Source organism: Chenopodium quinoa, unplaced genomic scaffold (genome assembly GCF_001683475.1).
Source record: "Chenopodium quinoa cultivar QQ74 unplaced genomic scaffold, ASM168347v1, whole genome shotgun sequence".
Taxonomy (NCBI): domain Eukaryota; kingdom Viridiplantae; phylum Streptophyta; class Magnoliopsida; order Caryophyllales; family Amaranthaceae; genus Chenopodium; species Chenopodium quinoa.
In genome coordinates, this window is record NW_018745617.1 from 756092 (window position 1) to 900270 (window position 144179).

General features: G+C 35.3%; 6 protein-coding genes and 1 long non-coding RNA gene across 9 annotated transcripts in view; 2 read left to right on the plus strand and 5 right to left on the minus strand.

The window, feature by feature from the left end:
• Positions 1-2712, minus strand: part of LOC110716647 — a 3377-nt gene extending 665 nt beyond the window's left edge. The window contains exons 1-5 of the mRNA XM_021895294.1: positions 2270-2712; positions 2029-2139; positions 893-961; positions 489-620; positions 70-147 (exon numbers count right to left, since the gene is read on the minus strand). Coding sequence (XP_021750986.1) covers positions 70-147; positions 489-620; positions 893-961; positions 2029-2139; positions 2270-2479 — 600 coding nt within the window. The 5' untranslated portion in view covers positions 2480-2712. The remainder of the gene's footprint in view (positions 1-69; positions 148-488; positions 621-892; positions 962-2028; positions 2140-2269) is intronic.
• Positions 2713-33755: 31043 nt separating this feature from the next.
• LOC110716613 lies at positions 33756-35481 on the minus strand. The gene is made up of 2 exons (XR_002510529.1): positions 35180-35481; positions 33756-34324 (listed from the first exon to the last, which is right to left on the minus strand). It is a non-coding gene; the product is annotated as an uncharacterized LOC110716613 (long non-coding RNA).
• Positions 35482-36576: 1095 nt separating this feature from the next.
• On the plus strand, positions 36577-42342 carry LOC110716612 (thiamine phosphate phosphatase-like protein). Its single transcript, XM_021895260.1, has 4 exons — positions 36577-37577; positions 37828-37949; positions 38091-38292; positions 41611-42342. The coding sequence occupies exons 1-4, from the start codon at positions 37440-37442 to the stop codon at positions 41959-41961; spliced, it is 813 nt and encodes a 270-aa protein (XP_021750952.1). The 5' UTR covers positions 36577-37439; the 3' UTR covers positions 41962-42342.
• Positions 42343-43480: 1138 nt separating this feature from the next.
• LOC110716620 (pollen-specific protein SF21-like) lies at positions 43481-47857 on the minus strand. 2 transcript variants are annotated; one of them, XM_021895266.1, is made up of 11 exons: positions 47475-47857; positions 45986-46085; positions 45708-45805; positions 45476-45564; positions 45303-45363; positions 45131-45217; positions 44961-45038; positions 44830-44886; positions 44682-44737; positions 44444-44579; positions 43481-44000 (listed from the first exon to the last, which is right to left on the minus strand). In XM_021895266.1, exons 1-11 carry the CDS (start codon positions 47538-47540, stop codon positions 43779-43781), a joined length of 1050 nt encoding a protein of 349 aa, XP_021750958.1. In that variant the 5' UTR covers positions 47541-47857; the 3' UTR covers positions 43481-43778. The 2 variants fall into 2 exon arrangements, with proteins under 2 accessions (XP_021750958.1, XP_021750959.1); XM_021895267.1 differs by lacking the exon at positions 47475-47857 and adding an exon at positions 46394-47446.
• A 17169-nt stretch (positions 47858-65026) lies between these two features.
• On the minus strand, positions 65027-91653 carry LOC110716725 (glutaredoxin-C4-like). 2 transcript variants are annotated; one of them, XM_021895359.1, is made up of 5 exons: positions 91312-91653; positions 89240-89313; positions 87440-87538; positions 87235-87351; positions 65027-65631 (listed from the first exon to the last, which is right to left on the minus strand). In XM_021895359.1, the coding sequence occupies exons 1-4, from the start codon at positions 91470-91472 to the stop codon at positions 87275-87277; spliced, it is 411 nt and encodes a 136-aa protein (XP_021751051.1). In that variant the 5' UTR covers positions 91473-91653; the 3' UTR covers positions 65027-65631; positions 87235-87274. The 2 variants fall into 2 exon arrangements, with proteins under 2 accessions (XP_021751051.1, XP_021751050.1); XM_021895358.1 differs by having other exon boundaries at positions 65027-65609; positions 91312-91651.
• On the plus strand, positions 70715-75187 carry LOC110716655. Its single transcript, XM_021895302.1, has 3 exons — positions 70715-71005; positions 71552-72646; positions 74783-75187. Exons 1-3 carry the CDS (start codon positions 70715-70717, stop codon positions 75185-75187), a joined length of 1791 nt encoding a protein of 596 aa, XP_021750994.1.
• Positions 91654-93445: 1792 nt separating the features above from the next.
• On the minus strand, positions 93446-122326 carry LOC110716773 (ABC transporter B family member 25, mitochondrial-like). The gene is made up of 20 exons (XM_021895405.1): positions 121984-122326; positions 119314-119532; positions 118715-118901; positions 118517-118578; positions 110932-110975; positions 110621-110723; positions 110420-110527; positions 108332-108415; positions 108195-108255; positions 104485-104630; positions 104271-104387; positions 103541-103626; positions 101099-101187; positions 100547-100602; positions 97852-97932; positions 97706-97771; positions 97540-97632; positions 95705-95769; positions 95221-95356; positions 93446-93982 (listed from the first exon to the last, which is right to left on the minus strand). The coding sequence occupies exons 1-20, from the start codon at positions 122197-122199 to the stop codon at positions 93839-93841; spliced, it is 2163 nt and encodes a 720-aa protein (XP_021751097.1). The 5' UTR covers positions 122200-122326; the 3' UTR covers positions 93446-93838.
• Between the last annotated feature and the right edge of the window lie 21853 nt (positions 122327-144179).

Here is a 144179-nt window from a genome sequence, read left to right on the forward strand (position 1 = left end):
GCAGAAAATTATTGGTCTTGCGAGAGTTAGAATAAAAATGGAAGGAGTAAATAGAAAAGAATGGCTTACCTGCATCGATCTCATCATTCTTTCCATTTCAGCTTCTTTTTCTGGTTTTGGAATAAATGGTTCCCCTGGAACCCTATCCTGTACAAAAGTTAATAAAGATTCAACGTCACACACAGAGAAGCTTTGACTTGGAAGATCTTTGCTATGGTGATTAAATTAACTATATAAACGTCAAGTATATATGCAGTCTTGACTTTAGTTGCTCTCTCTGGTACTTGACGCTATCTTATGATAGAGAATTTATCATTGGTGATGAAGGCATTAAATTACGGACTGATAGTGAGCTACAAAGTATAAAAATTCTCACATTTTGGAAATGAATATACACCTTCAAATCAAGATCTTTATTAACAAAATTGAAAGAATCAATCAAAATCAAACTAAAGAACATAGACATAGTTAACCTGTGTATATATTACCTTTGGCACAGGAGGTGGCCTTTTACTGCATGCTTTAGTGAGGTCCTTGCACAGATAATTTACTAAAGAATCAAGCTGAGGTTTCCGAGCATATATATATTCGGCGATATCAGTGTCAGAAAACCCGACAATCTGCATTAAACAAGAAATTATAGAACATTTCAGTAGCCTGTAAAATTAAATATTTACTGACATTGCAAAATCATGAACTTTAACCTGAATTGATACCAACACCAGAGTATGACATAAGCAATTTTCCTCATTATCTTTTAACTGCTAATTATAACTTTATAATTGCCTATAGTATAATAATCTTTCAATGGAAATAGAAGCAGAACATCGAGAGCTTACAAGGGCAAACTCAAAAACCTAGGAAGTAAATATGATTTGAGACACAGACTAACCTCTTGACATGCCCGTTCAATTGTCTTACATTTTGAGTTGCAATGTCCTTCAACATCTTGATCAACCAGCTGAAACCAACAAGAACAGTGTAAAAATATATTAACAATAAAGAAGATGTTGACAAATGACAATGAAGTTTTAAGAAACAATAGTCTGATTAGGTAACTCCATCAGTACAATATCAGAGGATAAATGGAAAAAAAAAAAAAAAAAAAAAAACTGCATGCAGAAGTATATTGTCAGATAAAATATATGGAACTGGTTAAACAGCAACCCAAAGTCATTTTCACACAGACCTAAACAATACTTCATTAAACTTTTTTCTAATAGGAACAATTTAATTTTTTTATTAGAGCTATCCTTGCAACATTAACAATGCAATTGAAAAATAAGGTTTTATCAATGCAAATTGAAGTATTTCCTTATTTCTGTAGCTTATTACTCAGACTTAGGTATTGTCGTGACAGTGTTAGATTTTGTTACGTATCCAAATGTTAGACTCGCCTATTCAAACAAATTTTACATCTTTGGTCCATCATGGAGTTTTCCATATCCATATCCATGTCGAATGTTGATAATTCAACATAGGCTTTTGAGGTAAAATGAAGAGTAAAGTATATATACTCTAGGAACATTGTGAGTCATGAGCTCGCTATCAGAAACATAGAAGCATCTCTAAAATGAGAAATTCAGAATTCAGAAGATACGCCAATGCAAAGATTTACGACTTCATGATTTCAAAAACTACATCTCCAAGTAAAAGCAGGACAAACTTCATTCATAAGTCACTTAACTCTTCACATTGCTTGAATAAACAATCACATATCAACAATTGCCAAGATTGCTAACCGAATCCAAGAACTCCCCAAGACAAATGTCATTCAGTAAATATCATAAGATTATATTTTTAAGTCAATAATAATCCAAGAATTCCCCAAGACAGAAAATACTCAATCTGTCAAACATCAAGTAAAATAACACAATCTTTCCTCAAATATCACAAGATTAAATTTTTAATTCGATTAGTACGCAATTTCAAGAATAACAGTAAGAATTAATGAAATTAAACTTAATAATAATCATAAGAAACAAATTCAAGCAAAAAATAAATAATTGAAATTTTTTAGAAATTAACCTCCAATTGATCACCCTTTTCAACAATGTCGATTTTCAAAATCCAATCAGATTCTTCCTTCTTCAAATTACATACATTCTCAACAATCTCAATAACCTCAAACTCAGTAATCTGCAATCCAATAAAACCCCAATAACACAAACATTAATAATACTAATTTATTTTCAAAAATCCAATAAAAATTTCACAAAATTAGTAAAAATAAATAATATCCAGAAATTAAAAACCACAAAGTTACAACCTTTTTAGGTGAGATCTGAGCATCTTTCTTCTTCTGAACTTGAGAATAAAGTTCTGAAGCAAGTTTTTGACAAACTTGACATTTGATAAATGGAATGTCTTCTTTTCTAGCAGATGATTCTGGTTTTTTCAAACAGTCTGAAATTCGTGCAAATGATATTAAAATTATTAGCACTGCTAAATTTAGTGCTATTAAGCTTGGTTTTGCCATGATTTTTTTTTTTGGCTCGATTTGTTTCTTCTGTTTTGTGTGTGAGTGTGAGTGTTTGCGTGGGAGGAGACTGAAGAAGTCTAAAAGTGCGAAGTTAAGTTTGGTAAATTTAATGTATTTTTATTTACGTGTTAGGGAGTATCTGATTGGTTGGTATAGGCCACGTAAGAACAAGAGTTATTTGGATTTATTTTATTATTCTCACTCATATCCACAACTAAATTCATTTTCATTTTAAGGGCATATTATTATTATTATTATTATTATTATTATAGCAAAATTATTTTATTAATTAAAAGTCATACGGCATTTACAATTATAATGGAAAAGAAAACTAAATCAATCATCACATGAAATTATGTAAAAAAAAAAATAATTGAAGAAACAAACGATAGAAAATAATGGCGAAAACTTTTTGAAATAATTCAATTTTATGGTTACTTAATTACATGAGATGGAAAATAAAATAGAATGGAATTAATCAAAAATATATTTAAACAAAAAGGCATCAAATATATTTAAGATTTTACTTTCACAACAAATCTAAATTTTGCCAATGTTATTCATGTTGTTAAGTGCACCTAAGTGCATAGTTTGTGATATTGAGAGCACCCTCGAAAGGTTGTGTTATTACACGCACCTTTGTCATAATTGGTGTTCTTGCGACCAATTTTTTCTAAAATATTTATATAAGTGGGATTAGTGGGAGAGAGAAGTAATAAAATAAAAGTGTGTAATTACAAATTAGAAAGTGTTGAATTATTATATAATGGATGTAAAACGAATGTGTTGTGTACTCCAAAATAGAGGGAGTAAATATCAATATTGTAGGAGTGCCATATGCACTTTTATCAGAAGTTGAGGAGAACGAAGCCTTCATTATATGGGGGTTGATACCTCAACCTAGTAAAGGGATTTTGGGTAGAACTTCTTGTCCTGCACCAAAGCAAATCCTAGGTTGATACCTCAACCTACTAGAGGGCTTTTGGGTAGAACTTCTTGTACTGCACCAAAGCAAATCCTAGTGGGCTAGGGCCCATAGAGAACAATATTATAGCAACCCTACGACCGCGTGCCGTTCATGGATAAAATCCTATATCAATCACCTAGTAGGGGAAAATTATTAAGACTATACGGAAATATCAAGATGTAAGACTAAAGCTACTAGAGGCCATTAGGCTTAATACTAGGGTTCCTAGGGGTCCAAGCGCAATGAGGGAATTCTGTTCTCAAGTGGAGGTGTATGTAATACCACCCTAGCTTCATGATTGCATTAAAGGAACTTAATATACTATTCATACCAACAAGATCCATCTTTCTTGTAGAGAGCTCATATGCTAAGATACATCTCTGTTAAGTGTGTTTGGCTGAGAGTAGTCTTATGATAGGTGACCTCCTAGGAAGTTTTCCCAATGTGCGCATGAGTGAGGACAAAATACGTCGAAAGACTTGTGTTGGTTTGTGAGAACAATTGTTTGTCCTAAATGCACATTTCGTGCCAACAGGCCCACCTAATATGGGGTCAAGGTGGTATGGACTGTATTAGAGCCCGGGCCCATTTTAGTGTCTTGATGTGCCTTCGAGACGCAGACTCCTTAAAGGAGGGGATCGGAGAAGTAAGGTGCCTATGGCTCTCCTACATAGGAAGTTTAGGAGAACGAAGTCTTTATTATATGGGGATTGATACCTCATGTCCTCAACCTAGTAGGTCTTTTGGTAGGACTTCTTGTCCTACACCAAAGCAAATCCTTACTAGCTAGCTAGGGCCAAGAGAGAACAATATCTACTAGCGTGCTCATGTTCACGTGGGGTGTTGCATTTTTAATAATCTAACTACCCTACTCACCTCTTATTTTAATTAAGTCAATTAAATTGCCTAAAACTATGTGCCGGTCAAAGTGTAACACTTATTAAAACATGGAGGAAGTTGTAAATATTAATGAAAAAAAGTTATATTATGAAGCTTTATATCAATACTTTGAAATTTTTTCTGTGGAGGCTTGGTGCATCTGGTTTTCTTTTAAAAAAAGGCAGAATGAACATTTAGTTGTTCAGTAAAGAACATATAGTTGTTTTTATAAAGAACATATAGCTATTTTATAAAGAACATCTAGTTTTATATGTTTTTTTTGTAAATCTAAAGAACATTTGTAATATTAGTAAAGAACATGATAATATTAAAGAACATTATTCATATAGTAAATGTACATTTGGTATAAATGACCGTGTATGCATATAAAAAAGTACATTTTATTGTATTATAATGTACATTGTATTATATTCTAATGAACATATATGTTATAATGTTTGTTACATGTTTAATGTACATTGTATTATTTGCATCATGTAAGTATATGAAAAAAGAACATTTTATTGTACTTTAATGTACATTGCATTATTTGAATCTACAACTTTTTCTAAAATTGTCTATTTGCTTGCTTTTTTCTTCAAAAATGGATTAATCGAAAGATCTTCTTCAAGAACTTCATTTTATTTCTCATTGCAACAACAAAATAACATCAAAATCGCAATTAATTCCCAAAAAAATCAAATATTACAATTTTCAATCAAATTTATAAAAAACAAACACTCAAACTCAAAATAAACAAGTATGAATGTCAAATAAACAAGTATGAATGTCGAATTTGGTCTTACATTTCGTTTTTATTTGTCATCTTGAACAATTTTGGAGTCAAAATTTCGAATTTCTTGAAATTTTGCTTGAGATTTGAGGAATTTAACTGGGTTTGAAGTTTTGCTTGGAGAGAGAAAGTGAACTTTTGGTAAAAAAAAAAAAAATTGAAATGATTTGTAATTAATGTATGGTAAAAAAAATAATTATAGTACTATTTATCTATTTCATTATACAAAAAAAAATAATTATATTATTATACAAAAATAATATACAAAATTGTTGCACAAAAATCTGATGTACATTATAAATGAACACTATGTTCTTTTATGTATATGTCCATGTACATTATAAATGAACACTATGTTCTTTTATATGCATGTACATTCGTATATACCTGCATGTTCATTCCGCCTTTTTGTACTTTGGAGCGGATGCACCATGCGGATCGTGCATCCGCCTCAACGAACCAAGCTTTATCAATACTTATCTAACAACATATTGTATGGCAGAATAAGTTGTTATAATGTTAATAAAAAAAACTATAGTCAAACTTAAGATATGAATTGTGAAAAAAGTAACGTGAAAGTTATTCTAGGATAAATGGGGGAGTATAAATAAATTATTTATTGAGAGTTTTGAGATGATTCCAACAAGTACCCACAAAATTATATTTATTTTTATGTAAACAATAGTCAAAGTGAATTATATATAAATATAATAAGACAAAAAAGTCAAAATATTTTATTTATTTAAAGATAAAGGGAGTATAAGTATCTCCATAGTATAGTATGATGAAGGTCTTAACTAAAACCTTGAACTGCCAAAAAGTCAAATGATCGGAAAAAAGAGATGTTGCCAACTCATCAGGGCTAGTAGATTCTTTTTATTCTTGTACTTGTATAGTAACTTTATTGAGTAAATGTAAAATTATTTGGGTCCTAGTTGACCTTTATAGAAGATCCGCCTTTGATAGTTGTTTAAGGTTGGGTTTTCTCTAATATGTAAAGGAAGGAGGTTTGGCCTAGGTGTTTGTTGAATTAGCTTGCGTGACCTTGCCCAATGAAAAATCAGTCCTAATCCGATCATGGCATAGAGAGTGTAGCGTTGGGATGAGTTAGGGAGGAGGAGAGACCCTAGAGATGTCAAAGTCAGTGCCCCAAATAGAATCATCAGTTCTTGATAAGGCGTAGTTGTTGGTGGTGATGATGATGGTAAGGGTATTGTTGATGGTGATGGCCTATACATCAATGGTATTGGTGGTTGCGACGATAATGGAGGGGATGGAGGGGGCACATTACCGCCTGCTGAAAACTCGGTCTTGGCTACTTTGGTTGTTGAATGAAATAGTGGATTAGTTGATGTTGGATTTTTGACTTTGTAATCTGTACAGTATATAAAGCATTTGGGTTTGACAGACACTGGGAGACATACATACACATATACTACGGGTATCGTTAGATTTGGTCTGATTTTAATAATCTGATTTGAATTATGTAGATCAAAGATTACGGGTGTACAAAAGCATGTATAGACGTGTTGTGGTATATATTTGCTCCACTTTTTTTTTTCGATCGTTTTTAAATAATTGCTTCATTTCCTTATTTGGAAAACTTTTATAATATTTAATTAAATTCTATTATCAAGTGGATCCAACAATATTAATTTCATATTCTCTCTCCTTCAATTCTCTCTACTACTTTTGGTTTTTTTACAATTTTTTATTCTTCCACCAGCGCTACTACTTCCATATTTTATTACTTTCTCCAACTTCTCCTAAAACTCCGCGCACGGAGAAATGAAGCAAGTATTTAAAAACGGAGGGAGTAGTATATATGTGTGCAGATGATGAAAAGTTTTACAAAATTCTACAGTATTGGTCTGATTTTAATGATCTAATCTGTATTTTTATCGTCTGACCCGATTTAATAATTTGACGAAACTTTGACTATATTTTAAAACTAATATATAAATAAAAAATTATCAAAATAAATCTTGTTAAATTCGTCTCATTATGAACTTTTAAAATATGTAATATTCATAATTTTTTGTAATATGCAATTAACGATATTTAGCAATAAGTAAATAATAATTATAAATTCTAATCTGGTTTAATCTAAATGTTTTTACTCTGATCTGATTTGATCTGAATTTTTTTATTTTTATTATTTTAAATTTATTAAAGAATAAATGCTTGAAATAAGTTGAAAGGAACATTTCCTAAGTTCTGCAAAATGACAAAATTTATAATCCTATGGGTATATTTCTAGTTAAGTTCTGCAAAATGACAAAAGTTAAACCAATTAGAGGACTATATGCTATTGGGCAAACTTGGACTTATATTTACAAAGAACCTAATTAATTGAAAATTGTTGGGCATTAATTTAGAAGTAGGCCTATTGCCTTGGCACAGTATATGAAATAAGAGCAATGTGATGATTCCTTATACTCTCTTTTCTTATTTGTTTGTCCTAATTTTTAAATATAGGTATCTTTAAAAATTACCCCATATCTTAAATGTCTATAGTATTCATCAAGCTTACTCTCACAAAATATACTGTATCTCATCACTTTTATCTTTCAACAGTTCATTCAACCAAAACTTAAGAACGTAGAATATAAACATGGGACAAACAATTAGGGACAAAGGGAGTACTACCAAGCAACAAGATGTAACTAAAGTTTGGAAGATAGCATAAAGGAAAAGTTATTAAAAATAAAAGAAAGATTTGTAAATAGTAGCCATTTAAAACTTGTATTTTTTGTAAATTGCAGTTATAGACACCCAAATGTGTCTCCCCAAAACCAAACCCAGTGATGAATACTTTTTACGTCATTTGATTATCAGACGAAGTGAAAGTGTGAAAAGTCTAGTAATGTGGTTGTTTTTATTGAAATATCTCTCTTTCTGTTTTTGAAAATATTTCTTCTTATACTCTATTTATGAAAACGTCCAATCCAGTTTAGTTTGGTCCATGATAAGGGTCCAATAATGGTGTAGTTGGACTTGAAAAGACCTTTCCAACGATATATATTATAAGCCCAATTTCGATGAATAATGAGGAAGTTATGGTCAAAATACTAAATTGGGCCTAAACCGGATTTTACATACAACTCAATGATCATGTAGAGGGTCCAAAGGTTTAATCTCATTCCTAAACTAATTAGGATTTATTAGAAGCTTTTATAAGATTCTAGAAGATCTTAATTATCCATTTTGAAAAGATAAGATCAAAGAATTTGAAATTGAATAAAACTTTCCCTTTTAAAACTTTTCTTTTTTTAAAGGAAAATTTGTTTAAAAGGACCACTGGAGTGGCCTCTTTTGTTCAAAAGAACCTATTAAGGAAAAATTTGTTTAAAAGGACCACAAAAGACAGTTTTAGTTGTTGAGGAGGACCAAAGCCGATTTTCAAGCAAGTCAACGCCGGAATCAGGTGTTGACCATCACGAGCCAAGCACGTGCTTCATTATTTTGAGGCCAAATTTTTATTTTCCCTTTTTTTCCCTCTTTCCACCAATTCCCCCAAATTTCCCCTTTACCCCCAAATTTTCCCTTTCTTCTTCTTTCTCACTCCTCAAAGCATAACCCATGAATCTAAACCATAAACCAAATTTGTTTTTTCCTTTTTCCACAATTTCCCCCCATTTTCCCCTTAACCCCCAATTATCCCTATTTCCCTTCATTCTCTCTCCTCATTTCTGTAACCTTTGATTATATTCTACCCGTAATTCACATTTATTTCCAAACGAATTCATCCACACTACAATTGAGGATAATTGGTAAGCATTGTGGGTTTAGGTGGCTGTGGGTTCGTTAGGTATTTGTTTGGGCTGTTTGGAGGAGGTGCGGAGGTGTGTTGGAGTTGTGGCTTGGTTGTTGCCGGTGGTGAAGTATGAGGAGGGTTAGCATGTTGTGGGTTGATGTTGTGCTTATTTGCTGCTTGTGGTGAAGTTAATTTCATTAACCATTTAACTTGATGCTTTGACCTCACTAACAATGGCAAACAAGATGAGTATAGAGAAATAAAGGAGGAGAGAGAATGAAATTGAAAAGGGTTAAATTGGGGTTAATTGGAAAATTAGAGAAAATATGGAAAAAGGAAAAAAAATTAAATTTTGGTGAAATGAATGAGTCAAGTGCTTGGCACGTAATGGTCAACGCCGGAGTCCGGCGTTGACTTGCCTGAAAATCGGCTTTGGTCCTCCTCAACAACCCAAATTGTCTTTTGTGGTCCTTTTAAATAACTTTTTCCTTAATAGGTCCTTTTGAACAAAAGAGGGCACTTCAGTGGTCCTTTTGAACAAATTTTCCTTTTTTAAAATCCTAATTCTATTCAAAATTAAAGATGTTCAAAGATGGTCAGATATTATTTTTGTGCCTTATAATATTTATCAAAATCTTATATGGTTGAATAGATCTTGAAATTATCTTTCCAATGATATATTATAATATTAATTCCGAGCTATAACAAAAAAGATATGAAAGGAATACGAAACTTTATCCAAAACTGACACCCTTCCACTATTTCGACCATATCTTTATTCTACAAAAGATTTTAATCTGATTCTAATTTGCTTGGAAAATAGACTTCAAGAGCATTCCAATGACATATTATATGACTTATTTGGACTTGTGGATCAAAAGATATGATAAAAACAAAATCCGCAAAAAATTGTCTCAGCGCCAAACGACAGAGTCTGTCGCCCGGCGCTAATACTTGTCGTCTGGCGCTAACTCCTGTCGTTCGAGACAGGAGATCTTTTGTTCCAAATGGAACTCGAACTCTTTCCTATCGTTTTCGGACTATTTTTGTATAAATAGGGATCATATCTCCCCGTTTTTAATCATTCACAATCATTATCTCTCCTTTCTCTCTCTAAAAGCTAGAAGCTTATTCTCTCTCTATTCTTTTTTTAAATCTTTCCTCACAAAATTCCACATTCACAAATTCTAGACACACCAAGCCAAGTTCGAAGTTGTCTTCGCCCTAGACGTGAAAGGTTGATAATTTCTGAGGATTCGGTCCCAAATCCCTATTTATTTAAACTAATTGTTTGATTTATTATTTTCCTTGAAGTTACTAACGCGTGTATTTTGTTATTAGAAAGATATACGAGCCATTCAAGTAAGTAATTTAATTGTTATTTTGATATAGAAATCATGCTTTGATTATTTTGATTCCTAGTATCATGTTAGGATGTTTTATTGCTTCCTAGTATCATGTTTAGGGTTATAATTAAGATTTCTAATATGTGTTTATGGTGCTTCCTATTTCTTTCGAATATCATGTTAGTGTCATGTTAGGGTTAAAGCTTTGATTTTTAATGTTTAGTGACATGCTAGGATTTGTTATTAATCTTGTTAGTATCATGCCTAGGATCTTGCTAATGGTATTATGCTTTATTGTTAATATGTTTTCTATGATGATGATTGTTATCATGTTGCTTGACATATTATTTTTATTGCTTGATCACGCCTTTTATGCATGTTTAAAGGGAATTTGTACTTGTAATCACGCTTAATAAGATAATTAGCAATCTTGTTTAGGCTAACATGATTATAATTCAAGTGATCGCCAATAATAGATTTATTTGTGCATTAAACTCAACCAACATAGATTAAACAGGTTTAGGGTTAATCTAATGATTGTATGTTAGTTAGAAAGCGCACATGAATATGAGAAGAATAAAGTAGAGGCCTATTATTAGGGCAGGTTCAATTTCTTTTATGTTGGATTTGTACCTTCATCTCGAATATCTAGTTATGGTTCCAGACCACTATGAAGTTAGCGATCTCATGGATCATGAAGGGGTGTAACCTTCACCTTGTGAATGGTTTACAAGTTCCTAAAACTTGTTGGCGACTCTTTTACTCTAGCTTCCTTCCCTTTGGACGCCACCATACTTAAGTGTATGATCACAGTGGGGCTCAAGTACGGGGTGCTTGAAATATTCCCTACAACAGCCATTTTAAAAAAATTGCAAATTACAGCCTAAAAGTTGTTATAAATTGTAAATAGCAACTCAATTCAATTTTTTCATCGGTTTTCGTGTTGAAAAATATTCGATCAAGGTTTTAGCGGCCATTTTAGTTCTTATGAAACCAAAATTGAGCTCGAGATTGGTAAAAAAAAAAAAAACATAAGTGCCTCGTTTTTACAGGAAAAATGGTTGCCTACAAATCGATATATTTTTGTTACGCAAAACAAGGCACTTGTGTAGACACCTAAAAATGTCTCCCCAAAACCAAACCCGATGATGAACAACCTTTCACCGCCACTATTGGTCGGGTTCAGTATTTAATCCCGAGAGTGCTTAAAAAATCGTATTTTATTAAATTCATATTTTTGAATAGTCCATGGATTAGCCTTGATGTTTGGTAAAAGCATAGTTTTAATTTCAGCCCAAACTTATTATTTAATTTTAGCCCAAACCTTTTTTATTTTATTGTTTTATTATTTATTTTTGGCCCAAACCTTTTTATTTATTTTTATTTAATTATTTTCTTATTTTAGCCCAAATAATAATAAGTCAGAAAAGGCACGAAATTATCAATCGGCACTTAAAATGCCGAATGAAATTAGGGTTAAAAATGTATTTAGACGAAAAATAGACTGGAAATTCCCGCGCCACGGCAGACTGCCACCGTGTCACGGGAATCCTTCCCGTCTGACGGTGGGATTTCCCATTACACGGGAGGTCTTCCGTGACATGGGACATTCCGTGTCTTTTCCGCGTAAACCCTTAACGCGTTTTCTTTCCCGTTTTCTGAAAATTTCCCGCGTCACACCAAAAATGTACCGTGTCACGGGAAAGTGTGCCGTCTGACGGTGGGACTTCCCGTGTCACGGTACAGTTTGCCATGTCACGGGATACTTTTTTAGGGTTTTTATTATTTTAGGGTTCCGTGTGCTCCCTCGGCACATTTTCCCTATAAATACCCCCTCATTTCTGATGTACGGGGGCACCGATAATTCTCTAATTTTATTTTTCTCTCTTCTATGCTTTAGCCCAAACACTAGCCTACCCTTTTCACTTCAAAATTCCTTCTTCAAGTACTCAAAGGAGTCCATACTTTACTCGTGGTTCTATCCTTAAGCCAAGGCGTGAAAGGTAGAACTGTTTGAGGGTTTGGCCCCAAATCAACTCTACTTAATTTAATTTAATTTAATTATTGTTTTATTATTTCCTTGAAGTTAATAACTCGTTTATTATTTTGTAGTTGCAAACAAACAGAATCAAAGTAAGGATCATGTTCCTTTTATTTCTATTATTTTTCTAACGATTTTATATTGTTGGAGTTGTGATTAAATTGCTTTCAATATTAATGTTAATTCTTTTATTATTTTTATGATCACTATATTGCATGTTTAAAGGGAATATGTAATTGAAAATCACGCCTGATAAGATAATTTGGAAAACCGGTTTAGGATCCTTTTTAATCTTGTTAATTAATTCAAGTGATCACAAATATTTTAGAATTATGTGTGCATTAATATTCAACCAATTTAGTTAAATAATAGTTTAGAGCGAATTGAATTATTGTTTGTATGCCTTTGAGATCACAGGAATGCTTTTCAATATAAGAATCGAGTAGAGGCCAATACGGGCGAATGTGACTCCATGACTCACTTCGTACCATCATCCCCGATACTCCTTTCGTGGTTCCGAACCATATGGAGTTAGTAATCTCATGGATTATGAATGGGGTGTAACCTTCACGGGTCAATCGTTGTTGCCTTTGTTGTCCCTTATCGTGGTTGTCTTTTTATGATCCGTGAACGGTTTACAAGTTCCTTAAAAACTTGTTGGCGGCTCCCGACTTTATTTGTCCCTAATCGTTGTCCCTAATCGTAATGTCAATTCCCACTTCCTATGAGTGCCAAGCATATTCACAACATGCTTTTATGTAGGCGCACTTCGAGCGATGCCTACAACTTGCGTTATTTTTTTTGCCAATTCCGAGCTCAATTTGGACTCTTAAGGACTAAAATGGCCCCTAAAACCTTAAACGAACATTTTTCGACACACAAAACCGATGAAAAAATTGAATTAGGTTGCAATTTGCAATTTATAACAACTATTGGGCTGCAATTTGCAATTTTTTACATGGCTGTAATTTGCAAAATACTAATTTTAAATGCCTTTAATTTGACAATTTTCCAAAATAAAAAAATGGTGACAAATTATTTATTTAAAATGATATATATTTTTTTAATCGGGATCGATATGCATAACACATAAAGACACTAGGTGAAAAAAGGTCTTTGGCAGCGGTTCAAACCCGGTCTTAGGCACCGGTTTGAACCGCATTCTATGTGGGGGGTGCCAAATACCCCCCTTTTAACACCGGTTCAAAACCGGTGCCCTATACCCAAATTGGCACCGGTTAACCGGTGCCTTTAACTGTTTTGGGCACCGGTTAACCGGTGACTAAAATAGTCTCCCGCCATTTTTTTTGGGTGGTAGCTAGTTTTGGCACCGGTTAATCGGTGCCTTTTTACTCAATTTTTTTTTCCAATTTTCGTGCAATAATATTTAAAAAAAAAACTTTTTCCAGCAATAATAATAACCTGTAGTTCCAGCAATTATATTAAATAAAATAATTAATAATATTATTATTATAATTACTAATAATAATAATATTATTAAATATTACAATAAGATACAAAAATAACATTAAAAACAAGAATTCATATATATATATATATATATAGATATAAATATTCCCAAATGCAATACATTAAAAAAAAAGTGTTATATATATATACAAATGATAGTAATTAAATATATAATGAATAATAATGTATATAGTTCAAAAGTTAACATAAATAATTTACAATGAAAATGCCATTTACATGTTGAAGGTGATAAAAGACGCTAACATGTCACGAACTTCATTAAGCTCCTTGATTGTCAACGGACCATCCTTTTGGACCTTGAAAAACTTGAAATACAAAAACATTATGATAGAATTAATTAATTAGGAAAAACAATATGTATTTTATCAAATATTACCTATATGACTTCTATGTAGCCTATTTCCTACATTACTTATCAAATGAACTATTTCTTTCTCATGACATGTCAATGTTGGGTAGTTTTATGTGTCTAAGCCCTAAAATTGAATCAAAAGAGCATTTTATTAAGGTTTAAGACGCTTTTTACTCAAAATGGCCCGAATATGGCCTATATGACTTCACTTTGCCCATTTCCTACATTTCTTATTAAATGAACCTTATTTATCTGATAACATGTCAATATTATCTAGTTATAGGTGTATAAGGAAAGAAATCACATGAAAAGAGCATATTAACACAAAATGGCCCAAATATGGCCCATATGACTTCTATTCAGTCCATTTTCTACCTTTCTTGTCAAATGACCTTTTTAATTCTCATAACATGTCAATTTTGGGTAATATTAGGTGTCTAAGGCTAGAAATCACATCAATATATCATTTCAATAAGTTTAACAACGCATTTTACTCAAAATGGCCCAAAAATGGCCTATATGACTTTTATGTAGCCCATTTCCTACGTTACTTATCAAATGAACTATTTATTTCTCATAACATGTCAATGACACCTAGTTTTATGTTTCTAAGCCCTAAAATTGAATCAAAAGAGCATTTTATTAAGGTTTAAGACGCTTTTTACTCAAAATGGCCCGAATATGTCCTATATGACTTTACTTTGCCCATTTCCTACATTTCTTATTAAATGAACTTTATTTATCTCATAAATTGTCAATATTATCTAGTTATAGGTGTATAAGGAAAGAAATCACATGAAAAGAGCATATTAACACAAAATGGCCCAAATATGGCCCATATGACTTCTATTCAGCCCATTTTCTACCTTTCTTGTCAAATGACCTTTTTAATTCTCATAAAATGTCAATGTTGGGTAATATTAAGTGTCTAAGGCTAAAAATCACATCAATATATCATTTCAATAAGTTTAACAACGCATTTTACTCAAAATGGCCCAAAAATGGCCTATATGACTTTTATGTAGCCCATTTCCTACGTTACTTATCAAATGAACTATTTCTTTCTCATAACATGTCAATGACACCTATTTTTATGTGTCTAAGCCCTAAAATTGAATCAAAAGAGCATTTTATTAAGGTTTAAGACGCTTTTTACTCAAAATGGCCCGAATATGGCCTATATGACTTTACTTTGCCCATTTCCTACATTTCTTATTAAGTGAACTTTATTTATCTCATAACATGTCAATATTATCTAGTTATAGGTGTATCAGGAAAGAAATCACATGAAAAGAGCATATTAAAACAAAATGGCCCAAATATGGCCCATATGACTTCTATTCAGCCCATTTTCTACCTTTCTTGTCAAATGACCTTTTTATTTCTCATAACATGTCATTGTTGGGTAATATTATGTGTCTAAGGCTAGAAATCACATCAATATAGCATTTAATTAAGTTTTAGGACTTACCTCATCAAGCTGTTTAGTGTCCGTACAATGAGTCACAATGTCAAGTATGAATCTCATCACATACAAAGCACAATCAAGTCCATTATCTTGTTGTGCGCACTAGCATATGATAAACAAATCACATCAGTGAAACATGAAAAGGAAATTAGCAAATATTTACTAACATAGATTTTGAAGATAATCACAATATCATGTAAATTACCAATGCTGACTTCCATGTTGGACACTTTGGAGCACGACAATGTAGCTTCTTCATAACACTGTAGTAAATAAAGTACATTCAAATTTGATTAGTCGTATGACTAATAAATTAGTTATTATTAGCAATAATCATCACTAGGTAGCTATATATATTTACTTTTGCAATATAGACTTCACGAGCCACTTCTCCGATGATCGAGCTGAATCAAGGTGATAAATTGTGTTATTGGAATTACAAATCACCATGAGGCTCCAATTCTCCCTACATAAGTACAAAATATACAAGCAAATTAATATTTAGTAGTCAACTTATAATGAGGCCAAATCGATTGAATTTGACATGGTTAGACTTACTCTTTATAACATGGGGCGAATATGAACTTGTCTCTCGCACGCGCTGATTCCTTGATACTTTGCTCAACATAGTACAACACGCCATGGGGGTTGCCTATGATTCTAGTAGTGGATAAATGCTCGGGGCATAACCACCCAACTTTACAAGGAGAATCAGTTTCAGTTAAGTGCTCCTGTAGTGCTCTGCGTGCATGAACATTGAATAATTAATCACATGTACGATAATCACTATAAATTTGAATAACTTGAAAAAAAGTGTAGATTATGTGGGCATTGAAGTACCTCATGAATGTTTGAATGAGGGAAATGTTAAGCTTTGCACCACGTAGAAATTCCTTCACATCTTCTTTGCTGATCCATGCAACTACATCCTCATCATAGTGGAACATTGCCTTAGGAAGTGCAACTTCCATGGGATCGACCAAATGACAAGCACGGTTGCGAAGAAAGGTCATGTCATCAGAGAGCGATTGAAGAACAATGTCTTCAACTAATGGTGTAGGTTGCATGGGTGAACCTTTTGTAGAGTGCAATTTCGACGCTTGTTCACTGTTGACCTTTGTTCACTTAGCTTCTTCTTAGGTTGATCAATGCTTTTAGGCTTGTCCACCCTCTTTCTCTTTAAAGTTTAGCTTCCATGCGAAATCTGAAATAGTTTGAGAAAGAATAAGTTTATAAGTTGAGAAATGAAGAAAATACGCATATTATAAGTTATTTCGGCTCAAAATGACTTTATTTTGATGAAATGGGCCCAAAAACTTTAGAACTTTGCTTATTTTATGTAATTTCAACTCACAATCACTTATAAATATGTAATTATGATATGGTTTGAGAATGAATAAGTTTATAAGTTGAGAAATGAAGAAAATAGGCAAGTGAGTAGCCATTTCGGCTCAAAATGGCTTTATTTTGATGAAATGGGTCCAAAAACTTAGAAATTTGCTTCTTTTATGAAATTTCAACTCACAATCACTTATAAATATGTAATTATGATATGGTTTGAGAATGAATAAGTTTATTATTTGAGAAATGAAGAAAAAAAGGCAAGTGAGTAGCCATTTCGGCTCTAAATGGCTTTATTTTGATGAAATGGGCGAAAAAACTTAGAACTTTGCTTATTTTATGCAATTTCAACTCACAATCACTTATACATATGTAATTATGATATGGTTTGAGAATGAATAAGTTTATAAGTTGAGAAATGAAGAAAATAGGCAAGTGAGAAGCCTTTTTGGCTCAAAATGGCTTTATTTTGATGAATTGGACCCCAAACCTTAGAACTTAGCTTCTTTTATGTAATTTCAACTGAAAACCACTTATAAATATGTAATTATGAGATTTTTTGAGAATGAATAAGTTTATAAGTTGAGAAATGAAGAAAATAGGCATGCGAAAAGCCATTCCGCCGAGTTTTTTTTTTTTTTTTTTTTAAAAAAAAGAAAATTGCTCAATTTTTTTTTTTAAATACGCAACTTCCGCCAAACCGGAACACCCGAGGGAGCCGCCCCCGTTGCCAGAACAGCGAAGGCAGCCCGCGCAGAGGCCACAACAGCCTCGGAAGGCGGCTGCTGCCGAGGCTGCAGTTGCCATGGCAGCCGCCTGCCGAGGCTGCAGCAGCCCAGGCAGGGGCTGCCGAGGCTGCAACAGCCCATGCAGCAGGCTACCGAGGCTGCAGCATCTATAATGAATATAGGTTGTTAGAATGAATAAATGTTTGTTCATACACAAAACAAAAAAATTGGATTAAGTAGAAGCTATTTAAGCCATTTTCACCTACTTATGGTCCTATAACCTTGTATATGCATGATAATGAGTACACTTAGGCAATTTCAAACTACAAACATGTTAAATATAATGAATATAGGTTGTTAGAATGAATAAATGTTAGTTCATACACAAAAAAAAAAAGAATTGGGTTAAGTAGAAGCTATTTAAGCCATTTTCACCTACTTATGGTCCTATAACCTTGTATATGCATGATAATGAGTACACTTATGGTCATTTTCGCCTAATTATGCTCCTATATACATGATAACTAAACTGTATTTGCAATAAAACCATTACTAACTTTTAATCAAACTACCTCAATATGAAATTCCTTCGTTGTGGTCTGATCGCATATAACCTGCTTCGTTGTCTATGTCATTTAGTACAACAGGTCTAGGAACAGTGAAAGGTGCTGAATCATTAAACGCATCATATTCTTCCTCATCCTCAACATCTCCAATGCCTAGGATTCTTCTTTTTCTAGCTAGCGCTATAGACCATTTTGAATCCATTGGGTCAGTTACATAGAACACTTGCTTAGCTTGAGATGCAAGGATAAATGGTTCCGCACTATCATTCAAGTGGCCAAGATCTACAAGAGTAAAGTCCTCATATTTGACGTTACGCCTGATATCATCAACCCACTTACACTTGAAAAGAGCAACCGTGAAGTCACAATAATCAAGCTCCCATATTTCTTGAATGCGACCATAGTATGACAACTCTGCATCGAAAGGTGATTTATCCTTAGAACTTGCAAACTCCCTTGACGATGCCACAAGCGTTACACCACTGTTTTGGGTGGAGAAAGATTTCAAATCACGAACCTCGGTCCAAAAAGCTTACCCATTGATGTCATATCCCTCAAATGAACGGACATCATCCCTAGGACCGTACGCAAGCCACCGTACTTTATCGGTCACATTAGTATCATCCAATCCACTCATTTCTCGATCACGAAACCAATTAACAAACCTCTTATTATGCAACTGAATAAGTGCCCTTTCACCTTTCGATGGAAATTCGTCACGCAAACTAGCCATGTGCTCGTCTAAATATGGGTGCACATCTGAAACATGGTGCAACACATAAAGGTGTGCTTGTAAGAACTAATCTCGGTATGGTGACATTCGTTTCGACCCAATTGTTCCATGACCATCAAGTTTACCTTCATGTCGAGAAGTAGGAAGACCAATAGGTTAAGCAAGGGCTATGTAGTCCGCCACAAAGTTACCTATCTCCTCACCCACGGTCCCTTGCATCATACTTCCTTCAGGGTGAGCCCGGTTCTGTACTTTATCTTGTAATGTACCCATGTGTCTTTCAAAAGGGTAGCACCACCTCATGAACACTGGACCGCACAACTTAATCTCACGCACCAAATGAAGAACCAGATGAACCATTATGTCAAAAAAAGAGGGCGGGAAATACATCTCAAATTTGCACAAAGTCACAACCACATCTGCTTGCAAAGCATCTAGTGTACAAGGATCAAGAACTTTGCTACAAATTGTATTGAAAAATGAACAAAGGCTTGTAATTGCTTCCCTCACGTGTTTTGGTAGAATACCACGGATTGCAATCGGTAGGAATACTTGCATCATAATGTGACAATCATGGGATTTCATACTTGTCAGCTTCAATTCTCCATTTAAGGTTACAAATCTTTTCATGATAGATGAGTACCCTGATGGAACCTTAATTCCGTACAGACATGCACAAAACATACGTTTCTCTACCCTTGACAATGTATAGCAAGCCAGGGGTAAATAATTCTTTTCATCCTTCTTTTTACCCTCAACTTTCTTCTTTGACGCACCTTTGGCCTTACCCTTTCCCTTGCTCTTCTCCTTCCCTTTTTTCGAAACATTTTCATCTTCTTTTCTCGGTTCCTTCCCCTTTCTAACCTTTTCTTGAGGCCACAATTCTGGACGAATCCCCATCTCTTTCAAATCTAACCGTGCACCCTTTCCGTCCTTTGTTTTGCCTTGGATATTCATAAGCATTACCAAAAGAGAATCACACACATTATTCTCTATTTGCATCACATCAAGACAATGCCTAATGTCATGTTCTCTCCAGTACGGAAGCTTCCAAAAGATTGATTCTTTCTTAAACAGAGCAGCTGAGACCACAATTTTTTCTGATTTTCCAAACACTGTTCGTATCCCTTTCACCCGAGCACAAATCTCAGCACCAGTCAATGGTCTAGGCGCGGTATCCTTTTCCACGGTTCCATCGAAAGCCTTTTTCTGCCTACGGTACGGGTGATCACGCCTAAGGAACCTTCGAGTCCGTAGGTAGACATCTTTGTGAGAATGAGTAAGGTATACGCTTGATGTGTCATCAATACATATGGGGCATGCTTTTTTCCCTTTGATCTTGTACCCACACAAGTTAACATATGCAGGGAATTTATTCATGGTCCACAAGGGTTGCACGCAATGTGAACATCTCGTTTTTATGAGCATCAAAACAAGAAACCCCTTCGTCCCACATCTTTCTCAAGTCGTCAATAAGCGACGCAAGGTAAACATCTATGTCGTTTCCAGGTTTCTTAGGACCAGTTATTAGCAATGAAAGCATTACATACTTACGTTTCATGCACAGCCAAGGAGGCAAATTATAAATCACTAAAAGTACCGGCCATGTGCTGTGTTGGGTACTAAGAGTGCCAAATGGATTCATCCCGTCCGTGCACAACCCAAGCCTTAAATTTCTGACTTCATCACCAAATTCCTCAAACTTCAAATCAATGTTCTTCCACTATGGAGAGTCAGCTGGATGCTTCAGCATTCTGTTTTTCTTTCTTCCCTCTGCATGCCACCTCAAGTTTTTAGCGTCTTTTGGTATTGAGAACAGACGCTTAAACCTTGGAATAATGGGAAGATACCACAACACCTTAGCAGGAGGTCCCTCCGTGCCAGGATTGCAACTCATGCGCTTGTAGCGCGACCGCTTGCATCATGGACACTCCTGCAGTTGTTCATACTCATTTCGATACAGAATACAGTCATTAGGACATGCATGTATCGTATTATACTCCAAACCAAAGGGACACATGAGCTTCTTTGCATAATAGTAAGACTTAGGAATTTTATTCCCATCAGGCAACATATCACTTAATGCGGTCAACAAAGAAGTAAAACTAATGTCCGTCCACCCATGCTTCGACATAATGTTGAAAAGTGTTAGCACGGCCGATAGTTTGGAGTATTTTTTGCACCCGGGATACAAATGCTTTTTTGAAGCCTCCGATAATAACTCAAACACTCCACCTTCAACACCATGCAACATCTCATCCACTTGTTCATCCTCGACCTCATCCGCCTGATCATCATCGGCTCCATCCTCACCATTATCAACAATATAGTCATCTTTCTCATATTCCTCGTCCACATGAATCTCATTGCTTCTAACACGCATATCATTCCGATCAAGATCCCCACTGTACTCTCCACTTTCTCCGTGCCAAATCCACACATGGTATAATTGCCTAAACCCATGACATAATACATGATCTCTAATGATTTCAATACTATCGACCACATTCACATTATTACAATCAACACAAGGACAATAAAGGCCTTTGCCACCCAGTTTGCATTGATAAGCTAAAGCCCTCTTGCAAAACCTCTTGAACCCCATTCCAAAATTCCAATGTATCACGTCTACCATAAATCCAACCACGATCCTTCTCCATTTAGTAAATTGTCTCTAAACATATATAGCAACATATAATGAATAATGTGTAATTGCTACATATTTTATGTAAATCAAATTCAAGTACAAAACGTGAATATATCATTCATATAGTGAAAAAATGCATGTTTCCAAAGGGTCCTTATCACTCCAACCTAACCCATCCTTGAATGTCTACTCTCACTAGTGAATGTATGTCAACTTTTCAATTTTAAGGAAAATCCGGCAGCATTTCCCCCTAGTTCTCCAAGTACACGATGTAGATAATTAATTACCCACATATGTACCCAGAGAACATAGTGAGGAAATGGTAAGCCAAGATGTTCCTTAAAATCGAAAAGAAAACATACATTCACCACCTAAGTGAGAGTACACATTCAAGAACAGTCCCAACCGGGGACTGTTCAAGACTTTCTCCTAATGAGAAAGCCTTGAACGGGTATCTAGGCATATGATGATGCAGGTATTCTATATATTGTTAGGTTGTATTTATTTGCAATTAAACAATCCAAAAGTTCCAATTTCATGAATAAACTTTTATTAAATGGATTAATAGAAAGAAATATAGCTAAGTAAAGTTTATAAGTCATACCAATATAGCAACTACCCACTTGAGCTCAATATGAAGTCCTCATGCTAAACTCGTGCTTCAATTCACAAATCTATTAAAAAAAAACAATAAAAAAATTAGGTTAAATATTAGGTATGTACTATATCTTTCTCATAACATGTCAATTCACTAATTTATTTATAAGCTAAAACACATCATTCATAACAATTGCTAAACAATGTATTCACTACTTTAATTCATCTAATTTATTCAAAATTGCTAAACTAACAAGGTTACTAATCTCTAAATTTTTTTCAAAATTACCCATCAAAACAACTTAAAAGTAACCATTCACCCATTCCAAAATTCATCTACTTTAGTAACAAGCAAGGTTACTAATCTCAAATTTATTCAAATATACCCATCAAAACAACTTAATATTAACCATTTAAACATTCCAAAATTCAAATAATTTAATAACAAAGTTCACTAATCTCTAACTTATTCAAAATAATCCATCAAAACAACTTCAAATTAACCATTAAAAGTAACATACCAAAATTTACCTATTTAAGTACCAAGGTTAATATATATTCTATTATTATTTCACAATTATCCACCAAAACACATTAAATTAACCATTAAAACGTAATAAAATCCAACTAATTGAGTTTCAAACTTGACTAATTTGTAATAATTTCACAATTTCCCAATAAAAAACCAAAAATTGCTATAAATTGAAGTAAAATTATATTTAAACCTAAATTTTAATTTGCCTAACAATTCTTCAACAATAAAAATAAATTAATAAAAGTACATAATTGATAAAATAATTGTGAATAAAGAAAAAATAATTAAACCTAGAACACTCATATTGTGGTTTAATGCAGCTTGAAGGGAAGGAGAGATGGAGGAGCAGCCGTGGAAGGTGGTGCGGTGGCGCGGCGGCGACGTTCAGGGTGGCGGCGCGGCGTCTTCAAACAGCAGAGGACACGAGCAAAGAAGAGAAGAGGAGAAGAGAAGAGGAGAAGAGAAGAGGCGCGGCTTCTTCGAACAACAGAGAAGAGGAGCCGAGGTGTGGTCTTCGAACAGGGGAGAAGAGAGGTTGCGCGGCGTCAATGGTGTTCAAGGTGGCAGCAGTGGTGGAGGGAAAAGGAGGGGAGGCAAGGTTCGGGTTTTCTGGGTTTGGTCGAATGAAACAGTGGTGGAGGGAAAAGGAAATGAAATGTTAAGGAAAGAGGAGGAAGAAAGGAGAAAAGGGTGGCCTTTTTTTAAAAAAAATTTCCATTGGTTCACATAAGCACCGGTTCAAACCGGTGCCTTTAACTGTTTTTGGCACCGGTTTGAGTTGAACCGGTGCCTTCTATCATGGTATAAAAACCCGCCCAATTTAGGGCCGGTTTTTGGCACCGGTTTGGCTTGAACCGGTGCCATTAGGGGGTTGCCTTTTTGTATTTTTCTACTAGTGAGATTCACATAATATATACCTCTAAAGTGTGATTTCCACGTGAGATCGACTATAAATTAAGGGAGAATAGAAGGTCGGGCCAATGCGGATTGCGGGCCAATAACATGTCATGGGCTTATATTGAACAAAGTCATAAATATGTACATATGAATACGAAAATATGTAGTTAGTATTTTTTTTTTTTTTTTTTTGTACATTATCTATTTTGTTTGTGTATTAGATGGAACAAACATATTAGCCTTATATTGACCCAACTCAATAAAGGCCCTATATATTTGTCCAATTATAATCCTGTCCATTAAGAACCCTATAAGTGTGGTCTTGATCCTATTATTATTGGACTACTCTTTTTTGGATTGGGACCATTAAATGAAAGTTATTAAACATAATTTTTAAACAACATTTTAACAATATGTTCTTTTCATTATAGTCTATAGCTATATGTTCATTACTCCTTTCATGTTTTAATAAGTGTTACACTTCGACCCACACATAATATAAGACAAGTTAATTGACTTAAATAAAATAAGAGGTACTCGTAAGTGGGATACTTAGAATATTAAAAATTGTGAAAGACAGTAGTGGGAAAAAAATGTAGTAGTGGATTTGGACGGAAACCATTAAAAGAGAAACATATGATATCGGATGCAGTATTGTACTCCCACCGTCCCATAATGCAGTTTCTGTTTTTGTATTTTGGAGAACCAAAATGTTGTTCTTGTTTCTATTTTTGGATAGTATGTAAAGTCTATTATACCATCATTATTTAAAACCTTTTTTTTTATTGTACATCCTAATTTACCTTTGAATTTTGCACATGCATTGTACTTTTTTCCACTTTCCCTCTCTTACTTTTGTATGTGATTGTACTTTTCACTTTTAGTAATATACTTTATCCATTTTTTTCTCCTATTTCTTAAGTACCGTGAAAAAACTCAAACAACAACTATACTATGGGACAGAGAGAGTAGCTTTCTTTTTAAAAGTAACACTTACAGTATTTAAAATACGACCATATTTGGTAAGTGTAATTTAACACTTATTAAAATACAGAAGGGGTACATTTTTATACTACATCCGTTTTTTTTTATCAAGTGAAGTATATGTAGGTACTAAACTTTGGCAAATGTTGCAAATTGGGTACTTAACTTTCAACCTGTTTAACTTGCTGTAACAGGTTATTAACAGCTATTAAGAGCAAATTTGATTTTTTTTTTAATTGCCTTGAAGTCTATTAACAGCAATAATTGTCAAAATACATGTAAACAGCAAAATGGGCATTGCAACTGTATTTTAAACAATATATATGTTACAAATAAAGGACATAAGCTATGAACAATATATAAGAGTATTCTAATATTTTGTTACTCTATAGCTTGGTGTCTAAATATTTCCCCAAAAAATTAGTGCTTCTGCTGAGTGAGTAAATCTGCAAGAAAGAGTAATAAGATCAATTACACAGTCACCATGTCAAGATTAAGCTCAAGTGTTAGCTCAAGCCCAAGGAGTTGTCACTGTGGTTTGCTTGTGTCAAGGACAAGGGCTTGGACTAAGGACAACCCTGGGAGGAGATTCCTTGCATGTCTAGATTATGATGCAGACACTAAGAGAAGAGGATATAAGTTTTTCAAGTGGACAGATTTTAAAGCACCAGATTGGCAGACTTAAGTTATATTGGGTTTGATGGAGGAAAAGGAGAGGTTGAAACATGAGATGGTGGCCATGAGAAAGCAGCTTTGTGAAGCTAATCAATATGCAAGGAAGCGGAAGATAGAAAACACATTGATGAAGTTCAATAGGGGTGTAAGAGTGAATTTCAACTTGCAATTGTGGGGCATTATTATTGTTGCAACAGCTGTTGTTCTATACTTTTATTTTAGGCAAATAACAATGTAAGCAGTAGGTAGTTAGTGTGGTACCTTAGTTGTTGTAGTTTTTATCTTCTTTGCTAGGTTCTATAAGTTGAAAATGTAGTGAGATGATGCAATTTGGCAAAGAAAATTAATAAAATATGTTCTATTACCCTACATGCAGTACTTGTGATGTCATAGTTGTTGCTTCTTACTGGGTTTTTTGTGATGAAAGGGGGTATTCTTGACTGAAAGAATACACAGTCTGCTCCCCATCATAATCAGAGTAAAATGCCCTTTGAACATGTTGTGGTGTTGGGGCGGGGGGAAGAATATGATTTTGGGGGTTAAACCTACCCTACATTAGCAAAGATTGGTTAATAAATGACATTTAAAATATTATGAATTAATAAAAACATCTATAAATATATTTGTTCTTACTGTGGCAACTCTTTGAAACCCATTTTGGTAAGTGTAGATCCCCACCCCCTCATATGCATGGATAGTTAAGCTTAACAAGTTGTTGTAGTTGCTGAAGTGGACTTGCCATTGTTTGTTCGTTTGCTTCTGCCTTTTGCAGCGACATTTTTTGCAGCCTCTTACATTATGACCTTGGACACAACACAGTCTGCATGCAGGTGATGCCAACTCCTTTACTCCTGAGTTTCCCTGCTGCAGTAACTTCTGCTGCCTGCATTCTTCTTTTTGCTTTTGGCCTATGATTAATCTTCTTTAGCTTAGGTGCCAACACAAGTTCATTACTGAATGGCCAATCCTGAGGGACATTTAGATGATAAAATAAGTGCTTATAAGCCTTTATGTAAGTGGATTTTGTGAAATACTCATTCACATATAGCTCGAGATGGTCTGACTTATTCCACACTACAACTACAACATGTTTGCAAGAGATGCCACTTATTTTCCAAGATCTACAACTACATAATATGTTAGCAAGGTTAACAACAAATTTGTCTTGAGTAGCACCTTCTTTGACCCCATAAAAAAACCCCCCATCCTAGTATGCATTCCAACCCCTAGCCCAAACCTTACATCTTTTCAACTTTTGTTGGATCCTAGCTAGAGCACAGAACCATGTCTTTGTTGGCAATCCGATCCCTTTTCTTATGTAACCTCTCCATTACACCTTCCCTTATGTCTTCTAACATGGTGATAATGGGTTTATGCCTTGAATTAAGAATATATGCGTTAAACACCACACCAATGTTGTTATCAACACTATCACAACATGAAAGTGGGGTGTAAAAATTCCTGCACCATTTTTTGTAGTTTCACTACATGAGATCCTCAGCTACATCTGTTAAATAGTTCTCATAAGATCAATGTTTGCAAGGAATTCATTCTCAGTTGTGCTTTTGGCAATCTTCCAAATCTTCTTTCTAAATTTCATACCCCCTCTAAATACTGATATGAAATTACAATACACATGTCTTGCATTAACCCTTGTCTCAGCTTCAAGGAATGTGCTAGCAACAACAGCAAGCAACCCCTTTTGCTGGTCTGACATGAAGATGTATCCTGCCCTACAAGAAGTACCTAAATCAGATCTTAAAAGCTCTAAGAACCAAGTCTAGGTATCTGTGCTCTCTACCTCCACTACTAACCATGCTATTGTGAACATCTGGTTGTTCTCATCCCTCCTTAAATCCACTAAAAGCTGACCACCAAAAGGCCCCTTCAGAAAGCATCCATCCAAGGAAATGAACCTTCTACAACCATCAAGGAATCCTTTCTTCAAATCTTCAAAACATAAGTAAATCTTTTCAAACTCATTGGCATTCATCTTTAGTTTCACTATGTTTTCCCGGTTACTTCTTAGAATTTCAGCTGCATATCTAGGTAGCAGACCAAATTGTTCTTCATACTCACCAACAATAAGTTTCTGTCCAATTTTTCTTGCTCTATATGCTAAGTACCTGCTGACTTTCAACCCATACAGTCTCAATGATGTCATGGACGACCTTCATGTATGGATTTGGTTTGAAAAATCCTAGCAACCTATGAAGCTGTTATTTTCTTGTTTCTTAGTTCCCTACCACAAGTATGCTCACCAACATGAGTTTTAACAATGAAATTCCTTTCTCCCTTCTCCCAAGAAGCCTATATCTTCCAAGGACAACCTTTGTCTTTACTCGTGCAATGCCCACCAACCCTATTTTGTCATTCCTACTAAATTGTATGTCTCTTCTAGTCTCAATACAATAGTCTCACAACCTTCTTGAATGTAATTTAATTCTCAAATGACTTACCAACAAAAAACTTGTTATCGCTCCCTTCACATCCTCCTTTCCTAAAATTCAATTTCTTAACTTCAAGTTGTACCAGATACCCACAGTCATCCTCATCAGATGACTCACAAGGGTTGTCTGCCCCACTAAGTCCATCAAAATCACTTGCATATCCTAATAAGTCTTTGCCCTTTTCTTCTGCTAGCCTTCTTAACATCACCAATTCATCCTTATAGGACTTCTCCTTCTGTTTCTCCTCAGTCACCCTTAAACTGGCATTCACAATCTCAACATCATCATCATCTATCTGATCCCTCAGTGTTATAATCTATAAATGGATCAGTACACCTAGGCACATCACTATTTAGAAGTTCAACAAAGGAGCCATGTCCACCTAGTCCAGTCCCTATGTCTGTAGGTACATGTGCAAGTTCATGTTCTGTATAGATGTCAATAACCTTAAACTCCAATAACAGTGTAAGAAAGGGATCACAAGAACTATTATCAAACCCCAAGTATATTATACCAAATTGAAAATCCTTTCTAGGGTCCAAGAAATGCAGTTTTACTATGTCTGTATACCCTAAGCTGTCAACTACTTGTTTCACATAGCTAGAGTTAACATCTTCTAGTATATCATCAAATGTATTGACCCTCCCCCCATTGTATGTCATTTGACCTCCATCTTCAACCCATTCCCCACCATGATGAACTATTGTGCAAGGTTTCAAATGCATCATATCTATTATTCAAACATTAGAATATTATTCATAGTTGATTATCCAAAGTTGTCATTTCAGTATATATGTATGTGCATAATATATATATATATATATATATATATATATATATATATATGTATATATATATATATAATTCATTTTACATCAGAAAAAAAAAAATCAACTTAAGCTTAAACCAGCAACATCCCCCCAAAAAAAGCCTAAACCTGCTGCAACAATCAAGATTAAAAGCTTAGTTTAATCTAAGTCAAACACTTTAGCAACAAAATAAAGGAAAAAAAAAAACTATATTTTATTTTACTCATGCGAAAAAGACAAACCAACACTTTTATGTAGAACACAACAATCACCCAACACATAATTCATGAATATAAAGACAAAGAATGAGAATATACCTTCTCTTGAAATACGTCTGGCTAGTATCTTGTCTTTTTCTTCGGCTAGATCAGTGGCTGCCAGTTCATGAATATTCAATTGCAACTTTCTTCTTTTGGAGTTTTTTTAATGGAGATAATCTATGAAGGTTTCCCCTCCTTTCTACTTGCTTTTATAGGGAAAAAGGAGAGTAAAGGTAGTCTGAAATGAGGAGGGAGTAATAAGGGGTATTCTTGGAATCCTTGCAACAGAAGCTTTGTGAAGAAGCATTTCCCGCCACAAGTTGTTGAGCATAGAGAGAAGAGAAAGCATCTAATCCCATTAACCAAAGCAGCCTCATGATTAATCTGTTTTTCTAAATTAAAAAAAAAAATTGCCTTAAACCGGTTAATACAGGTTACTACAAGTCACTTGACCGGAATATTCCCTCCGGTGGGTACTCTCCCAAAGTTCGGTACCCAAATTGCCACTTTTGAAAGTTGAGTACCCTATTTGCAACAAACATTAAAGTTAAGTACCCATTCATATACTTCACTCCACGTTTTGACTTTAGTACTATTCACACACCTCGCTTTGACCGTGTTTTGTGATTTATATGTGAAGAAAAACATGGTCAAGTGAGATCTTCTTAGATTCGTCACAATGTGTATTGTTAAAATATCAACTTTTTATTATTTTTTGCTTATCGATAATTAAAAATATTAATGACTTGGCAAGTGTGAATAAAGAAACAAGTCAACAAAAAAAACAAAGGAAGTAATTTTTTTTTTTCTTTGTGAAACCAATGTACCCAGAATATGAAATTTTGTGTGCATATACCCTAAAGATAGACTATTTTGTGAATAACTACCCATTTTCAAAAATATTGTTTAGAATTACTCGTAAGATCGCAAAAGTTTGTCTAACACTACCCATTAATGCTTTCTATCCAATTGAGCCGTTTGTGGGGCCCACTTCTACGAATTCCCACCCAAACAACTCCCCTCCTCAACTATCTCTGTCTTCCTTATATTTTCCCTCCATTTTCACTCCTCTTCTTTACCTTCCATTATTCACCGTCTTAGACTAACCTAAGTAAATCTCCAAATTCATACCCTTTTTGGAAAATTAACAAGGCCTAAAACCCTTTTCTTTGTTGTCTCTCTTTTTCATCTACATCTTATTGCTGCTTCGGGTAATAACATGTCAGAGGATGAAACTATCAATGGTTAAAGAAAAGGGCAAAGTAAGTGCTAAAAATTACTAAACGAAAACACAAGGATGAATGAGATAAAATAATGTAGTAATTACTATGAAACTCGTGGCCTTTAAATTATAAATTGTTGAACATGTGGAAAACCTAATTTTTTATTGATCAAATTAGAGCCTTAAATTTTTAATTGACGAAAAAAACAAAACCCCTAGTTCAATTCAAACCATAAACCCTAGAAATCAAAATCCCAATTTGAATTGAAGCCCTAAACCCTAAATTGAATTCCTAATTGTGTTAATTTAAGAAAATTAAGAACTCTAACCAAGTAAATATACCAAGAATTGAAATAATAGCTTAAACCATTTCCTAATTTAATGATAAATTGTGTTAATTTGATTTAGATTTTTGGATGGGTTTAGAGGGAAAGTAATGAAGGAGGGGAGAATTGAGTGGAAACCGTAGAAGTGTATCCCACAAACCGCTCAATTGGATGAAAACCGTGTATGGATAGTACTAGACAAACATTTGCAATATTATGAGTAGTTTTAATTTTTAAAGATGTAATACAAGTTCGCGCTTGCTCCCCTGACGGTAAGATAAGTAGAATTCGTGGTTGCCTTCATTTTTGTGATATTCGTGGTTGTTGTTCGGGTTTTGTAATAGCAAAGATACATGAATTAAGTACTAACAAGGAGTAGTGATAAAGTTTTTATAGGGAAATATCTATGGAAAAACAATTATTACAAGTGAAGTTGTCTAGAATTTGATATACTTTAAAGATTTTTAAAAATTTATACTACTGTTTTAAATATTATTTTAGAACGCAATCGTTTTCTTATTGAGTACCTAAATAATTTTCAAATAGCTTCGTTGTAAAATGATTTTGATAATAAGGAGTAATAATAAGAAAATGCAATATTAAGGTTAAAGTTATGTAAAATGGATTAAATGTAAAATATATGATAGAATTGTATATAAGTTTGTTAGACTTTGGTTCTTCTATTGAAAATTATACGAATTACTTCTTCTGTTCTTTTTTACTTGACCTGTTTCTTTTATCACGCTTGCCAATGCAAAACTTTAACGATCAATAACGTAAATTCTCCATAAATAAAAATCATAAAAGTTATATATTATGATAGTACTTACTGAGACGAATCCAAAAGATCATACATAAATATATTTTTCCTTACATATTATTCACAAAAGACAGTCAAAGGAGGGGTTGTGGATAGTGTAAAAGTCAAAGCGGGTCAAGTAATAAAGAACGGAGAAAGTAGTAGTTAGAGTTTGTAATCAATATGGAATGTATAAAATGAATGAGAAATATCATTTGTGTATGTATTTAAGTTTATTTGCTGGTCATTTATTTATAAATTATTTTATGTACGATTTTTTGATAATATAGTTGGAGGGAATAGCTTTACACTTTTTACATTAAAGATTATAGTCGTTGGAACACATACTACGCGAGTGCCTCCCCGATGGTATGATATGTAAGATTTGTGGTTGTGATTGTGTTTCACAGTTTGGGGTGTTATTAACATGATGATTACGGGGTCTTATTTGTATGGTAGTCACTAACTTGATTATAAATTCTTCCCATCTCTTCTTCCTTCATATATACCCTCTCTTATATTTATGTCTTGTCTTATCTCATTTCCCTTTTCTATTCATCCTTACTTTGTTTCACCTTCTTGTTCTTTTTTCTCCAACCTTATCCATTCTTCTTGTATCGTTTGAACGGTTTAGTAATCCCCCCCTCTCTCTCTCTCCCCCGACCCTTCTCACTTTTCCGACTCATCTCTCTTTATCACTCTATCTCATTTCTCTTTTCTATTCATCCTTACTTTCTTTCACTTTCTTGTTCCTTTTTTCTCCAACCTATCCACTTTTCTTGTATAGTTTGAACGGTTTAGTAAGCCTCCCCCCCCCCCCCTCTCTCTCTCTCTCTCTCTCTCTCTTATTCTCTCCCGACCCTTCTCTCTTTCCCGACTCATCCTTCTCTTTATCACTCTATCTCTCAGCTCCCTGCCCCTCTTTCTCTTAATTGCTCTATTTCTTTCTCTTCCGACCCTTATCTCTCTCTTATTCTCCCAGCATCGCTCTCTCTCTCTCTCCTCCTGTCTCATCTCTCTTTCTTTCACCTTTAAAAGCTTAATGTACAACTATTGAAAAAAAAAAAGAGCATAATGTACAACTAGTTAACAATAATTTAACACGCAACAACTTCCACTCCAAATTATCCAGAACAAAACAAATTAATCATATTCATAGATTATACATGTATCCAAAAGAACATATTAACTCAGCCAGTTTGACAAGAATCAAACCAAGCTATACAAAGCACACAATCAGAAGATAATTTACAAAGGATATAGAATTCTGGGTCTAGAAAATTCTCGACATAAAAAATGAATCTCAAAATGTGTAAAATTACTTCGTACTATATATCAGCTATGAAGCTCAATATTATTACGCTGTACTGTATATCTTTAAACTCTTTTGAATCAAACATTTTGTTTTTCCTGAACGACAAGATAAAGAAAAGCAACCTGTTGCATTTAAAGTCATAATTGTCATCGCTATATGCTTGATGCAATGAGCTGCAGTTGCTACCTTAGAGTATTAAACTGAAAGAGTCAGACCAAAACTCCAATTAATCAAAACCAAATATTTTAGTTGAAAAGGAATTCTTGATATCACACTTGTAGTGTCATCATATAACTTCTACCACAAAGTTAATACGGAATAGTATGTCACAAGCTTAGATCAATACTGAGATAGTTTTATTGTTTTTGCATGCATACCTCATTGCTTTATATGTTAACAGACATTTATTGATCCCTAATCAAAAGCATAAAGTGTAATATTAGTATAATATAGGATTTCAAGTTCACAATTTCATAAACTACAGAAGAAATTATATGGATCGTAAAGTAATACATGGCTGTCCATTTGGATCAATATTGTGTTATAAAGGTTTAATCATTAAAGATAATTTAAAACAATTAGCTCAATTTCGAAATCATACAATCTTTTAATAAAAAAGTATTACAGTCATCTTTTTTTAAATGAAAATTTACCAAAGAGCAACAGTTCCAAGATGGTAACCCGAGGGTTCTTGACTCCTTTGCTTGTCAGAGCTAATTATCTAGTAACCTTCATTAAGAAAATAATCACTTAGACATTTAACGATCTTAAACAAACAAATAAATAAATAAATAAATAAATAAGGCCCTAATTTTAGAATGATGAGAAATCAGATCTCTATATTTTTTTTACCAAATTGCATCAAAACCACCCCAAAATTATAAACTAATAATTGAATTAAACCGGAAAAATTCAATTTTAAAACGAATTAAATTGAATCAAGAAAACCCTTCAATTTTAAATGAACTCAATTAAATTAGAAACCCCTAATATTTTTATCAAATTGAATTGAGAAGTATTTTTATCAAATTGAATTGAGAAGTTCTCAATTCTAAAGTGAACTGAATAAAGGAAACCATGGGAATGAATATATACCATAGTAGCAAGTTGGTAAGTAAACTAGAGCCATTGCATTAGTTATCCATACATCAACAACACACACACACACACAAGTACTCAATTTAGGAAGGAAGAACAACAGCCCCAAACAAAACAAACAACCCTTGCAGCAGCAACAAGCACGGAAAAACGATACTCAAGAAGAACACAATAACGATCGCACCACAACAACTAACTCACAAGCACCGCACAACGATCCCACACACTAACATAACACGAATGGAAAAAAAGACCTTGAAAAAACTCCTCATGTTTGTTCTGTTGGAAAAATAATTCAAAGGCAAACTTTATAAAATTAAAGTTGATATGTAAGAGAAAACCATTAAAAGTGGTTTAAGGACAAGTGTGTTGTTTGTTCTTCTTCCCACGGCACTTCATACCTCTTAACTGAAGCAAGCAACATTGCCCAATTGCAAGCTCATTTTTCGCAACCACCCCCAACCCAACATGTGATCTAGAGACCAAATTATTAGCGTCCACATTCAACATGATAATGCCTTAAGGGGGGATCCAACCTGAAGGGTAGTCATGAGCTGCAGTTCTAACGAATACTTTGTGTGAATCTCATAGTTTTCTACACTATGTTCAACGTTATGTTTTTAAAGACGATTTTTTCCTGCAGAACCAAGTAGCACACATCATAACAAGTATAGTTGCGAGTCAAGAAGGATTATCACAGCAAGGATAGGAGGAATTTTCCCTGAAGAAGCAGCATGGTTTGGAGCCACATCATTCCTTTTATCCCCTGCCATTAGACAATTTCAGAAGATTCAAGCCTTTAAGGCGTAGAGCATATAAGTCTTATGATCTAGTACTTTGAAAGAGTAAGAAGCAACACCAATCAGCATGATTCTTGCACAGAAGCTAAACAGAGCTGAAATTCTCCAAGCTCATAAAATTAAGGTTCAATGCTAAGACTAACTCAATTGCATTAACTTAAAATAGAAATCATATATAGTAAATTTTGTCAGATATAACACCTTTTAAGTGTGTTTTGTTGTGAGAAATCACCTTATAATTTTATTTTTTTTTTTTTTTTTTTGTGAAAACACAACTAATACCAGAAATTATTTGTCAAATAACAACTTAAGGTGGTTTCCGATGTGTTGACTTGGTTTTACGGTGTTGACTACCACTTGGGAGTCATGTGCACCGACTTACCCCCCCCCCCCTCCCTTCTAATTTTTTACCCTTTCTTTCCCTCCAACTTTATTTTCTCTCTCCTCTCAATTTCTTCCCCAATTAAACCCCCTGCTCTTCCACCACCCAAACTCCATTGCTCCCCTTTGAAGAAGGTGAACTCCAAATTTGAGCTCCAATTTCTGCAAATATACTCAATTGGCATAATTACGAGGCAGGTAAGTAGCATTAATTAAAAACGTATTCCATTAATTTTGTTGATTTTGCGAATTATCATGAGTTAGGGTTTAAAATTGGAATTAGGGTTTTTATTTGGGGATGCTGGAGGTAGCAGTAATGTCGAGGCTTCCCTTTCTTACCCATGGCAGACACAAAGAAAAGGAAGGACAGAGAAATTTAGGCAAGTAATCAAACAAAAATTGAGTAACAAATGAGAGGAGAGAGAATTTTTTACACTTACCCAATTCCTTGGCCAAATTTAAACCACGAATTGAAGCATTCAGTTTGTCACTGCCATGGCCGAGCAACTTCTAGAAGCTTTTAATGGTGATGTGAGCAGCAACACAGAGCGAAGTAATTGAGAGGAGAGAGAAAGAAATTGAGTGGAGAGAGAAAATAGAGTTGGAGGGAAAGAAATGGTAAAAAAATTAGAAGGGAAGGGGGTAAATCGGCGCACGTGGACACATGGTGGTCAACGCCATGAAACCAAGTCAACAGGCCTGAAACCATCCTTAGGTGTTATTTTACAAATAATTTCTGGTATTAGGTGTGTTTTCACAAATATATATATATATATATATATATATATATATATATATATATATATATATATATATATAAAAGGTGTTTTCTCACAACAAATCACACTTAAAAGGTGTTATCTAACAAAATTTCCTCATATATAAGCCTCGAAAAATTAAACATGTATATGTTTTAAAAATTATTATAATAGCATGCAATTAGAACAACTATACTTGAAATAAAAATAATTCCTAAGCATAGCTAGAAACCAACACTGAGAAATACAAAAAAAAAAAAAAAAAAAAAAAATGTAATACCCACAAAATAATTCCTAAGCAAATAATTTATGTTGGGTAAGCGTTAATCAATGGCTTCCATACTCAAATTAAATTCAAATCTGCTAAATGCCATTAACAAAATTTCAGCATAATTAACTCATAATTCCTTAATCAATAACCCATAAATAACCAAAGAATTCTTCAAACAAATAAACAGATAAATCAAGTACCAATTACTGATATGACACAAATGAAACAAATGGTAAAATTGCAAGAATCAAGAAAATTGAAAAAGAGAAAAGAAAGCATACAAGGAGAAGCGAAGAGAACACAATCAGCTTCGAGAATTTTCCGGCTAAAAGCTTCAACGATTGGAGGGTAAGTACTGTCAACCTCAAGATTAGTGTTGATTATCGGCAATGGTGAAATATCGATGTAATTGATTTTCATTGTTTGTATTGACTCTGAACTTATCGTCATTGCTGAATTCATTCAAAATTTAAAAATCTACCATCACCTGAACCTGAGGATATACTTCCTCCCTTTTATTGTAGTGGAAAAAAGTAACAGAGAAAGTTAAAAATACAAAATTGTCCATGTGACATATTGATAAATTAAAAAGTACTCCCTCCGTTCTCTAATGTTTTTTTACGTTTGGAATTATGCGCGGTTATTAAGAAATTGGGTAAAGTTAGGTATGTTGGAATATTTCAATAATTGAAAGTACAATATTATTGAAAAATACAATGTTGAGCATGTCGGGTGAAGAAATTAGAGGAGAGAGGAGAGAGAAAGTAATAGCTAATAAGTGTTGAAAAACTACTCCCTCCGTCCTTAAATTACATTCCTCTTTGGAAATTTACACGGGAATTAAGGAGGAAAGAATAAGACAAATAACAATAATTAGATAATGCAATGGGAAGTACAAAACATTAAATAATGGTTTTGAGTAAAACAAAGATAGATTAGTGATTACTCATGACATGTCATCAATGCTTTGCAAAAAAAAAAAGGGATCAATCACATGCTCCTAATTGAAAATTTTTAACCAATCATATTCATTGTAATTTGGCACAAGGATTCTGAAAACATTAGCCAACCAAACATTAATAGTGGAATGTAAATACATTAGTTATACATTAAAAGTACAATTGAAAAAGAGAGTGTGTTTGGGATATTTAGAAAAAAAACTTACTAAAAATAAAAAGGTGGAATGTAATTTTGGAATACCCAAAATAGAAAGGAGGAATGTAATTTAGGGACGGAGGGAGTATAAAAATTGTACAAAAAGTACATTAGCACATGGAAAGACAAGGACTTTTGAGTATAAAAATTGTAAAATAAGGGTAATTTTGTCCAAAATTTATGACCAAAATAGGAAAGATACTAAATGTACAGAATAAAAAAGAAAACTCTAAATGAAAACGTAAAAAACATTTTGGAACTAAGGGAGTATGTGTGAAAAAACAAGGGTATGATGGGTATTTGTAGTGTGATCCCAAATAATTTTTTTCATTAAAAGAAAATGATGCAATATTTGTGAAATTTCCTAAATTACATGCAATGCAAACTGCAATAATAAAAAAAACATAAAGTAATAAAAACACATCATCGGATTCAAACTGCACCCACCAAGCAGACAAACATCCTGTCAGAAGTTCAATTCCAATCATCGGCGATTCATCTAATCTCACTACAAAAATGTCAAAAATAGTGGTGATTTTCGACTTCGATCGAACAATAATCGATGAAGATAGCGATCGTTGGGTGATTACCAACATGGGTGTCACTCCTCTATTCAATCAGCTCTATTCCACTTTGCCATGGAACTCTCTCATGGTCAGTCCCCTTTTCACAATTTCTTCTCTTCATTCATATAAATTCATATCATATATAGGTACCATCGATTGTATATTGATATTGTCTCGATCGATTTATGATCAAATCCCGTCTACATCATTGACCCTTTGCGGCTTATCTAATTTTATAAAAAAAAACAATTAGAATATATGTGATTTCCTTACATTGGAGAAACATGATTTCATTAGTTTACAATTGATTAAGGTTTGTAGCATCGAAATTTATACAGAATAGGATGATGGAGGAGCTTCATATTCAAGGGAAAACAATTGAAGATATTGGAGATTGTTTAAAGCAAATGCCATTACATCCGAAGATAATATCAGCAATTAAATCTGCTCATTCTATGGGGTAGAATTATCAATTATGCTCATATAAATAAAACAGGGTTTTCCCTGTAATTGGGGTTTTCAGTTTTTTGAATTTGACCAACAATTATTGAATTATTAAAGTATTATGTGAAGCTTATGGTTGTAATATTTGTGGCTTTAGGTGTGAATTGTGGATTGTAAGTGATGCGAATCAATTTTATATCAAGACGATATTGGAACAATATCACTTGTTAGAGTTCTTCAAAGAAGTAACAACGAATCCAACGTTTGTTGATGATGAAGGGAGGTTTCGGATTATGCCGTATCATGATTCCAAGTTGCTTCCTCATGGATGTAATCTTTGCCCTCCCCACATGTGCAAGGTATGTATTGCTTATGTGACTTTAGTTGATAGATTGTAGATTTTGTAGGAATGTTAAATATGAGTATGATCACATTACAAAGCATATGGTTTTAATCATCATTGGATGTTCTGGACTATTTTTTTCCCCACAAACTGAATGTAGTTGCTAAGGGAAATTATTGAATTTTTATTGCAAAACAAATATGTTTCCTATTTCCGAACATTTTAACAATGCTCCACTGTTTGATACTTCCACCGTCCCTTAATTAGATTCCTACTTCTCTCTGTTATGTGAGGATTAAATGTTAGAAATAGGAATCTAATATAGGGATGGAGAGAGTAACTTAATACTTATGTTTCACTGTGTTACTGTACTAGGAACATTGGTAGACAATTGAGTAGTTACTGGACTTACGAATTCCACTTCCAATATTTTAGATATGAAGAGGGTATAATTATGCTTAAAGTTTGGTTGTGTCTCTTTGCTCTTGATTGGTTTTATATTTCTCAAGTTGTAGTTTGTGCTTCATGATACTATTGAAATGCCAAACCAACAGATACCGTCTCTACTCCGATAGTATTGTCCCATCACTAATCAATGCCATTAGCCCATTACTTTCAACCTAAAAGGTTTGATAAAGATATGATTTTGGATTATTTGTTCAAATGACAAACCATCATATTGAACTCTAAATCTTCAATTATTTACCTTGAATGATTCAGTATCTTCATTTTCAATCTCCAACGCTTCGTATGGAATTTGCATACGCAAGAGAAACCAAACTGTCACCAAAACAAGGGAAAGTTCTCAGCTTTACAAAAATTTTGACAAAATTGAGTTTTACCAACAATAAGTAGAAAGAGGGTAAAAAATAAAAACTAAGCTATGCTCAATTCAATACCTTAAGCAGGTTTAAAACCCACTTATCAGAGAGGGTGACAAGAGCAGAAGAATGGAAGGAGTGTGATGATGGTGAGAAGTATTTATATGAGAGGTTTCATAAGAATGAGTTAAGCCATATGCCCATGTAACCATAAGAAAGATTTCTGAATCTGTAGAAAGAGTTAGATATGCTTCTGTTTATAAGCTTTGGTGAAAAAATTGTGATATGGGAAAAGGAAGGGGTAAGAGCTAGAGTGTGATGATGCTATGAGAAGTGACTAATCAGAATAATGGTGCAGAATGGAAGAGCAAGGAAGAGGTAGAATAAGGTTTTGAGTGTGATGATTTGGGAATGGCAAGTCACGATGTATTGCTTACAAAAATATAATATGAAATTCTGGATGAACCTTTTATGTGGGTAAGAAGTAATAAAAGGAAAAGAAAATTGAAAAGAAGAAAGAATGAAAGAAAACAAAAAAAGGGAGGTGAATGAAAGCTTCTATTTGAATTTGTGGTGAGCATATACTATCTAACAGGATCTGAAATTACTCACTACAAAATGGCCCTTGCTAGCCCCTCCATCCCTGTTTAGAGGTGCTTGTAAAGGAGTCACTAGAAGCACCACATAGCAGTTAGTTTGTGGTAGGATGGAGGAGAGTGTTTTTTCTTGTTCCTCCTTTAAAAGGATGTTTTTGTCAGCCTCCAAAGGATTCTGGGATTTTGTCACATTGAGGTTTCGGCTATGGACATAATAGTACCTTTGTTTCCAAATTAGCTATAACCAAGTGAAGTTTTGCCAATTATCATAGCTTCAGCTCCAGAGTTGTAAACATGCTAAAGTAGTTACTCTAGAAGAAAACAAAAACACCCTAAAAAGGCATGATGCTTCAAGCCCTTCATCCTATGATGGTTGTAGTTTAAGTAAGATAATAGGAATGTTGAGGATTTCAATGCCAAAGAACTACTACTCTCATTAAACTTTAAAGATAAGACATCAAATTTACGCCATCATGGCCTCATGGGTCCATAAACAAATGCTTGCCAAAACTCGAATAATTAATTTCAACACACAAACACACACACACCCTTTTTTTTTTTTTTTTTTCATGTTTAGCCTCCAATGCATAACATATTGGCCTTATTTAATAATCCACTGTTATTTACTTAGCTAGTATGACTAAGTGTCCCCCCCCCCCCCTTTTTTTTTCATGTTTAGCCTCCAATGCATAACATATTGGCCTTATTTAATAATCCACTGTTATTTCACTTAGCTAGTATGACTAAGTGTTGTTATTGGTTGTTTCTAACTATGTTTGGTACAATCGATTGATTGGTTGTTGACTGTACAAAATGACCTTTAAAGACATTGAAATATTTTATTATCTTTTTAAAAGTAGGGATAGAAAGGTAACTAGTAGGAAAAATTTACAAAATATAAGAGCATCTTTTCATTTTTAGCGAAAATGCTGGCTTTTTATCCAAGTGAAAAATCATTGTCCAAACGAGTTTTGACTAAACATTGAAGGAGCATTGAACATGATGTCTCTAATTAGGGAAACCAAAAAAAATTAGGAAATAGGGGTTTGCATACCCTTTCCCTTTCTTTAATCCCTCTCCCAAAACAATCAACCTTAATTTTCTTCCTTCAACACTGTTGAGCAACATCAAGTTTTCTTCCTGAAGTTATTGTAAGGCATCCTTCAGCTTTAACTTACTGTATAAATTTTCAGTTCAAATATCTTCTAAATCTTGAGGTTAGGAATATAAATACCGTTTGTCTATTCTATGGACCTCACCATCTAAGATTAAGTATTAAGGGCTCCTTTTATTAACATATAGGATCCACTGCTGCCAGAGAGTAGTAATATCTCCTGTAATTTTTCCCAGGTGGTCTATTCCTTTCCAATCTTCCTACGTTAACTGGAGTCTGGAGCATTCCGGATTTTCTGATTTTAGCCAAACTAGTATCTTATTCATCACAAGAGCCAAATTTCAGCTATATTATTGGGGTGATCTTCCAAATTCTCGTTGTCCAAGGCTATCAATCTTTATCACTACTAAGCAGCCTACTAAAAACATTAAAGCATGTTTTGATTTGTAGGAAAATGCTTTATATGATTGTCTTTAGATCTGCAATAGATTAATATCCAACTTGCAGTTACCGTATAGAAATCCCAAGAGTTTATATTAAATAGAGATCTCAAATACATGTATGCTATTGGTGCTTGCAAACATTGTATTTCATTGGTATAAGTGAAGACAGATTTTTGATATCTGGTAGCTTCTTTAGACCTGCAATAGCTGATGATGACCTATTTGAGGAGATTAAAGCATATCTGTTGTTTTATCAATGGCGAGTTTAATTGGAATTCCCTTAAAAAAATTAAACTTACTGTTAATTCTCGGCCACCATATATGCTTACTCATGTAATCAATTTTTGCAACTTCTAACAGGGACTGATTCTTGAGCGTATACAAACTTCTGCTGAAGAAAATGGGAAAAGTACTACCATCTATATTGGTGATGGTGGAGGTGATTACTGCCCAAGTTTGAAACTCAGAGGAAATGATCATGTCATGCCGCGGAAGAATTTTCCTTTGTGGAAGCGTATCAACAGCGACCCTTCCCTCGTCAAGGCCAGTGTCAATGACTGGAGCAATGGAGAAGAGCTTGAATCTACCTTAATCCATCTTATAAGTACAGTTGGTGGAAACCCTTCCTTATGCGCTTCTACTGAGTTCGATTTAACGAGCAAGGTCCAGAGTAAACCTGCAGCAACCATTGAATTATGTCATAGTCTATGACCCTCCTTGGATTTTTGACAAGCATTTTTTATGTAAATCATCAAATGTCAAGTATTTGCTGAATCATCATTGAACTGATAAACTTTGCATCACATAGAAACTGGAAAGAAAAACACTTGTTATACATCTTATTATTCCCATAAAGGATATTTTCATTTGCATGTATGTCAACTTTAAGATTATAGCAATAGATTTCAATTGTAGACTCTAAATTTGTATGCTTACTTATCAAAACTTATATCTCGAGATTGAGGTGGTGAAGTAGTGATATCACTCCTCCTCAACTTGAATCCATTTGGTATAAGCCAGAATCAAATGTTATAGGGGCTCATTTGATGGATAATGTATTTCTCGATGAATACTGAACTTACAAATAACATCAAAAACCTAGCTTAGAAAAGGTATAATAGTTAAATAATTAAACTCATGTAATCATGCATAATTACATAATAGGCACCGAACTCCCGCCAGCTTTGAGTATTCAAGGGTCACACTCCAGTCCTTTTCCTCTTTATAATCCAAATGATTATGTAAATATATCAAGTAGAAATTGAAGTACATCAAACTATTCTAATCTATAATAATGCTAGGAAAATATAAATATTTATTTTTTTGGGTGTTTAGAGAGCCACAAGGGCGGGGTGAGAATCGATCCCATAATATCCTGAAATCGGGAGAGAAGTTGTAACCACTTATACTAATATATATACACATTTGGTAACAACTCATAAATTCATGCTAGGATAAACGTAGAATAAACTTTGACAGAGTTGCAAAGTATATCCTACTCAATTCAAACAGCCTAACAATTTATTTGGACATTATTATAATTTTTTTTTTTTTCAAATTCTTAGATAAAAAAAAATGTAGGGGAATGAAGTTAAAGATAAGGAAGAAAAGAACAGCAAATACAAACATGATGCCAGCTCAGCCAAAAAATGGACCCACCAAAAGACAACAATGATTGGTGCCCACCAAATATAATTCGGCCACAAAAGAAATGTTGCTTAAGCACCAATCACGGCTTTCCCAAAAACAGACAACAATGACACCGCACATATACACTGCTTATTGCCTTCCATGTGAACTGTTGCCCAAAATATTCATGCATACCTTAGTTTTACTTTCATTATACTTTATCTCCAGATAAGCTTAAGGATTTTGTTCGCGGAATTATCTGCTTGTTATCGTTTGATTGAACATAAGAGGTAAGTTGAAAACTTATCCTAAAGGTGATTGGCCGAGCAACTTTCTACTGTGCTGATTTTGTTAAGCAAATTACTCCATGATTTATGCAATACTCCGCTCGAGGAATTCTTCCTGTGTTTTTTTATGTGAACCCAAAAGTAGCAAACTATTTATGCAGATTAAAATTGAAAGAAATTAAAGGAGCTTCTTTGATTTGATATATGAAGTAATTTGTTTGATTGAAGACTCAAAGTGATGGATTTGAATGTGTTGGAAAGAAATACAAGTATTTTGTGAATGAAGAAAGTACTGACACTCCCACCAGAGCCTGTAAAAACTCATAAATATGCTCTTTCATTATTAATTTCTCGCCATCATAAATGGAGTTCTATAGATTTACAAGCAAATAACCATTGTCCGTTCGTTTATGAATGACTACAAATGAATGAATAATCCCTCCCTATATATATATATATATATATATATATATGTTCCTTTCTATCAAAAACAATCCTACATATCTACAATCTTCCAACTACGACCCTCATTCGTGATCCAAAATATAATGAAAAAATTACAACAGAAAGAGTGGGAAATGCAGGGACATACACCCTGAATATCACCCATTGCTATGACTGCAAAGAAATGCGAGTCTTTATTGGTTTCAGCTTCAATCCCATGCTTTCTGGAGAAAGCAACTCTGGAGAGATGCATGATGGGCTGAGAGGACTTCTCGGGCTTCCACTTAGCTGAGATGGCCGGTAGAATCCGTATCCCATGAGGAAGTACTCCAATGGTATCAGCATTGCATGAGGCTGCTCCTCTGTTACCATTGATCCACAAGCTTGTACCTACAAAGATCAACCCTGTGTAAGCAACTCTACCATTGTGTACTTCATTTTATTAACAGGATAAAATAATTCCTATATGATTTGTTCACATGATAAGATGGTCAAAAAAGTCATCTCTTTACGTAAGTTCTTGATCAAAAAGCACCTATGTCCCTCTAAAAGCGACACAAATTTCAGTGTATCACCATACACCCAACTTAGATTCCTAAAGCTGCATGTCTTGCACCCTCTCCCCCCTTGGCCCTAGTGAACTTGAAATTTATAGGTTCATAAAATCTATTGTCCCAAATGTCAGACTAACTTGGCTTAACTGGTTTCTAAATTGAAAGTTGGACGTTCTCTATGCAATCTACCAAAATGAGATAATCTTGGAAAAAAATTTCTCGACCTCAGTTAACCACAAGACAGATGAGTTTCAAGTGAGCTAGATTCCATGTACATACCTCAACCAATGCACTGCATCTTTTGTCTAGTTTTGAAATCATGTGAAGAGCCTCCGCGTGAAAAGATGATTCATCCCCAACAAAAATCAGTGTCCGACATTTTAGTTTTTTCAATCCTTCGCTGATGTCAGGTCTCCTGCTTATTTAAACAAAAACGGAAAAACAAAGGATTAGAAATGTTGAGAGTAATTCATAATATGGTGGAAGCTTGACAAGCAACGTTTGCTATAGAACTTACCCATTCATTGTTTCAAGAAAACGTAAAACATTAATGCTCTGCCTCTCATCTAGCAACTGAAAAGACAAGGAGCCAGTAAACATGTCATGGTCTAAGAAAATACAAAGTTGAAAGGAAAAAGAAAAAAAGCACCAGAGAGAATACTAACCCTTCGGCATGCTTGAACTATGTCTGATTCCGGGAGTTCTGCATTTCCACGAACTTCCTGCATATGGAAAAGTATAAAATTAGCTACTGCAAGGTAAATAATAGTGTGGACTAGAAACAATTAATTACTACCTTACTGAAGTAGCGCTTCAGCAGACATTCCTTCACCAAGCCACATATCCCATAGAAGTAAAGCAAGTTTGACAAAACCTGTAAATTATTAGATTGAATCAGATTAATACAGTATAGAACATGAATTATATTGTGAAAGATATAACTTATGACAAGAGGAGGAAAATAACCTTATTATACAACCATTCAGTCCATGAAGGTCCTTTGCACAAAGGTGAAACAAGTATCAAACCAAGAACACGATCTTTGTACTTCAGCTGCAACACCAATAACCCTTGTTAACCAGACAGATTAGCTTAAGAAATTATTCAAAAACCTTAAAAGTATATGCAAACAACATACAGCAAATAGGGTAAGTATGTAAGCTCCTGCTGTCACGCCCATACACATCACTGCACCAAGCCTAGACAAGAACAACTGTTGTCAGAATTAACTTAATTGGAGCAAAGAAAACAACTACAAGCAACAGCACCAGAGAACAAAAATCAGCTGACACACACATAGTCCTAGCTTACCCAAAAAAGTTGAGAACCTCAAGAATTTGATCAGCTAAATCTTCAGCTGATGGCACAGGTTTATCTGGACATAAAGCAGCAGCTCCCAACTGCAAGAACTCTTGACAAGAGTTTCATAAGGTAAATGTGAATAATAGAATAACCAAAGTCATCTAAAGAAGAACGTCTCACGATTAAAGGAAGAAAAAAGACGGATAAAAGCAGAAGACAGTATATATGAAGATTTACAGACCTCGTGTCCAGGAGGGCTGATATGGTAAATGCAAAAGTTGTGGAGCAGCAAAGAAGCGACCTCAGGAAAAAAGAATAATCCTTGGAAACAAGACATGTCTGTTCAATAGTCACAAGACATTACACATATAAGAACAAAGGCAGTAAGGTTACAGACCAATATTAAAAAATTAAGATGAGGAGGAGATGAAGAAAGGGATCGCAAATCACGTCATGACAATGATCCTTCCATTACAAAGATTTGCAAGTAAGAAATAAACAACACATTACAATACTTACGATTCAAAGCCAAATCAGGATATGTAACCAACGCTGGCTTATCTCTGTCTCCATACACAATGACAGACACAGGGCCGCATCCTGTTTGTACGTGGTATTCCTGCAATCGAAATTTACCATACTGCATCATTAAAAGCAACAGAGGACTCACAAAACAGGGATGAACTATGAGAAATGGGTATCTCAGTTTGAAAATTAGTGCTAATTGCCAGAAAATCATTATAAGATAATGCACAACCTAAATTAAAGGAAAAGAATGGACACTTAGATAAAGTCAAAAGAAATAATTTGTCATGATATTACTTTGATTAAAAAAAATAAAATTATAGCAATATCCATAACTTCTTGTTATGTGATAGAAAACAAAAGCAGGAATAACAGATAGAATTTCACTCAAAAGTGGCTTACCATGTGCAACAATGCAACTAATTCTCTGACTACTTCCAGAAACAAAACTAGATCTATACATACAACTTCAGTCTTATACTACAGAATAATGTCACCCTACTCTTTCAATCACTTCTATAAGAGGCTAAGAATCAAACTCAGAAACATTATGCTTTACTTCAAATTTTAACCAAACTATTTATTATAAAGTTGCTACTTTGCTGGGGAAATTAAAAGTAAAAGAAGAGAATAAAAGTGATGATGACAGATTCTATAAAAAGCTGACGTTATATTTTAAGGGAAAAAACATTTACTGATATGAATAATTGTTTATAAAGTCAAAAGCATATGGCATAGATTATAGAATAATGTAAATTCAAGAGCATTAGCTGTTTATTGTCTTATGTAGTCAGAGTATCATCAAGCAATACAATTACTCCCTCGTCCTCAATTAATCGTCCTGTTAGGCTTAAGCGTGCATATTACATATGACAAAAGGTAATCAAAACCCAAAAATCGAAACCCGAAAATGATATTTCCAAATGTAATTAGAGTGACAATTACAGCAACAAAACTAATAAATTTCAATAATTACCAACCTCGTTGAATTTCCCAACATAACATAAAACAAGAAAAGTCAGCAATTCAAGGAAAAGAGCTATCCTAGCAAAATTCAAGTAGAATTCTAGTAAAACAACACAAATGGTATAAAATTACAAATACATGACTAAATTAAGAATTTCAAAGAACAAATTATCAGACATTAAAATTCCAAAAATGGTGGGAAGGAATCACAAAATTAAAACTCCTAAACTAGCATATTGCCAATCGTTTGTACAAATTCCAAATTATGGGTTTTTCAATCAAGAAATTCAATGCATTTTGGGGATAAAAACCAACCTAGAAATGGGAAATTCAATATACCCAGAAAAATTCCACAAGATCCAAAAAAACCCAGTTCCTAAAACAAATTTAAAAACCAGAAAAGACATAAATCCAGAAATGCAAGAACAATACCACTCAAAAAAAAATCCCCAGAAAACAAACAATCAAGATTACACATTTACTCAAAAAATCAATAAATTAAAGAAAGAATTAAAACCTTTCCACCAAGATAAATAGTTTCCATATCAACAGAAACTGAATCACTGCCGCAAAATTCCCCCATTTTTAATTACAATTGAATTAGTTTAGAAGGGGGCTCTGAAAGCCGCTTCTAATGGTGACACCCCAAAACTTTGCCCAGTTTCTCTCTCCTGTATTTTTTGATGAGCTTGAAGAAATTCAGACCTCAAAAGCTTTTAGATTGATTAAATCATGTACAAAGTTTCAAACTTTCTCTCTCTAAAATTTTGTGTGTGTTCAACTTTCTCTCTCTAAAAGCTCCGAAGATCCCTGCGGATTAATCTCCCACCGACGCCCTTTTGTAATTTTTTCTCTCAATAGTTCTCCCTCGTTATGACAAAGTGATTTTTCTCTCTTCATTTCATCCAACCTTATTAAATACTAGACCTCGATTTATTTTTATTTTACGAAAAATGTTATACGAATTTATATGTAAACATTAAATATACTCTAAAAATTATTTTAAAAAAAAATATATATATTCTAAAATCAATTGGTTATTGATATAGTGATGATTCAGACTGTACTTGGTAAGGATGACTCGTGTTCAATCCCCCGCAACAACAACTGAGAGGGAACTTAAACCTAGTAATTTAAAGGGTGAACTGGGTGAAAGTCGTGAAACACAAAAAAAAAAAAAAAAAAAAAAATTAATTAAAAACACTCTACAAAATTATTTAAATTAGGAAATTATGACAAAAACACATTAATTACTACATATAGCATTACCCTTATTTTTATTTTTTTTTATTTTGAAACATTTCAAATTTTTAATTATAAATTTGTAAGGCAAAAGCTAACGAACGCCCCGGAGCGTTGGATAAGCTAGCTAAAAATGGAAAGATTAAGGGCATGTTCACATTTTCTTAATTTCAGTTCAGCTCCATTCAGTTCAGTTTAGTTTAGTTCCAATCAGTTCAGTCAACTCCTTATTTCCCTCTCTCATAAAATATTCAGTTTAGCTTAGTTAAGTTCAAATCAGCTCCAATCAGTTCACTTCAGTTCAGCTCAATTCAGTTCACTTCATATCAGTAAATTTGAACAGGTCCTAAATCAAAATAAACATTAATTACCCCGATTGACGCGTGATATTGTCATGCTTTCCCAAATTAATATCACTTTAGGTAATGTTTTAAATGCTTATCCAACGCCGGGGCATTCGTTAGCAAGATCCAATTTGTAATACCTTGTTTATTTATTACAAAATTTATTATATTTATTTAATTTAAGTATCTCACTTTAGCTATGTTTTAATTCACCTTATTTAAGGACCATATTACTTATTTCATATCACATTAAGAAAAATAAGTTTATATCTAATTTATCATTTTATTTGCGATTTTTTGTAGCTTTAATTTCATGATGAAAAAAAATTAGGAAAATTGCATATTGAGCCTTGTAAACTAACTTCACTTTATCTTATTTTTGCTAAACAGAAAGTATATATTATTACTGAAAATGAATTACTTTTGCTGAACTTAAATTATTTTTTACTAAACGGAAGATAATATACTAAGTAATTAAATTGTTCTTAATGAAATGAAATTATTTTAGTGGTTCTCTATTGTATTTCTTCTTCTAAATTACTGTTTTTTATTGAAATGAAATTTTTTTTGTTGAAATGGTTTTTTTTTTTTAAAAAAAAAAAAAAAACTCATTTTTACTTAATCGTAATATTTTGTGAAGTATTTTTTAAGGTAAAGTGAACAAGTTCTTACTCCCTTTTTTTTTAATGCATCGCTTGGTTTTGCACATTTGCCGAGGTTCACTTTAATCATTAATAATTTAATTATATATTAGGTAAAAAAAAAATTAAATAAATTATAAAAATAGACATTGTAACCATTCCAACCATATATTTCGATCCACAATAACATTTTTTTTATACATTAGTAAAAGAAAAAAAAATAATAAAATCAAAGGTAATAATTAAATAATGTAAAATCCCAAGTGGTATATAAAAAACAGAGGAGGTAAAAAAAATACACATCAATACAAAATCTGATAAGAACTTATATGATATTTATTTTCTATTAATATACATTAAAAATTTAGTCAAATTAGACAATAATTAGATCACATTAAAAACATAATTTAGGTTTAAAAAAAAAGGTGAATTAAACATAACCTTAAATTGTATAGATTCAAGTTGCAGCTTTGGAGTTATATTCAAGTATATATAAAAGTAATTATTAATATTTTGAACTTATGTAGTAGTTTTATTTTATAGATTTGATTGGTCATTTTAGATACGTATGTCTTATAATAATTTTCTAGAAAAAAAAAATTATTATCAAGGCACTATTTTAATCTTGTTATTAAAATAAGCTAAGCTAAAGTGTGTTTTTATAAGTTTAATTTAGAAATAATTTCAGTTTTCTCAATTCAATTCACTACTAATGTAAGACCTATTAACTTTGTACTAGTGCGATTCAAATTGAATAATAAGGCCAGATAAATGAAAATTATATGAATCATTAGCATACCTTCATTGTTTTATTTTTAACTTAATTGAGATATTATTGAGTATCTGAACTTATTAACTTGTATAAATTAAAGTCGTTGATTTGCTATAGTGGAGTACTTTTGAAATTAATTGTTTTGTTCATTTCATTTTATAAAATTATTCCATTAAAGGCATGTTTACATTTACTGAACTGAACTGATTGGAGCTAAATTGTACTGAACTGGACTGATTGGAGATGAATAGAGCTGAAATGAATATTTTATGAGAGAAGAAAATTAGGAGCTGAATTGAACTGAACTAAATTGTACTGATTGGAGCTTAACTGAATAGAAATTAAGCTGAATTGAACAGGCCCTAAGTTAAGTTTAAGTCGGGAATTTTAAAGTTACCTAAATTCAATTCACTACTACTCTCTCCATTTCTATTGGTTGATTACATTATGAATAATTTTGTGTTAGACAATGGTCAGAATGTAACCAAAAGAGAGAGAGAGAGAGAGAGAGAGAGAGAGAGAGAGAGAGAGAGAGAGAGAGAGAGAGAGAGAGAGAGAGAGAGTAGTAAATTCTAATAATTTTATATACAAATCCAATAAAACTTGATGAATTAAACTCGTGGAATATTATATTCTAAGTAAAATTAAAAATAGATAAATAAACAAAGAAAAACATTTATTTTGTTATAAAATATTGTGTGGATATCCATTATCCTACTTTATCATTCTGGAATGTTATAGATCCCGGGTTAATTGTTATCTAAGCAAACCCTAGTTATAATATATGTATATATATCCTCACTCTATGGAATAATATTGACTGATATATTCTGTACCCTACTTTCTCCTCTTTCTCTTTAATTTATAACACGTTATCAGCACCACTCTAGCCTATTGAGCATACAATACGAATACACACGTTTAATTATAGTTATATATATATCAAGGATAAACAAAGGTACGCATATACTCCATATTATGCATAATTATTAATTGATTTTCCTAGATCGGTGTAGATATATAAATATGTATGCAAGTTGGATTGAATAAGTTATACTTCATAACAACCGATAATTTTTATGCACTGTGATTCAATGTGCCTAACTTGTATTGATTTTTAGTGCTATAGTTTAATTTGTATTAATAGTCACTATACGTTACAAGTTCTTTGCATAATACTATTGTTTATTTGGGTCATTGAATTCATTAAATCAATAGTTTTAGATAATGTCGCTTACTTTTGTGATTGATCAAATTAATGACATAATTATTGGCCTTATATTTTGTTGTCATAGGATTATTTGTTTTGATCATTCATGGATATTTTGTATCTTTATATATACTTTTACAATTCTATAAATTTGATTATATATTGCCATATTGGTGATCATATACCCCGTGTCATATGTGTGCATATATCAATATATGTATTTGCAATTCTCTATTTGTTTATTTGATTGCATACCTTTTACACCTTGAATGACCATCACACGTCAATTCTTTTTAAGCCAAAAACTTTAATGAGCTAACATTATTGAATAAATACCCATGGAATTTCGTTTCGTATTAAAGTTTGACGATGAAATATAGGTCCTGCAATATTACTGTATTGATTAGAGTCGAATGTTTACGATGCTATGTTCTATTATGATAAGTTAGGCAACTAGAATGATAAGTTAGGCAACCAGAAAGATAATGCTTTGTATACTATATTATTAGTTGAGATTTTATCTTTGTTATGATAACTAACTTAAATTAGTTGTGGTTTCATGAACATTAATTCCCTCTAGATAGAATAGTGTAATTATTTTCTTGGTAAAGTTTTTATATACATAGCTATAAAACTGTCAAATATTAACTTGCAAAATTTGAGATCTTTTACGCCAATACTTAGCTTGAACTTTGTTTTGATAGAAACTTGAATTAGCATATGCAAAGTACATATTTATTATAATATCTTAGTTCCTAATTTATAATATTATTTTATATCATTGAATCATGTCAAAATTTGCAAAACTCGAATTTGTTGCTCTTGATATTACTAGAAACAACTGTTGAAATACACTTAGATGCAAAAGGACTTGGTGATACCATAAATCATGCTAGTATTTATTTGACATTGAATTTAAGTTGTAGTTTGCATTGTGATGAGCTAATAATAATACTACATGGATACTTATAATTCCGCATGAAATAAATAAGACAAATAGTGTACTACTATTAACTTTACATGTTAATGCTCTATATAAAATGGCATGCATATTCGTCTCTCTTTTTTTTTAGTATCCTTATAAGTTGATAATATTATGAAGCATACTATATACATTATGTTGATCGATTTATGATTAAATTTAATTATAGTATTATGTACCTACTTGAAGTTAGATTATTGGAATGAATGTTAATTGAATATGATGTGCGGACCTAAAGTTCCTTATATTTATAAAGATTATTCACACATATAGACTTAAAGTGCCTAGCTTGAACTTATAAAGGGCTCAAAACCCTTAAGAATAATACAAAGAAATGTGCATGATCTACAAAGGTAAAGCATGTTGCTTAGATATCCACTACATACTAATGTGATTTTATAAACACAATTTCATGAAATAATACTATACAAAAATTTAGAAAAGTTGACATAATGTCTTTTAATTTGGTGGTTATTATAGATACCAGTAATACCACACTTTGGGTGAGTATTAATGATTCATAGATAACTAGATTCTTATACCCGAAAATGAATAAGAAATAATTGTATGATTGAGATGATACATGCATGTTTTCGTGATGAATATAATTCATGTAAAAGTTATACAATCTATGTATTAAACACAATTGCACAATATATATTTGAGCAAGAGATGGATGACATTGTGGAAAACTTACTTGTAAAATATATATATTATGCCCATTCTTATAAGAAATTAATATAATTGGGCAAGAGTTACGAGTAAGAACATGTTTATAAAAATAATTTTATTATGCTTGATACAATCATTGCTAAAAGAATTTATGCCTTAAAATTTGGATGAGATTTAATGCTGGATTCATTTTATGCCCCATATGCAAGGATTAGGGGGAGATTGTATTCATTCCATTATTTTATGTAATCCTTGCACATAAATAATAAAATATATTGATGGTCAATTTGGTATATACATTAACTTGAATACCAACAATTTATTTAATAGAAGTGACCACATGCTATTTTGAAATGATACCATCCTGAAGATGGATATAAATAAATGTCATTGATCATATACTAATTGTAAATGCTCCAATTAAAATTGATGTCCTAGAAGGACAACACCAATTGCTGATGAACCTATATCATGCCTGAAGCGTGATAGATTAATAAATCTAAAGATCTTCGAAAAGGAAAGGAGCCACTATTGACAATGACCAGTTTGAGGAAGTGATAAACTACATTACATTTCTAGAAGAAATAACTTTTAGTAAAATTCTTATATTCCATGATTATATAAGAGACTCCAAAAGAGTATGGAATATACAACAAGATTAACATGTATCAAGTTTATAGTCAAAACTCCAGTAGAGTATGAGTAATTATTGGATAAAATATGAATTGATTGTCTTGCCAATTGTATAAAGTAACACATGTTGGTGTTATAATATCATATCATATCATGGCCATACATAAATTAAGTTTAATAAAGTGATCACTAGTGTTGGAAAACTGACCAAAGCTCAAAGTTAGAAAAGTGATTGGATGTGATAATTAAATTAGGCCATCCGGGTTTAATAATTACCCGTTATGGAAACCTGAAGTTTCATTTGATAATGTGCTGACGCTCTCTTAATGTTAGATATATGAAATGAATTGAATAGCAAGACATAACATTGAGATTGAGCTTTATTTCGATTATGATTCATAATAATTTGTATTTATGAAAATTTAAAGAGTTAATAGATTTTAATTTCTTATTTAAAGAGTAACAAGTGACCAAAAGTTCACCAAAATAATTTATATATTATTGTCAATTATCAAGTGACCAGAAGCTCACCAAATACACTATTTAAGTCTTTAAAGATCTAGAAGATCACCACTTAGTAGAATTACAAGCAAGTGATTTATGCTTGTATAACAATTCTTTTGATTGGGGCTATTATATGTCAGCACATAAGAAATAGGAAAAGTAGGAAATTCAACTGCACAACATATGTCTCCCCATTGATGTTGAATTGTTGATCTCCTGAAGAGAACAAATTATGAAAGATTTAATAATAAATACATATGCGTTATGCAATGTATAATGATTTAAAATTGCTTTCTTAGAAGAGATAAAAACTTGTTTAATATAATTCTTTTGAGAGATAAATTTTGTTGATTATGATCCTCCCATGAAATGAATTTTATTACAAATTTAATTTGTATACTAAGTTGGTGAAGAATTGTGATGCCCCTATATATGAGATATTTTACCAACTTAGGGGGAGAATTGGAGTAAGTTGGCAAAAAAAAATGAATTAAAATGATGATCCCTATATATATATATAATGGTAATTTGAAATGTTTTCTAGCCAACTTTCGTCCATATGTTATCAAGATATGTTGCACATTGAGATAAAGCTTGTCAATTGTATATACTTGAATCACTACACCTGAAGTGTAGATTGTATAATCGGTTCCAAAATAAAGATGTGATATATGGCAAGATAGTGCAGTTGACACTTTTAATAGTGTAATAGTGTATTAATACCAGGTGTATAAAATACCCTTGATACGAAGCTGTGTAGATATCTGAATTATTACAATAGATGGCCTATGATGTAAGAAAAATTATGATGGTACCTATGAAAAATGTATTCAGATATCATTGTCAAGATAGCATGCAAAATAAAATTGTACCTTGAGGAATTATATGATGATACCGGATATGATGGAACCGATCAATAATGCATATGCATGATATAATGGACTAGTGAATAAGGGATCTGAAATATACTTCCATTTTGATGTCGACATAATGATAATAATTAAAGTTTATCATGGACCAGAAGTCCAATGAAATATGGATTTTTAAAATCCGCACTGTACAGTGTCTTGCATTATTTCGAGTCCTATGTATGTTCATATGCATGTGTGAGTCATAGGTTACTGAATTATTCATTGCATATGTTCGAAGTTGTTAGATGCATTACTCATTGTATAATTTGTTTAATATGTTATTATATTTTCTATACCTCATATTGCATGCATTACTTTCTGTACAATAATTGTGGTGTATGTCAATGTTCATTCAAAGTATAGTAAGACATATTTACAACTTTGATGGAAAATGAGAAAGAAATATTTATATTCTAGTGGGCTTATAATTGTGATGAAATTATTGATGGTGCCAATTCAATTGCATGTTATGAATCATGTAAGAAGAAGAGTTCATGAAGAACTTATGTACGGCGCATTTATATATCCAGCTCTACAAAAATTATATTTTGAATATTGTAATTATTATTAAACTTTTAGTCTATGTGACTAAATCATTGACATCTCAACCTGAAGTTTGAGCATATGAGAGTTAATGAGATTTACTATTCATGTTTGCAAGAGAGCTATCGTGTCAATTATGAAACATCTAAAGAATATCAATGGAATACTTATGCGTGAAAATGTTTTCTTATGGTCTAGAAGAACCATGGTTAGCGTATATAATTATATGTCTCATATTATAATTCATATGAGATTGAAGAACGACATTGATAATATCAAGTTTTGACATCATATTATTATTAAAGAATGTTTGATCAAATAATGATCATCAATAACGACTTCCAGCAGAAGTCATAACCGCATAAGTATTAAATCAACTATTGAACAGGGATTTGAAATAATGATATTAGAGATAAACACATGTATGGTGAAATCAAGACACTTCACATGTTTACGTGAAGACTTGAAGATGCTATTTCAGTTTAGGAGGATCGAAGATCGAGGAATGATACTATTCTGCGTCATATGAGAAGACACCTAGCCAGGCCATATTGGATTTATTGCAGCACTAGATATTCTCAAGTTTTGTATTCATCAGGGGGAGAAAATACGCGTTGCACTCTTTTTCCCTTAACCATGGTTTTGTCACACACTGGGTTTTCCTGGTAAGGTTTTTAATGAGGCAGCATCTCAAGCGTATTACGAATAATGTTGTACTCTTTTTCCTTCATTAGGTTTTTATCCTACAAGGTTTTTCCTAATAAGGTTTTAATGAGGCACACTCTTCGATAATGGACATCCAAGGGGGAGTGTTATGAAATATTGTGTGGATATCCATTATCCTCCTTTATCATTCTGGAATGTTCTAGATCCCGGGTTTATTGTTATCTAAGCAAACCCTAGTTATACTGTATGTATATATATCCTCACTCTATGAAATAATATTGACTGATCTATTCTGTACCCTACTTTCTCCTCTTTCTCTTTAATTTATAACATATTTTTTTTTGTTTAAAAAAAGGTTAAACGACGGCGTTTGGGTCGGCTTGATAAAATTGTTGACCGTTGAGTTGGAGGCATCAATGTGTCCATTTTGTTGTTTAAAAAGAAAAAAATGACTTTTTCAACCCCAAATAAAATTAATAAATAAAAAAAACATGAAGTGAAAATGACGTGTTATGGTCCATACCAAGTAATGGTATGAGAATCCAAGTAATTTAGGCTGGATGAACTGTTAACAGTTGAGTAGCTTTTGGAAGGTTTTATTTATTAACACATTTTTTTAATTGATTTGAGAAAAATGCCAAAAATTTTAAATTCATCGTCGAATGTCTCTCTCTTAATATTTTTGTCATTTAAGACAAAATAAAAATTCTTGATTCTATCAAGAGAATTCACAAACATAATAATACTCCTACTATGTACGAGTATAGGTTATGACCAAAGTGTTTCTATCGGTTTTTTCCATGACTTTTCTACATATTGATGTGGTCACTATAAATCATTTTTGAGCATTTAGGTTTAAGCCATATCACATGAATTTTTAGCACAAAAAATCATTATCTAACATACATTAATACATTATAAATAGGAAATTTTGTGTGAAACTACCCTAAAGATAGGGTCATTTGTGAACAACTACCCAATTTTTTTTATTTGTTTAGAACTACCCACAAGTTTGAAAACATTTGGGTATCACTACCCATTAACATTTTCCGTCCAATTAAGACATTATCGGGACTCATTTTTTTCACTTTTGCCACCCAATTTGTATAAAGGTTTTAATCTACTTTAATTAACCTAATTAGAGTTTTAATCATAATCCATTTTAGGGTTCATGAGTGTAGTATTATTTGGAGATTTTAATTTCTAAGGTTTGGAGGTTTAATTGAATTGGGGTTTTTGCTTATTTTAGCATTAATTGGCCATTGTAATTGAAAAAAGTGAAAAATTGGACCAAAATAACGTTTTAATTGGACGAAAAACGTTAGTGGGTAGTGCTACCCAAACTTTTCCAAACTTACGGGTAGTTCTAAACAAATAAAAAAAAATGGGTAGTTGTTCACAAATGACCCTATCTTTAGGGTAGTTCTACACAAAATTTCCTTATAAATATATGTCTCACATCACATGGCACACGGGTGATGCACGGGGCGAGTTATTATATGAGCAGATTATGTTATATTTTTATAAATAAAATTCATATTAAAACCTCTCTTCTATATTTTTTATATTCTTATTATACGAAGTAGAAAAAAGTCCAATTGTCTAACATATACTTCCTCCATTCTGTTAATATTGCAACAAGGAGGAAATTACGCATCCCAAAACACGTTTTATATGCTAAATATCTATAACTGTGTAAGAGTAAAAATTATAAAAAGTTGATATTGTGAAAGTATTTTATGAGACGAATCCAACAAGATCCCACTTGACTATATTTTGCTTAACGTATAACTCATGTTATATGGTCAAACAAGAGTGATGAATAGTGCAAAAAGTCCATTGTTGCAATATTAATAGAACGGAGGAAGTATTATATATCTATGTCTCACATCACATGGCGCTCTTTGAAATATACAGTTTCATACACCATAGGAAAAATTGGTAGAAATAATCTCAACTTTGTCTCATTCTCTCAAAATAATCCCAACTTTGAATTATTTTTTTAATAATCCCAACCGGTCAATTTACTTGTAATAACAAGTTGGCTAACATGTGTCAGCGTGTAAATGGCCAAAAAAAATTAAAATAAATTTTAAAAAATACACTAATAATTAACCGAAAAAAAAAACCACCAGCCCAACCACTTGACTTCCCCCACCCCCGCCGAACTCTCCTGCCTCAGTTTCAGCCCGTCGCCGCCTTTAGACCCATCCCCTTCCCCTTGCCGGCGTTTTCCTCCCCCCCCCCACCCTAAACCACCAAAACACCCCATGAAACTCCCCAATTCACCTACATGACTCATCCGATCTGATTGTTTGAAAAAAAAAATAATTCATATATGATCTGATAAATAAAACGAGTAAGCAATTTTTCAAAGACTCCGATTAAGTTGTTGCAAGGCGATTGGAGGCAATTAAGCGATGAGGGAGGGGTTTTTAGGGATTTTTCGGGGAAAGGAGAAGGGTTTTGTGGTGGAGTTATGGTGGTTTAGAGGAAATGCAATGGGGTTTCAGGATGGTTTTCAGGGCAAGGGGTAGGTCTCGGCCGAGTATGGGGGCGGCGACAAAGGGCTGGGTATGTGGGGGCAGGGAGGGTGGTCTTGGTGGTGGTGGTGGTTTTTTTTTTATTAGTTTTAAATAATTAGTTATATTTATTTAATTAATAGTAACTAAAATTTTTTAAGTGTTAATTAGTGTTTTTAACCAATTACGTAGTGGCATGTGTAAGTTTTTATTTTATTAAAAAAATTACCTATTCAACTGATTACAGGTCACTTGGGATCATTAGAAGAAATTTCATATTAAAGTTCGGATTATTAAAAAATAATTCAAAGTTGGGATTATTGGATTATTTTGAGCGAATGATGGAAAGTTGGGATTATTCCTTTCAATTTTTCCTATGCTTTATGGCATGTAGCCATGTAGTATGCACTCTAACATTATCAATCTCAGTCGTCACTCCCTCTCAAAAGTGACTAAATTAAGACCTGTTCACTTCAGCTTAATTTCAATTAAGTTCAGTTCGGCTCCAATCTTCAATTTAGCTCTTAATTTCCTTCTGTCGTAAAATATTCATTTCAGCTCAGTTAAGTTTAATTCAGTTAAGTTCCAATCGGATCAGCTCATTTCAGTAAATGTGAATAAGACATTAGCTACTAAACAATTGGCCAGCAATAGTTTTGTGGTGATTTGTTACATGCAACTCAAATATTTGAAAAATATAAGAACTCTAGTTATATTCATGCATTTGGGTGATTTTACAATTAATGTTCGATTTAATTATTTTCCTTGCAAACAAATTTATATGGGTAATGCATGGGGTACGGTCGAGTTATTACATGAACAAATTATAATACTTCGTTTGTTCTTTTTTACTGGACCTGTTTCTTTATCACACTTGCCAATACAAAATTTTAACGGTTAATAACTTTAATTTTCCATAATTAAAAAATGTAAAAGTTATATATTATGATAGTATTTATTGAGACGAATTCAAAATGATCCAACATAAATATGTTTTTCCTTACATATTATTCACAAAACACGGTCAAAGGAGGGGTGGTGAATAGTATAAAAGTCAAAGCGGGTCAAGTAAAAAAGAACGAAGGAAGTATATTTTCTCCGTTTCTTTTTAGTTGACACGTTTCTTTAGTCATATTTGTCAATGCACAAATTCAATCATTAATATCTTTAATTATCGATAAGCAAAATGTATAAAATTTTGATATTTTAAAAGTATACATTGTGATGAATCTAACAAGATCCCACTTGACTATATTTTCTCCAAAATGTGGTCAAAAGAAGGTGTATGAATAGTGTTAAAGTTCAAACGTGTCAAATAATAAATAAACGGAGATTGTATTCTTATACATAAAATCTATAATAGAATATCACTTCTATAATTTTACGGAATAGTAAAGTGCCCAATAGTTTAACATGCATAATATATCTATGTTTCACATATAACGCACTTATAAACATATACTATATGGTACGTACTCTAACTCACATTTATCTCTTTCCCTGTTTCTGTTGTATCTCCCTCTCATAAGTGACTTAGCTACTAAACCATTGACCAAAATAGTTTTGTGATCATGCGTTACATGCAACTCAAATATGAATGTGTTGAAAAATAAACCATAAAATCCATCATAAACTACTTGTACATGTTTGCTTCAAAGTTAAAAAAGTCATATTGTATATATTAAGTCATTAGAAAATAATATTCTAATTAAAGAATAACAACTAGAGAAAATGAACTAGCATCTTGATGATTGCTTCATATAGACCAAATTGGAAGGTATGACTTGTCTTTAAGCAAAGTGACATCTTTTAGTTTGAAGAATCTCTTAAACCTGAGGTTTTCCAATCAATTTTAGCCACGTTATTATTGGCATTCTCTACTATCTTCTTCTTTTTCGTGCTCATTTTTATATTCTTCAATTCAATTCTATACAAGTCATAAGAATGGAAAATAATAATTATCAATGTATATTTACTAGTAATATAAGATACGTTGGCACGTAGAAAAATCGAATAACGTTACTCTAACATAATTATATTGTTAATAACTTTCCTTATTTTGGAAGTCCGTTGACCCAATGTTGCCGACGAGGGGTTTGATTAGTGAAGACGAGAGCAGAGTTACGGTACATTGTGGAATTAACAAAGTTCTTCTCATTTATGGTAGATATACACCAAAATATATTACGAAAAAAATAATACTAGATGTGTTTCTTATTATGTGCAATAAAGGTTATTATTTGTGAAATACTCCATATAAGATATTTTTTTATTATAAATAATAAGAAACGGAGCGAGTATAATAAATTGATACTATACATGTGATTACTTAGAAAATATACTACGTAGAAGTACAAATGGAAAGACCTTTCTAAATGATTCTACATTCTAAACAAAAATATGTGAAACAGGAGCACTATGAGCTGTTCTGATTTATTGAACTGCACTTAATTGATTGGAGCTGAACTGAATATTTTATGAGAGAAGAAAATTAGAAAGTGAAAATAAGCTGAAGAGAACAGATATATGTAATTTTACATGTTACTATGGTACTTAAATACAATACTCTCTTATGTTTCCTAATAATCCAACACTATTACTTTTGCACTCTTGATATGCTTACTTTGACATTATATATATATACTTATGAATACTTATGAATTTACATTAGATTAAGTTATATATATTTTTTTTTAATAATATATAGGATTTTTTTTACTTTTACCAAAAAAAAAAAAAAAACACAAAATTGTTTTTTAAATACCAAAAATTTTATTTTACCACAAAAAAATCGAAAGAGGAGCTCTAACCACTTGAGCTATCACTCTCACTCTCAATATTACTTTAATTTGTTCATGCCAAAGAATAGTACGTCACAATTTTAGAATAAAAAAATAAAGAATTTTAGTAACATTAAGTCCAATTATTACCACTAATCAAAGGAGCCATTAGATTATAGAGAATTATCTGTTAAATTAGCAGTAGTGTCACTTCTTTGCGTGGTTTGCGATGGCAATAAATTATTAGATTGAAATCAAATAATAATAAAGCAAAAACTTTTGCATATGCCCTCCGGTTTACAATAATTTTATTGTACATCGAATATTTTACGAAAAGTGACCTTTTTTTCTTACAAAAGTGATCCTTTTTACTTGTAAAAGTGACTATTTTTTTTTTTCACAAAAGTGACCCTTTTTTTTCACAAAAATGACCCTTTTTTTTCACAAAAGTGACCATTTTTCACAAAAGTGACCCTTTTTATTTACAAAAGTGACCTTTTTTATTCATAAAAGTGACCCATTTTCACAAAAAAAATTTAATACATATGCAAAACAGAGTATCAAAATCAACAAAAATAAACACAATTAACAATAGTCATGAAAAAAATAGTACAATCACTTAAACAAATCGAAATAATAAAGATCAACATCACATAACAACAAAATCAATAAAAAATAAAATAAAATAAAATAAAAAATGTACATTCATTTAGATCAACTTCATCAGAAATTGGATTAGTGAAAATCGGGAGCTCGTAGTAATTGAATTGAGATGATTGATAAGCATTTTCTACTGATGTGATTAGCATTATGGGCAATTGAGTAAACAAACGCCGTTTGATGATGAAAAATGTTCTTGAAAGATTTAAAAAAACTTAGTTTTGGAGGTAATAACCATTCGGGGCTTGCACATAAAGGATATTATGCACTAGCAGACTAGGATAAAGAAGGAAGAAAGCAAATTAAGAGTGAGAAAGCTTAGCTTGAATCTCTGGAAAATGGAAAGGAAGAGAGGAGAGAGAAAAGTAATGATATAATTGTGGGTGAAATTTTTTTTGCTGGAACGAAGGAGGGAAAACTTTCTTCTTTCATAATGCCATACAATAAATAGCATCGGTTTTTTTTAAACATTTGAAATAATAAAATTATTAAATACCTTTGCCTTAGTTTACTTTCGGTGGTGTGCAAAATGAACATTTTATCATCAAATCTGATTTCCACCCCTAATTTAGTGATCCTTTTTGTTGCATAATTTATTAATCTATGTTCCCTCCCCACAAGTATATAATGTCGTGAGAATTTCAATCTCACCTCTTATTTTATATGCCCATGATAAAATAATTCCCTTTTATTAGAAACTAGATGAAGCCCGTGCGATGCACGGTTTGTTTGAATTTTTTAAAAATATTTTTTTTATACATATATTTATGTGCTAAAATTTGTTATATATGTAGATAAATTCCTAATATGAAAAGATAATATTTTATATTTAATTAATTTAAATTGGAAAATCTCATTCGCCAATTTTGCTTACATGGCATTTGAATTATTTAATTATAAAAGATTTTAATAATCTCCTATTTAATTGGTTACTACTAAAATTTATAATCCTACATGGCACACACTATGAAAATTAGATCCTATGTGGCTCTCAAAAAACTCGGGAAAAAACTCCCCTTTATATATATATATATATATATATATATATATATATATATATATATATATATATATATATATATATATATATATATATATATATATATTAGATCCTATTGACATCTAGTTTTGTGCCCGTGCGATGACCGGGTTGTTTATTGAATTTTAAGATTAATATTTAATCTATATGTCAAATTTTAAAACATATCATTAATACAAATTTAGTTAGGAAATTATGTGTTTTAATTTTGTGACAATTTAAACTATGTAGTAGGCATGTAATGACTAATAATAATAATATTGGTGAAAACATTTCTTGACCCGTAACTTGAAATAATGACCCTGTCTGAAATGACTCGTGATCCGACCCGATTGACGGGTAGGTTTACACACAGTATTAAAATTATATTAGATTTTGAAGTATTATTATTTTAATTGATTAGAATATATTATAAATAATAGATGTGGTACATTTTGAACTAATTCCTTCGCTCCAAAAAAATATTATGATACAAAAAATAAAATTTATGAGAGTCATAATGTAATTATTTTTTGAATAAAATTATAATTCAATTTGTAAATATTGGTACTTTATCGAAAATAAAACTCTAAATTAACAATGTCGCCTGGCTAAAAGTTTAGCTTTATATATTAGTTATATGATATACTAGTTTTGTACCCGTGCGATGCCCGGGTTGTTTATTGAATTTTAAGATAAATTTTTAATCTATATGTCAAATTTTAAAACATATCATTGATACAAAATTACTTAGGAATTGATGTGTTTTTTGTGGTGATTTAAACTATATAATAGGCATGTAATGACTAATAATAACATTGGTGAAAAACATTTCTTGACCCGTAACCTAAAATATTGACCCTGTCCGAAATGACTCTAGATTGTAAAGTATATTGTTTTAATTGATTAGAATACATTATAAATAATGGATGTGGTGCATTTTGAGCAAATTCCTTCGCTCCAAAAAAATACTATGATACAAAAAATAAATTTATATGATAATTTATGATTGTAATATTTTTTTTAATAAAATTATAATTTAATTTGTACATATGAAATATTGATATTTTATCGAAAATAAAACTCTAAATTAACAATTTTATCGTAAAATTCTATCCAAATTTGATTGAAAATAGAATTATAAATTAATTTTTTTATCATACAAATTGAATTCTATATAACTCTATCCTACGTGGCGCAACACTTGGCGAAAAGTTGGAGCGCCAAGTGTCGCTACCTCGTCATCTGGCTAAAAGTTTAGCTTTATATATTAGTTATATGATTAGATTGATTTGTATACAAACTTAAATTGGTTTTTTGATCATACTCGATGTCAAGTTGAAACTAAATTATCAATTACTACGGAGTATCTACATACATCGTAAAGATAAATTTTGCTGTGTTCGTATAAAGAAAATGACTCTAAAATCCAACAATAGGTTAATATGAATACATTCTCAACGTCAATTAGATCTTTAGGTGAAACTTATGTGTCTAGACGTCTTGTACTCTATAGTTCTATAGAAGCCTCCTCTGAGTCCTCTCTTCCTTTCCTCCTTAAATGAGTATGAACTAATTATAAGTTTAGAACAGAAGTAATTATCCAAGGACCCACCTTTAAATTGTTAACTTCCCATTTCCACCGACTTATGATGCAATGTACAATACTTGCGACGTATATGGTGCAGACACCTAAAAATATCTATTCATATGGAGTTAAATTGCTTTAGGTTCTTCCTAGATTGAATACACACCCTTCCTTTTCCTCCCCCACTTCCGACCCACCATCAGATATAAAGCCATAGCCACACAACCGTTGTTGGTCATGACAGTATTTCCCACCACCAAAAACTCATCAGCAACCATTATGGCAGCAGTAGAGGAAGCAGCTAAAGCCTTGCTGTTAACCAATAAATTATGACAGGATACAGATTGTTCCTCAAGGACAGGATGCAGATCACAGCTCAGATAGAGAATCAATAGATTAGTAATAATCAGCTACGAACAGTATAAGGCGGTACAAGTGAAAAGGAAAAAAACAAGTGGAAAAGGGAGTGCAGGAACATTGCAGCATCAAAGACATCCACTCTTTCACCCAACAAGAAAGCATCCATACCGTACAGGTTGGGCCACCGGCATTTTAGATATCTGTCTCGGGACACACATTATAGATACCCTGCTTGTAAAAGACTAGCATTGGATGCAATTGATGTAACACAGGAATCCAACGTAAAGTGCGGAACCTGATTGCCACTTGATGCACTTTCTGATCAAGGCCAGGTGATGCTTATAGAACTGTCTATAAATACTCAAAAATGACAAAACCACAACTTAAGATTCAAGTCCAAAATTTAACATTGAAAGAAAGAAAAAGGTTACAGAAATCATTCCCTACTCTTAGTTTCAGGGTGTGTGCTAAGCAAGAAAAGATTACATTTGCATTGTCGACTAATGCCATGGACCATAACCACAATGTTTGTAGAAATCATAGCATAGATCACGAGGAGCTCAAACTTCTAGCAACCACATTTTGAAGCCTGCTTAACTAGTACCTAAACCATTTTCAAACCAGTTCTGTAAGATGTTATCAAAACAATTAGAAATACAAGCGATATTAGGTTTGAAGCAGAGAAATATAAACAAGTAAAAATAGTAAGCTTTTGACACCTAGTTTCAATCTCGTCAATTATCATTGTTTTCTTCACATCACGCTTTGTTTTCTAATTAGAGAATTGCAATTAAGGTAAGGTCTTTGTCTCAATCTTGCATACTCTGTACTTATGAGCTTATCTACATGAGTACATGAATAACTTAACTATCTTTAAAAGGTTCAATTAATACTTGCTTGTAATTGACCATAAATTATTGAAATAAAATATGCATTAAAGTTATTTTCTCTTTGCTTATCCACTTTATGACAGGGAAAGAGGTTTACAGAAGATGGATATAGAGGGTGATAAGATATGGGTATAGACCTCTAAGAGATTTATACCATTGAAGATATTTGTAACTCTGAAAGCTGACACCTATAGTCACCAATTGGAGATGCTCATCTATAACATTTTTCTAATGCTGGACATATAAATAGTATTCTCTACTAGATCTGGTTATTGGGTAAGTAAGGTCAGGGTCGGTGCCCCAATTGCAGGTTGGGTCACAACCCACTGATGAGTGACATTTATGCCACTTTTCCATCCTTTTTCCCTAAGGATTCTCCCCTCATTTGCACTTGTTTGAGCCTTTTTAAGCATTTTTCCCTTAGTTTTGCCTTTCCCTTTCTGTAGACACCTAAAAATGTCTCCCCAAAACCAAACCCGATGATGAACAACCTTTCACCGCCATTATTGGTCGGGTTGAGTATGTAATCTTTGGAGTGCTTAAATCCATGTTCATTCCCAATACATTTCATAAACCAACCCAACTCTAGCCCATTTCCCCAAACCATAACTTATTTTCCTCTTTTCGTGTCTTTAAACCCAAAATAATTTATTTCGTGTCCTTTAAAATCATTCATTTCGTGTCCTTTTTATAAAAACGTTTAATCCAGTTTATTTTGGTCCATAATATGGGTCCAATGATTGAATAGTTGGATGGGGATTTAAAAGAGCTTTCCAACGATATATTATAAGCCCAAATCCGAGTTATAACGAATAAGTTATGGCCAAAATATTAAACTGAGCCCAAACCGAACTTAAGCCCACCTTACCTACGACTCAATGATCATGTGGAGGGTCCAAATTATTTAATCCCGTTCCTAAACCAATTATGATTAATTAGAAGCTTCTAAAAGTTTCTAAAAGATCCTGATTATTCTTTTTGAAAAGATAAGATTAAAGAGTTTGAAATTGAATAAAACTCCTTTTTTGAAAATCCTATTTCTATCCGAATTGAAAGACATTCAAAGATAGACAGATATTATTTTCGTGCCTCATATTTTTTATCCAAATTTTATATGGTTGAATAGCCCTTGAAATTATCTTTCCAATGATATATTATAATATCAATTCCGAGCTATAACGGAAAAGATATGAATAAAATGTCAAACTCTATCCAAAACTGACACCGTCTCACTATTTCGGCCATATCTTTTATTCTACAAAATATTTTAATCTGATTCCAATTGAGTTAGAAAGTAGACTTCAAGATCTTTCCAATGATATCTTATTCATCTTATTCCGATTTCTGGATCAAAAGATATGATAAAAACATAAACCGCAAAAACTGCTGTCTATCGCAAGAGTTTTATCCGATTCGAATTCTTATCTTTTCTTGATTCTTCGACCCTCTTTTTTCTCTATAAATAGAGGTCATATCTCCCCCTTTTTTCCAATCATCAACAAGCTTGATCATCATATCATTCTCTTCTCCCTCTTTAGCCTAAACACTAGCCTCCCTATTCTTCCAAAATACTTCCCTTAAGCACTCCAAGGAGTTCATACTTAACCCAAAGTTCTATACTTAAATCAAAGGCGTGAAAGGTATAAATAACTGAGGGTTTGGACCAAATCAAATCTACATTTATTTAATTTAATTTTCATTTGATTTAAATTTTTGTTGAAGTTACTAACAATTTATTCATGATGTAGCAATTTAAAGGAACGCGCGAAATATGAGTAATTAATTAATTACTCTTATTTTATTTTCTTATTGCTAGTATCATGATTAGGTTATTTTATATTTGATTTGAGTCACGTTATTATTGTTAAATTGCTTCCAATATTAATGTTTATTCTATTATTTTTTATTGATCACCATATTGCATGTTTAAAGGGAATATGTAATTGAAAATCACGACTAATAAGATAATTTGGACAACCGGTTTAGGTTCCTTTTTAATCTTGTTATTTAATCAAGTGATCACAAATATTTTAGAATAATATGTTGCATTAATATTCAACCAATTTAGCTTAATAATATTTTGGAGCAAATTGAATTTTTGTTTGTATGCCTTTGAGATCGCAGGAATCATTTTTCACTATAAGAATCGAGTAGAGGCCAATACGGGCGAATGTGACTCCATGACTCACTTTGTACCATCATCCCCGATCCTCATTTCGTGGTTCCGAACCATATGGAGTTAGTAATCTCATGGATTATGAATGGGGGTGTAACCTTTACGGGTCAATCGTTGTTGCCTATTGTTGTCCCTTAATCGTGGTTGCCTTTTATGATCCGTGAACGGTTTACAAGTTCCTTAAAAACTTGTTGGCAGCTCCCTACTTTCCTTGTCCCTAATCGTGTCCCTAATCGTATTATGTCAATTCTCACTTCCTATGAGTGCCAAACATATTCACCACATGCTTTTAACGTAGGCGCACTTCGAACGACGCCTACACTTTCTTTTTCGCGTGTTTCCTTTCCCTTTTTCTCTTTTTGTTGGTTTTTCTAGCGTTTCTTTGTCGTTTTGTAGGTTCTTGGCCTTCTTGGATGAACTTTGGAATGCATGACGTGCCGTGGAGAAGGAGCATGAAGCTCAAGAGAAGCTGAAGGAAGGAGGAATCAACTAGGTTCGGCCGAACCCCCCTGAAGGTGTGGCCGAACCTAGGTGTGGCCGAACTTACTTTGTGGTGCGGCCGAACCACCTTGGCAGTTTCAAGCTGGAAAATGACCGTTTTGCAGGAGTGACCGAACCTCAGAAGTTCGAACAGACCAAGATCAGGGGAGGTTCGACTGAACCTACCCAGGGTTCGGTCGAACCTACCCTGTGGTCGGCCGAACCTTCCCACTGTTCGGTCGGACCATCTCTTTTATTCCAGCTGCTTTGTACGGTTTATTTTAGGCGGTTATTTAGAACGTTTTTATGTAATGGTATTGGATTATCTCATGATCCTAGACAATTAACCCTAATCTTAGAGAGAGGTAGTGTAGTATTGCTCAAGTTATCTCATTGTATGCAACTTTGGTTCAAGCTTTCCCTTCAATCAATCAATCAAGCAACTTAGCAAGTTTTCATCTTTTATTTATTGCCTCTTTAGTAATCTCTAATCCTTTCTCTTAGTTTTGTTTATTTACCTCCTAGTTGCTTATTTTTATTTATTTTTTGTGGATTAATCTATCTTTGTTATTTTCATTGTTTTTGATCATGTTTGATTTCATGCTTCTTGTGTTTACTCTTAGTTTTGCTATCATGTTTATTCCCCCTTTTCTAGGCTAATCTCTTAGCTAGGGGAAGGGGGTGTGAAATATGCATTGAATGATGGATGAATGATTATAGTTGGATTGATTACATGCCTTAAATTGATGAAAGACATGATTTTTAATGGCTTGAGATTATTGTTGCACTTTATTTGATTGCCTTCTAGTTTAAATGCATGAAAATGATTTGAACTAGATTAAGATCACCTCTATTTTAATGATTGCATGAGAATGAGTTGTTAAAATGGAGTTTCATGTATTGTGCTTCTTTATTCTCTTGATTTGCTTGTGTCTAATAGGATGCATGAGAATGATCCTAATTAGCATAGACTTCTTTCATTGATTTGCCTAGACTATTGCATGAGAATGAATTGTTTAGGTAGAATCTTGTGTTCTTTGGCATGTTCATCATGATAACTATCATTGTTCCCCTCTTTCTAATCATGTTTGACACCCCCGAACCCCTAGCGTCGTTCTCTCTTGATTTTAATCATCTTTATCTTGTTTGTTTATAGTTCTAGCGTTTACAATCCAAAAAACCAACAAAAATACACCCTTTCTTACTCTTGCTTAGTAATTGTGATGTTGAATAAGTGTGCTTCCTCATTGGATCGACCCTTTACTTGCCACTAACTAGTTTAGTGTAAGTTAAGGCTTTATAAATTGTTAATTTGATTAGGGGAGTAGTTTAACGACCTATCTTATCCCTATCAAATTTTGGCGCCGTTGCCGGGGATGCGGCTTGTTTAGCGTCTATTATTGCTTTTGTTAGAGTCATTTTGCTTTCTTTTCTTTTTGTTTTTTTTTTTTGTTTTATCATCCTTGTCATTGCTAATTGTTTGCTTAGCTTTGGTGAATGATTAGGAGGTCTCAAGGAGCACCCTCACATCAAATTGACCACGAAATCAACCGAACCTTGAGACAAGTCCGTAGGCTTTATCAAAACGAGGGAAGAGGTTTTGGTGATATAGTTGATAGTGAGAGTGATACTTACTCTTGAAGTTCACCACGCGAATCAATGGCGGGACAAGAGAATGATGTCTTATTTCGTGAGTTCGGAAATCCGGAGGATTATGAGCTCACGGGAGGGATTTTGCTACCCGTCACGGAAACCAACTTCTCAACCCATCCATAATATACTCGAATGGTCCAATCGGAGCAATTTTCCGGAAGTGCAAGTGAGGACCCTATTGAACATCTGGACCGATTCCTTGAATTGTGCGCAATGATGCAAACCAATGAAGTGAGTCAAGACTACATTCGTATGCACCTTTTCCGGCAATCTCTCACCGGACGAGCAAAGAAATGGCTAAAGCAAGTAAAGCCTAACTCTCTCACAACATGGAGGGAGGTTGTAAAGGCGTTCTTGAAGTGCTTTATCTCCGAAGAGAAGACCGCCGAAATGAGAAGGAAAATTGCATCATTTGAGCAAGAGGCCGATGAAAATCTTGGTGAAGCATGAGAGAGATTCAAAGAGTTGGTGCAAGCATGTCCCCACCAGGAGTACAATCAAGGGTTGCTCATGCGGTTTTTCTACGACGGATTGGAGCCCATGTCAAGAGCCAATTTGGATGCGGGGGCGGGTGGTCAATTAATCAAGATCCCTCAAAATCAAGTTGAAGCCACAATAGAAGAGGTAGCAAAGAATTACTCTTGGGGGGGCCGAAGTAGAAACGCTCCAAAGAGAGGTGGTATTTACGAATTGGAGAAATTTGATCAATTACAACATCAAATTCATCAACTAACAAAAGGGCTTTCCAAATTGAACACGAGTGTGAATGCAAGTTCAAGTGGTGGAGCAAGCTCTTCTCAAGTTAACTCTTTCTCTTGTCAAAATTGTTGAGGAACGAACCATGATACATCCTATTATGGAGGTTTAAGCCCCGAACACGTAGCGGCATACAACACAAGGCAAGAGGGATTTAGAGGAAGCGACGGTGGAGTAGCTTGGAGACAACCACCACCCGGGTTTGTACCTCAACCTCAACAATGGAACCAACAAGCTCAACCTTCCTATAACTCCAATCCTCAATATCAAAATCCACCTCCATCTCAACCCCAAAACCCAAGAGGAAGCTATCCAAGGAACAACCAATACAACAATCAAACCCAAGCACCTCAAAGAAACCATCAAGAACAAGCACCTCAAGCGGAGCTAACTCAAACTCAACTCCTTCAAGCCATGCATTCACAAATGCAAACCTTTGGCCAACAAATGCAAGAAATAAGAGCTCACAACAAGATGGTTGATTCGCAACTAGCTCAATTGGCCGAGAGAGCTCCCTTCAATTCACCATCTACTCTACCCGGACAACCACAACCTAACCCTTCTCATAACTAAAAACCCGATACATGCAAGACAATCACATTGAGGTCGGGAACTTCCTATGATGGTCCAAATGAGGGGGATAGTGAGGGAAAGAAGGGAAGAGAAGAGAGTGTGAATGAAGACAAGAGAGGTGAGGAAGAAAAAGTTGATGAGGTAGAAGGAAGTTCGAAGAAGAAGAAGCTTGACAACGAGAAGACAACTTCGATTCCTAGTGAGATTAGGAACCTTGATGGACCGGTTCCTTTTCAAAGTAGACTTGCGGAGAGGAAGTTGAATGACAAGTTTGCAAAGTTCCTAAGTGTGATGAAGAACTTGCACATCAATCTCCCTTTTCTTGAAGTTGTGACACAAATGCCATCTTACTCCAAATTCCTCAAGGACATCCTCACCAACAAAAGGAAGCTCAATGATGAGCTTATCACCCTTCCACATCAAGTGAGTGCTCTTGTTCAACATAAAATGCCCAAGAAGGAAAAAGATCTGAGGAGTTTCACTTTGCCGGTGAAAATTGGAAATATGGAAGCTAGGGGTGCATTGGCCGATCTTGGAGCAAGTGTTAGCCTAATCCCCTTATCCATTGCTCAAAAGCTCAATATTGAGATGATCCCTACAAGGAAGACAATTCAATTAGCCGACCGCTCGGTCAAATTGCCTTGTGGAGAACTTGAAGATGTTTCGATTCAAGTGGGACACATTTATGTGCCTTGTGACTTTGTAGTGATGGACATGGAGGAAGATGTGGACACTCCCTTGATCTTGGGTCGTGAAGCTCTTAAAACTTTGGGGGCGGTCATCAATTGCAAAAACAACACCATCACATGTGAAGTGGCCGATGAGAAGATAGTCTTTGAATTTTCTAAGTTGCTAAAGACCCCCATGGTTGAAAAGTGCTATAGAGTTGATGTTGTAAGTGAGGAGTTGGACCGTTTGGGAAAGGTCATGATGAAGCCTCAAGATCCAATAGTGGAAGCTCTCACATGCAACGAGGAGTTTCACTCTCAAGAAGCCAAAGAATTTATCATGGCAATGGAGGAATCCTCAAAGGAGGAAGTTGAACAACAAGGCGAGATTGAGCTTGAATCAATGGAGGAAAAATCGGAGGAGAGCTCCAAGCCTCCTCCCAAGGTAGAACTCAAGCCCCTCCCCCCTTCTTTGAAATATGCTTATCTTGATGAGGAGGAAAAACACCCTATTATTGTCAATGCTACCCTTGATGAATTTAATTTGAAAAAATTGCTTGATGTTTTGAGAAAACACAAAGATGTGATAGGGTATAGCATTGATGACATCAAGGGTATTAGCCATTCTCTATGCATGCATCGTATTCATCTTGAGGATGATTATTCCACCTCCATTGAACCTCAAAGGAGGTTGAACCCCAAGCTCCAAGAGGTTGTCAAGAAAGAAATTTTGAAACTACGTGAGGCGGGCATCATCTATGCTATCTCCGATAGCAAGTGGGTAAGCCCGGTTCATGTAGTTCCAAAAAAGGGTGGAATGACCATAGTCAAGGATGAAAAGGGAGAGGAAATCTCCACCTGGACGGTGACCGGGAGGAGAATGTGTATTGATTATAGGAGATTGAACAAGAATACAAAGAAAGATCATTTTCCTCTCCCTTTCATGGACCAAATGCTTTGAAAGGCTTTCTCACCATGCTTTGTTTTGTTTCTTGGATAGGTACTCCGATTTTTCCAAATCCCTATCCATCCAACTGATCAAGAGAAAACCACTTTCACATGTCCATATGAGACATTTGCATACCGAAGAATGCCATTTGGATTATGCAATGCTCCCTCTACTTTTCAAAGATGCATGACTTCCATTTTCTCCGAAATGCTTGAAAAAGAAATTGAGGTTTTCATGGATGATTTTAGTGTTGGTGGCTCGTCTTTTGACACTTGTCTTTTTAACCTTGAAAAAGTTTTGAAAAGGTGTCAAGAAACGAGTTTGGTTTTGAATTGGGAAAAATGCCATTTTATGGTCGAGGAGGGCATTAACCTCGGCCAAGTTTCAAAAAATGGCATTGAGGTTGATCCGGCCAAAGTTTCGGTGATTGAGAGGTTGCCCCTCCTACTTCCATCACGGGAGTACGAGCTTTTCTTGGGCATACCGGTTTTTACCGGAGGTTTATCAAAGATTTTTCATCAATCGCCAAACCTTTGACCGAATTACTCAAGAAGGATGTTGTTTTTAGCTTAAATGAGGCTTGCCTGAGGCATTTCGTAAGCTCAAGGAAGCTCTCATTTCTTCTCCCGTTGTGCAAGCTCCGGATTGGAGTTTGCCTTTTGAGCTAATGTGCGATGCTAGTGACTTTGCAGTAGGTGCCGTTCTTGGTCAAAAGAAAGAAGGGAAATCATGTGTCATCTACTATGCAAGTAGGACTCTCGATGAGGCTTAAAAGAATTATACAACAGAGAAAGAGATGCTAGCGGTGGTGTTTGCATTAGATAAGTTTCGGTTCTATCTTATATGCTCAAAAGTTATCGTGTACACGGATCACATCGCGGTGCGATACCTTATGACCAAGAAAGAAGCAGGCCCCGCTTGATTCGTTGGGTTCTCTCTCTTCAAGACTTTCACATGGAAATGAGGGACAAAAAGGGAGCGGAGAACTATGTGGCGGGTCACTTGTCTAGGGTTCCTTTTAAGAACAAGGAGGATGTACCAATTAATGATGAGATAGGATTCGAGACTCTCATGGCTATGGCGTCAACTTCTACCCCTGGTATGCGGATATAGCCAACTATCTTGCTTGCGGGGTCGTTCCCCCGGAATTCTCCACTCAACAAAAGAAACGGTTTTTCAAAGAAGTGAGAAGGTATTTTTGGAATGATCCGTACCTATTCAAGCAATGTGGAGATGGTCTCTTTAGGAAGTGTGTCCCCGATCACGAGATTGAGGGTGTCCTTGAGCATTGTCACTCACTACCATGTGGGGGACATGGTGGTGTTGACAAAACAGTGGAAAAAATCTCTCAATCTTTACTTTGGTGGCCTTCAATGCATAGAGACGCTCACAAATTCGTTATGCAATGTGATCGATGCCAAAGGAGCGGGGGCATTACCAAAAGGGACGAAATGCCCCAACAAAGTATTCTAGAAGTGGAACCCTTTGATGTTTGGGGGTGGATTTCATGGGACCTTTCGTCTCTTCATGTGGGAACCTATACATCTTGGTGGCGGTTGATTATGTGACGAAATGGATCGAAGCTTTACCCTCTCCTACAAATGATCATAAGGTGGTGCTCAAATTCTCAAGAAGATCATTTTTCCTAGATTTGGGGTGCCAAGAGTCCTAATTAGTGATGGAGGTTCTCATTTTGCCAAGAAGCAATTGGAAGCTCTTCTCAAGAAGTACGACGTTCATCACAAGGTTGGTCTACCTTACCATCCTCAAACTCAAGGTCAAGTGGAGGTCTCGAATCGTGAAATCAAGAATATACTTGAGAGGATGGTGTACAAATCGAGGAAGGATTGGTCTCTCAAGCTCAATGACACACTTTGGGCTCTTAGGACGGCGTACAAGACTCCAATCGGCACAACCCCTTATAGGTTGGTCTATGGCAAGGCTTGTCACTTGCCGGTTGAATTGGAATACAAGGCTTGGTGGGCTATCAAGGAGCTTAATATGGATTTGTCTTTGGCGGTGAGAAGAGATTGTTGAAGCTCAATGAACTTGAAGAGCTTAGGGATGATGCTTATGAGAGCTCAAGAATGTATAAGGAGAAGACTAAGAAATGGCATGACCAACATATTCGAAACAAGAGCTTTAAGGTTGGAGATAAGGCTTCGCTTGTTTCCGGGTAAACTCAAGTCTAAGTGGTTGGGGCCTTTTGTGGTATCGAAGACTACTCCTTATGGTTCTTTTGAGTTAGATGCGGATGGGAACAAGTTCATGGTCAATGGTTCTCGTTTGAAACATTACTTTTGCAAAGAAGAAGTTGGTGTGATCGAGTGTCTAAGGCTTATCCCTTTGGGTCCTAAGCCACCCTCTTGAATGAATTTTCCTCATGGTCAAGCTAATGACCTTATAAAGAAGCGCTTCCGGGAGGCAACCCGAGTTTCTAATCCTTTTCTACTTTCTTCTTTTCTTGTTGCTTATATTTTTCTATCCACAATTTTGGATTGTTGGGATTTATGAGTTTTGATTGTGTTTGGATTTTTTATATGCGTTGCATCTAGTGTGATGGTATGGTGTTTAGATGTGTGTTAAGGACAATTTTTACTTGTGCGATTTTTTTTTAAGGGAGTTTGGCCGAACCACTTTATGTTCGGCCACTGCAGCATTTTCAAGGAATTATGGCAGCCTTCTGCCAAAAAGTTCAAACTTTCATTTTGACTGAAGGTTCGACCGAACCTAGGGATGGTTCGATCGAACTTGTACTGTAGTTCGGCCGAACTGTCCTTGGTTCGGTCACTCCTCAATTTTTGAAAAATTTCAGCCCCATTCTGCCAAAATTTGCAAAAACCATGTTGCAGTATAGGTTCGACCGAACCCTGGGATGGTTCGACCGAACATGCCCTGTAGTTTGACCGAACTGTCCCTTGGTTCGGTCACTCCTCCATTTTTGCAAAATTGGGGAAGCATTCTGCCAGAATTTAAGAAAAATGAATTTCAGCTCAGGTTCGACCGAACTTGGAGTAAGTTCGACCGAACTTTCACTGTAGTTCGGCCGAGCATACCCTTGGTTCGGCCGAACCATGTATCAGTTTTGAATAAAAAAACGCTGTTGCTTTTTTTTTTTTATCTTGCTGCTGATTTTCGAGGCTTGATACTCCCATTTTCGCATCTCGCTTCCCCATTCTCCTCCTTCTCACTCTAAACCTCCATTACAACCCCTCTTACAACCTCAAATCTCCATCAAAATCACTCCAATCTTCACTTTTTCTCACTTATTTTCCATCATCTACTTAATTTCTACAATCTCCACCAAAAATTCCTCACAAAAATCCCATCTTTTCATTTTCCCCAATTTCAAGGGTTTGAGTGCTTTGGTGTTTTTTGGGTTTCTACTTGCTTCCAATTAATTGTGGTATGGTTTTCCTAGATTTTGCAAGTTTATTTCTTCAATTTCTCATAGTTTTACCATGTTTTACATGTTTAAGTATGTATTTTGGTATTCTTGAAATTGTTAGTAATAACTTGATTGATTCATGTGGTTCTTTGGATTTACTTGATGCAAATGATTGGTTGTTGATAGTAGAACATGTTGTTATGATGATTATGCATGTTTGCCTTAGTTTTATTTTGATCTCAATATCTTTGCTTAAGAATGTTGATTTCATACTAGGGTGTTCTTGTTACTATTTTATGATTGAGAAATTCATGAGTTGGATGTTATTGGAGATTGTTGTTCATTGTTTTTAATTGATTGATGAATGATTATCATGAAAATTAGGGGACATCATGCCAAATTTCACCTAGACTTTGTTAGGACTCATATAGGAATGACATAGGATTTCTTATTCAAGCCTTGGTTCAAATGTATTCATGCATGCCTTGAATTGTATACTCTCATGCATACACTTTTACCTTGGCTAGCTTCTTATGTCATTTCTTATCAATTTGTTCTAATGATATGCTCTTGGTGAATTTGTAGAATCAAAATGCTCGGCAAAGGCAAAGGAAAATCAAAGAGGAAGAGAGTGGGAGAATCTTAAGGACCACAACTCCCACCTCCTCCCGGCATCAATGATCACGGCATTGTGCTTTGAACGAGCAATTTTGGCCCATCTATGAGTCACTCATCAAGCGTCCAATCCGTTCTACCAGATTCTTTTGCCCCCAAACTTCGAGGAAGCTAGGTATTTTGGATGAGGTGGTCAGGTTGGCTCTCAGAACTTTGGATGGGGTGACTTCATTCACCTTCACGCTTACACTTATGAGCGTGTAACTTTGGAATTCCTTGCCTCTATTCGCAAGGAAGCCATTGAGCCGGAGGATGATGATGAGGATCCTCAACTTATGATCCACTTTAGAATGTTCAACGAGGATCACTCTTTAACGGAAAGTCACCTAAATGAGATATTCTTTTGGCATGCCATCGGACTTGATCACCCATCCGAAATGACCTCCACTCATCGCATACCCTACAACGAGCAAGAGTGGTGGAGGAGTATCACTAACAAGGATATGTTTCAAACCAACTCCTCAAAGGTCAACAATATCATTCACATAGCCTTGAGGTATTTTGTACGGCTTCTCCAATATGCCGTGTTCTTCAAAGCAAACCTCGACTCAATGGTAAAGGATGAGGTTGCTTGCCTATTCTTGGCCGATAACCCTCAGCGGCTCAAATTTTAATGCTCTTCCACCTTCATCCAACGGCTCTTGGATACTAGGGAGAACCGTCTCGGTGATGAGATCTTCATGGGTGGCGTGATTACTATTATTGCTCTTTCTTTGAAGAATGGAGTATACAAAGATCAAATTGAATTGCTCCCACCCGTGCACCAATCCCGAGAGGAGCTCACCGACGAGTCCCCTCCCTATGCTCTTTCCATATGCGCCCTCCGTCACAACCGCTTCATCAACTACACCATTAGCAAGCGCCGATTCATCCTCTTGGTCGATAGGGGGATAGAGTGGTGTATCCTCCCGGACCCCACCCTCACTACGGTGGACTACTCCGCTCCTCTCAAATGGAAGATCCCTCAGCAAAACATCCCCAATGAGCTGAGACGACCTAGAGCCCGGAGTGGAGTTCCTTAACCTCCACTGGTCCCCCAAGCGAATCAATTCGTTCCCCCCTTTCACGGGGGAGGTGAGGCATCTTCCTCTTCTTCCATCTCTCCTTTTGATCTAAATGCCCTTCGTAGTACCCTCGATGATATCCGTCGAGACAATCAAGCTTCCATTGAACAATGGGGGTACTACGCGAGGGCAAATTATGACAATCTTGTGCAAGCGGGCATTCAAGCGCCCTATGTTAACTACCCTTACCAGAGTTACCACCCTCCTCAAGAGAGTCCGGTCAATCATTGGGGGCCCTATGACCCTCAAAACCCCACCCCCCCTTGCTACGCCTATTGTAAAGGTCCCATCGACCCTACCCAACGCGTTGGCACCCCACCATACGACCCCTATCGTCCGGGTGGGTGTGATCCGACTTATGACCCGGCATCCACATCTACCCCTACTCCTTTTGATGGCGGTTGGGGTGACCAAGGGTGGCCCTATGAGCTCTTCAACCAACCCTTCCACCCTTTCATGGACACTCCCGGGTTTGATCCTGATAACCCCCCTCAACCTAGGGGGCGCGGAGATGATAACCCGTGATGAGGGTGGGGTCCGAGAGGATACACCACTCTATCTCCCTATCGACCAAGAGGATGAATCGGCACTTGCTAGTGGTGTAGTTGATGAAGCGGTTGTGATGGAAGGCGCTTATGGAAAGAGCATAGGGAGGGGACTCGTCGGTGAGCTCCTTTCGGGATTGGTGCACGGGTGGGAGCAATTCAATTTGATCTTTGTATGCTCCATTCTTCAAAGAAAGAGCAATAATAGTAATCATGCCACCCATGAAGATCTCATCACCGAGACGGTTATCCCTAGTATCCAAGAGCCGTTGGATGAAGGTGGAAGAGCATTGAAATTTGAGTCGCTGAGGGTTATCGCCAAGAATAGGCAAGCAACCTCATCCTTTACCATTGAGCCGAGGTTTGCTTTGAAGAACACGACATATTGGAGAAGCCTACCTCAAGGCAATGTGAATGATATTGTTGACCTTTGAGGAGTTAGTTTGAAACATATCCTTGTTGGTGATACTCCTCCACCACTCTTGCTCGTTGTAGGGTATGCGATGAGTGGAGGTCATTTCGGATGGGTGATCAAGTCCGATGGCATGCCAAAAGAATATCTCATTTAGGTGACTTTCCGTTAAAGAGTGATCCTCGTTGAACATTCTAAAGTGGATCATAAGTTGAGGATCCTCATCATCATCCTCCGGCTCAATGACTTCCTTGCGAAAAGAGGCAAGGAATTCCAAAGTTACACGCTCATAAGTGTAAGCGTGAAGGTGAATGAAGTGACCCCATCCAAAGTTCTGAGCCAACCTGACCACCTCATCCAAAATACCTAGCTTCCAAAAAGTTTGGGGGCAAAAGAATCTGGTACAACGGATTGGACGCTTGATGAGTGACTCATAGATGGGCCAAAATTGCTCGTTCGAAGCACAATGCCGTGATCATTGATGCCGGGAGGAGGTGGGAGTTGTGGTCCTTAAGATTCTCCCACTCTCTTCCTCTTTGATTTTCCTTTGCCTTTGCCGAGCATTTGATTCTACAAATTCACCAAGAGCATATCATTAGAACAAATTGATAAGAAATGACATAAGAAGCTAGCCAAGGTAAAAGTGTATGCATGAGTATACAATTCAAGGCATGCATGAATACATTTGAACCAAGGCTTGAATAAGAAATCCTATGTTAAAAAAAACTCGACCCGATTGTCCCGACCCGATTTCCCGATGACCCGATAAAAACCCGATGGGAAATTTGGGGGAAAAAAACTCTTTTTTCAAGTACGGGTACCCGACTCGAAAAACAGACCTATTTTCGGGTGAGCAGTAAAACTCTGAAAAGTGTGGGTACCCAATTACGTGAAAATAAATTAATATAAAAAAAAAAAAAACCTCCGTCAAAATTAAAGCCCAGCCCATTTAGTTTCAGTGCAAAATAGGGTTCTTATTCCTCAATTCCCAAACGCCTCTCTCTCTCTCTCTCTCTTCCTCTCTGGGCTCTCTCTACTTCACTGCTTCCAACCATTACAAGTTCACACGAGTTCAAGCCTTCACGCGTTCACGGATGTGCCTTCATTCATTCAAGCCTTCACGGATGTGCCTTCATTCAAGCCTTCACGAGTTCATGCGAGTTCAAGGCAAGCGATTCAATCCTCAGTTTTGACGAGTTCTCGAGTAATCTATATTCTCATGCTAGTTTATTTATGGGTACTTTTTAATTTCGTTGTAATTTGTGGTAGATTTGAATTTATATAATCCAATTGAATTTGTATTTAGGGGTATTTTTTAAATTTCGTTGTAATTCTCATGTGATTTCAATTTGTATTATTGTGGTAATTGTAATAATTGTACTGTATTTCGTGCTCAAGTTTGTCATATTGCGTTTGTTTATTGAATTTAATTTAGCGTTTGTTCATGTGTATTTATAGAACTGAAATTGGAACTAAGTTTTAGAACTACTGAAATTGGAACTAAGAGATCCGGGTACCCTATGTCCTGACCCGAATAATTCGGGTACCCGAAACCCGGGTACCCGGGTTATTCGGGTCGGGACATGGGACAGATTAACAAGTACCCGAAACTTCGGGTACCCGGGTTTTCGGGTACCCGAAAACCTGGGTACCTGGATTTGAACACCCCTAGTCCTAACAAAGTCTAGGTGAAATTTGGCATGATGTCCCCTAATTTTCATGATAATCATTCATCAATCCATAAAAAACAAACCAAAACAATGAACAACAATCTCCAACAACATCCAACTCATGAATTTCTCAATCATAAAATAGTAACATGAACACCCTAGTATGAAATCAACATTCTTAAGCAAAGATATTGAGATCAAAATAAAACCAAGGCAAACATGCATAATCATCATTACAACATGTTCTATTATCAACAACCAATCATTTGCAACAAGTAAATCCAAAGAACCACATGAATCAATCAAGTTATTACTAACAATTTCAAGAATACCAAAATTCATACTTAAACATGTAAAACATGGTAAAACTATGAGAAATTGAAGAAATAAACTTGCAAAAGCTAGGTAAACCATACCACAATTGATTGGAAGCAAGTAGAAACCCAAAAAACACCAAAGCACTCAAACCCTTGAAATTGGGGAAAATGAAAAGATGGGATTTTTGGTGGAGATTGTAGAAATTGAGTAGATGATGGAAAATAAGTGAGAAAAAGTGAAGATTGGAGTGATTTTGATGGAGATTTGAGGTTGTAAGAGGGGTTGTATTGGAGGTTTAAAGTGAGAAAGAGGAGAATGGGGAAGCGAGATGCGAAAATGGGAGTATCAAGCCACGAAAATCAGCAGCAAGATAAAAAAAAAAAAAAAAAAGCAACAACGTTTTTTTTTTCAAAACTGATACATGGTTCGGCCGAACCAGGGGTATGTTCGGCTGAACTGCAGTGAAAGTTCGGTCGAACTTACTCCAGGTTCGATCGAACCTGAGCTGAAATTCATTTTTCTTAAATTCTGGCAGAATGCTTCCCCAATTTTGCAAAAATGGAGTAGTGACCGAACTAAGGGACAGTTCGGTCGAACTACAGGGCATGTTTGGTCGAACCATCCCAGGGTTCGGTCGAACCTATACTGCAACATGGTTTTTTGCAAATTTTGGCAGAATGGGGCTGGAATTTTTCAAAAATTGAGGAGTGACCGAACCAAGGACAGTTCGGTCGAACTACAGTACAAGTTCGGTCGAACCATCCCTAGGTTCGGTCGAACCTTCAGTCAAAATGAAAGTTTGAACTTTTTGGCAGAATGCTGCCATAATTCCTTGAAAATGCTGCAGTGGCCGAACATAAAGTGGTTCGGCCAAACTCCCTTAAAAAAAATCGCACAAGTAAAAATTGTCCTTAACACACATCTAAACACCATACCATCACGCTAGATGCAAAGCATATCAAAAATCCAAACACAATCAAAACTCATAAATCCCAACAATCCAAAATTGTAGATAGAAAAATATAAGCAACAAGAAAAGAAGAAAGTAGAAAAGGGTTAGAACCTCGGGTTGCCTCCCAGAAGCGCTTCTTTATAAGGTCATTAGCTTGACCATGAAGAAAATTCATTCAAGAGGGTGGCTTAGTGTCACGGTCCGGGAGTTTGGACCCCGAAACGTGCGGCGCGCTCTAGCCTTTTGGCGGCAAGAACGCTAGCCTTGAGCGGAAGAGGGGCTTGTGAGCACAAAGCAACACAAGCGGGCAATAAAATCTCAGGAGCACTCACGTCTATCTGGGCGACGGAGTGCGGGTGGTCGGGGCTTGTGACGGCTGATACTTCAAAGCGGGCACAAGCGGGTCCGAACCACGAGTCCTTAGCGCATCAAGTTGGGTTGGAGGGGAGCTAATATGCAAGTAAGACACAATATCTATAAAGGTCTAACAACAAACAAGCATAAAAGCAAGGCAACACTTGGTAGAAGGCTTCAAGATTTCATTAATCATTCGCCCTCTAAAGAGCTTTAAATAACATACAAGGAGAATCCCTAGTGAACACTGATCTGACAGTAACACAATAATGAGACCTCAAGCTAGGAAAACATAACCTAAACTCTAGGAAAGCACTTAAATGGAATCTAATACATCAAAAGGAGTTGGATTCTAACATCCTCCCCTACTTAAGCTGTCGACGACCTCGTCGACTTACAAAAGTTACAATCAAAATTAGAAAACCCTAAACTATCTCAAGTTTCGGATGCGCCGTTGGTGCGGCTATCTTCTGGAATCTTATCTGACTCTTGAGCTGGATCTTCTTTGTTGACGAGGAGCTTTTCTCTGGAGTCGCTCGGCCCGAACATCTTGCTGAGAGCTTCATCTCTAAATTTCCTCCTGGGAGTGGAATCTGTTGAATTAAGGGGGACAGCTGCTTCCACCATCATCTGTTGGGGAGCTGCTTCCTTGAGACTGTGGTGGAGAGCTTCAAGTTGTGGCTGGTGCCTCTTGGGTGACCATTTTCTTTGTAATTCCTTGCACGCGCCCTGCGTTGTTTGCTCAACCACTGTTTTTCCTCCCTCTTGGGAGGTTCTTCTTTGGTGTCTCTTTGGTGTCTCTGGGCTCGTCGCTCTTTGCTTCGAACCTTGTGACTGATTCTGGTTTTGGCGGGTGTGTATCTGGGATGTTGCCAACTCCATGGGCTTCATCTCCCGCTTCTCTGGGTTTCTGGTGCGAGCTTGTTTCTTCGATGTTGCCTTCTTCTCAGGCTCCATCACTCGCATTGCCGAAAGATATCGGACTTCTGGTTCTTCTTGAGGTGCTATCATTCTCATAGCACTCAGGCGTCGTATGGAACCCATCCTATATGTGGGCTCCTCATCGCTGCTAGTCTCTTTTGTGGCCTCCTGAACGGACATGGATGACAATCTCTTTTGGATCTTGTCAAGTTCTTCTTTATGCTCGCAATCCCACCATTTGTGTGGACCTCGACAAAGTATGCAGTTTATTGCCCTTGTGTTTGCCGAGGATGCACCGGCCCTCGAGTTTCCTGAGTTGTGGGAGGGGGTAGATGTTTGTCTCTGGGCATCACCTCCTCCACTTCTTCTATGATATGTATTAATGGTGTTGGACGATACTCGTGAGCCGTTCTCTGTACCCTTTGGAGAGCTTGGAGACGGACTGTTAGAGCGTGTTGACGTCCCACTTGAATCCTTCTCGGATTGACGACCTTTCCCGACTTAGTAGTCCATCAATCTCTCAGCAGCACACATAGCAGCAGCGAGGGTATCAATATTCTGCCTCAAAATCTCTCGTTGCGCCCATTCCTTTAACCCGTTGACAAAGTTGAACACACGATCTTTCTCATTCATGTCTGTGATGTCCAACATTATCGCCGAGTATTCCTTAACATAGTTGCGAAGAGAACCCTTCTGGCGGCACTCTTGCAACTTCATCCGTGCAACAAACGCTGTGTTGACGGGGTAGAATTGTTCTTTGAGTTCCTCTTTGAACTCCGCCCATGTATCAATCTTGATCCTTCCTGCTTCAATGTCTGCGTGCTTGGTGCGCCACCACAGCTTAGCATCTTCGGACAAATACATGATGGCAGTATCCACCTTCTGATCGTCACTTAGTTGACATATTCGGAAGTACTGCTCCATGTCGAAGAGGAAGTTATCAACTTATTTCGCATCTCTAGCGCCACTGTAGTCGTGAGGTTTGGGCGGCTTTATCTTCGCCGCACCCACACCCAGTGCGTCTCTGCCCACAGCGCGCGTTAAGGTAGCACATTTCTCAAGTGCTTCGTCGGCTTTTCCTTGAACAAATTGCAATTGTTCGCGGAGGGCATCTCTGTCAGCCATCAATTTCACAATTTGCTCGGCTTGCTCGTGTACAATGACTTGGAGCTCGGCCCATTTGTCCGCCTTCTCCTCGAGCCAAGCGAGCCTTTCTTCTACGAATTCCATCTTCGTGTAGCCCTCCTTGGTGCCTACACGGGTTGCTTGCGACGAGGTTTGAGCCTCGGCTCTGATACCAACTGTCACGGTCCGGAAGTTTGGACCCCGAAACGTGCGGCGCGCTCTAGCCTTTTGGCGGCAAGAACGCTAGCCTTGAGCGGAAGAGGGGCTTGTGAGCACAAAGCAACACAAGCGGGCAATAAAATCTCAGGAGCACTCACGTCTATCTGGGCGACGGAGTGCGGGTGGTCGGGGCTTGTGACGGCTGATACTTCAAAGCGGGCACAAGCGGGTCCGAACCACGAGTCCTTAGCGCATCAAGTTGGGTTGGAGGGGAGCTAATATGCAAGTAAGACACAATATCTATAAAGGTCTAACAACAAACAAGCATAAAAGCAAGGCAACACTTGGTAGAAGGCTTCAAGATTTCATTAATCATTCGCCCTCTAAAGAGCTTTAAATGACATACAAGGAGAATCCCTAGTGAACACTGATCTGACAGTAACACAATAATGGGACCTCAAGCTAAGAAAACATAACCTAAACTCTAGGAAAGCACTTAAATGGAATCTAATACATCAAAAGGAGTTGGATTCTAACACTTAGGACCCAAAGGGTCAAGCCTTAGACACTCGATCACACCAGCTTCTTCTTTGCAAAAGTAATGCTTCAAACGAGAACCATTGACCATGAACTTGTTCCCATCTGCATCTAACTCAAAAGAACCATAAGGAGTAGTCTTCGATACCACAAAAGGCCCCAACCACTTAGACTTGAGTTTACCCGGAAACAAGCGAAGCCTTATCTCCAACCTTAAAGCTCTTGTTTCGAATATGTTGGTCATGCCATTTCTTAGTCTTCTCCTTATACATTCTTGAGCTCTCATAAGCATCATCCCTAAGCTCTTCAAGTTCATTGAGCTTCAACAATCTCTTCTCACCGCCAAAGACAAATCCATATTAAGCTCCTTGATAGCCCACCAAGCCTTGTATTCCAATTCAACCGGCAAGTGACAAGCCTTGCCATAGACCAACCTATAAGGGGTTGTGCCGATTGGAGTCTTGTACGCCGTCCTAAGAGCCCAAAGTGTGTCATCGAGCTTGAGAGACCAATCCTTCCTCGATTTGTTCACCATCCTCTTAAGTATATTCTTGATTTCACGATTCGAGACCTCCACTTGACCTTGAGTTTGAGGATGGTAAGGTAGACCAACCTTGTGATGAACGTCGTACTTCTTGGGAAGAGCTTCCAATTGCTTCTTGGCAAAATGAGAACCTCCATCACTAATTAGGACTCTTGGCACCCCAAATCTAGGAAAAATGATCTTCTTCAGAAGCTTGAGCACCACCTTATGATCATTGGTAGGAGAGGGTATAGCTTCGATCCATTTCGTCACATAATCAACCGCCACCAAGATGTATAGGTTCCCACATTAAGAGACGAAAGGTCCCATGAAATCCACCCCCCAAACATCAAAGGGTTCCACTTCTAGAATACTTTGTTGGGGCATTTCGTCCCTTTTGGTAATGCCCCCGCTCCTTTGGCATCGATCACATTGCATAACGAATTTGTGAGCGTCTCTATGCATTGAAGGCCACCAAAGTAAAGATTGAGAGATTTTTGCCACTGTTTTGTCAACACCACCATGTCCCCCACATGGTAGTGAGTGACAATGCTCAAGGACACCCTCAATCTCGTGATCGGGGACACACTTCCTTAAGAGATCATCTCCACATTGCTTGAATAGATACGGATCATTCCAAAAATACCTTCTCACTTCTTTTAAGAACCGTTTCTTTTGTTGAGAGGAGAATTCCGGGGGAACGACCCCGCAAGCAAGATAGTTTGCTATATCCGCATACCGGGGGGTAGAAGTTAACACCATAGCCATGAGAGCCTCGAATCCTATCTCATCATTAATTGGTACATCCTAAGATAGGTCGTTAAACTACTCCCCTAATCACCCACAAAAGGGTTGTCTTGTTAGTCAACCAATAAACGGGCAAGAAAAATGCAAAGAGAAGTGTAAGACAAAACTAAACACAAGTGAATATAAAACTAAAATTTTCCCCCCACTACTCCCTCTGTTCCCGAAGATGTACACACTCCATTTTGAGGTGTCTTAATTGATGAAACCATTTCTATTTCATTCTATTTTGAGTAAGCAAATTTCACTATCTTACCCCACAATATTTAAACCTTTCCATTCAATTACTATATACTCAATTATCTTATAACCACTCATCTTTTTACCCTCTCTCTTGTTTTATCCACCTTTTCTTACACTCACTTAACTTTTCTAAAAACAAGAGTTGATAGCAAATGGATACATCAAAAGAAAACGGAGGGAGTACTTTCTTTCCCAAAATTATTAGGTTATCATACCCAGATACTCTAAACCCATTAAGTCTGTCCATTCTGACTAACAAGGCAACATTCCTTCTCAGCTAAAAAATCCATTCTCAGCTCACAATGGGAACATCAAAACTTGATCTAAATGATAAAAGAAAAAGTCAGACATTGCTGAAAAAACCATTGAAATGGAATATGATTAAAATGCTCACCTTTGTTCTAAAATTATGACTACAGTCTGACTTCACAGAATCACAGATCATCATGATCGGTTGAATCAATACCCAGAAGTTTGGCCAGCTCCCCATTTTGATAGGCTTCAACAGTATCTGAAAGATGTACAGGTCATCCTCTAAGTCATTTTCACAATTTTGAGACGAGGATGGTCTTAAGTTTGTTACAAACTAAGCAACTCACCATCTGATCCACCAATGTGTTTTCCATTGATGAACACCTGGGGCACTGTACGTCTCCCAACAATACCACCAAGTGCATCCTGAATGCTATAACCATCATCTGCAAAAAAATAGGTATTCACAATAAGGGTTTTTTTTTTTTTTTTTTTTAATATTTTTTTTTATTTAAAAAAAAAAAAATTTGTAAATAAAAAAAATCAATGATTTCACTTACCAATTCAGAGATATTCTATAGCATATATAAATGTAAGTGGCAACACATCCATTAATATTTATAGGACACATCATGTCAGAAAGAAAAAGAAATCATACATCAAGCAATTTTGCATCATAATTAACACCCAAAACTCAAACCTCCATACAGATCATTTCAGATGAGGCAGCTTGGCCGATTCCAACCCTAAATATTGCCCTAGGTAAAAATAAGCAACACCCCCCCCCCCTCCTCTTTTCTTTACACAACAAAGAATTGCATACAAGAAAAACAAAAAAGTCATCCATCAAGAGGTTTAAGATCTTATCAAGCACAAATTACATGAATACAAATGAAAAGACAATTTTTAAAGTGTTTTAATTACAAAAAGAAGAAAATTGAATACGATATAATAATATTGCATGCAATAGAAGATCAAAGTCACTTAGGAATAGTGCATTCTATTCTATTGACTCCCCTCCACCAACCAGATTTGCAAATAGCTAAGAGCCAATGCAATGTAAAGCATGGATCTTCATAAGACCTTTGAATTAGCAATTTGAAGAGACCACTAGATGGTTTTAAAGGTTACAGACCTACGATGTGATACACTGATACCAGTATTCCATTGCATATTCCACCTTATCCCATGTTTTGCCTCTTATATCAGAATAATAATGCTTACAAGTTTTAGGTTAGGTTTGAGATTTTTAGAGTAGACAAATTGATATTCAAGTTTACATACCTAGGATGTGATACCAGTATTCCATTGCTCATATCTTCTAATTGGGAGGAATAAACATAAGAGCCCAAAGACTTCTCCTCCCTCACATATTTCCACCTTATTGTAATAGATCAACCTAAGGAGGGGTAGTATAGGTATTCTACAAATATTAGCTCACTAGGTTAAGAGTCCTTAGTATAAATACAGAGGGAAGGGAAGGGAATAGGCAGGCAGAAATTTGGTGAGAACCTTTTAGAGAGTTATGGCCTAAAGCCATTATTGGAGAGTTGTGAGCTAAACTCACTATCGAAGATTGATAGCCTTAAGCTATTTCATTATCCCTTATAACCCTTTCTCCATCATCAATCAAACTTAAAGCTTCCATCTTTATTAATTCTTGGAACTTATAAAAAAAATCAGATTATCTACATTATTCAAAGAATCAATCTTTCTATATAATTTTACTGTTATTTGCATGAGTTAGTAAGCAGTAAACATCAGTCCATTACACTTATCCCATGGTTTTGCCTCTTTTATCTATCCTTCCACATTTGTCTCTGTTCCTACAAACCTTCTTCCTACATGCCCTGATCAATTACTATACAAAGAAACATAACCAAGACATATATCTAAACAAAAGTCCTGGAATTATTATTCAATCACTTCAAACGGGCAAGAGGAGAATCATCTACTTCATGATGTTTCGCCACAGTGAACACAAATGGGGAAAATAAATAAATTATCATTTAATACAAAATATGATGTTTCGCCACAGTGAACACAAATGGGGAAAATAAATAAATTATCATTTAATACAAAATAAGTCTAAAAGTTCAAATATCTATCAACCAATATGACTGTCCCAATAGGACTTTTAAATATACCTCTCTCATCCAACTCAATAACATGTGGTGCTTGGTCTAACTCTCTAAAAACCTCTTTCGCCCTTCTGCAATACCTGTAAAGAAGCAGATTCCACAACATTATCTTGAGGTGTGAGAAATGTTAAAGGATATAAAACAAATTCTACAGTATATAAGAGAGCAAGATACCGTATCTTTCCTAAACTTGATTCATCTCTTCATGAATTATTAATTCCAAATTAAGATTTATGCACAAGAAATAATAAAAATAAAAAATCAACCACCTTACAAAACAGACTTTGATGCCTTGATGATACATGTTTCATGTTCTTACTAGGCAACAACGTGCACAGGAAAACTAGGTTAAATAATCATATGGTTCAATCAAGAGTCAGTGTAGCCTTTTTTTTTTTTTTTTTTTTATTACTTCAACTCCAGGCCAATAATTATACTTTGTAGTTGGTTCTGTGCTAATTGAAGGCTATATTGCTTTTATGCTTTCGAGAAGTCATGCTGCTTGATCTCTTAACTGCCACTTCAACAACATTGCTCTCTGCAGACTGGAGTCCCTCAATATCAAATTAGACTAGGTTATCATGAGTTACACTGATTAGGTAGTGAGAAATAGAGGGAAAGAAAGAGAAGAGAAAGGGGCGGAATTGGCATCCCTTCTGTGGATATAATATGGACAGAGGAAAGTGGAGGGAACTGGTAGGAACCATTTTCCTTCTCCTTTATTTAGGCTCCGTTTGTTTTGACAAAAAACATTTTTCAGGGAAATGATTTTAATGGGAAAACACAATAGTAATACTAGTTTTCCTTTGTTTCCTTACAAGAAAAATTATAGACGAAGAGAAAAATGAGAGTGAAAGGGAGAAGATGTTTGAGAGGAGATGAGAAGGGTGTTAGGAGTGCGGTGGAAAAAGTGGCATACCTTTTGGGAGAAATATTTTCCACATTTGGGAAAATTGTTTTCCACCATTTTCAAATCAAACAATGGAAAATGAGAAAATTATTTTCATGGAAAATGTTTTGCATCAAAACAAATAGAGCCTTAATAAACCAAAATTTCCCGACATTGGAAAGATTTGGAAAGACAATGGAAGCACACTCTCCCCCTGCCCTCCTTTTCCTTCCCCATCATTATACTTCCCTCCCTAACCTTTCCATCTATAATTGCTACCCAAACATAGTGTTAATGACCTTGATGCAGATACGGAGAACTTAATCATCTTTAAGCTCATATACCTCAAGGTAATGAAGCCAAATTCTGCAATTTGTCACATATGGCATGCAGTGATACAGAAAGATATGATGCTTATATGTAAGTCAGCAAGATACAGAAACATAGAGAGAAATCAAAGGAAAAGAAACTCATTGGACAGAATCAGTAAATCAGCAACACATATACTACTGATACTAGAGAATAGGTCATAACTCAAGCTGAAGAGCTGCACAATGCACCAACACTTCACTCGCCAGAAGCAAAACCCACAAATTGTTATATAAAGATCTTAAGCTCTATAATGTTGGGCCTTGACTTCGTTCTGTCACAACCGGGAATCAATTTTTGTTTAGCAGTAACCTCATCCTGAACAACGGCATTTAAAGGGCTCCAATAAACGATAGTATACCATTGAAATGTGCTAGCTATTTAAGATCAAAATATGCAGAGAGCATAAATAGCATTGATTATATCCTGATTCTATCATTTGCTCATGTACAACAAATGGATCAAAGACGAAACAGCTCCTAACTACTTTTCGCCTCGAATTCATAATGTTGATAGCTTAAATAGTTAATGTTCAATCTGCTATGTGACTAAACATCAGGAGTAAAATTTAAAACAAAAAATCATTTCCTCAACTAATAAAATGAACATCATTCAAAACAAATACGAAAAAATTACAAACTTCAACCCTAATCCCCAAATTTAGCTAAACTACTCCAAACAGAAATGCACTTCAATCTAATCCAATTAAACCCAAACCCATCATTCCAAAACTCCAATCATTTACAACAATACAAAAATCAAGCTCAATCATTCAAAAATCAAGCAACAAAATCAAAATTAAAAAAGGAGAGAGAATTACGGGCAATAAGATTTGGAGAAGATGACAATGGTATGAGAAGAGATAGTTTTCTTGATGAAATCAGCCCGAGAAGACGAAGCAGAAGCCGGCGACGCCGCGAGGACTACAGAAAGCAATAGAACGACGGCGATGCTACGGCGGCGCATGATTTCTCTCTCCATTGTTGGCGGTGGTGTCGAGGTTAAGCTCTTAGTTTCAGATGCTGATGATGTAATTGTTTGTAGTTTGTGATTTTGGAGTATAAATGAAGATGTAATTATTTTTGAAGTATTACTTTGCTTGTAATTATTGGATTTTGTTACATATTTTTGGGGTGGGAAGTTTAGTTGAGGGTATTTTGTTACATGGAAAGGTATGATCTTTAGTACATTGGAGAGGACCATTATTCTCTAGCTATTGCAATAACTGCCAATAAGGCAATAGATGATGTCCCTCGTATATCATGGATATATGATATGAGTCAATTACTGTCAAACCGTTTTGACAGTTTGGGTTCGATTCGGTTTGAAATCAGTTAGGTATAAAATCGGGTCGGTTTAAACTCGTTTTAAGTGTCTCGCGTGTTGGTTTTGGTCCAGTTTAAATAATTATCGGTTCGATTCGGTTTTGGTTTATTCTTGAGCGGTTTTAATTCGGTTCGGGTTGTAAACCGTTCGGGTAGTAAACGGTTCGGTGCAGACGGGTCGCGGTTTGTTAACGGTTCGATGTAAACGGTTTTTTAATCCCGGTTCAAATAATTTCGGGTTGGAAACGGTTTTAGGTTAGAAATAGTTCGGTTCTTTTTCGGTTCGGTTTATAACTACTTTGGTTCTTTTTCGATTCAGTTTATAACTAGTTCGGTTCTTCTACGCTTTAACATTATTCGGATCGGTTCCAATTGGAGTTAACTAAATTACGGTTTGAGTAGGTTTTCGGTTTTAAAAAATCGATTGTTTATCGAGTCGTTTGGATTCGGGCAGTTAAATGGTTTTGGTTGAAATTTGATAGTACTGGCTAACCTTTTGTTGGTTAACAAGTTTTATATTAAATCGAGACTTCATCATTTCTTAAATAGCCATCATATTATATATAAATTCTCATTGATTTTATAAATACATATCATGTTATGTTTCTTGTTAAGCCATACCGATCTTACTAGTTTGTAGCCGATTCGGTTATAAGCGGTCCGGTTCGTAAAACGATTTGGTTAATAAATGGTTCTGTTTATATACAATTCGGTGCAAACAGGTCGCGGGTTGTTGACGGTTCGGTGTAAATGATTTTTATCTCGATTCAAACGATTTCGGGTTGAAAATGGTTTCGGGTTAGAAACAGTTCGGTTCTTTTTCGGTTCGGTTTGATTTCAGTTCGGTTCTTATATGGTGTAACGTTATTCGGATCGATTCGATTTCGTGTTCATTCACATACGGTTCGGGTCGATTTTCGGTTTCAAAAAAATGGTTTTTAATTGGTTCGGTTCTCATTTGGGCAGGTTTGTTTCGTGCAGTTAAACGGTTTTAGTTTGAAATTTGATAGCACTACTTAAAACTCTTAGGGGCCGTTTGGTTCGCGCAGGGGAATCGGAATGGAATAAACAAAGGGAATGAAAGAGAATGGAATGAAAATCCATTCCATGTAGTGTGTTGTTTGTTTTAAAAATATAAAGGAAATCACCCCACCACAACACCACCACCAACACCACCACAGCGATGGCCGGGGGAAAAGCGGTGAGGTGGCTGGGTGGTGGTTGTGCGGTGGGGTAGGTAGAAGGGTGGTGGCTGGTGTAGGCATGGTGGTGTAATGCTGGCTAAGGAAAGGGAATGGAAAAGGCTAGGGGGGTGGGGAATGAATTTAGAGGGATTTGGGGGAATGAAGGGGGTAAAGGGGAATGGAAAAGTGGCCTAACAAACAACAACAAATGGAATGATTCCCGTTGATTCCCATTCCCTTTGTTGAATACCCCCAACCAAACGGCCCCTTAGAGTGAATCAGGGATGAGCAATCTCATTTATCCTCACTTATATAACATAAAAACATTCAATTAATGGATTCATGTTAATGAATTCCCTCTGTCATTTTTATCATGTTCTACTTCCTCAAGAGTAGAATTGAACATCAGTAAACTTGTGGGAAAACTCAAGTAGCCTATCTAGTGTGAGAAAAAGAAGATAAACGCCGATTCTGATTATAAGAGTTGAAAGGTTGAAGCAAAACTAGAGATCTAATTAATCAAATTAAACTAGACATTGAAGCACACTATAAAAGATCTTTTATACACATTTCAAAAAAATTAAGGAGATGATGGGGAAGGTTACAAAAGCTCCAAAAGGATTTTTTCCCCTTTCAAGTATATATATTGTTAGTCACATAATTATGATCTTGCCACTCTTTCAGGGTTTGGCAGCAGAGAAGGGAGTGGCTTGCAGCTTAGGTAAACTTCCTTTTGCATTTAGATGATAACTCTGAATCCCGACTGTTCTAAACTGAGCCCCAACTAACAAAAATTTCGATGTATTTGTCTGTTGCCTGAAAGCATCCACATTTGTGCCTAGGTTTGCAACTTGACAGCTGAATCAACAAAATCAACCGTGCTGTTCTGCTGAGCCCAGAGCTGAGAATATCTACCAGCCTTTGACAGAAGAACCTCATGAGATCCCTGCTCAACAACCGCTCCATTTTCCAGAACCACAATCTAAAGGCAGAAATTTCAACAAGTAGTCAAGCTAGAAGCAACTTAATCATAACATGCAAACTAAATTCCAGTCTTAACACCAACCAGTCAGCAGGTTAATATAACTCTTAAGAAAGTATCGTAATATCACACATACTAACACTTTAACAGGAAGAAAAAGAGTACATTCCTTTCAATCAGTGTTTCAGTAGAATCAGTTGATCATTGTCCATTTCAAGCATTATTGCATATTTCAAGAAGACATGCAGTGCACTACATACAAGACGCTAGTATAATTGTGAGTTACTAGATTTTAATATTGCGAAAATTAAAGCTGAACTTCAAGACAATTTGACAACATCTATGACTTTGTTACATGGGGTCAAGGTTTCCGTCCTCAAATGTAAAACTAAGCTTGGTAAGCTTCTGGCAGCCACACTACCCTTACTTTTCACATTGGAAAAGAAGCAAGAAGAGATATTAGCAACAAAAACTAAAAAATTGGAAACAACCATTACTAAGCTTGTGGCAGCCACACTACCCTTACTTTTCACATTGGAAAAGAAGCATGAAGAGATATTAGCAACAAAAACTAAAAAATTGGAAACAACCATTCCAGTGGTTGAGATTTCCTTTAAGAAGTTCATAAACATTTTAAAAAATCGGATGTAAAATAAAATATTGTACATCCGCTACAAAGTTACCTTAAAACGATCAAAAGTTACCATGTAACAAATGAAAGCGACCCAATATATATAAGTTACCCCGATATAAATAAAAGTTATTAATGTTTTATTAATAAAAGTTACCCTAAATTCAACAAAAGTTACCTCGATATAATGGATACAAAAATTTTTGTTAGAATTTGTAACTAACATTAATTTCAAGTTTCTTTGGATATACATTCCAAAAGTTCAATTAGACTATTTAACTTTAAATAGAAGGTTCATTGGTAACTTTATAGTAATGATTTATCAACAGACTTCACAGACGATAATTAATAAAATCGTTATTCATCAAGTAAAGGCTCGTTTATATGCGGCATACAAGGTTGTAAACACATCACTTATCAATAGAATTCCATTTGAAATTCATCTGGTAATCTAGCATAGTTGGAACATTATTTGGAATGTTCATTGATGAACCCAAAATAGAACCATGCTTTTTGCTCCCAGGGCCAGGGCCAGGGCCAGGGGAGGTACTCTTCCATAATGACACTAATAAGAGATCAAGATTTATTGACTAGCTACAAAACTTACCTCGTCACATTGCATAGCAGTTGTAAGCCGGTGAGCAATAAAAATGGAGGTGCGATTAGTTGCAAGTGACCTCAAAGCACTTAGAATTTCTGCCTCTGTGGTGCTGTCTAGGGCACTTGTAGCCTCGTCACATAGCCTATATAGATAAATCAATTAATAGTTGACGTAGTCTAAAAGCTATTCACTTAAAGTTTCATAAAGTGAACCTTTATACATGAATCTGGCAATCATACAGATTAAAGACTCTTACACTAATAGCCTTCATACAGTTAATTAACGGGGAGGCGAGAAAATACATAACTGGCTAACTGCGGATTACAAGCAATTCAATTAAATGTACATAAAACAATTTTTCAAAATTTTAAGAACCCAGAACTGTAACAGTAGAAGTTTGCAAGTAGGAACCAGCAAAGTTTGAAACTAATCTTATACATTGCACATTTTATCTTGTATTACTATGTGCAAAGTAAGAAAGAGAACTTACAGAATGGGAGGAGATTTGAGAAATGCACGAGCCAATGCAACGCGCTGCTTTTCACCACCACTCAGCTGCAATAATGAATAAAGAAAGTAAAACATGAACATATGTGATGATGAAATTAGTCACAGAAAGGAACAGTGTATTAGCAATGACATTTTTTTTGGTTAAAATCAACAATGATATCACAATATGTTACAACAATGTGGGAAGCCAACTTTGACCTTTCATGGACCAACCTGAAATCTTCCAACATCATTCTTGAACAAAGACCTAGACACTAAATTAAATTCCTTTTCTTGATCAATACTTATCTAATGACGCATTAATACACAATGAATAAAAATCAAAGGACAGGGTTGGCTACCCCTTCTACCATCCACTCAATCTTCTAAAAGTTGCTGACATGGTCAGAGAATTTTGGGCCTAAACGTTGCTGGAAAAACTTGAGAGTAATAGTTGGAAAAGTTGTCAAGAATAGAAACTTTAGGAATACACCAGGAATATTGTATATAGCTTGATTTCCTAATGGCCAGCTAAGACTTAATTGCAAAAACTAACCACATTAGAAGATAAATTGAAGTAACGATAGGCTAAGTTGCATGGAAATTGAAACGAGGAAGTAGGGATAATGGGATACCTAAAAATTTTCAGATGGTAGGAAGCATAGAAACGGAATTGGAAAAAAAAAGCATATATATATATATTAAAAAAAAAAAAAAAGCATTATAATAAAATAAAATAAAAAAACACAAATTCTTATATGTGCGGGTTACTTTGTTACAAGGTCAGTGTTACAAGGGGTTTACTAGGTCAATGTTATAGGGGTTACTTCGTCAGTATTACAGAGTTACTTTGTACTTTTACAAGCGGCCACACACAAAACATGCTGATATATTGCTCAACCCAAGCCATATTAGGTTATTCATGACATTTCCCAAGGAAAAAAAATAATAAAATAAAGATATTAAAAAACTCCTATCATAAATAAATAATGAGCAAGAAAATTTCTCCTTTCAAAACTAATTAAAAAATACAACTTTCAATCCTTTCTTTATTCTCTCAACCTCACTTCTTTCTATTGTGTTCTTGTTCTCTTCGCCTGCTGCTCCATTTTTTGGGCACATTGTTGTTCTCATCTCCTACTCTCATTTTGTTCTATGGCTATAATTTCTTATCCTCTGTTCTTTATCATCTAATGAAATTGCGTTTCTGAGTTATCTTATATAGGAAACGTTTCACAAAATTGGAAACTGGAGTTTGATATGCATTTTCCATTTCTCTTTTTCAAGGTAATTTGGAAACTGCTTACCAGAGAAATTTTACATTTCTAAGCAATGTAAAAGGTTTGGCTGTAACTTGGTAAACACTAAACAGCCAACTGAATCACTAATAATATGAACACATTTTAGACACATTAATACTTAAGGGTTTCATGATTTCACCCATATCCTAGACAATCAAGTACATAGTATCAATTAATCCACAAAATCTAAGGCAAGTGCAGCACCAGCTGCGATAACTTCCCTCTAACTATAACACCTTAAGGCCTTCCTTCTAGAATTATTGCTGCCTAAGTTATTAATTTTTCTCTTGTTCTACATCTACCCTTCATTCTTTGCTTCTCAAAAAATGCATCAAAACAGGTCTCTTGGATGTAGGTTGTTGTTAGCTTGCAACACTATACTGTGTGGAAATCCATAACATACTATAACTTGGGAAAACATCAGTAGGGAGCTTAGATTCTCATTTTGAATCAGATATTGTCTCAGCTAGTCAGCTGTAGCGTACTGGTCACCAAAAAAACCAAAATTTGAATGAAAAAAAAAATGAAATCTGACCTTTAGGCCTCTTTCCCCTACAACAGTTGAATACTTCTCAGGGAAATTCATAATAGTGTCATGAATTGCTGCTCGTCGTGCAGCCTCATACACCTGATACAAATTTAAAATTAGATAGCAAGTTTACACGTGTAAAATTAGCTGAGAAATTGGTGACATTACAGACCTCCTCCGCCGTTGCTGTCAGACAGCCATAATGGATGTTGTGAAATATTGTGTCATTAAAGAGTACCTGAGACAAATTAAAATTTTCTCAGTGAACATGCCTCTGTCAGAAATTAAAAAGATCTTAAACTGATATCCTAACTTTACCGTATCCTGTGGCACAACACCTATAGTTTTCCGGAGACTTTCAAGAGTAACCTCACTTATATCTTGGCCATCAATTCTTATCTGCAATGTCAGACATGATTTTATAACAAAATTGCGAGTCACAGACAACAGAGAAATTAAAAGAGCAGAAAACATGATTCCTCAATCGTAGAGATTAGAAAACAAAGATAACTTGGGTTCCAGCAAGGTAACAATAAGGCACACAACAGCAATGATAAATATAACAAATTTAATCACCATGGTACAACATCAATGCTTCATCATTATTCAAGCATGACATAGGGTCAAATGAGAATGTTCTTAAAATGAGAGGAATGAGAAGGATTTTATGTGCATAAATTTTCCACTAAATGTGCATATTTTTTGAACAAAATGTGCCAAAAATTTCTGACCGAAATTTAATGTGCATATTTTTTGTGCATAATATGCATAAGTTTTCGTTTTTCCAAAAACTTGAAAAAAAGTAGCTGGTCAAAAATCAAATGTGCACATTCAGTAGAAAATATATGCACATTTAGTTCAATTTAAATTCACATTTCATCCTTCTCATTATAAGAAACTTCTCATTGGATATATATATGTATATGAGAGAGAGAGAGAGAGAGAGAAAGAGGTAATAAACAATCAGTAATATTTTTCATATTTTCATTCTCTCTACTCTGACTCCCCTAACCCCTTCTCTAACTAGCGCACTGCGTATTTCACATGCTTTTCATAACTGAACTACACATGCTTTTCACAGTTGAACTATATAATATGCTTCATATTGCCAATAAAGGTTTGCTTGGCAATAACTAGATCACATGGAAACAAGTACAATACAAACACTAAACAACATATGAAACTTCAGGAACGCTGGTACAAGAAAACACATTATGTTATTTGCAAGTATTAAAGGGTTGCATATCTGATAATTTTAATTTATACTTCCTCCATTCTCAACTAGGTTGGAGTTTCACGCATCCCGACACACTACTTTTACCTTTAAATCTTCAATTATCTACAAATTAATAATATAAAGTTGATGCTATAAAAGTAGATATCAAGACTATATTTTTCCTTACGTAAAAGTAACAATAGATTGTCACATGATAATGTGTGAATCACGTAAAAACCCAATTGCGGCAATTACTAAAATACCAGAGTATTTAATGTTTAAGTGACTTATTTAGGCCACATTTAAAAAAAAAAAAAAAATCCATATAGACTACTCCCTCCGTTTCGGATTAAATACTAGTCTTGCCCCATAGTTTAAGAAACAACAACGAAGGGGACCAAAGTGAGGATTAGATTATGTAAAGTATAGTTATTGGGTAGATATAATTGTTGAGAGAAAAAAGATATATGAGCAGTGAAAGTGGGTTTAGTGGGAGAGAAATATAACCATGGGCCCTTACCAAATAAAAAAGTGTTGCAATAGAAACGGATGAAAAAGGAAAGTGTTGCGATTAATAAAAAAACATAGCGAGTATAAAAGTTCACTATACATGTATCGATAATTTTAGGCAACATACAAGTTGTACAACCGTGATGTTAGCTAGTGATCAATTATTTTAGTGTTGAATGTAGGGATGGCAATGGGTCGAATTCGGATCGGATTATGCAAAATCCGACTCCGACCCTACAAGCTGTCGGATTTTTTTTTTTTCTGCCTCCGACTCCGAGAATCCGACTCCAATCCGACTTAAATTTCCATCCTCCGACTCCGCCCCGATCCGACTCCGACTTAACAGACAACAGTATGGTCTGGACAACCAGGTCTCCAAGTACGCACCACACAGAGGCTAGAGCTATACAACAAGCAACTAGATATCCCCGATCCGACTCCGATTCCGACTTTAAAAGTAATTTTGATCCAATTATCAATAGCAACCAATATATAATCAACTTTAAAGACCAATAAATTCATAAATTGAACGATAAAAAATATATAAGTACATGAAAAAGTCGGAGTCGGATCGGATAAGTCGGATTCTAAGTAGACTCTAACTCCGACCCTCCTTTGACTCGGAGTCGGATTTTTTAAACGGAGTCGGATTCGAATAATTATTTCTCGGATTCGGTTCGGATTTTTTTTCTTCGGATCGAATCGGACTAGGGGCGGATTCGGACTAGATTGCCATCCCTAGTTGAATGTGTCACATAAATCTTCCAAGTATTGTGTGCCCTCCAAGTATTATTTGACGGATATGCGGTGATTACGGTCTTATGGGAACATTAAGTAGAAGGTGCATCCATGTCTCCTAGATTGATATAGTCTAATCTCAACCCCTCGTCCCCTCATTTTTTGGGCCCGATCCTTGAAGCTCAATTATGCTATAAACTTTGGTCCATAAGGCATGTTCAATGTTTCCTTATCAGCTGTACATTTCCATCAACCAATTAAATGGTTTCAACTCTTTGATATCAGACATTCTTTAAGTCCCCATAATTGCTTTGATCTACTCAACACAAACCATAAGGCACAGATTCAGAGCAGCAAGGACATCCTAAATGGTTTACTACCTATAGTGATTTGATAATTAAGTGCAAATATTAAGGGGATGATGTCCCTTTGCTGAGTCAGAGTAATAGCTGCCTAATGTAAAAGAGCCTAAAATTCCATTGACAGAAGAACAAAACATCATTGGGAAGTGATCACAGAGAAGACAAACTGATAAGCATTATTCCTTACATGTCCACTGTGAGGATCAAAGAATCTGAAGAGCAATCTGAGAATGGTCGACTTGCCTACAATGTTACAATATAAATCAGAAACGTACATAAAATAAACAAATTAATTAAGCGATAAAAGATTAAATTTTAATTGCAAAGTTTTCAGATTTAACAGTGTCAAGAAAAGAGAGAACATTAAGTCATTAACTATGATTCATCTTAGGATAGCTAATAACAAGGCTTAGCATACTTTAAAATTTAACAGAAGACAAAAATACAGCCATCCAAAATTCAGTTTTGCCAAAGATGCACATGTTTCAAAGAAAAATTAAGATTTAACAACAAAATAGAGATCTTATCGGGGGAGCTGGGGGGGGGAGTAAAGTTACATCTAATCCCAGATCATTACTACTACCAAGAAAAACAAAAACAGTGAAGTAGTGAACTCACATATCATTGAAGATGATTATTCAATTCGCTACAAATTTTTCCTACATTAATATAATAAAAGAAGCAAACACATACAAGAGAAAAGAGACATAATCAAATAGAGGATACATATTTAGCATACCACTTCCACTAGTGCCAACAATTGCCACACTTTGTCCAGCTGGTACAACAAATGATATCCCATCAAGTATCTTTCTTTCAGTCAGGTAACTGTCATTGTCCATAACCATTTATAAGAGACTATATCAACTTAAACAATCTTTGTACACAAAAAAGATACACAAGACAGACTTTAAAATCTTTAAAGAAGTCCACATACTAGATAATTTTTTACTACCACAGAGCTGTCAGAATAAGCACAACTATCATAGTAGAGAGACTACAAGATTATAACTTGCATTACATACATTAATCCCTAAAATGGAAACATTAGCTGAAAATGTGTAGTGCAAGAAGATGTGGAGGATGAGAATAGCAAAAAGGTCATAAGATTCATGATTACCAAAACCTCTGCCTCAAAAGTGAGGCTAAGAAACCAAATCCCCAACGCCAAAATTTCATAATAAAAGTCTTCTCCACATATCTAAAACTGAGAACATGCCAGTGTTACTCATTACAATCCAGATAAATGTCACAAAACCTTGCTCTACCCCAATTGCTAACCCAGCCTTACCTCTTCAGGGCATAGTACTAGACAGTAGTAATTTTGTCAAGGGTTGCAATGTTGCAGAAAAGGTACCTATTTTTGCAACACATTAGGGCCAAAACAGTCATGGCATGCATTAAACAATTAAGACAAATTTAGATTCAGATTTAAAAACGAGGTTAAACCATCTCATTAATAAAGGAAAAACCATAAAGTTTAGTAGCATCAATTGGTACAAAGTCCTGAGCAGAGGTCTATAATTTCCAGCCCATTTTCTATTAGTATCCAGAAACAACTCTCAACAACTATTAGCAAAAACCCAAAGTGAAGGCAAGGAAAAGCCTTATGAGCCAAGGAAATAACATAAACTACTATGTTTCAAATAGAGTTAGGGCTTGTTTGTTTGACAATAGAAAAATACAAAAAATAAAAATAAAAAAACATGGGAAGTGAGACTTCCTGGGAATTGCAAGTTTTGTTTGTTGTTTGGTTGACAAAAATTTGGTAAAATAGGGGAAGTGGAACTCCCTAGGAATTTTGAGTTCCCACAAAATTTAGAAATTTACTCTAATCCCCCCTAGGTAAGTAGAAATTCCCATGGGAAATTACTTCCCTCATTGTTAACCAAACAATTTTAGGAAATTCCCATGAATTTGATTATAGGAATTTAACTCCCATAAATTTGCAATTCATGGGAAGTTCTAATTCACATTGAACCAAACAAAACCTTAGTTTTTAGAAGACACCCTGCAATCAGTTAGTGAGCTTTTTCTTCATCTAGCAGTGACTCTTTACTCCATCCATGGTACAACGTTACAACCACCATAAAAAATATTAAAAAAAAAAAAAAAAACTGACAATAACTAATTAGATACTGACAATAACTAATTAGGTGTGCCAACTGCCAAGTCTCAATTACACTCAACTGTTCCTTGTCACCAGCTCTATTGAATAAGGTCACCTAGTAATCCAGAAGCACAAACTTAACTTATCAAAATATAAGAGGCACCAAAAGAACAAACATCTTCAATAATGAACATCTAAGAAAAGCTAGAATTATAATACTCTATGCTGCATCCTACACAAGGTCCTTAACTAATAAAAGGCTCTAAGCTGTCACAGAACTCATTTGTAGGAAAGCTGACATCTCTCCATGTCTTAAATACATTTCTTTCAGAAGGGGCTGACTTTTTATCTCAAGTGTGTTCTCAACAGAAGCATGTAGTTTTCACCTCTTCAAGCTCCAAAGTTTGTTCCGAAAGGGCTTCCCTAGGGTAGGAGACTAGGAGGTGAACTCTTTGACTGCTTAGATGAAAAGACTAAAAGGGAGCAGGTCAACCTAAGGGCACAAGGCTAAGATAATTTTCCCATTTGTCGCTATAAGTTACATTGGAACCCCCCAAAGGGAGTAGTTACAAGGGTTATAGGTTGTTGGACAGCCAGTGAACAGAGCCTCAACAAGGAAGCACAACAGAAGCTGTATTATTGAAATGGTTCTTCAATAGAGACGTTCCCACAGGTGCCCCTTTTTCCAATGGTACAACAATTCTTATTCAAGTTAATCTTATAAGAAAGCAATATTGCACTTTGGCAAATTGATGTTCAGAGATGGAAGAATATCTGACACTGGCGGTAGCATATGCTAAGCTCAAGGAACTATAAATCTATAATACCCCCTTTGTGTTAGGCAATTCAGATGACAGAAGAGCGAGCAAAGAGTTCAGGCACGCTCCCTGTACCACTACTATGTAGTTAGGTAGGGACCCAATCAACTTAACATGAAGGAGAACTTTCCAACCTTCCAAACAGAAGCAAAGAACAGAGAAGCATATGAAAAGGCTGTGTTACATATACACGTATGATAGAGCTATGTGTCAAGGCACTAAAGCTGCTACTGTATGAAATTACTCTTCCTACCTGAAATGTACATTCTCAAATTGAATGTTACCCCCCTTCAACATCAAAGGTTTTGCAGTTTCTTTGTCACTGATATCAGCCTTTTCCTGCAATGTTAACAATGAAGTATATATAATGAAGCCTCTAAATAAAACTTGCATACCTGCAGAAAGAACACTCCCTAAAATAGTCACTACACAAATAGACATTACACGATTCCACAGATTTTCAACAGTAAAATCAAGCAATATTAAGAGGAGGGAAAAAACAAAAACAAAAAAAAAAAACAAGGCTAGACAGCACACATGAAGTAGGTGAATACACTCACACACATCTGAGCAATTATGAAGTTAAAAGGTTTTCTGGAAGAAATTGACACATGCAAACTTACCACAGGATTATTTGCACGGAAACAAGGTATCTTGTAATTACAGATTCAATAAATCCAATTTAGCAGAATGATGGCGTAGCGCTGTCAAATTTTATTTTTCTTTTTAAATTCATTTTATCTTGTATTTTACAAAACCACCAAGGATTTCCCAAAAATTCTACATATCAGACAAGAAGCTGAAAAAAAATTAATCAGCCGAAGTGAAAAAGTTCCTTCATATCATAAAGGAAAAAGTCAACCCACAGAGTACTATATTCACTAAACATATACTTCGTATGTAAAAAGAATGGCAAATCATCACAATAAATAGTTAGACTATAATCTTTAGCAGAGATCCAAGTAATAGGTCTTGAAGCATACCTCTAGCAACTGAAACATTGATTTCATATCAACAAGACTCTGGATTGTCTCCCGGTATACACTACCAAGAAAATTCAATGGAAGTGAAAGCTGAAAGAGGAGACCATTAACCATAACCTGCATTTTAATTGTTTAAGTAAGCACTCCACAGAAATTTTGGTCTATGATAACAAAAAAATATTTAGGAATCCGGAACAAGGATGGATAGTAATACCAAATCACCAACTGTCATCTGCCCAGCCATTATACCGTTTGAACATAAAACCATAGCAGTTGACAGAGCTGTACTAAATATCACATTTTGGCCAAAATTGAGAAAAGCAAGACTGCGTTGAGTCTTCAGTGCAGCATCTTCATACCCTGATTTAATAAAATAAAGAACCATATCATGATAATTTGAATAACAAAGGTGCCCAAGAATTGTCTATGATGAAAGGTAATATAGGTGATAATCAATAGAGCAATACGATATATGTTTAATTAGCTATATCTTTCCTGTTTTGATGTGTTTTCTCCATACAAGAAGGTACACAGGCCATTAAATTTGGCATAGAATCTTGTGTGATAAGCTTCGAAAAAGATTGATGGTAGCTTTTCAGAGCTTTACTCACAGCTTTTGCCTTATCAGGGCTTGGCGCAGCAAGCTTTGCCAAAAAAGTCGTTAGTCTCCGTGTACAAGTGAGCAACATCAAATATATTAGCAAACACCACAGGCAGGGCCAAACTTGCCTCTTGTGGTCCTGTGGCCTTGGCCTGCCCGTTGCCAACACATGACAAGCCCTTAACTACTACTCCCTATGTTTCATAATGTTAGTCCCATATACTATTTTAGGCGTTTCAAAAAAATTTACCCATATTGAATATATTTCATATTTGTTTTAGTTTTTATTTCCTATTTTATACATATTAAATTCTATTTGGTTAAATTTATTAATTGCTGATTAATGACATAGCTCTATGTAAGAAAATTCCTCCCTTGAACTATGCAATTATGGTTGATGCTTTCCAAAAAAAATTCAAAAAATTTAAATAAAGCAAACTAATTATGAACTATTTTTATACTATAATGTTAGATTCCAAATATTCTTCTTTTCTTATTTTATGTGATTGATCCATATGGGACTATCATATAGAAACGGAGGGAGTATTATTTTTAGATAATTTAGGAGTTTAAATTAGGAGGAAAAAAATTTCCCTAATGTTTTGAGAAATAAATAGGCCTTTGTTAGCCACACATTATTCTTCCTCTCACGTTTTTTTGGGAGCAAAACTCTATTGCGTTACTCGTACTTCCTACTTTGCTTTGTTCAAGACTTCATCTTTAATTAAATTTAACCAAGTATTTGGTTTTGCCTTCCCTTATTCTTCTATTATTGCACATTATGGCTTTTATATTTTATTTATTTTGTTGTTATATTATGAGTGAGTAGTTAAGTTGAACCTTGATTGTGATGAAAGTACTATTTTCCCTACATTTGTAAATAGAATAAACTATTTTCTCTTGCTCATTGAATAATGCTATTTAACCGATGCAAGGGTAGACATAATTTGGTGTAAATTGGACCTAATGCTTTTTTATTAACAAATATTTGCAAAAAAGGCATGAAATGGAAATAGATCTAATCAATTTTTGAGAAGTTAGGATATTGTGTATAATGTCTCCAAACTGCATGATACCATGGTCCATGGAATAGGCTTAAGTTGCTTAACTGCATACTAAGGAAGCCATAAATACTCTAAATAATTTTATTAGGAACTGTTATTAGGGATATCTTTCAATTTTGTATTCTAATTTGATTAGTGGGTCAAGGAATTTAACCTTTCATTGACCATGTTTATGAATAAATAGGATTCTTTTCTTAATTGAACTAGCATTATATGCATGTGATGCGAGCGATAATTTCATAAGTTATTTATCTTAACTATCTAATACTTGTATACAATGAGGAAGAAATATTTAAAATAATATATTAAATAAAAATAAAATATAATAAATTCGTAAATATGAAAAGGTGAAGGTATATAGTTGCCAAGGTATGGTACTCCTAACTAACAACGGTAGCGAATGGTCATGTTTTGAATCTCGTCCTTTTTTTGTAACTAAATTTCAAATAAAGAGAGTAGAATTGAATTTCTACGTCAGCGTACACTATGAACCTCGATATAAAATGTATCACTGCTATTAATATTAATATTGACTAATCATAATTTAAATTAATGAGTTATGGAAAATTGACATTTTTATTTCTTTCCATTATTAGCTATTGAATTCAATTAAGATGATCGATCTTGATTATACGAGTATGAATTAAGTGACTAATTGAAAATTTATATTTTTGTTTTATTGATTGATAATACTAATTGACATAATTAAAAATATATAATTTATATATTTTTTGACGTAATTCAAGTAATTGATTTTTGTTTTTTTTTGTTTCCCTTAATTCATTGTTGATTGATTGATGTTTCCTTATTCTTTGTGCTGATGGATTGACTTTATTCAATTATCTCTTTTTCACTATATTTAAGGAAGAGGGGTATGTTAGTCTTCATAGGGGGACACCACAACGCTTATATAATAGAGATAATTTCATCGTACCATTAATACAAATTAGCCATTAATACAAATTAGTTTAGAAACCAATAAATTCTTGATGCTGAATATTTAGCTAACTTTGATTTTTATAAAAACTAACATACAGATTTATTGAGTTTTGTGTAAATAATTTATTTTATTAGTTGACTTACAAAAATTTGGATGTAAAAGTAACTCCATGAAATTATTATTTTTGATAAATGGATAGTATCAATATATTTCATAGAAGTTTGTGGGTGCAATAACTCTTTCCTAAACTTCATCAGTACGATCAGGTTGACATATTTCTCATTTACTCAATTATGAAAATTCAAGGCTAAACATATCTTTCACTTGGTTAATTGAGTAAAGAAAAAATGTGACACACTGATTATAGCACTGGGCACCAATCAGATTACTTTAAAAAATATTTGTCCCAGACACGGCAACACCTCCTTAGTTAATAAGCAACTTTTAAGGTGACATCATTTTGTAACTTGTCTTTGCAAAGAGTGATAGGTTTGCAACCTTATAGACAAACCTCAGTGCAGATAAGGGATAATAAATATTAAAAAAAAAAAAAAAAAACCTTTCACATAAGTAATTTGGTCCATTCCAAGTACAAACAACAATAGGGAAGGTAAACTACCCGTTAAAGCTGCCATCAGAGTCCTTAATACATGATGTTTTCCATGTGTACCAATTAATGAAGTTTCTAGGGACACTTCCAGTGGCAACTCATATTTCTAGTAGATTTCATGACCAACATGATTCTACTGTATTACAGCATCCCAAGGCTATAATTGGCAGGAGGGTAGTAAAATTTCAGAATCATGTTGTAATACAACTATTGGTTCAATGGCTGGGATATTCAGATAGTGAAGCTTTGTGGGAAAAGGCTTAAGATTTTGAAAAGAAATACCTTCTATGATAAGGGAGTTAATAATAGTATTCCGTAGTTGATAACAGAATGTTATTATTCTGTTAGAATTCTGTTTTACAGTAGCTGAAATTCAGGAATTCAGCTAGTAGTTTAGTTAGTTACTTTTTCATTAAAGCTTTGGTGATTAAAATGTTTGTACAACTATATAAAGAGCTTTAAGCCCACTTTGTAAGATTCATTCAGAAAGTTAATAAAATCTCATCTTTTCTCTCTATCTTTCTCTATCTCTCTACTATAATTCTGCCATTTCTAACCAGTGATCTTTGATCCTGCATCTCACCCACCCATCCACCCACTTGAGGGTAACTTGTGAGCTAAAACAACAAAAATTAACAACCATACAATGAAAAGATCTATTACAAGTATGAAAGTCAAAAACATGCGACAGATTAACTAGGAAACTTACTCTTCAAAAACTCGTCGTATTTGTCAGCTTCATAAGTTTCGTTGTTGAAGTATTTGACAGTCTAATAATACATAGCATAATGAATTAGAGTTTGAGAATCATTGTATTGTGGAAAGGTGGACTATATGAGGACACACCTCATAGTTAATTAGTGAATCGATAGCCCTTGTACTTGCATCATTATCAGCTTTATTCATGGCCTTCCTGAACTTTGTCCTCCACTGCAAAAGACACAACAAAAAATTAATAAAAAGATGTGTTCTGTCAACATAATGCCACATTACCACACGAGGCAGAATCCTAGCAGTAACTTTAAAATCTTATATGAAACCCTAATTTGGATTATGTGGGAGAAAGGTGATTTTGGTAACTATAATGCCAATATTGGGCATATTCTCGATTCTAGATCACAAAGAACTAAAGCAGATGTCTCACCAAATTGTTGTCAACTGCTTAATAAGTTGAGTGGTATGCCTGAAAATTGCATTCAAAACAAGGTTTCAGTGAAACATCATCTCTGGAACTGAAAGGGTAGGGCTAAGTACATTTGATTCCTACCTTAGGTAGAAGCCTTATTGAAGGCATATGTTAATGGTAGAAAATATACAGTTTTGGTAGCAAATTCTATTCCTATGATGGGATTGAGGAACAGAATAAGGCATAAACAGGATTCTGATGGGTCTAGACTGCAAGGGAGGGAGAAGGTAATGAAAGCAAAACAAATAAGTTGAACTATGTCACCTAAAGTAAAAACTTAAAGAGAGAAAAGCTGAAAACAAATTTTACTGCCATGCTAAATTGCTTAGCACTTATTGAGAATATCTCAAAAATATAATCCTTTCAATAGAACTATCAATTTTACTGCCATAACAAGCACTAAAATTTTATTAAGAAATTCTCCACATAATAATGACCTTAAAATGGCATGATTTGATATGCATAAATTTTGAGCTGAACATGCATATTTTTGAATTACATGTGCAAATTTTTTTTTACTAGCTCAAAAATCAAATTTGCACATTTAGTAGAAAAAAATATGCATATTCAATAAAATAAACTAAAAAAATGCATATTCAATAAAAAAAATAAAAAAAATGCACATTTATCCTTCTCATTTTTAAGAATACTCATTGGATTCCAACCCAATATATATATATATATATATATATATATATATATATATATATATATATATATATATTAATTTAGGGTCAAACAAGAATTTCTTAAAAGACATCGATTCAGGGTCATTTTAAGAACATTCATCCTATATTAGAACATTCTTTCACTACAAGTCTACGAAATGAGGATGCAAACATCCTAAGTTTTTTAGATCTCACAACTCACAAGACATTTGATAAAGAGAACTAGGCCAAAAGGGAAGTAAAACAAAAGGTTGTTTCTATTTCTCCAGAAGCCCAAAATAGGTTCTTCGGAGTGAGAAACAGAACCTGTTTAGCAGGGAGCTATTTACCAACCAATGATATTTTATCAGCAGACCATATTAACCCCTGCTCAAGCTTATGAATGCCATTCTTTTATAGTTTATCCTATGCTTCTGTTTGTCCTCTCACAGACTCTCACTCACACCAACCAGTCCACCACCACAGCACCGCTATTAAGTATTTAATCAACCCTTTTTTCTAATCTCCTCAATGATTGCCAGCTCTCTCCCCTTACCTTTCTTGAAAACAAAATCTTTCTTAGAACGTGTTTTCGCCATCTCTTTCATTAATATAACAAATATGCTGTCATTTCCAGACTCCACTTTGTTGAAGCGTTGACTATAACCTTTTAAATAATAATATCTAACCAAAAGCTATTATATGATTTATATCTAAACCAAGTATTCACGCTAGAGTAAACCTGATTGTCAAAGTTGCTTGAGAAACCTAAGTGTGTAAGTCAATAGGCTTTATCGCCTTAAGGGTACCAGTCTTCATTCCATGACAATTTTACATATGAATTGCCTTAGTTCTAACCCAAGTGGGCAAGTTGGCTTTGCCTAGTGGGAGATATATTTTAAAGGTGTCAATGATAATCCATTGTAATCTATATTCATGCATCAGGTATTCAGGGTTCATTGGATGAAACAAGAATAGAGGTATGCATGAGAATATATCGGCACATTTGAGTTGTCCAGTAGTTGTTACTCATTCAAAAAATTTCCACTATTAGACACCAATTTCTATACTCTTTGGTAATAGTAGACAGAGTTACTCTACCTGCGTCACGGTCAACGTGAAAGCAATGTATGCAGCAACTGACAAGGAAGTAATCCATGCAAAAGGCGCACCAAATTTGTAAGCCAAAATACCTGACACCATAGATATCTAAAAAAGTATAGATTAAATATGTCAATGACTATGGGAGATGACAAAAATGAGCCTCAAGAGGGGATAATGGGATAAACTTTAGAGATATACCTCTAAAATAGTGGGTACAATATTGAACACCATAGATGAGAGAATGAAGTTTATGGCACGACTACCACGATCAATGATCCGATTCAGACCACCAGTCTCTCGACTGTAGTACAGCAAACAAGAAATGTGAGACATACACTACTAAGTCAAGAGTAATAGCCAGTCAAACCCGAGTATTTATACTGTTTGCAAGCGCCATCATCAAACAATTTAAGTAATCAGAATTGTGTTTATCAAAGTAGAAATTAGCATACTTCCTACATAAAGTATAAAACAAGTTTGAACATGCCAACCAGAATATAAGAACGAACCTCAGATGATATCGGAGATCAAGGTCGTGCAAATGTGAGAAAACCTGCAGAAACCAACAATAGTAAAAATTAACAATAGCTGCAATCGTTTCTTTTATAAAGAAATAACTACCATTTGAACAGCTATTGGCTGTAATGCAAGAGCTATACACAAAAAAATTGAGACACATTTACATAATACACCAGAACTCCAGTTAATTAGCATATAATAGATACTTACAAAATGTATAAACTTACAAACATAACACATAAGTAAAAAGAAAGGCATAAATACAGATACCTAAGTACTATGCACAATTTCAAATTAACCCACAACATAGTTGAGCACATTTTAGTTAAAAAAAAAAAAAAAAAAAAAAAAAAAAAAAGACTACTGTTTACCTACTAATCTGAGTTGAGAAAAAAGGCACAAATTCATTTAAAGATAATTAACTTCCGAATTGTCACACTGCATGATTGACATATTCAAAACACCATGTTCACACATGGGAAGTAAAACTTCAAGTATATTCCCATTTCATTAATAAATTCTTGCCTCCAGGCTCCAGCTTCTCAAGAATTTGATTCCAAAAAACATGATACTCCCTCCGTCCCTTAACAACTACCTCATTCCTATTTTAAATGAAGGTCCAACTTACTTAAAGGCAACTTTGGCCAATTTTTTAAAAAAATAAAAAGAGATCACACCTTTAATTGTCATTAGCCTTCTGATTTAGAACCCACCCAATCCTCCGATTCACTTATCTCCTTCTCTCTTCTTTCATATCCATCTCTCTCAATAGATTATTCCACTGTCATTAACTCTCTCACCAATCTATCTTGTTTTCCATCTTCAAATAACAAAAAACCCTATCTCCACACTTTCACTTTCCACATTTCTTTCCTGCGAATGAAATAGCTAGCTCTTTCACATTTATTTTTGTGAGTTATAATTCAGTGTAGACCTACTTGATATTGTTACGAATTTCGGTAAAAATTTAATAACTCAATTTTCCTCAACTGCATTTTGTTCCTTATATTTTTCAAATCTTTCGGTAAAAGTTAAATATCTACAATTTAGGACTTTGGGAGAAAACACTTTAGATCTAAGAAAATAAACTAGTCGTTGGGTGTCAATTATTTTGGAGAAAATTCTAAATCTATCACAATTGATTTCGAGGCTACAAATTTGCATCTAAGAGCAGTATTTACTTAGAGCTTATATCACCTTTTGAACACCCTTTGTTGACTTCTACAGGGATTTACTAAAAAGCAAAATCTATAATCTCTCTCCAAGCCCAAGCCTTAACAAAGTAAAATTTGGCAATGGGGCGATATTTAAAGGATGAAGTGAGTACAATTTAAGTTTGATAAATATTTGCATCTATGTTGCATAGACTTGGATTTGGGTGTCATGTCCGACACAGTGTCGGATCCTTCGACACTCTAGATTTTATAAAATTTCATAAAGGCCACTATATATTTGGTGTCTTGTGGCGTCATAGGGTCGGAGGATACGACTCCGGACACTCAGATGCAATGTTACTCGGACTCGTCTCTAAGTGTTGTGTCCGACAAGATGTCGGAGTGTTCAATACCTTAGTCCTAAATTTTGGTCGACACTTCGACACGTTCAAGGGAGTGTCTTGACTAATTTTTAAGATATGCTATTGTATAAAGTATCCCAAAAATTTAACCCGACACTTAAATAACAATAACAATAACAATAATAATAATAGTTATAATAATAATAATAATAATAATAATAATAATAATAATAATAATAATAATAATAATAATAATAATAATAAAGTAATTAGATTTTTAAAAAAAGTTTTAAAAAGGTATAGTAAGTTAATAGGGAGAAGTTACCATTAACAAAAACAACTTTTAATTAAAATTAAAAAAAATAAAGTAGAAAAGAAAGGATGAGAATGAGAAGTCAAAAGTAAAAGAAATACTCAACCACATAAAGATGACAGTTGTCCACCTTTCTTTATTTGATAACAGTTGTTTCATATTTCCACCAAACCCTCGTTATTATCAGTCAACCTTGTTGGTGTTTTGCTTCAAATTATTAGGGATATTATGGTTTCCTATCTTTTAGTTAGTTAGTTAGTTACCACTAGTTGCTTAATGTTAGGAGTCAATAATAATAGTTATTATTTAGTCAATGTTAATGGTCATAGTAGTGGTGCGTAGAGTTTATTTCTCCACTTTGAGAATCATGTTAGTTAGTGGGGCTTACTAGTAGGAATTAGTTGTGGTTAAGGTTAGCTTATTTAAGTCGTAGAATACATTGTACTTTGTTACGTTAATTATGCAGTATTATTATGAGTAGCTTCATATGTTTTCATTATTGTTTTCTCCTTCTCTAATTTACACTAACAGCACTAACATGGTATCAGAGCTAATCCAGGTTCCAATCCTAAACCAAAATTAATGTCGTGAGTGTCGTGAGATTGTTTTTTAGTGAAACCAAAAAAAAATTATTAAGTTGTGAGTAAAACAAAAATATTCGTCGTGTTTCATTATTCATTAGTGTGTCGTAGTATTTTTTTTTTAGTCAGTATGGCAAGCAATGGTTCAAATTCATCACAACCCTTAATTCCAATTTTCAAAGGTGAAAAATATCACCTTTGGAGTATCAAAATGCAAACAATGTTCAGATCACAAGAGTTATGGGATATTGTCGAGTGTGGGTATGTAGAACCGACGGAGTCACCGGCGGAGCCAAATCAAAAGTTAAATGAAAATCGCAAAAGGGATGCAAAGGCATTATTTTTTATTCAATCGGGAGTAGATGATGATATTTTCCCTAGAATTTCATCTACAAAGACATCCAAGCAGGCATGGGATATCCTAAAAACGGAGTATAGGGTGATAGTAAGGTAATATGTGTTAAGTTACAAAACCTTCGTCGTAGTTTTGAGTCACTATTAATGAAAGAAAAAGAGTCGGTGCAAGAATATTTGTCTAGAGTATCAAATATTGTTAACCAAATGAAATCATTTGGTGAAAATATTAGTGATCAAACTATTGTGAATAAGGTGTTAAGGAGTTTAAAACCTAATTTCAATCATGTTGTTGTGGCAATTGAAGAGTCTAAAAACACGTCTAATTATAATTTTCATGATTTAATGGGTTCCCTTTTAGCTCATGAAGATAGAATTTCAAAGTCTCATGAGAATGAAGTAGATGAAAAAGCCTTTCAAGTTAAAGGACAAATGTCAAATGGAAGGTATTATGAGGGTAGTCGTGGTCGTGGTTATAATTGAGGTGGTCGTGGTCATGAAGAAAATGGCAGTGGAGATCAATTTGAAGGTCAAAGTTCATCTATGAGTAGAGTCCAATGCTACTATTGCAAGAGGTATGGTCACAAGGAAGATAGGTGTTGGGATGAGCAAAAGAAAATGCATACCAATTTTGCTCAAAATGTCGAAGAAGAAGAGAATAGGATCTTCTAAAGTCGTGTGTCATGGTTATGTCGTGGTGTCTTGAGTGTCATGAGTTAATGCATGTCGAATTCAAGTCGAAGTCCGTCGTTGCAATATGGTCGTTGGTGTTGGTGGCTTTGAAGCAAGGGGGTGTGTTGGTGTGTTGCTTCAAATTATTAGGGATATTATTATAGTTTCCTATCTTTTAGTTAGTTAGTTACCACTAGTTGCTTAATGTTAAGAGTCAATAATAATAGTTATTATTTAGTCAATGTTAATGGTCATAGTAGTGGTACGTGGAGTTTGTTTCTCCACTTTTGAGAATCATGTTAGTGGGGCTTAATAGTAGGGATTAGTTATGGTTAAGGTTAGCTTATTTAAGTCGCAGAATGCTTTGTACTTTGTTACGTTAATTATGCAGTATTATTATGAGTAATTTCATATGTATTCATTATTGTTTTATTATTAATCCACGGACGAATTTTGTGCACACTACATATCCTGTGGCATAGAGTTCAAAGAAGCAAGATGTGGTAGCCTTGTCATCATCACATGTGGCTGTAACTGCAACAGCATGTCAGTGTGTTTGGTTACGGAGGTTATTAGCTGATTTCTTCCACATTCAAGAAGGTGCAACTGAAATTTTTTGTGATAACAAGGCAACAATCGCCATGACAAAAAATTAGGGGTGAAACAAATTTGGTTTAAAACCGAACCAAACCGAATTAGGAATATGGTTCGGATTTTTTTTAAGTGGTTCGGTTTCAGTTTGCAAAATCAAGAAATCGAAATTATATGGTTCGGTTTCGGTTTCGAAAAATGAAAAACCGAAAAACCGAAACCGAACCGAATTTTAAGCCCAACCCCAAAAAAAACCCTAGCCCAACTCTACATAGTATATAAAGCAAAAAAAAACCCTAATCACCTCACAGCCTCTTTCTCTCTCCTCTTCTCTTTCCGCCCTTTCTCTCCTTTCCTCTTCTCTTCTTTGCCCTTTCTCTCTCCTCGTCGATCTCTTCTTCGTTCCACTTCCTCTTCTCTTTTCCTCTTTCTCGACTTTCTCCTCGCCACTAGCCCGCTTCACCATTAACGAACGCCTTTTTGAGGTTTTGATTTCGAACACCATCAAATAAAGGTTTTTCATGTCAAATTCGACCATAATAACTCTAGATCTACAGTTTTCATGGTCGAATTCGACCTTTAAAACCCAAAGCCGACGTTTTTTTCGGTGGAATGTGAGGACGTGAGGTATGTCCTTTTTTTCTTTCTTTTCATTTGGTAGTTTTGGCTAAATATAAAGCTTGAACATTATTAATCACTAATTCCCCAACTATAGTGCTTGGAGTAGTAAGTTTCCGTCATCTTCTCTTTTCTTCTTTTTGGCTTCGATTAAAATTATTCTTGTAAAAAGGGAACTATAAGTTTTTGTGGCTGAAATAGCATAATTGCAGCACTAAGCAGAAACGATTTTTGGTAATAATTAAAGGGTTAGGGTTTGGGTGGAAGGGATGAAGGGTGGTGAAATAAGGTGGGTTGTGGTGGGTGCGGATCTGGGTTAGGGGTGGTGAAATAAGATTAAAACTTGCTTAATTATGTTCGTATGGATTGGTTTGGTTTGGTTTTGTTTGGTTTGGTTTTGATTGGTGTGGTTTGGTTCGGTTTTGATTGGTGTGGTTTGGTTCCCTTTTTTTTTTTTGCCAATTTTGATGTTTATGTTACTTGATAGGAAAATTCGGTGCGGCTTGGTTTTTTTTAAGAAAACCGAAATTTAGGTTGTTTGATTTGGTTCGGTTTCAAACCTAAAGTGGTGCGGTGTGGTTTGCAAAATCAAGAAACCGAAATATAGTGGTTCGGTTTCGATTTGGGCAAAAAACCAAATAGAAAACCGAACGTTCAACCCTACAAAAAATCCAGCGTTTCACAACAGAACAAAGCATATCGATATTCGTTATCATTTCATTCGAGACTTGGTTGTTGTTGATACTATTGTCTTGAAGCATTGTGGGACAAACAAGCAGGTTGCCGATGTCTTTACAAAACCGCTTCCGCAAGCTAAGCATGATTATTTCAGGTTACAAATGGGAGTGACAAACTTTGAAGGAAGGGAGAGTGTTGAAATCCGTCCTTCAAAGTAGCTAGTACTAAGTCAAAGTAGTTACGTTTTATTCCTATTTCTTAGATGCAGTACCTCTGTAGTTTACTTAGGATGCGTTTGGTTTGGGGTATTCAACAAAGGGAATGGGAATCAAGATTCCCTTTGTTGTTGTTTGTTTGGCACTTTCTTTCATTCCCTTTACCCTCTCCATTACCCCAAATCCCTCCAACTTCATTCCCCACCCCCCCTAGACTTTTCCATTCCCTTTCCTTAGCCACCACAACACCACCATATCCAAACCAACCACCACCATCCTACCCTATCCCACCACCCAGCCACCATCGCCGCACCTCCACCATCCCTCGCCGGATCTTCCCTGCCCATTGTCGGAGCTCTCCTCCCCCGAAAAACTTCCCCACTCCCCGCAAAAACCCTAAAAACCACCGCCCAATCGACAACACCACTACCATCAACCGACCCAACTTCACTAACATCACCGCCCACCCAAATCACCCTGAACCCACTCGAAAAAACCCACGCACCCTCCCTGAAAACCACCTCCCCAAAAACACCCACCGAAATCTCCCAAATTTGACCTAAACCCACCTTCTGTGTAAAGCCACCTCACCCAATTCGTCACAAACACCACCCATATCTCCAAACCTCCAAATCCACCATGAAAACCAAGCAACTAGATCTAATACAAAAAAATTTTAAAAAAAAATTGAGAGTGAAGAGGGCATCAACGACGGCAGAAGAGCAGCGAAAAGGGTGGGAAACGGAGGTAGGTCATGAGGAGGGTGGTGGTGGTAAGTGAATGGCAGATTTAAGGGGTAGTGGTGGCTAGGTGGTTGTAGAAGGAGGAGGGTAGTGGTGGTTGTAAATGTGATTCCCTTTGTTTATGTGAAACAAACAATAATACAAAAATGAGGGATTAGCTTTCCTTTCTCCTCCTTTCCCTTTGTTGATTCCATTATGTTTCCCTTGTGCGAACCAAACGGCCCCTTAGTCTTATGAATAAATTAGTATATTTTGTCTAGGTACATTTGTTAAGGAGTCATGGTGTATCCCACTTCCTTTCAGTACTCCTATTTTTATGTTCAGTTAATATTTTATTAAGCATATTTAAAGGCCTTTTATGTACTCCTTTTTTATGCAAATAATGAAATATCTTTTCCCTTAATTAATCTACATGCTCTTTCATTTTCTGGCTTATTTGCCTCTTTCACTCTCTATTTCCCTATTATGTAGCTGCTACACGCCAGAAACAATGGAGTTTACCACTAAAATTCTACCGACTCACGGCCGTATTGACACCTATTTCATACACTTTTTTTTATCCCTAAGTCGACACTTTCCCGGAGCCATGTCAAGGGTTGTGTCGCGCATCGTGTCGTGTCGACACGCGACACCCGTGGCTAAGGAAGGTGTTGGAGACCTCGGAGTAACAGTGCTCAGATGTATGTCAGAGTAACATAGATTTGCATTGTTCAAAACTTTGTTATGTGATCTTTTCTTTCTCTTTTCACCATTTGCTAACTATATTCTATTAGATATAACACCATAAACTACAATATTTCTATTTTCTACTAACGAAATAACTGGAAAATCATACCACAATTGTAACAACAAATATCTGATAATTCTTGTCAATCAAAATCCACAACAGGATATGGAAACCAGAAAAGATGCACCACTAATCTTTCCTCGTCGGACAAAAGCACCAATGTCTACATGTTACTTATGGAGGATTTTAAATTCAACTGACAAATCTTTAAAAATTCTCACCAAACCCTAGTGCACTAGGTTTATAAAACCTCCAAGTTTTTGCACTTTACATAGATCTTAAAGAACAATAATAACCTTAATCTCCCTCCCCCATCCCCCACCTCCCCTCTTCCCTCTTTAGATGTCGGTTAAAATGGGTGACTATGTCCAAGTGTAAATTGTCATACTCATCCCGAAACTGTGCCAGATCCAAAATGAAATGTACTAGCAAACATGTCTTTTCCAATTAGCTTAACAGCAGACACAAATAATGCCCAAGTAGTAAAGTGAAGAAAAAAGAAGTTACCTTCCGTGATAAGGAACGAATAGTCCGCAGAGCTACCTTGGAAAAAACAGCAGTGCGTAATTCTGCGTATGCAAGTTTTAAGTATTAAGATATACCCTCAAGATTAAGTTGTATTGAAAAATAAAAACCATTAGACCAAGATACATATTAATATGCTATGAAATTGACAGGCCTCAAAAATATTGCATGATTAAGTACCATTAAATGCCGAAGCACCAGTACGTGCAATCCCATAACCAATTAAAACAGCAGCTGGACTAACAAAAAAAGCAAGCATATATGAATTGCCAGCTGTGAAGGAAGCAAGAGTGTTGGCATTTCCAGTAGCAGTTGTAAGCCAATCAACCGCAAGTTTAAACAAGAAAGGCACCTGAACATTCAAAACCTGAAATAGAAACAGAAGCAACCAAAATCTCTTTTAGCGAATGTCAATTTAATTTTCACTAGAAAGGCTTTGATTCATTGTACATTTCCTTAACATGGATGTGAATATTTTTTTTTCACAATTTTTTTTTTTTTTTTTGGTGAAAACACCCACGATTCCATGACTACCTTATAGACGACACAAATATCAGGTGATGCTTCTTTATTTAAAAAAGGGAAAAAATAATTAAAAAAAAAAAGGCACATGCGACATGCCCAACTATTATATTTTATAGATTTCAAGTATCACATGCCATCCATTAAAAACAATTGTCAAGCCCACTGATTTTCTAGCCTTGATATGCCCGACACACTTAAGTGTAAAATAACAAGAGATTGGGTGCTGGAACAGAAAGTAATAAATAGAAGCACACCTTAGCACCAACTAGGAATCCTAAGGCTGCTATGACCCTGAGACGAAATTCAAGGTTATCCTTTGACCATAAGTACTTAGCTAAGGTGGTTAACATTTTCATATCTGGAACTTGATCAACTTTTGCTTCCCGGCTAATGTTTTGCTTGATGACCTGCTTAGCTCCATTTACATCACCGGGTGAAGTCGACAATAATGCATACCCCTTAAGGTTTATCCTCTGCAAAGAAACTCTGAATTAGAAACTAAAAACTGTTAAAAAAAAAAAAAAAGAAGAAGAAGAAACAGTCAACATTGACATATAATTTCCTTTGCTTCGTTGATTTAACATTAGTTAAAGCCTCACAAACAGAGATAGAACCATCAATTGAGAAAGGAGGTGTTATTTGGGGGGGGGGGTGTAAAAGTCTCCAATAGTCTACAAAAGGACAAGTATCATACAAAAAGCTCTTAAGATACATAAAAACATTAAAAATGCACCACAACTCCTCTATTGGTGTCTTTTTAAACATCAAAGACAAGCAAGCAAGATACAAAATTGGATCAACAATAAGTATCCATAACCATAACACATTGTCAACCCTGGCCTCCAATTCAAACATAATGATGGTGGTTACTATTCCTAAATAAAGTAATACGGATGTTTTGCTTTCCTAAATAGCTTAATGGATATAGTTGCAATGTCACTGAACACATTCCAGACATGAAATAAAAACAGGAATAAGACAGAGAGTTACAAATCACAGTAGCAGAAAACTATCATTTGTCCCTAAATCCCGAATATATCCTGATTATTACCACTATTCCAAACACTCCCCCACCCATCCCCAAGTAAGTGGTTGAAGGGATTTGGCAAGAAAAGAAAATGATCCTTATTAGTAACCCATGTTTGGTATGACATAAGATATGGAAATTGGTATGAAAGGAAAAAAAGTGGAAGGAAAGCCTCTCTACATAATTTTCTTTCACTTTTCTTTCCTCCCAAATTGGAGGAATTTGAGAGGACAAAGAAAAATAAAAAAAGTTTCTTAATTTCTTTGTCTTCCCTTCGATTTCCTTTCTAAGACTAAATACTGGAAAATAAAGTATTTTCTCTATCCCTTTTGACACCGAAATTTTGTTAATTATTAGGTGTCAGATATATCTAAATTAGGAGATAATATCAATAAATATAAGATACTTATCTTCAAGATCTCGTAGAATATTTGATTATTATCTTGTTGACTACTATACGAATCTCTATATAAAGAGGGTCGTCTATAGGGTTTGAGGAGGCTCTGATGGAACTAGTCACAAAGACTTCATCTCCTCCCTACTACCGAACATTGTAGGTACATAGTATGGATTAAGCCGACAAGGCCCCGTACTACAAACAAATACAAAACCCTAAACCTTTGGAGAGAGGAATCAAGAGATCTACGAGAGTTGCAACACACAAACTATCAATAAAAATAATTGTTTCCGTATTTTTTCTACCTCTTTAATTATGTATTGCCGGTTTGAATTTTTATGGTTTACAAATTGGCACACTCGGTGGGACAATTTTCGCTCTTCATCTCAGCTCTCCAAAATTTCAAAACTCGTAGATTTAATGGGGCATGCCAAATTTGCTTTCAAATTCTACGGGAAAATTTCGAGACCAAGTTGCATCCAATGTCAAATCTCCACAACAGGTCTCGAGGGGGCATTTGTTGACACCGAAATTTTGTTAACATTAGGCGTTAGATATATCAATAAATATAAGATATTTATCTTCAAGATCTCGTAGAATATTTGATTATTATCTTGTTAAGTACTATACGAATCTCTATATAAAAAGGGTCGTTTATAAGGTTTAAGGAGGCTCAGATGGAACAAGTCACAAAGATTCCATCTCCTCCCTACTACCAAATATTGTAGGTACATAGTATGGATTAAGCCGACAAGGCCCCGTATTACAAACAAATACAAAACCCTAACCCTTTGGAGAGAGGAATCAAGATATCTACGAGAGTTGCAACACACAAACTATCAATAAAAATCATTGTTTCCGTATTTTTTCTACCTCTTTAATTATGTATTGCAGGTTTGAATTTTTATGGTTTACATTTTTACAATCCCTTCTCTTTCTTTTCCTTTCCTTAACTAATATTGAACCAAAAAGGGTTGCTCCAAGTCTCCAACAACAAATGAAGGGTCTAAAAAAACCCACTACATTCCAATTTTTGACAAAATTAATAAATAAAGAGCAGCTATGTACCACCCTCACACAACATGTCTACATTCAACTGAAACCAAATACTACACCTTATTTCGAAGCTTACAATTCAAAAATGTCAGCATTATGGTTCTGCATCACATGATCAAAACCATTCAACAGACAATATCAAAGCCAATGAACTAAACGTTTCGAATTGCACCGATTTTGTTTGATTCTCTTCAAAACCCAGGATTTTCAACAAACCCACTATAATTTAGCTCAAACAAATTCAAAAGAACCACAATCACAACATACAATTAATCAATTCGATTAAACACATCCAATCATAACATCAAACACTAATAACACAACTTTGATCAATTCAACAAACATGAAACACCCATTATTCAAAAAACCAGAATTCAACAAAACATAAACAGATTCAAACAACCCCAGTTCAAATTGAAGTCAAATGAAAGAGAAAGAGGTAACCTTATCAGAATTGAGTCCATTGTTGGGTCGGAAAATGCTATTAGACGACGACAACACGGCAGTTGGAGAGAAGAAAGTCGGCGACATCAAAGGAGAATAAGAATGAAACCCGACGCCGGAAAAATGCGCCGGAGAATTGCGCCGGCGTATGACCGGAGATGTAAGTTTGCGAGTGACGTAAGCACGTAGAGTGGAAGAGGACCTCCACATTGTCATTTTTTGACGCCTACCAAATCAAATCCCACAATATTCGTTTACTGCTTCGGTTGCAAGCGATACACGACTGTATATATATACGGTGGTGTGTATATGAGTTTTCTCTCTACTCGTTTTTAGAGTGAATTTTGAAAATGGTTCATATGTGTATAAACCATAAGGATTGGAAATGCGCAAATAAAATGGTGCATTTGGTGTGGAGTGTTGGTGGTATATCTCTAGTCAACATAATAATCGATGTTCATTGTGGCTTTTGTGGGTGAAGTATACGAAGTGAGCAAGCTTTGATTCATGTATTAGATCGATGAAGTGTTGTCAATCGATTGGTCTTATTGTAAATAAGAAAAACAATATTCAATTTTCAGCTAATAATTGTAATGGTCACTGCTTAATTACTATGAATGCAAGTAATCGTAGCAAGTCGTTAAAAAATTAAACTTCGTTTGTGTTGTCTTTCTTCATTCTTTTTCGCCCCGTCTTTCTTATCTTCTTTCTTCAATGATAATGGCGAATCCTTCTCAACGACAATGGTGGATCCTTTTTTTTCTTTCACCAGCACATCATAGAATGCATTAGAAAAGGAAAAGATAAGGACATGGTTAACCTTAAAGTGTAGGGTTTGACACTTCTAGCTAAACATACCTCAAAGATTCATCATCACCTCCATCAAACACATGTGATTCATAATTCACGACGATACCTTTCAATCTAAACAAATACAGGATTCGAACAGTAAACCAATGATACGACGTTTATAACAATAACAGTAATGTCAGTCTTGAATATAGAGACTTTTAAGGGAATTATATGGTTAGTTGGCTGGAAAAATTGGCCGAGGGCCCAAAAGGTGAAGAAAATAAGTGAAAACAAAAAAAAAAGTTAACCCCATTATTCAAGTTAAGTACAAAAGTAGGATCCATCTTTTTCCATTTTTCACCTTTTGAGACCTCTATGTTTTTTTTTTTCACCTTTATGGACCTCAAAGACATTTTTCCCAAAAGATAACCAAAGGTGAGTTAAAAATTGAGTCCCCTTAGTTAACATGTGATACCCTACAAAAAAAGACTCTGGGAAACGAAAAAACTCAGTCCCCTCATAATGAGGTCTACTGTTGATTTGATTGCGGCGCACTGGATCGTTACACATGTTCCTTGGGGAGTGGGTTCTTGTTCTACAGGCTCTGTAAATGAGTGGCTAATAATGAAACGCAGCGTTTGGAATCTCTAGGGTTTAATTATTCTAATTTAGGCGCCATTTTCTCATTTATTCCTCTATTCATCTTCTGAAATTCTCTCAGCTTCCTTGAATATTCTTCTCATTTGGGGGCTTCCAAAAGTGGTAATTTGCACGCCAATGTTGAAGATTACTAAGGTATGCATCCTTAACTTAAAGTGTTGTGTGGTTTTTTTTTTTCGAAATTCTTAAATTTTTCGAATAGGTATATTTAGGTTTTAGGGTTTCATTTTTTATTTTTTTTTGCAATTGTCTGCTTCAATTATGCGACTATGTCTTGAAACTAGATGTTTGGTGTGTTAGAAAATGGTTTATATGTTTGGTGAATGTTTGATTTAGGGCGTGTTAGCTGATTAGATCTGTTGTGGTTAGGATTTTGTAGAAAACAGAGCGTTAGTGTAAGACATTAAAAATTTGTTGTGTTTGGTGATTGTAGGAGCACTACAAAAAAAATGAGAATAGGCAACATTTAAGATTGCAACACTTATAGAAATATTACTCTTAATAATCTAACGCAACAATATTTATTCGTTACATTGAACTAAAGTAACAGGAAAAAAAAAAAAAAAAAAAAAAAAAACGTTGCTCTACACTATATAAGGCAACATTCGTTTAAAGTGTTACCTTTTTCTTATTTAAGACAACAAACATAATACTTGTTGCATGAAAAGATAACAATAACAAAACTATTGTTTGCAAATGTAACATTAAAATCTATGTTGCCATCTACGGCAACATTTATATATTAAAAAGACAACATTACACACACACACACACACACACACATATATATATATATATACATAAGGGGAGACTCTCGTAAGAATTTTTCTTATGTGGGAATTTTCTTATGTAAGAACACTTTTTATGTTCTAAATTTTTACTCGTATGTTCTAAATTTTAAAGCTGATGTTCTAAACTTTTTTCCAGGTGTTCTAAATTAAATCAGATGTTCTAAATTGGTACTCACATGTTGTAAACCATAAATTAGTTAAGTTAGATGTTATAAATTTCGAATGACTTATTCTGAAATTTTATTTATATGTTCTAAATTTTAAAACGTGCGTGTGTGTAGACATCTACTTTTGGCCTCTTGTCCCGACAGGAAGTGCAATGACGATAAAAAAACCATCTTCATGTTGGATCGAAGTGAAGAATGCTTATGGATAACTGGTTAAGCCACAAAACACAAAAGACTAGCCCAAATTAAAGAAAAGCCAAAACAAAGGTCCAATTAACTAAACCCGATCATAATTAGGCTTAAGCCCGTGCTTAAACCCTGATAATGACGGATTTAGGAGCGCCTAGGTTAAAACTTAGTGCTGCCGCAGAAAAAGCAGCGCACATCTCACAAAGTCGCGCTGGGTTGTCGCGCGCAACTATTTCAGTTGCACGCGACTAAAGATGGGCATGGGTCGTGCCGGCACGCGGGAGGCACGGGCCCAGCACGATTCCGGCACGGCGGCCCACTTGTGGGCCGTGGGCCGTGCCGTGAACAAAAATCTGGGAATCGGCACGAGCACGGCACGAGGCACGGTGGCCGGCCCGTGGGTCGGCACGCCGGCACGACACGTGGCACGGTCTGGCACGACAGTGGTAATTTAATTTTTATTATATGTATTGTTGTTTTTTGCTAAATTAATAAAATTATTTATATAAACTTAAACATAGTTAGATAAATAATTTATATAACCTTAATTAAAATAAAGTTTGTTCAAAACAAAATATATTAACATTAACATAAACATAAATTAATAACATTATTTATATAAAATTAAGTTGTACTAAAAAATATTTATATATCGTTTTTTTATTTACGTTCATTTAAAAAAAAAAAAGTGGCACGGTTTGGCCCGCGGCATGGCACGGCCTGCCAGGCACGTGGTCCGTGCCGTGCCGTGGGCTGGGGTGTGCCAAATTTAGGCACGGCCCGCCGCGGAGTCGGCACGGGACGACACGCCCACCACTGCGGCACGACACGGCCTGTTGCCCATCTCTACGCGCGACACCCAGCGCAACTTTCAGAGTTGCGCTTCAGAAGATTCAGAATTATTTGGAATTATACGAAAAATATAAAATTGAATCTTACCATAAAGCCGCGCGCAAGACAAATAGTTGCGCTGCACATAGCAGCGCAACTCTATAACTTGCGCTGGGATGCCGCGCGCAACTTCATCTGTTGCGCGCGACACCTGCTGCGGCAGATTGCTCGAAATCCTAAACCTAATCATTCTCTATAAATACGAGCTTAAACCGAGGCTTCAACAGACAGAAATTAACCTAAAATTCTGGCGAAATAACTTGTGAACTTGTGCAACCTAGCCCTCTTGTCCTAAACACTCACCCTTTCGATATTTTATTACTACGGTGGAGGTTCCCCAACAAGAAGGTGTCCATAAGTGTTCTAAACAGAGATCTAGCAAAGAGAAGTGGTAAATTCCCGAGCACTTAGTTAAATCACCTTCTTTTTCTTGTTTAAAAGGACTTTAATTAATTAATTAATTAGTGTTGTTTGATCACTTTTAAAATAATTAATTAATCAATTCCACATAGTATCTTGCGTTAAATAAAGATTAGAATTGAATTAAATAATTGTTGGTTGATCACTTAAGCCACGGCGAATCTTGTTAATTTATTATTCTTTCATGAATATTATTAAATAAGAATAACGACTTTTGCCATGTAATTCCTACGTGAATTAATGTTTGTAAATAAAATCAACTAACATATTTTTAGGTATCGCGCTGCATATATTGTTTGACGATGAAATTGTAAAAAAGGAAGAGCTAGTAGAGGCCGTACTAGGGCTAGGATGACGATTCCCCTCTAAAAGGAACGTTATCTTAGTACCCTCGCTCCCAAACACATTTCTGGTTTATAAAACAATTTGGGCATGGGTAAACTTATGATTTATGCTAATTATTCCATGAATTCCACATGGAAGAAAAGCATGAACACTACTAGAAAACAGGTCATTTCCGACAGAACGGTTCCGACGGAATTTTATTTTCGTCGGAAATTTTCGACGGAATTGTAATCTGTCGGAAAATTCTTTACTTCCGACCGAAAATCCGTCGGAAGTGTTATATTTTCCGACGGAATTTAATACCTTTCCGACGGATTTTAAGTTAAAAAAAAAAAAAAAAAAATCCCCCAAAACCCTAATATTTTCGGCGCCCCTCCCCCTCATTTATTTGTGACTTCTCTCTCTCTCCTCTCACCCCCGCCTCTCTTCTTCTTCTCTCTCCTCATTTCTACTTCTCTCTCCTCTCCTCTCTTCTTCACGTCTCTTTCTTTTCCTCTTCTTTCCTCACTTCTTTTCTTTCCTCACTTCTCTTTCTTCTCCTCTTTTTTCCTCACTTCTTTTCTTCTTTCCTCACGAATTTCCTCTCTACACTCTAATTTTCTCTATTTCTTTCATATTAATGGTTTATATGGTCTAATTCGACCATAAAATCTCTAGATCTAGAGGTTTCATGGCCGAATTTAGCCGTATTAAACCAAATTCGAGGAGAAATTAACATCCTAGCTACTATGTATTAAGGTATGTATTGTTTTTTTTTTGTTTTTTTTTTAATTTTTGTGGTTGTACTGGTGGTTTTCGGCCGTTGTGGTTGTATTTTTGTTTTTTTTTGTTAGTTTTTGGGTGGTTGCTGCAGATCTGGGTTAGTTAGGGTTAAGTGGGGTGGGTTCGGGTGGTGGGTGGTGGGTTTGGTTAACTGGGGTGGGTTCGGGTGGTGGTGGGTTAAGTTGTGGCAGAATTTTTTTTATTTCTGGGTTTGGGTGGTGGGTTTGGTTAACTGGGGTGGGTTCGGGTGGTGGGTGGTGGTGGGTTAAGTCGTGGCAGAAATTTTTTTATTTCTGGGTTTGGGTGGTGGGTGGTGGTGGGTTAAGTCGTGGTAAGGGTAATGGGTTGTGGTGGTTAGAGGCGGTGATATATACGTCGTGCCGATGGTGGCGCGGCGGTTTTTTTTTAATTTCGTAAAATAATTTTCCGACAGAAATTCCGTCGTAACTTTCCAACGGAAATGAATCCGTCGGAATTTGCGATGGATTTTTCCGGCACCTGAAAACCTCTTTTCGAGGGAAAAATCCGTCGAAAATCCGTCGGAAAAGTGTTTCCGACGAAAATAGTGGTTTTTCCTACAACCCCGTTTCCGACAACCATTTCCGACGGAATTCCGTCGGAAACACCATTTCCGACGGATTTCAGGGTGTTTCCGACGAAAAAGTTCCGTCGGAAATGGCCTGTTTTCTAGTAGTGGAACGAGGTTTATGAGGTTTTCCTAAAACTCATTGGCGACTCCTACTTGTTTCATATTAAAAAGCGTGATGATAGAATCAATTCTAGTTCAAGGTCCCCCAAACAGTTAGGAATTCAAATCCTTTTACACCCTAACAAGTGTAAAGTCCTAGGCTTTTAAGTGGCCAAGGGCATTTAAGGATAGTACCATTTACGATGGGATCACTCTCCTTACAGTGGCGACTCCACTGGGGACTTAGAGGTTACATGATTAATTCGTAGTTATGGTCTAAGGTATCCAACACTAGGTTGCCTATGGGTTGTAACGAGAATTAACTTGGATAATCTCTAGTTAGAGAGCGAGACTTGAACGCATAATATCTTCCTTTTGCACAAGAGTAAAAACCAAACAAGCAACATTGCATCATGCATAAGCATAGCACACTTAAACCATTGGGGATTGGCTCATTGACTAGGGGTCGCCAACACTAGGCGTCTATCCTAAAATCAATAACAATCATCCCACCCATATCACCAACAAAATGTTGGGAGGGTGATGTCATGGGTCAACACATTGAGTGATTGATTTATGCGTCGTTTCTTAAGGTATGGTACCTTTGGACACCCAAGCCCTTTTTGACCTTAGAACGGCATTGCGTGAATCTTGACTTATGACATGCTTATGTGATTATGTGACTATGTGCAATGTGTTAGGATAGTATTCTTTTTCTTTTTTTAGTTTGGTCTAGGCTCCCAATTACGAAGTTGTCTCTTCGTGATTTAATGTCATATTCAAAGGATAACAAAAAAAAAGTCAAGTAAAAAAAATCGAATAAAAAAAACGCTCGAATTAAAAATATATATATTACGAGCAGGTGGCGCGCGCAACTCAAGAAGTTGCGCGACCCCTCCTAGCGCAAGTTATTTTGTTGCTCGCGACAGCCGCGCGCAACTGAGTAACTTGCGCGCGCCCACTAGACAAGTCAGTTTTGATTTCTCAAAAAAACAAATTGACTCGTCCGAACAATATCTTCATTGAAGAATTGTTAAGGGCGATGTTATCCGTTTGAGTATATTTTGCGTCTTTTTTTTTCCTTTTAAAACCAAGCGTATCGATTTACTTATCCTTTCATACTCCTTTAGGGCCGGTTTTCAAGCTTGGGAAAGAGGACCCCCGAGCACTCGCATTCTACGTTTACCACCCAAAGATCAACCCCTTTCAAACCACTTTCCTTCGACAACTAATCCTAGTCCAACAACAATGACAACCGTCAAAGAACTTCAACAAGAGATTCTTCGTATGAGAGAGGAAAAGGCTCAAGAGGCCGAGGAGAGAAGAATTAAGAAGATGGAAAATGCTAAAAAGAAAAAAGTTGAAGCGTTAGCCTTACAAGAAAAGATGGAGCAATTATCCATCAAAGAAAAGTCTTTAGAGAAACTAGTTCTTCGTTCTACAATGGGGAAAAAGTACTTTGACGCAGAAAAGTTTGCTCCTCCCCCAGGACTTGCTTTACAAGAAAAGTTCGTAGCTACGGACTTGCCAATATTTAAGGTGACCAATAATCCACAAAATCATTTAATGTGTTTTACTGGCACTATGGCACTAAAGGGAGTTGATCATAAGCTTTATGCATTGAATTTCCCTTTATCACTAGACCTAACCGCGAGAGAGTGATACTATGGGCTAGATCCAAAATTTAAAGCGACATGGGAGGATGTAGTTTCGGCTTTCATCACCCAATACGAGAGTAACGCAGAGTTCAAGTCAACTTTACGTGAACTCGAGATGCTTAAGCAAGGCGACGATGAAGGTTTCCTTGCTTTTTATGGTAGATGGCGAGAAAAGGCGGCCCACCTTGCCCAAAGGCCTCCTGAACTCGAGTTAGTACAAAAATTCATTGACAATTGTCATGAAAAATACAACAAACATCTACGTTACCTTGGTCCAGACACTTTTCAAAAGGTCTATTCTGTGGCTACTAGGATTGAAGATGATCTTGCTAAAGAAAAAGCAAACAAAACTCATTATCATCATCAACCTAAGAATAACTACAAGAAGGGGAACGATAATGCATCATCCTTTATTGACGTATTTGCGACTTCCACGCAATACAATAACACGAATCGATATGATGATCCTAGAAAAAGATGGACAAAAGAGAGAAAATTTACTCCATTTCCTGTAAGCTATAAAGAATTGTTAGAAAAATTAAATGAAAAAGGCTTACTTGCACCAATAGGGCCAACACTACCCACCCCACCAGAAAGGAGGTTTCCTCAATGGAATGGTAGTGCTTATTGTGCTTATCATAGAGGCGTTGGAGACGATACTGAACGTTGATATGTTTTAAAGCACAAATTACAAGATTTAGTAGACGATGGAAAATTTTCCTCGCCTAAACCTAACAGTAATGCATCCCCCTTAGGGGTGTTTCACATCGATGAAGACCATATGAGAAGTGATACGTAATATGTCTATTTTATATAGTATTTTACCCCCGTCCCTTGGTCATAATTAGTAGTGTTTTTAGCTCTTTAGAGCCACTTTTATTACTAATTGGTGTTTTCTAGTGTTTTCATAGATTTGGTTGACTTTTGTAGGATTTGCACTTTTGGAGCATTTTCCCGAGACATTATGGAGTATCTACGAGCATTGGAGAAGCACGACCATCCTTCATAGCCCAGGGCCGGTTAGAGCCATTTAACCGGTGATTATGGGCTCGGTATATGTGATACCGGGGCATTTGGAGCGAGTATTCAAGACCCAAAGAGGAAATCCAGATTGACCCGAAGAATTGGAGTCCAATTGAAGTCCAAAGAGTAGCTCAAGAGTGCTGCCCGGTCATTAAAGGTCCCTCCCGAAGGCGCGCCCGGCCGGGCGGGGGAAGCGAAGCTGGCGCCCGAACTCGCGCCCGACCGGGTGCGAGAGACATACTTGGGAAGAAAAAGGCGCGCCCGATCAGGCGGTGCCTCGCCCGATTGGGCGCGTGTCATTATTAGGAAGTTTAATCGTCGTTTAAGTTTGTTTTAGTTTAGGATTCTTGCTGAATATAAATACTTTTCCGTTAAGCGAGTTTAGTATCTTCTTTTACTCTTTTCTTAATTCTTCTCTTAGATTCTCTCTCTCTACTTAGCTTTAGATTAGTTTCTCTCTCTACAACTTTGTTCTTAACTCTACTCTTAATTCCAGATTACTTTGGTAACGATTTCTTCTACTTTAATCTCAGTTATTTACGTTAATTCTTTCATCATGTCTTATTTTATTGCTTTGTTTAGTTTAGATTTAATTATGTTTGAGTAATTTTCTTCCAAGGGTTTGTGTGGATCCATAAATAATATGAAGGGATAATTTATTATCGTTTATTGTCAATGCTAGATTAATTTCCTATTGATTGATTTAATGCTCTGTGACTAGATTAGGCCTGATCTTTTATGCATGAGTTTGACAATATTGATTCGAGATTTGAGAGATGAGAATTAATGTTTAGGTCTAGTTTCAATAGGCAGGTTAATTTATAAATAGTTAAGTCGGGATTCAAGAGATGAGATTTAATACCGGTAAATTAATTCTGTGATTGTAATACATAGCGAAAGCCCTTTATGATCTGATTAATTTATGCATTGATGATAGATTGTTATGTTTTACCCTGGAGTAGTATTTATTGGTGAACCTATGCCTTAGGCTTTTATTAATTGATTTCGTCTATTTTTATTCTTCCCTACTTTTACTCTTAGTAGTTTATTATTCCTTCGATCACAATATAATAGTTACTTGATAATTTAGATTGCTTTAATTAATTAGGAATAGAAAGACCAGTTTCCCTGTGGATTCGACCCTACTTCCCTATCTACATTAGTTAGAAGATTTAGGAATTACTTTTGATTAGGTGATACGACTTTAGCCTGTCAAAATTTGGCGCCGTTGCCGGGAGGAGTTCTACTATGGCTTCAAAGAGGGCTCGATCAATTTTTGGGAGGAGTTCTAGTTGGAGGGAGGAGCACGATCCAGATTTGCAACTCTCCTATTGGGCAACAATCCGAATTGCTAGCCAGGAGCAAAAGGAACGGCTAGAACACCTTGCCGGGCGGGAGGTAATTCCTTCACGGTGGTTACACCACCCTACTCTTGAATCTTATGGTTTGTATGATTTTGTTAAAAGATTTTTGAATGATATGGGAATGAGAAAATTCGTTGACATGCACTATCCTATATACCGTGAATTAACATGTGAATTTTTGTCTTCTTTGAAAGTTGTAAATAGTAGAAATGGACCGAACTTATTTTTTAGGTTGAACAATAGGAATATTAGTTTGACTTATGTTGAATTTTGCAAATTATTTGAATTGAACTCTGAATTACCTTTTCAATGGCATGCTGATTATAAAATGGGTGATATTTATCATGCTTTAAATGGTTTACCGACCCCCAACCCCCAACATGCTAGTACAAAACCTATCCATCACCCTATCCCAAAAATCTGGCAAAGATTTGCAGGATTGTGTTTTCTTGGTAGGAACGAGCCTCACAACGCCCAAACCAACGAACTAGCTGTTATTGGACACTATGTGTATGGGTTTGGTAAACTGAACATAGGTAGATACATCATCCACCACCTGAGTAGACATGCCACGGCCAGTACCCAGTCTCGTACCCCTATTTGTATAGGAGGTCTTATCACTAGGATAGTAGTTAAAAAGGTCGGTTTTGTTGAGAGTGGACCCCACCAGATGACTAACTGTGGACCAGATACCTATATGACTGCTAGGTATTTTGAGGAGTTGGGTTGGGTACGACTGGATAGTGAGAAAACCCCCCACTGGTGCATTAGGACTGGGACCGAGCAGCCATTGCCCATCTTTTCCCTACCTAGTCCTGACTTGACCGCCTTTCCCCTCGGGCAAGCGTCCTACACGTACGACCTTTTAGTTGCCCATGCTAGGGGGCAAACACCACCAGTACCACCACCAGTCCCACCACCCCAGCCTGAGCCCGAGGTAGTGCGTTCACCACCTCGCATGTCTCACTCTGTCCCCCATGTTGACTCTGACCCAGTTTGGGACTTCCAGAGTGTGACCATGTTTATATAGTCCTCGTTGGCGTCTGAATCACCTCTGACTCGTCTGACATTCGAACCTGGTGGAGTTTGGCTGTTATGTGTACTTCCACGTAGGTTAAACCGGGACATTTCTCTGCCGTTAAATTAACGGCTACGTACACTGACAACGATGACATTTAAAGCTTTTCGTTGGTGGTTGAAAAGTGTCGGCACCTTAAACCCATGAGGAATTTTCCTTGTTTTGGAAGCTGAAAGAGAAGCAGGTTGGGATTGTGGGAGTAGTGTGTTTCTTTTTTGATCGACGCCTTCTCCGAGGAATTCTGGCCGGACAATGTAAGTACAGTTAAAGGTTGCAACTCAAACTTGATATGTTATCAGAGTTCAGTAATATGTGTTAAGTGAATTTCGTTATTAAATTTGAAATTGTTGGATTTGGTTGTTGAATAACCATGAAGTTGCAATTGCCGTATAATTTATTTGGTTATTATTACATGATAAGTATGGTTATTGTAATGGTTTGATATTTCGTTATGTGGATATTATAATTGAGATGTGAGAACTTATCCATAAATCCTATTCTCTTCTCTGAGCATAACACAATATGTGGTATTGCGGTTCTATTTTATTTTTTATTTTTGTATATATATCTTATGTTTTTTTGAAACATATTGCGGTTCTTTTATATTAAGAAAATTCGCAAAATGTATGATTTAAATTAATATTAAGATTTGTGCATAACATAGTAATAAGATTCACTAATATGGTTTTTTTTTTTTAAAAAAAAAAGATTAAATGATGTAATTTGTTGTTTTGTATACATATCTTGCCGCGGATGTGTATTTATATTGTGGTTATATTGTTGAGGTGTTGTATTTGGATGTTTATGTCTTTTTTTGGAGGTTGTTGTCTTACATTAAATTTAAAATGGCCAGGTTACTTTACATTCTGTAGTGGTGTGGTTTGTGATTTTGATAATGGAAGATGTAGGAGGAGTGGGAGGTGAAGGTGATAATAGGATTTGTGATAGGCTGGGGTGTGATATGGGTAGTGGTGTTAAGTCGTGTGGTCCTACAGTGGAAGACAATGTATTTGTTCAATGTGCCAATGGTGAAGTTATTGGTGAGGACTTAGTTCCTAGTCATGGTGGGTTTTCAACACCGCGCACAATGAGAGTAGAGGACTTAGGAATGGAGGTGGAATATTGTTCACCATTTAACATAGTAGAGACTCTGGAGACTGAAGTGGCAAGCAATCGTGGTAGTGGTTGTAACCTTGTGGAGCCTCCTTGTGTTGGAATGGTTTTCCGACACGGCAAGATGTTGAACTGTATTACAAAGAATACGCTCAACAATTAGGGTTTGGGGTTAGTAGGGTTGCTGGTGTGAAATCTAAGACTGGTGTCAGGGATAGGATTGCTAGTACTTGGAGGTGTGAATGTCGGGTAGGCCAGATATGAAGGCTGTTAGGGAAGCCAAAAAAGGCAAAAGCCATGGAAGTAGGTGGTACTGTTGGGAAGCCAGGTGCAGTTGTGTGTGATGATGAACTTAGTAAGAGGAAGAGAAATTCTAAGAAATGTGAGTGCCAGGCAATGATATATGCAAGGCGGAGTATGGATGGTGGTTGGGTAATAAGGAAAGTGGTGTTGGAGCATACGAACCATTCCCCAAAACCTGATCAGGAACAACTTGTGAAGGAGTACCGAATGAAGAAACTCACATCGAGTGTTAGGAGGAAGTTGCTAAAATATTTCGATAAAGGTGTACCAGTGTCCCAAATCCATGGGTGTTTAGAAAGTGACGAGACTCTGAGGGAGATGAAAGGGTGCAGTTGACAGTGAAAGACCTTCAGCATGAAGTGTACAAGGCAAGGAGGCTTAGAATGGTGGGTGGTGATGCAGTTGCAATGTTTGCGTTTTTTGAACAAATGAAAGCAAAGAACCAAAATTTTTACTATGCTCAAAGGGTGGATGACAAGGGAAGACTTAAAGATGTCATCTGGGTTGATGCACGAAGTCGGGTGGCGTATGAGGAGTTTAGAGATGTTGTCTGTTTTGATGCAACATATGTAACAAATAAGTATGATATTCTGTTTGTTAACTTTGTTGGGGTGAATCATCATGGCCAGACAATTTTGCTTGGATGTGGGCTTGTGTCACACGAGGACTATGATACATTCACATGGGTGTTTAAGCAGTGGTTGTGTTGCATGAACAACCGTGCTCCTCTAGCTATTCTTACTGATCAGGCCGCTGCAATGAGGAAGCCCTTGGAAGAAACCATGCTTGATACTCGTCATCGGTGGTGTATTTGGAACATAATGAGGAAGATCCCCGACAAACTTGGAAAATGTTCTAGGTTTGGATCTAAATTTGATGTGTAATTATTGTTTTTCTGTTATGATGTAACATTCACAAGAGTGTTTATGAATGAGGTCATGGAAACAATAACTTTTTTTTATGTTTTTTTTTTGTTGACGTAGGTATGCAGAGTTCAAGACCGAGTTGAAATGTGTTGTTTATGAGAGTCTGACCATAATGGAATTTGAGGAATGTTGGAATGCTGTTATTGGTCACTACAAGCTCGAAACGAATGAGTGGCTAACCCATTTGTTTAAAGAGCGGAACATGTGGGTGCCAGCGTTCATGAAGGAGTATTTCTGGGCTGGTATGAAGACAACACAGCGATTCGAGAGTATCAATAGCTTTTTTGATGAGTTTTTGAACCGGGAAACAAAGCTTTGTGAATTTCCCCTAAAATATTCCCAGGCCATGAGGAAAAGGGTTCGTGATGAGATGGATGCAGATGCAAATTGCTCCAAATATATACGACGACTTGCTACGGGGTATAAGGTAGAAAAGGTCTTTCAGAAAGTATACACTAAACGGAAGTTTCAAGAGGTTCAAACAGAATGCATCCGGATGAATTATTGTTACCCTCGCGAAGTCACTAACATTTCTAATGAGCTAACACAATATGTTCTTGAGGATCGGATTTGGATTGTGTTGTAGGGCTCTAGTGCTGAGATAATAACCGATCACAGAAGGTACTATTGCGCCGTGTACAACAAGGAGACAAGAGAGGTTTCATGTGATTGTAGAAAATTCCAGACACATGGAATCATGTGCAAGCACATGATGAGGGTGTTAGATATAAATATGGTGCATGACATTCCCGCTAAATATATTTTAAATAGGTGACGGAAGGACATATTGCGTAAGCATACTCTTGTGAAGGTGGCTTATCATGATCTTGCTGAGACTGTTGAGGTTAAACGATGCAAAAAGCTTATGAGTGCGTTTGAACCAATTTGTGATGTTGCTGCCATGGTAGACGATGCAACAGTTGAATTGTGCTAAATAGTTTAAGAGATGTGAACACCGTAGTTGCTAAGCGTCAGGCTAAGAAGTTGGAACAGACCATTGGCATGACCTTCCCCGGAGAGGGAAATGCGTTTATGCAGTCGTTGTCAGATGGAGGTGATGTCGCTTGCACAGCAACATCTGAGCAGCAATCAACAGAAGTTTGCGGCATGGCTTTTTGGTTTGGAACCTACCCCGCATACCCCCGTTGCTGATCCACTTCCTAAAACGAGGGCTCATGGAAGGCCTAAAGGAAGTCGAAATAAAAAGTCTAAAGATGGTGCTCCAGTAACACCAATTGAGGATCTAGTTCCCAAAAAGAGAGGTCGTGGTCGGCCTAAAGGTACTCGCCATAAAACGCTTCAGGAATTAGGTTACAAGATCCCCTCCAAAAAAAATAGAGTCGCAAGCAGGTATGTTTGAAGTTACTTGTTTTTTTATGCATCTTCTCTATGCCTGTGAGCCTTATTTGATGAACCTATTGTTAAAACTTTTGTTTTTTTGGTTGGCTGTTTTTTGGTTACTAGGTCGTGAATCTAGATGAGCGCAATGAAGGTGAAAGTGAAACTCTACATGTTGACCTAACTGTAACTCCGGTAAGTTTATGGATAATTTTGAAATGTTGTTAGGCTGGCTGCAGGACAATTTTTTACTCTATGTGGACGTCTTCTGTAATGCAGGTACAGCAAAGTTGCACTCGAAGTCGGAGCACACGTGCAAGTAAGAAGGGGAATGTAACACCCCCGATTTACTAACTGAAAATAAATAAGAATTAAAGGAAAAATAGACAACCTTTTAATAAAATTGCGGAAGCATACACTTAAATCAGAGGTATTACCGCCACACTCAACAACCTGTCGAGTGTTAAGGCTTACAAAATCCCAATATTTGCAACCCAATAAACTAGGTGAGCTATTTATACAACTTTATAAACTCATGACATCACACTAATCGAAACACTTGAGCTCCTTTAGCTACGACCACTTGATCAACCTGCTTAGAAAATCTTGACTGCTCACCATTAAGGACAAATTCCAAAATAGATCGTCGCAGGGCCACCATAAGAAAAAGACATGGCCGCAAATACAAATAGCACAATAAAACAACACACACGTCAGCAAAAAGCTGAGTAATCACCACATATCAGAATATAGAGTATAATATAAGAATTAACATTATTAGATCAATTAAACAATGTAATTCGAAACTACATTATACATTGTACTCTGAAAATAACCTTTGTCAAACTCAACCTCGAATAATAATACGAACCTTTACTCAATATATCCCATAAGTGTGCCATGCTCATTGTTCTATACCTAGCCTTGGACATGTGTAATTCGAATAAAACCAACAAGTATAAAAACTTGAATACTCCCAATAACTAGAAAACACCTTGAACCAGACCACATACGGGCCAATTCCCACAGTAGGGGATCATAGAAAAATAGATAATAAAGATTGTACATCATTCTTAACTTATGATCATTATCTCATTACTAACATGTCAAGGACTAAGGTCTATAACGCCGAGCCTCAAACCAATAACAAAATAATAATTCTCAACCTTTTGATCTCACACATTGATCAAATAACCATTCACAAATTAATTTACATTATCTCAATATTGGCACATGTTCCCAAATAACATAACAATTCGATTCATAATATCTCAACTCTTAAAACACATACTAATAACCCAAATATAATCATATCTCAACCCAAAAATAATACTCTGCATTAACAACCCTAAAACTTTGATAAAATAATACTCCCTATAACAACAACATTAAAACCCTAGAAATAATTTTACAATAAATTATATACAACAAAATTAAATAATACGATACTCAAATCTAATCAAATCATATAATACCAAAATAATTAATCATATATACAAAGAGTACAAATAATAAATCATATCACACATAACAATACGAAAATACAAACACCACAAAAATATAGTGTGATTACACATAATAAATAATACAATCAAACATCTCTAAATTGATAAAGTGTGATTACACATAATAAATAATACAATCAAACATCTCTAAATTGATAAAAAGTGATTACCTTTCGACAAATCGCACATGATATATAATACAAGGGACGAACTAGGTGGAGAACTTTGCAATTCATGGTTTTAATCCCACAAACAATTCTGTACAACTTCTCTCATGATGCAATTAACATATAAATAAAGTAATATGATGGTGGAGATTATAGAATACAACGAAACATTAAAGAAGAGTCAAATTGGGTTTAATGATTTATGCATGAAAGTTGTGCACAACCTAAAAGGAAAAGCAGCTGCTCTTTTTTTTTTTATATAATAAAAATATCTTTTACGGGTTAAGAATAGTTTATATACGCTTAAAAAATAAAGAGTCATATTTAAATTAAAATAGGGTTTTAAACTTTTTCGAACTCTAAATAAAATTATTAGATTAGAAAAGTTATATAATAAATAAAAATAACTAATTTTTTAATAAAATATAATATATAAAATCATAAAATATTCGGGTATTACAATCTACCCTCCTTAAAACAAGTTTCGTCCTCGAACTTAAAATAGAAAATTTTAGGGTATTACAGGGAAAGGCAATTCCGTTGCAGAGCATGATCTGATCGGGTTGGACTAGATATCTGAGAACGAAATCCTACAACAATACACTACTCAGTCATCTTCTTTGTCTCTTAGTTTCTAATAGAGGTCGTTCCCCTAGTTTGGTTATCTAAGCTTGTGCTACTTACGGTTTTATGTGCAATCTAATCCATAAACACCTCATACATTTCTATTTTTTTCCTTGGGTCATATTCCGTGGGCTAATAGTGGTGGTGTAAAAGTGTCCACTACTTTGGGCTTATTTGTTTTTTTTTAATCTGCAGTAGGTTTATTTGGCAAAAAGGCCCAGTAGTGGAGTTGTTCTTTGTTTGACTATGGCTCAAGTAAGTTCTGGGCCTACTTATTTGGGTCAGAAAGTGTTGGAATCACTTAGTTTTTTGTGTGGTTGTTACTAGTTACGTGTGCTTTCTTTTTGCAATTTCACTTTGAATGGTTTGTGGTTTGCAATCACTTGTTCAACGCCAAAGCTTTGTGTCATTTCAATTCAGCGATTTATGGGAAAAACGAGGAGTATGATTCAGCAGATTCACAATAACATAATATACCATATTACATCCTTTTCATTAACATAAGGACTTAACACCCGGGCATACGCCAGGCCGCCCATAGGCCATGCCTTACAACATATTTCACAAAGTAAGCTACTTAGACTACCATTAAACAACTCTTACAAGACTACCATTAAACAAATCTTACAAGACATTACAGGACATTAGAACACTTAGTTCAACCTAAGGCATAGAAAAGCAGCGTTAATATATATAATAGGACCATATAATAGTTGTACTTCCATATACTCTAGTACGTTAACTTCTTTAAATTAAAAGCAGAATTTACTTCTTCTAAGATGCGTAGCTACGCTGATGCATTTAGCTTTAAACAAAGGGAAAAGTACTTCTTGAACAAATTCCTTGGGTTTGCTTTCTTTAGGACCTTAGCAAAGGAAAGTTTGGAGGGTGCTACACAACTGGTGGTGTTGTTTTCAGTAGCGGAGCAAGCTGACAAAGGGGAATGGTGAAGCAAGTATGAAAGGGAAGATGCCAACTCAAACTCAAACTCGCTTAACTCCTCGTCAGACTCAGAAATAGCACCAAAATCAAGTTGAAGGAAGGCTGAAAGGGGGGGTTTGGAGCCCATGCAGGGCCTATGGGACAATATAGGACCAAAGGATCATACCGGTACAAACTCGGCATACGCAAGCGCTCCCAACTAAACCTCTCATCCATTGGAGCAACACTTGTTTTGGCTGATGGTCTAGGTTTGGTGTAAGGCAACCAGAGCTGTTTGAGTGGGGGTTTGTGGCAAAAGGGAGAACAAATTGGATTATATACAAGTGTTGTAGTTAATGGGTTCTAGCTATAACTCAATACTTTTGTTACTGCAATCAATAATATAGTTAAACATCATCTCAAATAGCAACTAATGCACCCCGCCGGCGTTTTTTTCATTCAAGCAAAATGCCCAACATGCAACCCCATATGTATTACCTATCGAATTTCAATACAAGGAACCCACTATACACGTGAATACAAGCAAGAGTTACGAATTTAAAACCATTGGGTAAAAGTCACAATTTAAACATGATCCCAACAACAATCAATTACCAACCTAAAGTCAGTACAGATAAGTGACAATAATACACTACTAAAGTCCATAATAAGAAGTACAGTTCATACTAACACGCTACTAATACATATTACTGACAAACCTAGTCCAACATGCCACAACTGTTGCACAATCCACACAAAATGGGCCTGCAGTGATCCAATTACACATAGCTAGTTTAGACACAAATAATTTTCGCACACGCACAAGCATAGATGACTTTGTTACACAAACTTCACACGACATCCCATCAACCTTCCCACATGCACATTTTCTTGTTGCAATTAGATGTAGAATCTGGTGCTATGCAATATATTGGGCATTAAGAACAAGTCGTGCTCATTTTTTATACCCATAGCCCCAACCGTGTCAACCGATGTCAAGTTACGTCCTTCGTACATGATTTGGATGTGTGACTGAGGTAGATTCCTTGCATTTCCCCAATCCTCAATAATGTCACCTAGCCTATCAGTAGGCCTCCCTTCAACCTTGATCTTTTGCGGAAAATTTACCACATCTCGAATATAAAACCGTTTGAACCTTGTATCAACATTGTGTTCAGGGTTCTGCGTATACACACATAATAAGTCAACAAATGGATTGCTATTCCGTATAGCATATAATAAAATATATTTCATCGTATGTATTTGTAATGCAAAGCACTGACTCTTGCTCACTCCTATCACACAATGTCTTTAAAATCATCAATTAAAAAATTGAAAGCAAAAATGAATGGACCTTCATGGCAAGTTAGTTAAGTGTAGTTATTAAACAAAACAACCACTTTTCTTAGATACATAAATTTGTGGTTTAAGAAAACAGTTTTTGAGTAGTAATTTTATCCAGCTGCATTATTTCGTAAATAACCAATAAAATAAAATACTCTTTTGCCATGTACGAGTAAATAAGCCAAAAAATCCAAACAAATTTGAGCTAGAATACTACTTAACTACTCATGATGTCACACGATTTTAACACACATGAATTTCGAGCTTCACGTGTCATACACGTGCCCCTTAGCTCGTCCAATTTAAGATCTAAAGTCAACCGTTGACAAAGTTTTTACGCGCATTTTGTTCATTTATTAATTTATACTAAAATAATGGTTACTTTTATTTATGTCTTATTGAACCGTTGACTATGACTATTTTTTTTCTTTCTTTTTCTAAATAAAGACTTCCTAACTTCCTATAACTAGAATAAACTACAATAACTTTGCTTACTACGAAAGGGCAATATAGTACTAATACTGGTACACCTAAGTGTTTTTTTTTGTTAAGTCAGCGAGTCAATAGACAGTCGTGATTTCCACATTAAGGAGCTTGTAAGATCTATTTCTATTTTAAGTTAGACAAATAACCAACATCACAAGACAACTTATATCTAAAGCCTTTTTTTTAATTTTTTTTTTAAAAAAGAGGTCTTTCTAAAGCCTTTTATAATTTATTCATTACAATAATGGATAGTCACAAAACAACAACAACATAATCAAATTGTACGCCATAGTACTACTACATTTTATCTTAATAAAAAAAAATTAAAAAAACAAAATATGTTGCTCACATACGCATAAACTAACACTAACAAAAGTCCATATATCATATAGTAAGAACATGCATTTTTACAACCAAACAATATAATCCATGCAATTATAGTCAATGTTATCCACCAAAAAAAAATCCTCCTTTTTCTTTCACCAGCACATCATAGAATGCATTAGAAAAGGGAGAGATAAGGACATGGTTAACCTTAAAGTGTAGGGTTTGACACTTCTAGATAAACATACCTCAAAGATTCATCATCACCTTCATCAAACACATGTGATTCACAATTCACGACGATACCTTGCAATCTAAACAAATACAGGTTTCGGACAGTAAACCGATGATACGACGTTTTTAACAATAACAGTAATGTCAGTCTTGAATATGAATACTTTTAAGGGAATTATATGGTTAGCTGGTTGGAAAAATTGGCCAAGGGCCCAAAAGGTGGAGAAAATAAAAAAAAGTTAACCCCATTATTCAAGTTAAGTACAAAAGTAGGGTCCATCTTTTTCCATTTTTCACCTTTTGGGACCTCAAAGGCATTTTCCCCAAAAGGTAACCAAAGGTGAGTTAAAAATTGAGTCCCTTAGTTAACATGTGATACCCTACAAAAAAAGACTCTGGGAAACGAAAAAACTCAGTCCCCTCATAATGAGGTCTACTGTTGATTTGATTGCGGCGCACTGGATCGTTACACATGTTCCTTAGGGAGTGGGTTCTTGTTCTACAGGCTACGTAAATGAGTGGCTAATAATGAAACGCAGCGTTTGGAATCTCTGGGGTTTAATTATTCTAATTTAGGCGCCATTTTCTCATTTATTCCTCTATTCATCTTCTGAAATTCTCTCAGCTTCCTTAAATATTCTTCTCATTTGGGGGCTTCCAAAAGTGGTAATTTGCACGCCATTGTTGAAGATTACTGAGGTATGCATCCTTAACTTGTAGTGTTGTGTTTTTTTTTTAAAATTCTTAATTTTTTCGAATAGGTATATTTAGGTTTTAGGGTTTCATTTTTTATTTTTTTTTGCAATTGTCTGCTTCAATTATGCGACTATGTCTTGAAACTAGATGTTTGGTGTGTTAGAAAATGGTTTATATGTTTGGTGAATGTTTGATTTAGGGCGTGTTAGCTGATTAGATCTGTTGTGGTTAGGATTTTGTAGAAAACAGAGCGTTAGTGTAAGACATTAAAAATTTGTTGTGTTTGGTGATTGTAGGAGCTGAGTAAAATGGATGGACTTGAGTATGCTCACCTTGTGCTACACCTTGATTTCCTTCGTTTTCATGTTTTCACAAGGCTGGACTCTGCTTCAATAGCTGCGACCTCGAGCACATGTAGGAGGTGGAGGGAGATGATACGTTATAGTTTGGAGGAGGCGAACCCTGTTCTTGGGATGGAGCAGATAATGGTGCTGCATGTGTTTCCCAAACTAACTTGGGGAGAGCAAGTTATTGCGGGGAGGGTTTGTATGTGTAGGCGTTGTTCGAAGTGCGCCTACGTTAAAGCATGTGTGAATATGTTTGGCACTCATAGGAAGTGGGAATTGACATAATACGATTAGGGACAAGGAAAGTAGGGAGCCGCCAACAATTTTTTAAGGAACTTGTAAGCCGTTCGCGGATCATAAATGGCAACCACGATTAAGGGACAACGATAGGCAACAACGATTGACCAATGAAGGTTACACCCCATTCATAATCCATGAGATTACTAACTCCATATGGTTCGGAACCACGAAATGAGGATCGGGGATGATGGTACGAAGTGAGTCATGGAGTCACATTCGCCCGTATTGGCCTCTACTCGATTCTTATAGTGAAAAGTGATTCCTGCGATCTCAAAGACATACAAACAAAAATTCAATTTGCTCCAAACTATTATTAAGCTAGATTGGTTTAATATTAATGCAACATATAATTCTAAAATATCAGTGATAATTAACAACAAGATTAAAAAGGAACCTAAACCGGTTGTCCAAATTATCTTATTAGGCGTGATTTTCAATTACATATTCCCTTTAAACATGCAATATGGTGATCATAAAAACAATAAAATAAACATTAATATTGGAAGCAATTTAACAATAATATCGTGAGTCAAATCAAATATAAATAAACCTAATCATGATACTAGCAATATTAAAATAAAATAAGAGTAATTAAATTAATTAATTACTCACATTCTGCGTGTTCCTCCCAAAAACCCGATCGATGCCTAATCATGAAATAAACCTAATCATGATACTAGCATACTTCTCACAGTTGCGCCCGATCGAGCCAAAGCTTGCCCGATCGGCCCCGGCCTAAA

Bases quoted from the DNA above. Each gene is read 5' to 3' on its own strand.
- LOC110716773 (XM_021895405.1), bottom strand. From the start codon at position 122,199: ATGACAATGTGGAGGTCCTCTTCCACTCTACGTGCTTACGTCACTCGC. The intron at 118,902-119,313 runs GTGTGCTTCTAT...TTTCTATTTCAG, and splicing joins GATTCCTAGTTGGTGCTAAG to GTTTTGAATGTTCAGGTGCC. The intron at 110,528-110,620 runs GTATATCTCTAA...ATACTTTTTTAG, and splicing joins TTGTACCCACTATTTTAGAG to ATATCTATGGTGTCAGGTAT.
- LOC110716612 (XM_021895260.1), top strand. From the start codon at position 37,440: ATGTCAAAAATAGTGGTGATTTTCGACTTCGATCGAACAATAATCGAT. The intron at 37,578-37,827 runs GTCAGTCCCCTT...AAATTTATACAG, and splicing joins TGCCATGGAACTCTCTCATG to AATAGGATGATGGAGGAGCT. The intron at 38,293-41,610 runs GTATGTATTGCT...AACTTCTAACAG, and splicing joins GCCCTCCCCACATGTGCAAG to GGACTGATTCTTGAGCGTAT.
- LOC110716620 (XM_021895266.1), bottom strand. From the start codon at position 47,540: ATGGGGGAATTTTGCGGCAGTGATTCAGTTTCTGTTGATATGGAAACT. The intron at 45,039-45,130 runs GTTATTTTCCTC...AATAATTTACAG, and splicing joins CTGAATGGTTGTATAATAAG to GTTTTGTCAAACTTGCTTTA. The intron at 44,738-44,829 runs GTTAGTATTCTC...TTGTCTTTTCAG, and splicing joins TAGTTCAAGCATGCCGAAGG to TTGCTAGATGAGAGGCAGAG.
- LOC110716655 (XM_021895302.1), top strand. From the start codon at position 70,715: ATGCGGTTTTTCTACGACGGATTGGAGCCCATGTCAAGAGCCAATTTG. The intron at 71,006-71,551 runs GTTAACTCTTTC...GATACATGCAAG, and splicing joins GTGGAGCAAGCTCTTCTCAA to ACAATCACATTGAGGTCGGG. The intron at 72,647-74,782 runs GTAGAACTCAAG...CAAATTCTCAAG, and splicing joins GCTCCAAGCCTCCTCCCAAG to AAGATCATTTTTCCTAGATT.
- LOC110716725 (XM_021895359.1), bottom strand. From the start codon at position 91,472: ATGGAGAGAGAAATCATGCGCCGCCGTAGCATCGCCGTCGTTCTATTG. The intron at 89,314-91,311 runs GTAATTCTCTCT...GCTTCTTTACAG, and splicing joins TTCTCCAAATCTTATTGCCC to GTATTGCAGAAGGGCGAAAG. The intron at 87,539-89,239 runs GTATATTTAAAA...ATTTTTTTGCAG, and splicing joins TATTGAGTTGGATGAGAGAG to ATGATGGTTATAGCATTCAG.